The 121896-nt window shown below is 41.4% G+C and overlaps 1 protein-coding gene and 1 long non-coding RNA gene across 2 annotated transcripts; both read right to left on the reverse strand.

Moving 5' to 3' along the window:
- Positions 1-56233: 56233 nt before the first annotated feature.
- Positions 56234-57341, reverse strand: LOC119020098. Its single transcript, XR_005075233.1, has 3 exons — positions 57243-57341; positions 56555-56698; positions 56234-56455 (listed from the first exon to the last, which is right to left on the reverse strand). It is a non-coding gene; the product is annotated as an uncharacterized LOC119020098 (long non-coding RNA).
- A 21066-nt stretch (positions 57342-78407) lies between these two features.
- LOC119020232 (protein crumbs homolog 1-like) lies at positions 78408-110722 on the reverse strand. The gene is made up of 13 exons (XM_037099478.1): positions 110474-110722; positions 102321-103016; positions 100272-100467; positions 98392-98531; positions 96953-97138; positions 96727-96840; positions 91837-92790; positions 88169-88710; positions 87648-87813; positions 86048-86909; positions 84737-84853; positions 84445-84571; positions 78408-83692 (listed from the first exon to the last, which is right to left on the reverse strand). Exons 1-13 carry the CDS (start codon positions 110541-110543, stop codon positions 83471-83473), a joined length of 4392 nt encoding a protein of 1463 aa, XP_036955373.1. The 5' UTR covers positions 110544-110722; the 3' UTR covers positions 78408-83470.
- Positions 110723-121896: the final 11174 nt, after the last annotated feature.

Raw genomic sequence — 121896 nt, forward strand, 5'->3', positions numbered from 1 at the left:
CGTTGGCTGAGCTCTATAGCTGAGCTCTGTGACATCAGGCACAGGTTTGCCATACTCAACAAATTCAACTCACTCAACAGAGTAAGTATGTTTAATATGAAACACTTGCCTACTTCTACATCCAGCAGACACAGAGAAACATAAGAATTCGTTTGAAGTTGTGTGTGTTTGTATTCATCTACCTATCCATTTACCTATCTAGTATAGATGGATATAAGTCGGTAATTCATTCTCCTTTTGGCTCTGATTTGGTTTTCCGTAACTGCTGATGAAACTGTTTGACTGCTCAACAGCGACATGCTACACTTGTTCACCAAATATTTTTACAGAAATTATGTTGACAAACAGATTTCCCCGTCTGCGGGACATTAAAGGATTTCTGATTCTGAATCTGAATCTGATTCTGATGTTCATGGGAATTTTTTCAGGCCCTACAACCAAAATTATGAGCTGAAAGAGACTAAAACAGCTTTGTAGAAATTTAAAGTTGTTGATAATTCTCTGTGGATTTGTCACTGCAAGCAACTTCTTTCACATGCCACATGGTCCTTTGACCCATTGTTCATACATTGCACAAAAATATTTATCGGGGGACGTCAAGTTTTATTATCTACCAGTCTCTGTGAACCTTTGTCCAAGATACCATAGTATTCCATATTATTTCTTTTTTAAATGGCATTAATTTGCAATGTCTGAAGTGACTGACCATAGTTATTTTATAACTTCTTGTATAGCTTGTACATAAGTTTCACTGTACTGGATTCCACAGCTCGATATACTCTTCTCATCTCATCTCATAATGAACAGAAATCAATGAAAGTCAGTGACCTTCTGGGTAATGAACTGGTTAGATGAAATGGTTAGCTGTGATTACAAGCAATATGTAGTTCAGTTGGATTCAGTATGCAAAAGCATGAGTGTGGTACTAGACAGAATAGATGGATTTTCTTGGATATCTGAATTTCTAACCCACAGATGATAGGGTCATCTTAATCTTTGTTGAAGACAGTCAAAGATGGATTTCACACACACTTCAGCGTTCGGCCCAAAAACCAAGCAGGTGTGCGCGTGAGTGAGTGGTCACTGTGTGCTGTATGTGTGTATTGGCTTTACCACCATGCCAGTCATGCGTCCTCCATCAACTATTGAGCTCTTGCCTCTGGTGTTACATCAGGTGCACAGACTCATGTGTTAGTGCCTTACACGAGCAGATTAATAATTCCATTATCCACTCTCTCTTTCACTCTCCATGCTCTATTCATTCGCTTTTCTCACTTTCTCTCCTCTGTTCATCTTTGCGGCTGCACTCTGTCCTGCTTCCCTCTCTTTCCCTCCGTTCCATTTGCAAGGTGTGATATTGCTTTAATTGAGCAGAAACATGTGGAGAGATCAGACATATCTCAGGGGATTAGAGGAAAAGCTGGGAGTTTGTGCGACTGGCAGCCTGTGTTTGGAGCAAGGGGTCTGCTGGGAATGAATGTAGTTAGTGTGACCCCTGACCCTGCGAGCTGTTGACGTGGAAGCTGGCCAAGAGGGGTCCAACAGAACGCTTTTGTTAATCTCATTCAGGGCTCCCTGTGAACTGTGGGCAGGGGGAAAGCTGGCAGCTCAGACCTGTGGAATGCAGAGCTCTTTATTCCCATGCTTTGGAAACAGAGGTGGGCCCTGGAACTAGCAAGGCTCCTTTAGCAGGACCTCCTCCACTCAGCTCAATCGACACTGACAGTTTCCTGGCTTAGGCTTGCCAACTGGCAGGGCAGCGGTGCAGGGAGGACAAATGCGCCCCATCAAGGCTGCAAAGGCCACGGGCAGCAGGACAGCACTTCTAACAGGCAGCTACAGTAGTGTGCCACTGTTTGGAGAGTCCTAGTTAACTCACTGCATTAACTGTTGCTACACGAAGAACCTTTCTGTGTCAGCTTTGGATGCACAAGTGCAAGAACATAAGTGTGCATAAGATCACTGACTTATCTTTCCACAAAAGTAATAAATGGGGGGGCAGTGACAGTGAAAACTGAAAAAAACTGTGTGAGAGAGACTTCTCCTTAATCAGACTTGAGTTCCAGGGTAAAAACTGTTGTCAGACACTTGGAATAACAAACTCAGCCTGTGAAAAAACAGGCACTTTTAGTGACGGTCAGAAGTGCCCTGAAGGATTATGTTGCAGCCATAGCAGCTGTTTTGCAGTTGCCGGCTGAGGTGATCTAATGGACCAATTCCAAAACTTTTGGCAAGCGAAGCCAAGTGAATCATTTAAACACCACAACAAACAAACATACTTCACCTTGTCTGTGAAGAAACAACAGTTTCTTAAGTTATGTCGAAGATGTCTGTGTGCTGTTTTGGAGATGTCTGCTGAGGTTAGCATGCTTAACCTGCTTGCGAAAAAGTGGCAAATTTGCTACCTAGTCTATTATCACTAAACATAAACTCAAGAGGGGAAATATTTTACACATATTTTCATCACTACACAGAAAAATAAAGCAGCAGACTCTGAATTTAAGTTTCTGAAGACAAACTGAACCTTCTCATTAACTCGTCATAAAAGACGCTTCATTCATCCTCATCATAAACTAAATGAAACAACAGTCTTGGTTTTCCATCACTTCAGGTTAAAAAAAATCCTTTGTTAACAGCGGTAGATTTTCCGCCTCCACACACCGTTTGCACCAGCTGCTGATGTCCATCCTCCTGGTTCTCTACAGCTTCACGCCTCACCTGTCCCTGGATAGAGCGGCTGGAATTCAACACCGTTCTCTATCGCTTGTCGTTAAATTGGCAACTGTCGGTCTCAGAGGCTGTGTTCAATCCCTGTCCGGTGTTCAGCAGTGTTCACTAGTAGGTGGCTGAGCCTTGTTGACTCTGTTGACTCCAAGGTCTCCATCCAGGAAGACTCCTCAGCTAATAGGACCTGCACATTGAGCTACTAACAGCATTGACCACAGCTAAATATGGCTACAGGAAAGAGTATAACTAGAGGCAGTTTTGCTACCTTCTGTGGCTTTGGTGCCACCTTCAAATTTTGTCCCTTTCTTATTAAATAACGCTAGGATATGTTGCAGACAACACAATGGCATGCTTCCACCTTTAAGGACAGTACTTGCTTTTCCACGGAGGTCTAAAAGGTGTAGCTGTGAGGATCAGTGGAGGCCCTGGTACGCACACACACACACACACACACACACACACACACACACACACCACACACAAGACATTAACCACTCACTGTTTGGGCCAGATCAGTCAAGATCCAATAAATGTGCCCTTCCACTTTTCTGAATGGAGAGCTGCTGGAGACTAAGTGGTAACCTCTGAGGCTAAGGATGGTTAGGAAGGAAACAGGTAAATACTTTAGCCGACACACATAGACGCTTCTCTCATGCACTGACTTTGAAATGTGCATCTTGGGAGCAAAACGGTAGCAGGTCAGTGCAACGAAAAGCATTGTTTTCATTATTCTGTGTTTCAAGAAGAGCCTGGCTGACAGACAGGAAGTAAGGAAGTCAGGCTTCGAGGAGGAGAGCTCCTCCTGCTCCCACAGCGCTGCCAGTCAGCTGAGTCCGCTGCTCAGCGGAGGCGGGGGAAATACCCGCCGGTCTGCACAATGGTGCTGCTGGGATTACAGGCCCCCCTGCTGGTGAGCAGCCCGGCAACGGTGGGAGCAGGGAGGGAGGAAGGGAAGGAGTGGAGGAGAGGTGTGCACAACATCTAATAAACCCAACCTGGGACTCATGTGTTGTGACTGTGTTTGAGTTACTGCAAGGTGCTGTCATCCACAACAACAGTATTACACAAAGGCTAAATGTAGGATTTTTTTTAAATTATTATTAATCAAAAAGATGTACTTGGATATCTTAAACTTGAATTTACATCATCACAGAGGGCACTGAAGAAGAAGGGACATTTTTCAGAAAAACATCAACAACAAAAGCTTGGTCACAATCATCGCCCATTGGCCCAGAGGAAGAAACTACGTAGGCTCCTTGAGGAATCGAGACTGGCGTAAACAGCACATAAACATGTTCACCACTGAGCCCCAGAATGCACAAATGTAAATGTGTGATGCCACTGAGAAAAGCTGAGGAACTTTGCTTTACATGGATTTTAAGATAGGATGAGTGGCTGTATAGGTCTTTGAGGGTTAAAGGGGTTTTTTTTTTCTTTTTTTTCTCAGAGAATATTCTTTTCTAAAACTCAGTTTTTATTCAATTGAAACATGTTCCTAAAAATCCTTTTTATTATTTATTCATTATAGTGTAACATTTCAAACTCTTTTGTTTTCACCAGTGGTGCCCTCACCAAGCCAATCCAGCCAATCACAAGTCAGCAGCTTCTGATCACCCTTTTTTTCAAATGTCATACTGACTTTGTGTGCATTATATCTCAGAATATAAGACAGTGTCACAAATACAAATCTGATCAGGCAAAATATATCACATTAGTGACATTGCAGAAACAGACAAGATGTATTAACAACAAATCCACCCCCCATTAATGCAAATAGAAATGCATGAATAAATAAATGAATAAATAAATAAATAAATAAATAAATAAATACTTGTTCCCAACCAGCCTCTGCCTCATTACCTTGTCCCAACCAATAAACACAGACACACACAACAGCCCCCTCCACTTTGCTTTCCTAGTTTAAGCTGACTCTCTCTCTCTCTTTCTCTTACAAACACGCACACACATGTGCACGCACACGCACGCACGCACACACACACACACACACACACACACACACGCACACACACACAAACACACACCCACACACACACACACACAGGCAGGTGGCCTCCTCCACCGGTCTGCTGGTTGTAGTGGCTGCTGGGCCCAGGCCTGTGATTTACCTGCTGTCCCTGGCTTTAACGTGCCCCATATGGTGAACAATGGCCCATAAAGACGCCTCTAAACGAGACAGGAGTTATAAAGGCAGCCCAGACCTCAACTCCAGCTCTGTTTATAGCACAGAGCATGACTTGGTTGGCTTCAGTGTTTGGACTGTGCAGTGCTCACACTGCAAGCAGACCATCCAATTTTACTCATGTTTGATGATCATGTAATGCGGTTAAATTTCCATTTGTTGACACTGAAGTGTAGGAGAGATCATTTGTTTAGACCATGTCAACAAAGTTAATCGCTCATGTGCATGTGGTGCTGAAGGTGTATGTTGGTTCTGATTTACATGTAATAACTGCATGTGTGTGTGTGTGGTGTTGCTGAGCTGTGGTTGGCAGCTCTCTGTGCCGAGCAGATGGAGTGCAGAGGGATCCTGGCTGCAGCTCTTCATGTGATTATATCACATATAAAGATATGCTCTCTGTCAGAATGGCTTCTACTTTTTTTGTCAACACAAAATGAGTCAGTGTTTGACAAACAAATGTAGTTGTTTCACTAATTGAGTCACTGCTGTAATAGACTACATGTGAATGAGTGAGTTACCCCAAAATCTAAAGAGCATGCTCTACAAAGTCACCAGAATAAATGTTGGCAATGTGCATTTCCACATTAAACATGGATATGTTGACATTTACGTGTCTTTATAGTGTACTTTAAATGTTCTCCAGGTTTAAAAGGTTTCCATTTTATGTTGAGAGAACACAGTGCTTATGATATGGTTAGGTTCAGGCACAAAAACTATTGGTGAGGTTTAGGAAAAGATCATGTTTCAGCTTAAATATGGTAAATGGACTTGCATTTATACAGCACTGTTCCAATTCACTGACCACTCAAAGCACTTTACAAGACATGCCACATCTCAACTCTGCTGGGGGAGCCAAGATTTGAACCAGCAACCTTCCAAACACCAGATGACCCACTCTTCCTCCTGACCTACAGCAGCTTCACTTTGATCACAGGCTATAATGCTACACCACAAAAACAAATGTTTTAATTTCTATTTTTTCCATGAACCAACCAATATTGTATGATAGTGTACACTAATCTAAAAGCTACAGCTCATCTTATTATGTCATCATTATCAAAAGATTTGTAATTCAGATTCAAATGTGCTGCAGATTTTCCAGCCTCTCTCACAAAGATGAACGGGTAGGTATTGACAAAGTTGATTGTTTTTACTCTCAGCTTCTATGATGATGCTTTTCCATTCGCGATGCAAATTTTCTCACTCAATATCAGAACAGCTATGATGGTCATTTTGCTGTTTTTATATGTGCTTTGTATAATTGAAAATTAAAATGCTGGTGACATCTTACCTTTCCTCAAATTGTCTGTATTTTCATTTAAGATATTTTTTATATATTAATAAGACAAAAGACAAAGATTGATCATATTGTTGAATTGATACTCTTTTCAAGCAGTGGGAGATGCATCATGGCTGCTCACCCAGGTGAGCTCTGCTCCATTGCCCTGCCCTGCTTCTTTGAGAAACACAATGTAGGGGAACTAGGGGACAGTTCTAACACTTTCTTCCTCCCTTCCCTTACTTTGGGTGTATGTTTGTGCATGATCGTGTGTGTGTGTATGTGTGTGTGTGTGTGTGTGTGTGTGTGTGTGTGTGTGTGTGTGTGTGTGTGTGGCAGGGTGTTAATACTTCTGTATTGACTTTTTAAAAGTTATCCCATCATCGCTCAGAGGTTGACATCACTGCCACCAATACGACATATAAGGCTTACATGCTATATAATGGGGTAGTCTCTTTTAGCGAAAGTACCTTAAAATCTAAGATGAATCATATGATTTTCTCTTGTGAACATTTCTTTAGCTCCACCAAAACCGGCAGCTCTTGTAACACCAGCAATTTACTAAAACTGTGAAATCTGCAAAGTCTACTGTTTTTACTTAGGGTATTTTGTTCTTTCTTTGCAAAGGTTTAATAAAATAAATGTCTAAATGTCTAAATCACCCTCAGAATAAATAATCTATATATATCTATCCCATGCTGTGACTCTGATTAAGGAACATCCTGTAATGATGTCCACACTGGCTGCTTTGCTCATGATGATCAGGGCATAATAAAGGACAGCACTGAGCGCTGCGGGACATTCACACTAAATAAACTTATATGTTTATACACCACAGCACAGAGGTGGAAAGCTAGTGGGGCGTGTAACAGCATTGGAGCACGCCCCTCAGGGGGTTTATGGCCAATGGGGCAGTAAAGATGTCATGACCAACAACCAGGAGGACTTCTTGCAGAAAGGGAGGAGTAAGAGGGTCCAACATGTAATGTTCAGATGTCGTTATATAAAAGGCAAAAGGCTCTGATTCCTGCTCCCTGTCAACATGAAGGTTTTCACAGTTGTCCCGCCCTCCTGCCAGATATTACAGCCAAACCTTTAACCTTGATGTGTCTCACAGTCTTCTCTGGCCTGGCCTCAGAGGTGGAGGTGACCGTGACACCCCCTTGGCTCAGGCCCTTCAGCTGGCTAGCACTATGTTTCCTTTGTTTAACCCCTGACCTGAGAAAACAAGACATATCCCAGAGTTCTGAGGAAACTGAGGGGTAGAGGAAGTGTTTGGTTACAAATGAAACATATGCGTGTCATGAGCCATAAATCCACGGGCCTGCCAGCAGCGCTGCTACTGAAACGGCATGTGGTACCAAGACTCTCACCATAAAGTTTAAAGGCCTCACTTCCATCTCTGCTTTTCAAAGGGGATCTGGATGATGGCTGGACCCAAGGCAAGATGGATCCCAGGTGTCAGGAAAGGAGCGAAATAGACAAGCAGGGGTGGCTGGTCAATAGAGGGCGATAGGTTGCCGTCCACAAAACAAGAATGATTAATTTATCATCATCTCATCATCATCATCATCATCATCATCATCATCATCATCATCATCACCATTTATATATTTTTGTTTTCATTTATTAAACTATACAAAGTCAAGAAAACTGTCCCATTTTCTGAATACCTAAGTCAAATAGTGTAAAAGTATCAGTGAGCCATGTAAGTCCCTTTAGGGCAATTTCAATCTGGTTGAAAACACTCTTATAGACTTCCATGGTAAGGTTTTTTTTCTGACTTAAGGCACGGCATTGCAATCTCCTTGCCTTCTGGGAAGGCTTGCACAATTGTATTTTCATCATGCGTAGCCTGGCGGCATTCACAGGCTCCTCGAATGGACCCCTTTCTGGCCTGGAATGTGGTTCTTCCAATTTTGTTTTGCTTTTATTGTGGAAACAATAAAAAAAAAAAGAAAGCTACAAAGAAGATGTGTTGTATCTTGTTGCTGAGGCTGTTTCAACAACATGTTCCCAATAAAATATTGCTCTATGGTCTGGAGCTCATTTTTCACCACCACACCACAGTCAAGTCAACATGGCTGATGTTCCCACAACTCAGAGGAGCAAATCAATCACATAGTTTAAATAAATGCTGTTCAGTTTGACTATTTTCTTATATCTATTAGCGTCCATCTTGATATTAGTGCTGCATTCATGTGTACGTGTCATTACACTGCTTTAGATGTTTAAGGTTGAGATCATTTTAAACATTTTATATACAGTACTGTTGTTTAGTATAATGTACAGTACAATCCATCGTATTATATCTATGTAAGATCATCATATTTGTTCATGTTTATATTACATTATATCACAACATTGATCCTGTTGGAAACATGTGGCTGTAAAAAGTCAGAAAAAGAGCCTGTTTTCAGCTTTGTGATGATACATTTTATCTTAAATAGCCTGAGAGGGTTTCATTGGAGTTTGTTTAGCTCAAGAAGGAACATTTTCTCAACACATAAAAGAACACTTCATCCTTTATTTTATGACAAATGTTCAAAATAACAAACCTCAAAACTCACGGTTTTCACTGGACCGGAAGGTGATGAAAAATCATTACCTGAAGGGTAACTAGGAACTAAGCTGTCAATTTGTAGTTGCCTTTAAATCCAAATGTGTCTTGAGGACAAACTCACTACCCCTGCTAAAAGCAATATACATTAATAGCTTGAGGAAGGCATTTCAGTGTCCAGGGGCCTAGTGGTTAGTAACATACCTCAAATAAACACAAAAGAAACAAACTGCAAAAAAAGAGAAATGGCTAAACAATATGTAATAGAGCTGAACACATCATCTGAACAGCTGAACAAAAGAGTCCCTCTGGAATACCAAAAACACCCATTCTACTTGCTCAATTGAGGACTAAGGTTATAGTCTAAAACTCACTATGTGCATAATAATCTCTGTCCCTGCCATATGAAAGTGTTCAGGTTTCCTCTCTCTCTGACAGACAGCCATCAGCTCCTGTGTAATCCCAGGACTTTGGGCCAAGTAAAGTGTTGACAGCTAGATGACACAGCCTGCACCACACTGCATAGCATGTGTTAAAGGATACAGATGTAAACTTTGCATACATTTGCGAGATGTTACTCAATCTCAGACTTACTTTTCACATTTTGCCATTGCTGTTGCCAGTCCATGCAGTGCTTTCAAAACAAATGTCAAACATCTTAAAATCAATCCTACACTTCACTGGTAGCTAAAGAGAGGCCAGAACATGGGAGACATGGTCTCTGCTGCATTCTGAAAAAGCTGCATCCAAGAGGCTGACTGACCGATTCTTATGTAAAGGAAATTGCAGAAACCGAAGCCAAAGGAAATTAAAGCATGGACCAGGGTTTCCAAATCTGCAATGGAAGGGAATGATTTTAATTTTGGGATAGCTCTGACATGGAAAGAGCTTGTCCTGACAACTGGGTTGATTTGTTTATCAAATTCGAAACCAGAAAACACTGAGATTTTTTGCTAGGTATTTTAATTCTGGAGACAGGGGCCTGGGGCCGTTGAAAATGGATTCATAATTGTCTGCAGGACTTTTTGTTCCAGTTCAGCTGAAGGAAGCCTTTTGCCACAAGGATTTCACACCCTCAAAACAATTTAAAGGGTTAACGTTGCAGTGATCACAATGTTTCAGGTAGGTGGTACAGCTGGGAGTCATCCACATAACAGTGATAGGAGATTTAATATGTTTATTTCATTTTTTTTTAAAAACTGACAATTGCTTTGTCACCATAAAGGCTCACTGTGCAACTCCCATTCTATGACAACATAACTTAAGTCAAAAAAAGTTGCTTATAGATATCTGAGTAGTGTTGACTTACTGGTTGAAAAATTGAGCCCTGCTCCTATTTGAAAAGTTAAAGAACAGGGAGTAACTGGTAGCTGAGTGGTTACAGCGAGACTGCATGTCACAACCGTAATTCAACTCCAGTCAGTGACCTTTTGTTACATTGTTCACTGTCTGTCTCTCACTTTCTTTGTCTAAAGAAGGCAGAAAATACCCCTAAACATATATCTTTAGAGCTGCCTGTTTTAATGGTATCTTCACACTTTACTTTTTTGAATTTTTCATCTCAAGGTGGCCCTTTTCTTCTCGGTCTGTTCAGTCATGGTGGCCTTTAATGCTTATGGAAGAATGAATAATTTCCCACCAGCCTTCCTGAATATTGGGAATTCCACATTGCAAAAACTTCTCTGAATGTCAGTGCAGCATTGGTTTATGGCAGCATGTGGGCATGTGTGTTGTTCGTGTTGAGTGACACAGGTCAGGTGTGGGTTGTTCAGGCTATAATGTGTTTTTGTGATGCGAGGGGGGAGTTGCAAGGTCAGTCCTGTGATATGGCAGCCTCAATCTCCCCTCTGGGACCTGCTGGCTGTGAGGCAATGATACACAAAGGCTTAGATTACTCAGTAAAGAAGACTTAGGGGCCCAGAAGAATTACACCAACTGCTCAGCTGCATTTTTTGCATTGATTTGCTGTTACTGTGACGTTAGATTTTGCTGAAAAACCAAAGTAGATGGAATGTTCTAATTTTTATCCAGGAGCGAAAGTAATGTTTAATTGTTTTGCATCAAATGTTGCAACCCTTATTCTTATAGCAACAACTCCAAAGAAGTGTAAACACATACTATTTACAAACTTAAGGGGTAACTCCACAAATTTTACAAATTAAAGTGTGTTTTCACATATGGAGTCGCACTCCATATCAATCTGTCCTTACATGCCCACCATGTGCTGACCTCGCCAATCACTCAATCTGTTAAACCAGAGTCTATGCACCACACTGCTGGAGCTGTGGCAGTGTGAGCCACGGTAGCTGCGTCTCTGTTGGACATGTAATGAGCTGGTTTGTTTTGGTTGGGGAAATGTCACATTACTCTGCAATATAGTCAGTTTAGCTAATGTTCACTGCTTATTTTGCTGTCATATGTTTTAGCCCAACATTAACACTGTGATCATCATCAACTTATAGCTAATGTTAGTTAAGTAGCTATGAATGACTGTATGAGACATATTTACAAGTAATGTCACCTTTACACGCAGGCCAATGTTTACATGCACTGTGGATCTAACCCATGTTACCCTGGGCTGTTTGGATATCAGCCAGGCAAGCTGTATGAGAGATGGACTAATTCTTTGGTGCTACACATGTGAAAGGCCAAGTCCACTGTTTGGAGCTCATGGGGAGATTGCATATATCTGTGAATTTAGTTTGCATTTTAGTTGTAAGCAGTTGTCGTTAAATTGTATTTACGTGACGTTCATTCATATAGACTTTCAACTAGACATACATACAAATGTGCTGATGTATCCTATTTCTGTGTCCTACAGTTAGAGAGTGATGCAACTTGATGGTAATAGCAAAGTGGATCAGACCAGTCATTCATGCACTATGTATCTTTGATGGATACATTTCATATATATGTGCATCCTTCTTCCATATAAAGTTGGTTTGATGTGCTTAAATGTGCTCATTAGCAGGGACACAATACAAAAAGGAATTACATCATTTCATTAGCTTTAGCCATGGTTTGGGGGGAGAGAGGCCTATGTGCAGGGGGCGGGGTTTACTGACTGGATACTTTCAAAATCGAACCTGGGTTTGACGGTTGCTCCAACTTACCAACTCCAGCTCAATATACTGGACTGTACAAATACTAAAATACTGCGTGAAATACAGCTTTTGAACATTTTAGGGAAAAGTTGCAGTGGTGTGACCTGTAGCTCAAGTCGGCAGTGGCTGTTTTTAGAATTTAAGGCATAGAACCTATTTCAGCAGCCAATCAGCTCATTGCAGTGTCAGTTGGTCTTTCAGATGGTCAAAATGTGAGGTGTGGCATATGTCTGCTAATCTAATTTCCTGCTAAACTGTCAATTTCACTGTTAACTTTTTCCCCTTGTCTACTCACATTCACCATCACTCTCACAACTTTGAGTGTTTTCACCCTTTCATTAATGCTCAAATTGTAAGTCTCACTTTGAGACTGCTCATTAATAGTTTAAGTGGTTGGAAGTTATATCAAGCTCCAAAAAAATGGCCTCAAAAGTTAATGGTTTGAACAGAAGGAAAGAGAGTCAACCCACTGACACACTAAATCCATTCACACCACCCTTTGAGTGCCTGGACCCTGTCTCAATTCTTTGCACCCTCCTCTGTTTTAGATGCGGCAAGGGGTGAAATGTCATTGCGGCTCAGATGCACCTCCAGAGGTAGTATCAAAGGCGCAACAGAGGCAAACCCTACTTGTGTGAATGGATAAGATGGCGGCGTGGAGCAGGAGCGTGTTGATCTGACAGTGTGATCACTAAACAGGTCCTTCACTCACCAAAATATGGATAAATGTCCCACAAAGAAACACTGCAGCACCAAACAACAATAATGTAATAACTGTAACTGTGTTTGGCAACTTATATGAGGGAAAAAATATTGCAGTTATCTGTGGAGAAGTGCCATCCTCCTGTCTGTCCTCCTGTCTGTCCTCCTGTCTGTCCTACCGACTCTTCATCACATTTCTGCTTAAATGTTCCCAGCAAAAACTTTAACTCACCCAATGTTTGTCTTCTTCCATTATTGTGTTGTTGTAGTTGCTGTCTTGAAAAAAAATCACAGCAACAGTCAGCCCTGCCGGTCAAGACTTAAGTAAGTTTTCCCCCAGAAAACAGCCTCCCTCCCTGCGAGTGAGTGTCAGACAGTGTCCTGTTTACTGATGGCGATTATGTAGTTATGCAATTTAGAACAAAAAACATAACCTTGTCACTTTCCAGGATGCATGGTGTTAGGATCTCAATTACAACATTATAACAGCATCCATATGATTCTAAACCATCTGTGGGTACATGTTTAGATTAACAGGAAGACACCTGGGGGAAACGTGTTGAAAAAAACACACAGACATCATCATCATGACGCATACCGTCACACCTCTTTTGGATCCGCAGCACCGGCCTGCTTTGTGAATTACACACTGGTGTGGCTTGACGCTGGAGCTGCTTGGTTCTGCGTGAACAAACAAAGGCAGGAAATTGGCGAACCTCCACTGCAGATATAATGCGGCATCTCTGCATGAAAAGGGCTACTGATGAGTCATGTTATAATGTCTTGGTTGGTTTGGGTCCTGTGAGCTGTGACTTGGGGCCTCCATGAATCAGATCGGGTGTAGTTCATCCCACAGACAGGATGGGATTGGGTTTGGGAATGGGATTTGATGGGATTGAGATCTGAGGAGTTTGGGTGCCAGGTTGGCATTTTGAACTCTTTGTCATGTTCCTCGGGCCATTCCGGAGCAGTTTTTGCGGTGTTGCAGGGCTCATCATGCAGCTGGTGGGCCACTGCCATCTGGAAACACCATAGCAATGAGGGAGTGAACTTGGTCTGCAGCAGTGTTTAAAGAATATCCACATGAATGCCACACAGTTTACCCGCAGAACATTGCGATGTAACACGATGACCAATTTAATTCACTTCAACTGTTAATGGTGTTAATGTTTTGGCTGATCAGTGTATAATTCATTTTGGAGGGCAAAGTTAGGTCTCTGGTCAAGATCTGTTCCTGGCAGACTGTTTTGGCTAAAGGTACATCGAAGTTGAATAGTTACCATAGTACAAGAGTATGGTCTCTGTGTTCTTTGGAATCCTTCGATGTACAGTGTTAAAATATTATTGTATTTCATCATAAATGTACATTATATCAAGGGAAGTACCTAAAGCTGAAAACTAATTATAAGTATTATGTGTTGAGCTAAAATGCTTAGTGACAATGTGAAAAAAACAGTAGGTAAAGGGAGTGTAAGGACTATGTTTCAAGAAGTTCAACTGAACAATGCACACCTCCTGTATAACAGATGCAATAAATTGACCTCACATTGCTTATTTTCTTCACTATCTTCCGCTGTCTAAATTCACTGACAAGCAACGATTTATTCAGTTTAGACTAAGTCTAAATCTGTTGTCAAGCTCATTGTCTTCGTGTCATTTAAAAAAAACTTAATCCCCATCCAGCTGCATTGTTTACAGTGATTCCTCTTATTTTTCCATGGAGCACATCCTTCAAGAATTCCATGCTTCACAGAGCTTCTCCTTTGAATATGTGGCAGATGAAAGTAAAAACAGGATTACAGTCTAATCCCTCTCAATTGTTTGTGTCTTTTGGCCACTGGGAGAACTCTGATGTGGTCCTGCCCTGCTGGAGAAGGAGACGGAGAGGGGTGGGTTGGGTTGGGGGGGTGGAGACAGAGACGGAGGAGAAAGAGACTTTCCTCAGTGCCGTCCAGTAATGAGAGCCAGTAATAAAGTGGATGTATTCATGGACAACTGAAGCCAGCAATTAAGGAAAGAGGTAGCTAGCTTCAGACGGCCACTTTGGATCTTTTAAATGTAAATACAGCCGCTTCTCTCAAAGTGCTCGGTGAGATATTCCAAATGAAATCCCCTCTCACTAATGAGGGAGCTGTGATATTTCTTCACCAAGCCTCTCTACGGCGCTACCACGGTAGGCAGCCCAGGCTCTAGTTGAAATGTTTTAATCAGGCTGAAGGAACAGGGATTATGATATAACAGAGTTGGTGGAGACTAGTCTTCCTCTGTTTCCCATATCAACACAGTACTGTTTGATCTACACTGCTGTGACTGTCTTAATTACCTTAGTGGATGTAGACAACATACCCTACATAGTAAATTGCAGGAGCTGACATGTCACTGAGTAATGTTCTGTGTTCCACTTAATAAAGAAAACAAAGAAAGACAAAGAAACAGCTCATATAGATCCTGTCAGGAGACAAATTATAGTAATTTTTAAAGCAAAGCTCTGCTATTTGGTAACATTTGGTGTTTGCAAGATCTCCTCTCATTGCCAGTAAATTGCTGTTGCCTTGATCAGCTGGTGCAGCCTGTCACAGACGCGCTGTATTGTGCCATTGTTTCATCCCATCTGCCTTGGCTTGATGTCTCCTTCCCCATCCTCAGCATCCTCACACACTCCTTTAGCAGCGGGTCAGGTCACTACACACTGGTTTGTGATGCGGGAGTCACAAAGCCGCCGTCATCTCGCTGCCCAGTAACAAACAACAGCTTGACTCGCAATATTGTCGTCGTGTTTGTTTGTTAAGAGGGAGAGAGACTCACTTGGCAGTGAACCAATTCAAATGAGCTGTTTAAGATATGCGAGTGCACTATGAATAGGAATGAAGGCAGTTATATGTTGCAGGGGATCCTCATGGCATGGACGTGGGCCACTTTCTCCTTTTCCAAACGCTGGAGGTTCTCTCGGTGGCCTGGAGTGGATGTAGCAATTATCGTTTATTTGCATTGCCACAGAAATTCATTCAATTACCACCATTTAGGCAGTTATTTTTGACATGCCCTGGCTAAGTGGACATTAGCATCTTTTCTTTATGAGCAAGACAGTGATATATTTATGCCCGAAGGCACTTGGAGATCTGCTGTTTTTGTAGAACACTTAAGAGACACATGATCTTCTATCTTAAGTAAAGAATACACCTCTGAAGTACGCATGATGACACTTGTGGAAGTTCTGTGAAGAGGGTTGTGAGATAGCCAGAAAATATTGGAAAACTTTAAAGTTCAGGAGTTTATCTTCATGCAGACGTTTATGCAAGTATAAATACTACATGAGAAAAAAAAAAAAAAGATTTTCAAAAAAACATAGATATTTATGATTTTATTTATTTTTTGCTTACAAGCAGGATCAAGGCCATTGCACATTCCGTATATAAAGAATAAATGGCACAAATATGCAAAGGTCTAGCTTGTGAATAATTATCATCAAAATTTTGCAACATGGACATTTAATCAAATTCTAATTATACTTACCTTAGCTCCGAGAGGGCCAGGGGGGATACTGACTGATGGGTAGTGAGTGGTTGCAGTGATCAGGTTCATCTCAGCTAAAATTAAATTCTCCCCTCCAAAAAAAATCATGTTTCTTTTCCATTTAATCTTTGCATTGCCTACTCAAAAGAAAACCAACGGTTGGAAATAAAAAAAAAAAAAAGAATGTTAAAAAAATGGCGTGAAAAAGACACCTAATGAATTTAGTTAATATTGACTATCTTCTTAGCTTCAGTGTGCGATCCACCAACTCCTGAGATAAATATTTGCCTCTTTAGTTGCTACATGCCCCACTGTTACTCACAAAAAAAGATCAGTGCAGCTTAATGTTTCACACTCGAACCTCAGAAATGACCAGTAATATCGCGTCACAACACGTGGGGCAAAATGGGTTAACAGCACCATTTGTTGCTGAGCATTTCCCCTGTAGTTCCAGTCTATACAACACACTCGTATTTAAGGCTGAATTTACTCATTTCATCCATAGAGATTAAGCAGTCTGAACGTCCATGAAATTAATATCACTTTTGCAATGCAACTTGTTTGAAATTAGGTCCAATTCACACGGAGGCAGATCGTGAGGTTGCGTTGCTCTATTAATTCCAGCATTTAATCCTCTGAAAAGTCTCATCTCCACCTGGCTGGGGGAAGTAAATTCCTTAATCCCTGTCTCTCTTAGACGCTGGGTTTTGGTTTACTTCAGTTCTGAAGTGATGCAAGCTGATGGCGTGTGAGTGCAACAGTGAGTTGCTGTCCCAGAGGACTGTGCTGATGCAGAGGCAGTGTTTGCGCTCTCGGCAGCCTGTGGCATAGGTGTCGGAGGCATATACAGCCTGCTCCTGAGCCTCCAGAGAGTTCCCTCCCGGTGGCTCCACTCTAATGCTGATGCCATAGATACCACGAGCGCCAATACCTTCTGCGCTGCCAGCTCGTTGAACTCTGTCACACTGCGCTGACATTGCTGACACTGCAGGTAGCATCCTAGCTAAAGCTGCCCTCTTAGATTTGCCAGATCATTTAGACAAGTCTGGAGAGCTCTACCCATGCATCTTTAATAGGCAAATATTTATATGAGAAAGAATGTCTTTAAAGCAGCATTGTTGATCTCACTCAGACCATTAACATGAGATCCGATGTCACAAGGACAGAGGAAACAGACCACGGGTGTATTAGAATTATAATTTCGACCTCTCAAGAGCTTGCTAGAATGTGTGTCAAACCACCTAGAGCAATTGATTTTCAGTCCATCTTGAATGCTCCGGTAGCCTCGTTGAACAAAGAAAATGACTGACCATGTCTTCACGTGCATATATTTACAGGTTATGATGCTTTCTAAGTAGTCTTCCCTTGTTATTGCTTCCGCCAGAACGCTGTTTCCAAACCACCAATTATGAGCCTTGTTTTCCTCCGTTTTGTCATTTAGTGCCACGGGTCAGCATGTGACACAAATTGTTACCATGGAAACAGGGCTCTTGGGTAGCCTGGGGGGGTTGGGTGGCTAACTTATATTAGACTAATCAAAGAGCAAAATAAAAACAGGCCTAATGCTATAAACTAGTCTAAAATGTCTTTGTTAAACGTAGTTTTGTGAGACATCTTTCAGACTCGTTTACTCTCCCAAGCCCAAACCTGTATAACCCTGATTACATCATTATTGTTTACGGCCGTTCACACCAAACCAATACCATTATCTGAAATTCCGTCCCTGTTTCAGAAATGAAAAGCAAAACAAGACAGATGAGGGCAGAACTACAAAATAAAACAGGAAATAAGGTAACCACAAATTCAAAACATGACACCCTGTGCACAGCAGTTGCTTTTTTCAGTACTTTATTTTCTCTGTAGTAAGGAAAATGTAATTTCAGTTGTTAAAAGTCTCCAAATCAGCAGTCATTGCTTAAAGGTATGGAGGTAGGTGTTTAAATACCTGGAAGCAGCTAGAGTGACTGTTTTTTACTGCACAGGTTTTACTCAACCTGTAAACCTGTACTTAAATGCAGAAGCTGATGGAACATCGGCACCGTATTGGACTATTTCAAAAATACAGCTTGGTAATAACACACCTTTGCAGCATCTTGTCTGGCTTATCCAAAAAAGAAGAAACACCGACATCTTTGTTACATTGTTGTCAGTACATACTGTGATATTTCCCTGTAAATAGCATGCCACTCACTATTTCCAGTACCAAGGTTTCAGAAATACCGGATAACCTCATGTTGGTAGCAAATTTTGAAAGGCTGATAAGATTACATCAACCAAGACAGTGAAAAAAAGACGAGTTATCTCCAACAACAACTCCTCCAACTAGCTGATTATTTACATAAAGTGGTTGATGAAGATATTGATGCCATCATGCTGGAGGGTTCAGGTCTCTGTGAATGAGCACAGTCCTGGCTGCAGGCGTGCCATCGTCAGCTGCTGCACGGGACAAACTCAGTCAACCTTCAGTTTGTAGATATACCTGAGGACTGACCAGTTCATTCCTCAGGTTGGATGTGATGTCCTGGTCAACTTTGTGTTTTGCATTAAAAATATTGCAGCATATTGCCTTGTTATGCTCTCTCTGTCTTTCGTTCTCTCTTTCTTTCTATCATATCACTCTAAAAAATGTGCTCTCAGCAACCTAAATTTCGCTTTCGGTTGATTTAACATGAATTGTAGCTCTGTAGTACTGTTGTAATGCAGTCACACTCTTAACTACTCCTTTAAAAGTTAGAACTTAGAAGTTCATTAGTAGTACACTGACCAGGGGCCACTCCACAGCACTGTCAAGAATGAGTTGAAACTGAAGTCTGTTGTTCCGGTCAGCCTTGGATTAATGTGGCCTGTACACCTTCAGTGTCTCTGTTGACTGAAGCTACTGCCCTGTGTGGTTGACAGACATGCTGCGTGTGACAGTTTTCCAGTCGGACATTGAGGCAGGTAGTGGGCTGTAGCCAGGTCAGTGTGCTGCGGCCCCATAGTGCAATCAGCTTATCCTTACTGTTGGGTACACTAATGCCAGCAGACAGGAAGCAGTTGTTAGCTTCCGCCAGGTCAGCAGCAGTTTCAGCAGCTGACTGGCGCTATCAGGCCGAGGGGGCCAAGTGAACATCACGCCTTCCTCTCCCAACCCCCATCTCTTGACTTCCAAAGGCCAATGTGGCTCCTCTGGGCTTTTGTTGCATGATGGGATATATTCAGCTGCTCCGTTTGGCTGGTTTGGAGGAATGCTACGGGTGCGCCCCCTCCCATCGGTTGGTCAGTGGAGCGAGGAGGAATATCAAAGCTCCATCGAGGAGGGGGTGGGAAGGGGGCAGGAAGGGGCTGAGAGGGTCATGTCTCATTGGGCAGAGCAGGGGGGCACTGAGCCTGTCACATGGCTGATGGCTGATTTAACACTCCACTGGAGAGGTGAGGCCGCCTCGTAGGCCACTTCTCCCTGCCCACCACACACTTACACACTTCATTGACAGATATCCCTTACTGCTCACCGTCTCTACAGTGTTTTAACTACTTAGAACATCAGTGAGCTTTCTCTCCAGTCCAGCCATCTCTTCAGCCAAGCTTCGGCTAAAGCACCTGTATTGATTCCTGCTCCAGTCAATTCAGCTGCAGCCTTTCAGGGGCTCCTCTAACTGACTGTCTTTGTCCATGTTTCTCTAACATGTTCATTTTTTTTCCTCTCAGCCATTTTTATCATCTGCACCCATTTCCTGCACTCACTAGAGATGCCACTCTCACCCTCCCGCCTCACCTCTGCTCTCACACATTTTGTCCATTTTAGTTGCGCGGAGATGGAAAATCCATGCCATTCACTTTGTTGTTGTTATGTGCAGTGTGTCCTGTGTTGTCAAACATCTCCGTATATAAAAGACACCCGGTTAGAATGTTCTGCCTGGCTTTCAAGATCCACTCTCCCATCAATAGATAAACCACATCTTGCAAACATGTAGTTTCACATGGTTCAAAAAGAAAAGCAAAAGCAGAGCCTTTTTTATGAAATAATTCTGCCATATGGTGCAGAGAACACACCCCTTGTTATCTATTTTAACCCACTAATGTGTATTGATCTGTACTCTTAGATGCCTGCTGGATATAGCAATGTGCTGTAATCTAACAATAGAACCTGCTGTTGAGATATTAACCAGTCACACTGATGTCTGCTACCCTCAAATAAGCCATATTAGTATTCATGCATTTCCTTACTGGCTCCCTCTCTGTTGTGGATGTTTTATACTTAACCCTGTAAAACATATAGTACCAAGTCCCAGGGTATCCGCTGATACCAAGTGCAAATCCCTAACCAGTTCTCTCTATTTTTTTACCACGATTTAAAATTCATTAACTTCTCTGTTTAGAACTCATTAGGGTCATCCTTCTATCTGTGAGGTAATGGGAAGCCATTCGATCACCAGCATCATTATAGCATCCATTTCACCACTGTCCATTTCACCACTGTCTAAAAATACTTTTTACTTTGCCATGTTTCCTTGATGGTACTAATCAAACTGCAGAAATGCTAATGAGTCAACAAGACTGTTATGTTCATTGTAACAAAAACTAAAATGATCTGATATAATATCATGGTTGAGGTGAGAGGTAAGGTGATAGGTGAAAGAAATTGTGTTTTTTATGACACTGCAGTATTAAGTTTAAACATCAGTGTTTGCACGGTTAACACCTTACTGTAGTGTGTTAGCATGCATGATAGCACTGTAGGTGAAAAGTAAGAGCATCAACACAGTTCAGAAAAACCATGAGTGCTTGCATTAAGATTCACAGTATATCAGTAGAATATTAGTATTATGTGATGATGATATGAGACTTATACATCATCTTACATTTTGGATATGATTATATAGTGATACAGTGTTGTGACACTGGTTTTAAAGGCTGCATTATAGTAAAGTGATATCATTTTCTGAACTTACCAGACTGTTTTACTTATTATTATACTTGCCTTTACCAACTTAATCATCATATCCACATAACTGACGATCATTTTTCAGAAATTGCGTTGAATTTCTGTGAAAGTATCTCATTGCTACAATATTGTGGGGTATCAATATTGAGGTATTTGGTCAAAAATATTGATATGGATGAAACACTAACACTTACTAAACACTAACATCTAATAAGTGCTGATGGTTCAATCGAGTTGTTATTAAGTGCAAACAGGAGGGAAAGGAGATTTCACACCATCAAGATGTATATTGTGCATTGCAGTATAGCCTTGAAGCATTATTACAGTATGGCTGGCCTCAGCTGGCTTCGTCACATCCTAAAGGCAGATGTGATAAACAAGGACAGATGCTCAAACCTTAATCTAAGCAAGTATAGACACTTTTTTTCTTTATATATATATATATATATATATATATATATATATATATATATATATATATATATATATATATATATATATATATATATATATATTTGCAGTTTCAGCTGTCTGGAGAATATAGTATTTCTGGGAAACATACAGGCATAACATGTTCAAGTGATTTTGGACAGGTGTGTGAATGGGCAATGCCCTCAAATAGTTTAGCAAGCCTGCTGAGTTTTGGTTGCATTATGTATCTATTTTAAGTTGATAGTCTGTGTCTTTCATTTTATTAGCTGAAAAGTAATAATAGCCTTATACAGTAAACACCAGCCAAGAGGAAGCTCAAGCCCATTTTGCTGTCTATCCGTGCACATGCAAGTCAGTAGGACTCATCACCTGGGAACCATTAGTGCAATATTGCATGGCTGTCTTCTTAGTAGTTTTTGAGATATTTCAGTCTGGAGCAAAGTGGTGGACTGACTGACAGATTGACATAGCAGTCCCCCTGAGACATGCTGCCAGAGTGGCTCAAAAGCAGGTTCTGGCCACCATCCATAGTTGGTACCAAAGTCAGTGAAAAGCAGATGGCCCGTTCAGAACCTGCTTTTCACCAGTAAGTGCCAGGCTTGCTTAATTTAGGACTGGGTTTCACTTATCAAGGAATCTGCTTTATTGGGGAATTGCTGAAATTATTTTACACACATTAAGCACATAATTGGCTTAAAAGGTGACATAAACAGCCTTCAATTTTTTGCAATGTCTCTTTTTATAACAGCATTTACAAACTGATTTAATTCATTGAAGAAGAGTGAAGTGGATACAAAGCACAAATGTGTCCTGCCTGTGCTCTCTACTATAGTACAGCTCTACAACAGCTCTTTTCCTTCTGCTGTAGTACTGTACATACCTCTTGATCCATCCTGTACCATGCTGCATGTGTTTTGAGTTTGGCATCAGAGTCTGGGCTGTCTAAGAAAAAAACGAGACCATTCAGAGATAAGAGAACACTCCTCTTTCTCTCTGTCAACATGTAAGTCTTAAGTGAAGCCGAGTGCTAGCTGGGATTCCTGTCTGGTATCCTGTCTGACATGAAAGGCTGCTCGCTGGGACTGAGGAAGGAGCTCAGAGAGAAGTATTCCCGCCGGACCCTCCGGCAGATGGAACAAGAACACCTTGAAGGATGGGAGTGTCGCCGAGCCCGAGTGCTTGCTTTCTCCCCTGCAGATGAAACGTAACGCGAGGCTGTCTCAAATCTCCGGCAATCTGCGGATGTGAGCGACGCAGAGAGAGCACCTGGCTCTTCAAGGGAAGCAGCCGGTTGAGATGTGACAGAATGCCTTGTCAGATAGAATCACTGTAATGGAGAGATAATCCCACAGTCATCACTCAGAAAGGCATGTCTGCAGGGCATCTTGGAGGAATAACCAGATATGCTTTGCAACATTTAGTCAGTAAACGTCACCAAACTCGTTGTATTTATCACAGGCTAAAATCAAAACTGAGTGATACTGGGAGGAATTTGGATAAGACAAGCACTGAAAGCGCTTAGAATTTTGGTTGAGGTAATGAGAGATTCAGAAGTTCTAGATACAGATCAATAACGTTGCTCTGCTGATACCCTTGGCTGCTGAACAGTCCCTGAGTAGAACAGGACTGGTCCTTGTCGGCCTGTCAGATGACAAAGACAAGCCCGACGGGAGAGTTTGCAGCCGCTGCTGTGTATGCAGAGATGTGCCTTTCGTCTCTTGTCACTCAAAGGCCCTTGGAGGAGTTTTGCTGCTCAGCCACCTTCCTTGACCTGTCACTCAGTCCTCAGACAGCTGGTAGGCTGCCCGCCTCCTCCCCTTACTTCCCCCTTTTCACTCCTTCACCCTCCCGTTCCCTCCCAGTCTTCCTTCTCGATCCCAGCATGTGGATCGTGGTCTCATTTTCATGTGTCAGGCGCCCCCGTCAGTGTGACAGCTCCCTGTCCGCCTGTCTCATTAGAAAACAGCCAGCTTGGTCTGGGAAGCAGCAGGAGAGGCGATTGCCGTTCAGCTCTCGCCAACCCGGGAACTGTGAGATCAGCTCTGCTAACACCAGTCAACCAGATCATCATCTAGCCTGATCTAACATTCACACATACACTGATCCCCATATCCAGCTTATACATGTACACACACACGGATATGCATTGTTTTTGTCCCTTTTCCCAGACTCACTTGCACTTCAATTGAGATTACTTCACGGGCAAGAGTGCAATTTAAAAACTGAGTCAGTGAGTAGCAAAGATAAAAGCAATGGTGCTTTTACTTTGCCAAAATTGCTCCAGACTCACTGATGTGTATGTCTACATATACGGCTACATTTTAAAATATTTTTTATATTTGTCATCATCATATTTGAGACTTAACCGACTGTTTGCATGAAGAAGTTTACTGCGTGTGTGATACGTGTGGGAATGTGTGATTCTAATTTGTCTCCACCCTGTTTGAGTCGTAGTGTATCTTCAGCAAACACTCCAGCAGGTCTGTATGATAGTATCCCAGTCATCTTCTCTCAGGGGATGACTCTTGATAGAGGGAAACAAAGGTGTTTACTTTTAAGACCTGCATATCAAATGGCCTTGAAGGACAAAATAATCTTTAAAAAAAAAAAACAAACATCAGACAGCCATGATTCCCATTCCTTTATTGTTTGTCCTTGAGTGTTAATTGTGCAACGTAGAGAGACATCCATTAGGCAGGCATGCGTTTGATGTTTTTTGATGTGAGACCTAGATGTGAGACGGTGAATAGTTAAATTCTAATTGCGTGAGGAATTTGTATCGTTATAATTTAGGGAGGCTTTGTATTCCTCCCTTTTAATGAATGTAACATGGCCATCTAGGATAGGAAGGAGCAGAGATTTTGTGAGTTTATAATGAACTGTGAAAGGCTGTTGAATATGTATGAGGATGCAAGACCCTAGGCAAGATGTACACAAGCTCCCCTGATGGGTGTGAAGTTGATCATATCATTTCCTTCCAAAGAGCAAGCCTCATTTGGTACAGAGTTTAATTCGGGGCTCATTGTAACGTGGTGCGGCTTTGTAAGAAGTGGAGCACAAGGAAGAGTTGTGGCATGATGGGAGGAATTGGTGTACTGGATTTTGCTGCCTGAAATGAGGAATTTCTGGACGTTTCAATCCAATTTTATCATCTCTACCATCACATTTTTGCTGAAAAGTTTGAGGTTGGACTGCACCACAGACAGCATACTTGTTTGAGTCCACTGTCCATCATGCAGCAGATAGTAAACATGTATTTTCAATAAAGTCACGTTACTTTTCTGCACGACTACAGAAACTTGTCCAAACTTGACGTTTCTTTGTACTTCAGCTTTGTGTTTGCGTAGGTTCAATTCTTATTTTTATCTTATCGCAACACTGTGCTTATGTCGCGGTTAGGTTTAGGCACACTGAGTGTTAGTAAAGCATAATGTTTGTCTTACAGTTTCATTAAGAAGATCCAGTGGTTTCAGGCTGACTTGAGCTGCAGTCAATGACTTTGCAGCTTTGTTGCATGTAACTCTACAACCATGCCCTCCACTTACTGACATGAAAGTCAGGTCATCCTCAAAATGTACTGCATGTACTTTTAGCCTATGACATGCACACATTTGGACATATAATCCTGTGACTGGGCTGATCGTCATGGCAATAGCTGTCTCCTCAGATTGCAATTACAAATAATTCAGCATTTCATATATATATATATATATATATATATATATATATATATATATATATATATATATATATATATATATATGTGTGTGTGTGTGTGTGTGTGTGTGTGTGTGTGTGTGTGTGTGTGTGTGTATTTTTTTTTCTATACAAAAGTGCTTAAAGGCTAAAAACACCAGCTAAAATGTTAAAAGCTGTTCACCAATTAAATACTACACACAGTTCGTTCACACACATACAAATCTAAAAACACAAAAAAATCACATTAAGTAAGGCAGAAAAATATGTTTTCTTGGCAGAAATTCTACAAATTCCACATTTACTAACCCAGATTGTGATGTGTTCTGGACACTGGAGTCTATCTTTAGACTAAATGTTTCAGGGAAGACTGAAATGATGTCATACATGAAAGCTGACTGTCAGGAATGATCAGTCTCACATGTTTTAAACTATGGAAAATGGATGGGTTTTTAATTTAAAACACACAGGCGATAAGTAAAAGAAAAAAGAAACTCTACACTAAAAACAAAAAAAAAAAATTACACTGATAAAGTTGTGGTGTTTTGGCTGAAATAAGGGAATTCAAAAAAATGAAATTACATTCCCATGACAGCTTTAAAATTAGTCACCTCCAAAGGTGAGTAATTGTAAGAGGTGTCTGTGTTTGAGTCTGTTTTCAGGCAGTTCGCTTCTACCATTTTCACAAGAATGATATGTCGGGGGAACTTTTCAGACACCTCAGTTGTTAACTATTGAGAAATTTTAAGAACATCTCTGTAAATATAATACAAATCAATGAGTGTGTGCACGCCTGATTTGAGTTTACGAGTGTTCTGACGCACATAGCAGTGCATCACTTGATCCCTGTCTCTCTTCATCTGCCTTAAACCCGTGACCTGACATGGCGGTGGCTGCTGAGAGCTCTAAGTGATGACCCTTCAACCTGGAACATTTCAATTTCAACCTGTGACGGCTCCCCGGAGAATGATTTGAATGTTAAGTGTGCCCTCCTATCCCGGCGCCGTATGAAAATGTAATCACAGCGCTATCATCTCCCTAGCAGAAAGAAGGCTTGCTTGACTCTATGCGGCAGGCGTTGGCGCTGGCCTCATTTCCCCTGCCAGCAGGTGTCCTCTATGGATATAATAGGCTTTACATGTGTAATTAACACATGGCACCGCTGCCTGTGCTGGCCATAGCCTTAGCCCTGCTCCTGTCACCATGACTTTCTTTCCCTTTCTTTTTCACAATTTATTTCTCCACCCTTTCCTCTTCCCCTTCATTATGAAACATAATGGCGTTGAGGCCAACTCTAGCTGTGGTGAAAGTGGGTGCAGAAGACAAAGACAACACCTTGATGAAGAAAGCCAAGCGCTTGGTATTGCAAGGATAAATCGCTGGTGTAAAGGAAGGTTCCACGGTGTGGAAAGACATGGATGGAGTTAACAGCTTGCTGTGTGGGCCGACTAATGCCTTAAAACCCCCCTCTCATGAAACCTGTAATTACCAGGGCTCCGTTAATCAAGAATGAAACAGAGGAGAGGCAGTGGGCTAATTGGGGCCGACGTGCTCTGTAATTAGAGTAATAGTCACACATTGGGATTTTATGAATGAATGACTTTGCCAGGTTTTTTTACAAGGCTTCATTACATTGGTCAGAGCTACCAGCACTATTTGCATGCATGTACATAAAAGATACAATATGTTACTGGTCATTTTTTGTCCAAACAGCAGATTTTCTCTCCAGGCCTCCTCACTAGGCCAGTGTTAATTATGTCTGTGGTGTGGATGAGGGTGGGGGTGGGAGGGAAGTCCAATTATTTTTCTCTCCTTCTCTTTTTGCCCCAAACCTTTTTTCACCCATGTGCTACTAGCTGTTGGGGCAGGGAGGTGGATTTCTGTGCTTGTGGAGTGTGAAAGGAATTCATCATTTGCTTTACCATAAACACAAACTCTGACCTATTTCTGATATGACAGCCCCATGGTAAGCTAAACTGATGCACACATTTCTGGTGAATCCAGAGATGAAGCAAAGTCTGTTCGGGATTGTTTAGTACTCACATATACCTTCAATTAAACTCTTGGTGGGGATTTTTTTTAAAGAGGCTCGCTGTTTGACTAACCCTAAGAATACTTGCAAAAAAATATGAGTGAATGCAAGGCCACAGTGTACTTCAAATACAATTTTTGTGTGTGTGGACTGAAAGGTTTACAGCCAGTCCAGATAACCACACTTCGCAGAGCAAAAGCTATGTCTACAGCAACAACTCCAGTGGAAAATTTTGAAGAAAAGCTAATCAACCAAGTCCGCTGAACAGTCAGTGTGGAACTGGAATATGTGACAATGCCGTTGGCTCTTTTTGTCACCTGCTCATCAGCTGCCTGGCTGGCTAAGCAATGTTATCAATCACTGGACAATAAGAGCAATTTTCCACAAAATATTACACTAAATGTTAACCATTTAGTTCTATACGGCCTGAGTTTAGTGTGCCCTCTAGTGGAGTCCTCAAGCAACACAAATATATGTGCCAGTATGTCAACAATTGTGTTTATGACAATAGCCAGTTGTCCGCATGAATACATGTTTAAAAGCAAGTGTATCCATGGCTTTACAATTCTTGGGTTTATTGCACGTATTTGCAGCCTTGACACAATAAAAATGCAAACGGTCAGTTTGGGACAATTTTCCTTCACATGAAAGTGGTGAAAGCAGCTATGTGAGGATTAACAATAAGGGCTGGAGATTAGAAGTTTAGATCTTCCTACTCTCACAACTCCAGACAGCTGGCCAATTGCAAAATTGTTTGACACAACTCCTTATTCTGTCACCATATTGGGGATTTATGACACTATGGCAATCTGATCAAAAAAAAAGAAGCTTTGCTTGAAGTGTGCCGAGGCCTTGAACTATAATTCTTATGATTTCCATAAAATTCTATTTTGATACTCTCTGCAAAATCCATTCAGTTAATACATTCTGTATAATTACGTCTAACAAGTAGCTTTCGTTGTTCAAGCTATGGATTCAAGTGATTGACCTTAAGGGATTCACGGGAAACAAATTATGTAAGCCAGTGCAATTTGATTTCATTGATAGCAGTGTCAAAAATGACACTCAAAATAAAGAACCAAAAAAGAAATGCTGGCTGTCGTCAATGTTGGGCAGTAGATTGGTAGTGATGTTGCTGTCTTTTGAAACAAATTTATTTTCAGTAACATAACTATTTTACTGACAAAGTAGTGCTGACATCCAATAAGTGTGTACATGTATTTGTAGCTGCTTACTATATCTTTCTGCTGACATGCAAGCTTGAGTAAACTTGATGGAAAGATGTCAGAGTGGGAACAGAAAGGAATTAATGTGAAGGAAGTCCTGTGGTCACACCGTGAGAAATACATGGGTTTGAGTACAACAACAGAGAAGAAATGATCTGTTGTGGTGTTTGCTGTGCAACTACAACAACAAGCTGCTCTCAGCTTCAAAGCAATCCAACACAACTATGAGAAGATACATTCCACTGAATCAGGTGATAATCACAGAACGAGGCAGTAAAGCAGCAGCAATGTGCAATATGAGAAAACAATGTGTTGTTTGACGATTAATTCTGTAAACCTATTCCAGTAGACACTTTAAATTAAAGCATGAACCTCAAAATTAGCTTAATATGGCCTCTTGATCACAATGCTTCATATCTTCTATAAGGACAGGGATGTTTTGTGGACTGTGTATTTCTTCTCTATCTCTTATTTCCCAGGACAGCTTTGTTGATCATAGAAAAGGGAGAGCATTAGCACCTCTCTCCAGTTTTGATGCTTAGCTGTCAAGAGTGGAAAGGCCACAGCAGTGATTTATGGAAACCCTCTGAAGATGCAGGTCCACTACTTGTGGCTAATCTCTTCTCCTCAATCTCGCCTCTCATTACCTCATTCGTCATGGAGTGATGCATCGCCAAACTGTCCCCCATATAAGCACTTCAAAAGGGAGCTGGGTGCATCGAGTTCTTCTGTGTTATAGTGCTATAATCCCATATATAATCCCATATATATATATATATATATATATATATATATATATATATATATATATATATATATATATATATATATATATATATATATATATATAATATTAAAAAAACAGAAACATATTACAAGTATAGGAACAATAGTCGAAATAAGCTATATATATATATATATATATATATATATATATATATATATATATATATATATATATATATATATATATATAAGCAATATATATTAAGCAATACAGACAATATACAATACATATATATTGCCTGTGGACCCATATGCTAAACGCACATAGCAGGCAGATGGTGGTGCGGTGAAATGCTGCAGGTTGGTGTAGCGGTGGGTGAGTCTCAGTCCTTGGTCCGTGTGTGTGACGTTTTGGGAACCCCCACCCCCGATCAGTTTGCCAAAGGGCAAAGCTGTTGTGCTTGTTATGCTACTAGCATGCTGGAACTACGAGTGATCGTTTGTCCTCATCGACGGGTTAAATATAACAGTTAAGTCATTACTGTGTGCTTTAAACCGGGGCACAAGACCAAACAGAAGTGAAAGTGAAACTTAATGCCACACTGAAATGTCGGCTTTGTTCCTCTGTAGTAACATGCCTCACTACTGATCCGTTTTACTCTGCTTATGAGCTGCAGTCATGTCTCTGCCACAGCAGGTTAAAACTGCCTGTCCCACAAATGTGTTTTAAACTGGTGTACAAAACCAAACTGAGTGAATACACACATTACTTTACACTCCACTGTGGCTTCAGACGTATTCTGATTGCCAGCTTATATGACTGGCCAAAATGCTGGCTGCGCTTCCAAAAGTTGACCCCGCACCGCCGCAGCCAAAACAGACTAAATGAAAAGGAAAATATGCCTTTTTGCCATGTTGGGAATTGATGGTAGGGCAGGTGTGATTATTAGAAATGAATAAATATTGATTATAACTATCAAGATTTAATCAATGATATTAATAACATATGATAAAAACATTAAATGGGGCACCACCCAATATTCACAATTAAAGGAACATGAAATTAATCCAAGTACTGACCATCACAACCAGGAATTATCAAAAAACATATGCACAAAATAATCACAGAAAACTGCTACGCACAATATAATAGAATGTATTAATATAAGCACATTGATCAAATCAATAATACTTTCAATAAACAAAATCCATCACCCGACTAAACCAGCTAAACTAAAACAACAAATGCAAGCACAAGAGACTCAAGCAAATAACAAACAAGCATGTAGAGAGTGTGTGTGTGTGTGTGTGTGTGTGTGTGTGTGTGTGTGTGTGTGTGTGTGTCTGAGGGACAAAGACAGAGAGCCAATGTGGTCGGTGATGTCATGGAGGTTCTTTGAAAGTACTACAAAAATGGCCAGGTATGAACTGGGGAAGTTACGTTCAAATGACTACAAATATGGCCAAACCTTACTTGGAGAAGTCATGCTCGGACATGAATTCATAAATTATGATTCCAGTTTTGCTGAATTATGTATCTCTCAAAAATGGTGGAGGAACACACTGGATTTGAACACTGGCGATGGTTACAGCACAGTTGGTTTCATGTGTACTTTTGGATACGCACAAAATATTGTTCTGCAAAGGTAGCAGTGCTACCATGAGGCATATATGTAAGGGGGTTTGCACACGGCACAAGTATCAAATATTATAGAAGGTCATTAACCATAAGTCTCTGACAAGTGGCACATAATATTATATGTGTGTCTGCGTAACCCCTAATGCCTGTATATGTGTCTATGTGGGTTAGTTAAGAGAGGGAGAGAGAGACAAAGGGGCCAACGCCTTCAGCGGCGGCTGAGCTAACTTGTCCGCTCCACAGAGTGGAGATGCCTAAATCAGCTAATAATGAGCCGAAAGGAAAGCAGCAATGATGTTTTATAACAACAAAGAAACTGTATGTCTCACTCCTTAGCTACCACCATCAGCAGTGTCTGATTCAGAAAATAATTGATCAAGATGAGCAAAGGCAACAGAGTCACTCTTTTATTTTAAAAAACATGCAAATGCGCGCTTATTTTGTTCTAGAAGTGGTATTACATACTTGCTTGTGCATGACTTAGAGATACAGTCTGAACCTGCGCAGGTTGATTTCCACTTTTCCACTCTTGTCTCATATTCAACATGTAATTAATGACGCATTATTTGGAATCAGCAGTTGTCGGTCTTCCAGCTGTTTTTATAGTGAGCAGCAATCTGTCAATTGGCCGTCCTTTTTACGACTAGGTCTGCGAATTTAGACAGACTGTGGTATATTGGGGGTCTGTTTTGGTCCGCCAGTATGATGCCTCGGAGGGTACTCTTTTTGCCACCTCCCTTGCTATGTAAATCCATGTCGTCAGTGTGCCAGCAATTGCATGAGATGTGCGACCCACAGCCGGGAGTCTTAAAACTAGGAAACAGCTGATAACAGTTCATGACTTCATCCACAGACGTCAAGATGAGCAACTGGAAAGCCGCTGAGATCCGGGAGATGCTAGCGTCTCCTCGGTCTCTATCCACCTGTTTCCTCGGAAGCCTACGGGTGCTGCCATGACAGATAACTACTTCTGCTGGCGGTTTTCTGTTTCCGGTTGCAATGCAACTGCATGACTGACCGCTGCCACCAAGCTAGCCCTAAACAACTAGCGTTATGCCATAAATTCTAAATTGTTTTTAAAATGTGCTCAGGTACAACATGTGCCTTTGTTGGTTGCCACAACAATTCATGAAAACTGAAGTTTTTTTCAGAAACATCTTGTGTAGAACATCAACAACTTTGACAAACATGTCCGTGCCCTTATGGGAAAATATCTTTTAAGTTAAAGTTAGGTGTAATTTGTAAACTGCACTTGAACTTTGTTTTTCAACTTATTTGTTGTATATTTGAAAATGTATGCATAAGATCATCATGTATCAACAATACACTAAATCCGTATTTTAAAAAAAGACATTTAAATGTCCGGATTTCATGTATTTCAAGTTACATTTGAGTTGGTTACAAAGTGCATTTACTTTACTACTGCTAAAATGTACCTAGTTTCAGCAAATTTGATTATTTTTTTGTAATCCTAACTGTAATTAACACAATGTATCCTCTTTTAGGGTTGAACTAAACCACAAGTATAGCTGAGCATACTGTTACATTAAGAATATATTGATGGTACATTGCTAGTATATTTTCAAGAGACACAATAAATGTTTAATGTACTGTAACACAAATAAGGCACAATTTAAATAAACTAATCAAGCATATATGTGTACATACACAGCAATACACTTAAGCACATAAAGGTATACTAAAGGCACTTCAAATTTTCTACAGAGTTTCTAAACTCAAACTTTAAATGTTCAATATGCAAGAACTGGCCATCTGTCAAATTCATACTCAAAATAAATAGGGGGCAGAATTTCCCCTGAGTAATCGCTAACTGCTGTCAACTGTGGCTACAATTAGCTCAATTATTAGTGCTGCCAGTGGTCCAGACCAAGAACGCAAAGCACCGGGGTGTAGGTGTTTATGCTGCTAGCAAGCGAACTTTAGACCAGGACTGGCCAGGGCTAGCTAAGGTTAGCATGCTAGTAGATATCGCTGCAAACAATACTTAGATGTCATAATGTCAAGACTGTTATTTCTTAACATTCTGTTGGTAATTTTAGTCAACTTTAAGTGTTTTAAACTGAAATAATACATATTGACATACTACACCTTTAAGTTAACTAATCACTATCATATTAGTCTGCCTTTACTCAGCGTGCTAAGATTTAAACCGAGAGCTGTGCATTCTTATGTCCTACATGTGTGCAGCACATCAGCTACATTCTCTGTATTGGAACTGCACTGACCCTTCTAAATATAATTCACATAAATAAATGACTTGAATGTTTTGTTTTTTTTTCATTCTATTTTATTTTTTTTCAGGAGGGCATTCGGAGACTCCTAGACATTAACTCATAACCATCGATTCCCAGGTCGACAACCAATGCCCTAGGGTTACATCCGCATTGGGCAACTTTACTCCTCACGCTTTGGGTTTAATGCCGAGTACAATGTTGAGTGCCAATGCAGAAAGTAGTGTGCTCTTTATATGGCAGCGTAAAAAGTAAGGGTGCTGAGGCTGAGGTGATGGATGTACATGTAGTGCTTCTGACTCTCATTCAGAACACTGGAGAGACATGCTGTCAGTGTGTTAGTGCTGTTAGTTAACTTGAGTGACCTTTCTGTAATCATAACCAAATGTTTTAGTTGCCTCACCATCATCACACCCTTAAGTGCACATCTATCCTAACCTAAACCAAACTGTTGTTACCATGCACAGATTGAGAGAAATTATTTTTTTTAAGTGTGAGACTATCAGAGCACTGACCATAATCTGGAGAATGGAGAGTATTTCAAGGAGCTTTACACAATAATTCCCAGCATGCAGTATGTTCCCCTCTGTCTGTTCTTACTGTCGGCAGTCTGGAGCATTCCCCTGAGCTGTGTTTTAATATGGAGCCTCTTCTCTCGATCAGGGACATCTTCAAAGCCGATGTAATGACACGGTGTGCACACCTTTGCTTCCTGTTCCTCCATGGCCAACAAAACAACAGGGATCTTTCTCTTTACATCCGCCTCCGGAGCCCTCATCACCCAGCACATCCAGTAATGGACAGGGCACCTCAATATGCCCTGGCCCCCCTTCCTATTCTTCCACAATTCCCTCTGTCTTGCCCTGTTTTCTGCTTCCTCTCCATGCTCTCAGCAGTCAACATCCTCCATCAGGCACACACTATTATGACTTTCATCTTTGCCTCGTCATTTACTTGAGTGGCCTGTGCTATTTACACATAGCTAGCTAGTGTTTTAGCTTTACTTTGAATGGCCGAGCTGGACTCTATGTTTCTGAGTGCTGTTGTGTATTTGTGGTTATACAACAGCATGCTGTATGCACTCTGCTGTTGGTTTAGCGGTACACTTATCAGTGCCACCTGCTCTTGGAGTAGCCTCTTAATTATCAGATCAAAGGCAGTGAAAAGGTGCTAAGTGGTTAGGAGCTGCAGCAGCACGCTACTGGCCTTTGATCCGTTCAGTCCCAGTCTCCCCAACAGCAGCCTGCCTTAAATTAAATATGGACAGACATCTTTCTTTGAGTTCAGCCCTTTTCCCCTCATAAGCTGTTGCATTTTTTTGTACATTGCACTCTGTTTGATGTGTGTGACTGCTTAGCCTGACAATGGACGGTAGTGTGCCTTAAAAGGAGTGATTGACTAATTGAGGGCCAGAGCCTCCTGCTGAGTTACCTGGAAAGGTCTCAGTGCCTTCTGAACGAATCAAGCAGGTTGTTAAGAGTCACCTATAATAAGACTGGGTGTGTATGTGTTTCGCCTGCGGGATTGATGTATTATTTGTGTGCTGACTTATCTGATGTCAGAGTAAACACCAGACTTCGTGGGTGCTGGGCTGCAGTTGTGAGCCCTGTCTCCTGTACGTGAGCACAGAATCTGGTCTGGTCTGGCCCCAGACTGTCCCGCCACCTCTGTCTTGCATTAGACCAGAGACTGTTAACGAGTGCGGCGGGCAGACTTAGCAGAAACAGTTGAGGTCTTGTGTCACCAGATGTTTTATAGGGCAGGCAGCGTGTATGAGGCAGGCAGTAAGCAGCGAGGCAGAGGGGGGCCGGCGCTGACTGGGCCAGAAGTCAGGTGCTCTGGGTGCCCTTTTATGGGCCAGTCCACTAATGAAAGTGGGGTACTGGGACCACTGTGCAACATCAGAGGCCACTTCACCCCACCAGACCCGCACCTCCATCTACACAGGAATGTCATAAAGCTTTAAATGACTGCCCCCGCTTTCATTATTCACTTCCGCTTCCCCTTTCACTCTGCTGTCCTGTCCGCTGATTGATTGGTTTCCATTTGTTGTCATGTTTTCAGCTGGCTGCCAAAGTGTCGCCATCCATTCACTTGAGTGCATCAGGATGGGAGCAATAAGTTATTATTAGGCAGATGAAGTGTAAGATGCTCCCTGGAGGAACCGCAGTTAGAGTGGTTTGATAAGAGAAGTGAATGTGATAGCTATGATACAGCCCACCACCAGATGGAAGTCTGCAGAGGCACCAGTCACATATGGAACAGATAAAATGAGTGTTTCTGTGGTCAACTGTGATGTTGACACTTCAGAGACCTGCTGGTGTAAAGTTGCTACTAAAAGGATCATGGCACACTTTGTCTCTGGCGCTCTGCTTCTATCTACCCATCAATCCCTTTGTCAATGGATGATTCCAAGTGTTTATACATATTGGTTATATATTTTGACTTGCTGAAGAGCAACCATGGACTTTGGTCAAATACACTTTGATGTGAGTGAAGTCATCATGCAATGATCCTCTAAAGTCTCGAAGGGCTCTGGGCCATGAGGGGACACAATGCACTATGAGGTGGACTTTACACCTCAGTCATTGTTTTGGATGAGACCAATGCCCGTAAAACATTTCCACTTTTTACTGTGATGCCTTGGGAGCAATCTCAAGTACAAAAGTTACATGATACAGTACATCATCAGACTATAAAGCAAATAATATCTGTCTGTTTGTCTGCCATTTACTCGGTCAACTTCACATTTATCAGGTTTGTTACTGAAGAACCAAGGGAGTGTAGTGTAATCTTGAATTTGCAACACATTCAATATTAACACATTTTGCATAAACAGTACACACTGCTCAGCTGTAGACTTTTGTGGGCCTGCTATATTTGAGGTAACTGGACAGAGGCCTTAATCTGCATGATGATGTTAAATAACAGGACACTACAGTATTATTTGGAATCTGGATGTGGCATGGAGAATTTGGAGCTAGGTCAAAAGTTTGATGAAACGTTGACATTTTAGGCTACTGCTTTTTGATTTAGTCTGGTAATGTTAATGTAGATGAATGGCACTTTGTGTTGTTTCTCTGCTCATGGCCCACTTTGGGGAGGTCCTCACTGGACTGGTCCTTTTTGCAGATGTAAGTATTTGATCCAGTGTTTTGGGGGGGTAACTCGACCACTTTTTCATATTAAGTTGTGTATGTGTAGAGTGGTTTTGGGGAGTACCATTTCATGTGTGAGAAAAGTAGTAAAGAGCATTTTATGGCTCCAGAAGAAGCTGCATGTTATCTGGTAATTTGCCTCAATGATGCCTTTCACTGGCTAAATTGCAATGTGGGTAGTATAGGCCCCAGGTTTTGAAAAGTAAGCCACTAGTCTGCACTGCACTCCTCTGACAGTTTAAAAAACAGATGACTAAAACCAATACCATAGAATCTGATATATCACATTTTTTATTCCTCACGTTCTTTCTTTTCAAAATCTGCTGCCTGCATTACCCACAATGCAGCTCAGCCACCGAGCAAGATTACTGAAGGCCATTTGTAAGATTACATACAACTTCCTCTGGAGCCACAAAAGGCTTTACACTATTGTTTTCATATATGCAGTAGTACTCCCCAAGAGCTAAACTTGCTTTAATGAGTAAAATGGACTTACCCTTTAAATTTTGAATGTCATGTTATTTAGAGGCCTTCGTCTTTTACCTCTAGGTTACTCTCACTTAGTGTTATGTGATTATTCACCTTGTTAATGTTTCCAGAGGTGGCAAGTATCAGGTATCTGTACTCAAAGTAAAGTACAGATACCTGAAAAAATCTACTTAAACTTACTTAATCTACCTAGTAACAAAGTATTTGTACTTCGAGGATGCATCATACTTGGATTCTCCAAGAATGATTTATGGCGAATGCATTGCGTGCCAACCTAAAAACCACAAGCTTCTCGCATTCAAGAACTCTCCGTCAAATCTAAATAAAGACATACAGGTAAGGTATAATTCCAGTTGTTATCATTAGCTCATTTAGCATTTCTTGTAGGCCACTTTACAACGTTAGCAATGCTAAACAATACTATACATACAACACATTGTTTGACAGTATAGAACTAACACTAGCTAGCACTCAGTTAAAAAACAACAACAACCCAATAATCCTCAATTAATTGCCGTTTTGCCATTGTTGTAAGATGTTAATGTTACCCTTCAGGCTTTCTGCCAGAAAGCCCCACTTTGGTAGGTTTAGGGGCTGAATGGTGATTTGGGTTAAATTAAACAAATTTTTTGTCAGAAAAGGCTTTTAAGCCGAAAGGTCTGAAGGCTATCGTCCCGTGTGCCAGTAGTAGTTAATCATCTGCGTCAACTCCGCACAGCTGAAGCTCAGCACACCTCTACCTGCCTCAGCTGCCTGCGAGAGGCTTTTTAGCACCGTAGGACTGATTTTCAGACCCAAATGGGCATGCCTTGATTCAAATAATTTTGAGAATCGGCTTCTGCTTAGGCTTATTAAAAGATTTTGGGATTCCTGTAGAGATGAGTAGATATCTCACAAGGTAAAAACAACTTGAATAAACTAGTTTCCATGTTGATCATAATGTCTTAAGTTCTGTTGCTGAAATGGAAAACTGATTTCCACATTGGCGTAAAGCAAGCCTGTCAAAACTTGGCTAGTTTTTCTATATAAAGTGTTAGAAGAATTCCGTTAAAAGTAATATGTAAGTATAGTATTGAGAGAGAGTGAAGCCAAAGCTGTTAAAGTGGAATTACCCAGGTGCTCATGAGGACCTCTGGTCAATTCTGTCTTGATTAATCTATCTCAAATTTAACTTGCAGCAAACAGACTGTGTCCAGTCATTTATTTTTTTCTCTATACCAGAACTGTGCAGGTTGTTAATAAAAGAAAAAACTCTCCTATTTTGTGTGCCAAGAACTTTTCGTTTTGTTGAGTTATCAAAAGAGGTGTTGTGCATCATTGAAAATTAATTCTTACTTTTGTACTGTACTTTCCTGATACTGCACTTTCTTACTTTTACTTGAGTAAAGGAGCTGAATCAGTACTTACTAACACTTTTAACTAACTTTTACTAGAGTTATTTTTTACACAAGTATCTATACTTCTCACTTAAGTACCAAACTTGAGTAATTTTGCCTTTGTCTGTTCTTCTACAGGTGTCTGCCACTGCAGCTGACAAAGAGACAACTCTCACTCTACTTGCAAGTCTTCACCTGTTACTGCTTCGTATGCATTTCATTGATAGACACATTATTTATCAGACTGGTCATTCATCTTTCAAGTTTGCAAATGTTACACAAAGTCAGGTGCATTCTAATGTTGTTTCGATTTCAGGTTTCAGGTGCAGCAGGGCAAGTCAAGTTTTTTACTTTTTAGCACACTTACAGTCACTGTCTCCTCTTCCTGTAGTTAAACATGCCCCTACCCCACTGGAACTTACAGGTAAAACACCAGCCCACCTCACTGGACTCTTTTAAGAGGCTAAACTCAAGTCTACCTCACTTGAGCTTTATAAAAAGATAAAACATAAGGCTACATCACAGGACTTTTTAAAGCGGTGAATTGCGATCATTGCTGGCAGTTACAAAGGGGCCTGTCTCACAGTTTAATGTTGCTATTGATGCATACTTTAAAAATGTTCTAATCGATGTGTACAGTATTTTTCTAAATATTCTTAATAGTAAAATCCTTTTTAACAAATGTTGACAGTTGTACATTTTTTCACAATGTAACAACCATAGTACATTTTCACAGATAGACAAGTGTTGTAGTCCATAAAATAAGGTTTGCGTCCAAAACAGTTGACGCAAATGGTGACCAGGTTCCAAACGTAAGGAAAACACGTAATAAAATGATATAATGCTTCTGTACTGCTCGTCTGAAGTAATCATGCCATGTTGCTTTGAATAACTATTTTTTTAGGCTTAGGACAGGCACATGTGAATGCAGCTCCAGGCTACTGCAATGAATAATGCTAAAAACGTGGTGCTAGTGACAGTTTTCAAAACAACTTGTCATGTCGGGGCTTCAGGACACTTGGATTACTTCAGAGAAGCAGTATGGAGGCCTTTTATGGTTTTTATTATATATTATATATATATATTTCTTTATGTGTGAATCCCGAACACCATCCACCTCAATTGTTTTGGAGATAACTGCAAATAACTAATCAACATTTTGTGGACTATTAAGCTTCCCCAGACCATCCATCGCCGAGTGTGATTAAATAATGTTTGAATTTTCATTCTTGGGTGGACCATGCTCTTATGTTCCTTGGTCGTAATAGAGAGAGAGAGAGAGAGAGAGAGAGAGAGAGAGACAGAAAGAGAGAGAGAGAGACTGTAGTTGCATGCATATGCGTATTTGCTCCTCATGGGATCCCAGCCACTGCAGCCCCCTGGCAGGCATTCGCAGGATCTGACTGGATTACACTCTGAACCCTGCTTGCGTGTTTTAGCCACTGTACAACATACATGCATGACAGAAGACAGAGAAAACAACAAGTAGGGAAATGTGGAGGAGGAGGAGGAGGCGGCTGTTGGGCCAAAGCAGGACTGTGCGTTGGTTAGCGGTGTGGAATAATGTCCCTGTTTACTCTCTGGACTGTTGCCATGCTAAACATCAGCGAGCCAGGCAATGCTGAGTGCTGAGAAGGGAGAGGACTTAATGTTAGGCTAGTGGATGGGTCGACTGGGGGCAGCAGCTGATCTGTGGAATGTCTGTAACAGTTGTGGCAGGGGTCTTCGATTTGAAAGAGATGTGGATCAGAGGAAGGTGAAATGGGGAAAGGATTGGGTTGTAAGGAGGCATTTTTGAGTTTTGCAAGTTGCAAGTTTATTGTGAGGAAGACAGGCCTGTGTTCACAACCCATGCCAAAATTAAAATGTAAGATTTTATGTAAGTAAATGATTTTTTTAGTGTCTCCCCTTGTTTGCCTCAGTAAAGACTGGTATGGTATGTACTTCCACATTCTATTATTTCTTAAACATGAACTTTGCCAATTTTCATTCAGCCACAGTTCAACTATGCTACTCAATCGGACAACTGCAATTGTCCGAGTATACATGCCTGTGAGAAAATCGAATTATTGGCCGACTGGCCGACTGGCCACTACGATAGGTGGTGCTATACCCGTTTCAACTAGTGGTAATAGAGCCACCTCAGGCTGATTTCTTTACGTCACCAGCAACAACAAACTCTGCCTCGGCATTTGACAAAGATGGCGTACGAAGAGCAAGAACGAAAATTCATCTTTGTACATTTCGTGTATGGTGTACATGATAATTACACAAACTAGATGCACAATGGTGCTCTTGCTTGCAGTGATTTCAGAGGAAAGCCGCCGCCATCTTTCTATTTCCACTGCCATCCTTCTACTTCCGGCTCACAGCTCCGGGAAAAAAATTGCGCAGAACGCAAAATCCGATCTGATCCGATGGAACGTATACATGCAGGAGTAATGCTACTATCAATCGAATAATCTAGGTGTATTAATTCAACTATGAGAAATCCAATCCGGTCCGATTTTAATCAGACTAAGGTGTATACATGCATCTTAAAAATCTGATCATAGTCAGACTAACGCAGTAATTCAGTCTTCTTGAGTGTCATGTAAACTCACTGATTGTAAACATTTCTCCATTTTGCCTGCAGACAGGCCACTCTTCTGGAAAAATCCACCAAATTAAGTAAAATGTGAAAGATTTTTGGGCCCTGAGAGAGATGCTGCTTTTTCTCTCTCTCTCTCTCTCTCTCTCTCTCTCTCTGTCTCTCTCTCTCTCTCTCTCTCTCTCTCTCTCTCTCTGTCTCTCTCTCTCATATTGAATGGGGGTCATCTCACCAAACCCCGATCAAACCGTCTAAACAAGGCAGTGCTGATATATATACATATAAATCAATATTCTATAAGTGTACTGCATATGTCTGCAAAAAAAAAATGTTTTCTCTTTCCTGTATCGTATTATGAAGATATTTTCTGCGTGCAAAAGTTCTGCAAAGTAAAAAAGCTCAAAGTCCACACCAAAGGGAGTGACACTCTCTAACAGAAAACACTGCTCCTGCACTGCCTGGTTTATTGGAGTTGAGCCTCTATTTCTATAACTTACGTGTGTCACTAACAGGTGTAATATATAAGGTTACCAGCTGTAGCTGTTACTTTGGATCCTTGCTTGGCATGGCCCTCCCTACCATGCCTCTGATTGGCTACATCCTATAAGTAATGCACATGTTAAACTCTCATCAGAGATTGAACAGAGGCGAGATGTCTCACGCTGTAGCTAAAACAGAGCGTTCAAGACACAGTGTGTAAAAGGATGCTGCAGCAGTGCATCATATGAGAAAAATACTGTGTTTTTTGAAAATTTAACTATGTAAACCTATTTTACTAGGACCCCCAAAGACAAGTATGAACCTGAAAATTAGTATGATATGACCTCTTTAAGTAACACATTTTAGCTCACTGTGCAGTAGCTAAAGTTTGTGAACTAGAAGTTGTCACCAAATAGTTCTTGTACTTGTACTTTGAAAACAGAGGCTGAAAAAAACTCTGATCACATTGTAAAGCAGGGCAGTGTTCATCAAGTATGAACCACATTCCTATTCATTGTCTCTTTTTCTCCTTAACTATTTTTTTTTCCTCGAAAAACAAATTTGCTTTGCTCAGTCCGAACACTTGTGTGACACCTTGTGTCACTGAAACTTCACTATAAAGGGAGATTTTGATCCTTCTGATCTAAAATCATGCGGTAGCACTGACCGACACAGGTGGGTAACATACCAAAAATCTCATTACTATTGTGTTCTTGAATATGTTGTATGAGATTCTTTTTTTCCATTAAAGAAAAAAGCATGGTTTTAGAGTCCCAGAATTCATCATTTGTCCCACCACATTCAGGTTATCCTCTCACTTTCTCTCATCTTCCTCTCTTCTGTATAACCTGGCTCTGGCAACTTATGTCCCCCTCCCTCTTCCCATCTCTTGCCCCGGCACTGGCCTGTGTAAGTGCGCTCAAGGGGCGGGGTGGGGGCAGAGGAGGTGGGTCGGCAGTGAGTGCTGGGTCAGTCATGCGAGAGCAGCCAGAGTGCTTGTGGTCATTATCAGAGCAGAGTCTCGATGCTGCCGCACCAATTAGTTTTGACCCAGAAGGAATAGTCTACAGACTGGGGACGGGCATCGCTCCATCCCCAGCAGATTTAGATGGACACACACACACACACACACACAGACACACACAGACACGAGAGTGAAACCTCATATACATACACAGACTTGGGCAAGCTTGCACATGGAACTTACTGCAGGAGTGCACATGTCAGGAAATCTATTGTTTCCTCTGTCTGTTTCCATCTCCATCTCTGAGGCTTTCCGTTCAGGTGCCTCCTGAAAGACAGAACGTATCTTAAATGACAACCGTTATATCAATCTGGGAGTTCATGTTGAAGGGATGACCTGAAATTATGTTTATGTTGATCGGAATCATCAACCTAGAAGGATGAAACGTTACCAAAATATCTAATGAGGTCCATATGACTTTTTTTTTAAATAAACAATGTATGTTATTGGCCTGTATGAAGTGAACACCATATAAGAATGCAAAATATATGGTGTTGGGTGCAAAAACCCATCACAGCTGTGATTGTAGAAACTTTTTGACAATTTTGACTCATCGCACAAAGTATAGACCATTGAGCATACAGGTTTCCTGATAGGCTGGCACCATAAACAACAACATCAGAATTTCCCAAGAATCTCTGTAATCCTGTGTCAGTCAAGTTTGTAATTCAAGATTTAACTTAATTGTAAATATCTGCCATATCGCATCTTAAATCGGTTTGTTCGAACTGAAACCTTAAAGGAGAAATTCGACATATTTTATGTAGATATTCCAATTCCAATCAGTGTTGATAGTAACTGTAGTTAACCGAGGCAATAAAATCCCCAGTGGGTGGTGTATTAACAGAGAGAGTTTGGTCTTTAAGAGTTTTTCTGCTTGCACAGCCTGCCTACATGTATCAGGATGCATTGCATGCAACCTCCTGATGCTCCACAACCTAATACTTCCTCAACATGCCCAGCATGTGAAGGCTGGCATTTCAAACTGGGCTGTGTACAAAAAGGCATCTGAAATAAGATAGCTACATCATTCCCATTAAAGAAGAAAAACTAAGAGAATATGACAAGAACATTGTAGTTTTTTATTGTTATATTACTACAATGGCTACATATTTGGCAGTGTTGCACAATACACAGTTTATTTGGTATCCTTTTGATCTCAGTCCAGTGAGAAAAACATGACTTCATAACACTGTTCACAAAAAACACTGTGTAGACATGTTGTAAATCCTTCAATGAATACAACGGAAACAATAATATTGAAGATGGCTGAGTGGACCCGTGAACTAATAATGTTTACTGGTGACCCACAGTTGTCACAGTCTGTCACTGCAGGTCATATTTCAAACAACACTAAACAAAACAAGGTGTGTCTAAATGTGCATAAATGTCGGATCACCACCTGACCACTGTGTGTATTATCATGTGGTATTAATAATGGTTTAAAATAACAATCGTAAGAATGGGACTCAACATCGCTCGCTATTCAAGTGGCTTTGTGTTCAGTAATTACAATAAGCTTTAGTGTGTTTTTTCCACAGGCCCTTGCAGCTGTTGCATGTTTTGAGATGGTAGACTGTAAGCCTGCAGATTTTCTAAATATATTTAAAACATTGCGTTAGATGACAGAATAATCACTCAGTTGTAATCTTTCCTCTCGGCCCTGCTGGCCTTGTTTTTTCCTGGTTATCTTTAGGAAGGTCTCTGGCTCACCTCTATGCAAACCAGAAGTGAATCCTCGAGTAACGCACATGCGCTGCTCCAGGCTGGTTGCCGGCGACAGAATCCAACAAATATCCGCTGAATTTCACTGCAGCTGAAATAATCTGGATCTGTTGGCATCGGAGGGCAAATTGAGCAAACACACCGATAGTCGCTGTCGAGCATGTCCTCTCACGCTATTTCAGCTGCAGCTCGCCTCTCTCTGCTGGATTTCTTCAGTTATTTACTCCGACTCGCAGACTCAGAGTCAACCAAAACACGGTGAAAAGTCTCCCCCTCTATGACCTCCTCTGCCCTCATGTTAAAATGAGGCTTTTGCTGTTGGAGAATTTGCATACAAGTGAGACAAGAAGACAAGGAGTTTTGTGTTTTAGTGCCAGCTGACACGTCCCCAATGAAGGTATTTCTTTGATCAATCATGCCACTGGATACCCAGAGGTGGTGACTGGAAATCCAGACTAAAACGGTACCCAAGTGACACTGAGGGGTCTCATTCGTATGTCCCTCAGCGTGAAGTCCAACAGATAGAGATTGAGGTTGAAAATTGGTGAAGTCACCCTTTAACATTCATAAGACTAAATGATAATCTCTGTCTTTGTTGGTGTCAACCAAATCGCCCGATTCTCCTGGTGGTGCTAGAGGTGCCAGAAGCCACAGGATCTTCTAACTTCTGGGTTTTCCTCCCCGTGTTCACAGGCTGCACAGTCATACATCCCTCAATCCCAGAATCATTTCTTTCTCTCTAACAGCAACCACAACTCACCTTACCGGTGTTCAAACTGCCATGGCCGTGTGTTGCTTCAGCTACCGGTCCTCCTCAGTTTTCTCCTGTTCTATCCGTGTTCCCCTACCTTCCCCTTCTGCTTGACTGACCCCTACCTTCCCCTTCTGCCGTCTGTACCCAGCCATCCTTGCTGCACTTCTTTGGGGAGACGAGAGGTTCAACAAAGGTCATCCTCATTCACTTAGGCAACCTCACTGCTGTTGACATTATAAATAAAGGCCACTCACAATCGTGATGAAATGAATCTGCTGACTGACTTTAATCTCATCCCAACACCAATTCAACATCCGCACGGCTCACGTTCGTGGTCATCGCTGACTCACTCGACTACTGTGCTGTCTGGGCAAGGCACTTCAGGTTTGCAAACACTGTATCAGTCAGCTGATGAGAAAACGTTCTCTGTGATCAAGTGATCTAAAGCACTACATCTAAAAATCTCAATGCCACAATTTTAAATACCATTTAAATTGAACTTGATAGATGGAACTTGATCTCTTCATGTTAGCTAAAGTACCAACTATTTTTACTTCTGTTAGTTTAATGGCCCTTTAATCACACCGCAGGAAAAATGTTCACTTACTTTGACAGCAGACAAATTCACAAATTCTACAGGCTCAGGGTAATCTGATCAGATAAACGTTCATTTATATGAGCTGCTGTGGAAGAAGCGCAACTGTGGGAGAGACATGTGACTGGGAACATAAACAGACTGTCTTTGCATTGCACTCATTGAAGTTTCTTTCCAAATAAGTTTAACCCTGGAGAAACAACTTGTTTCATGCTCAGGACTGCATCCATTCAGTCCGATTACATTTGGATAAATCTGGAAGAGTTGACAATCAAATTGTTTTATCCCCATAAAAGTTAGCGGGTAAACTTGATGGATTCGGTCTGATCTTACTGTCACCGCTAAGATTTTTTTAATACACCAGTGTGAGCCTTATTTATCACTCAGTCAATGAGCACTATAAGCATGGTCAGGTGATTCCATACACTAAACCAGATCCCGTGTGTGTGGCTGCATGTGAACTCTGGCAGTTTCTTCCTGTCTCTTTGTCCCTCCTGGCAGCCAGCTCAGCCCATACCGACTCCTCTCTGATTTGTTAAGGTAATGATCTAATCTGTGGCCATTAGGGAGAGCAGCCTTTAGTGTTTAATGTGTGGCCAGGTGGTCCAGCTGCCAAGCTCCACAAATTAAAGGGCCCGGGCTCTGCAGTAATGAGTAATGAGCTGTATTTAAAATCTGCCATACCTGAGCCTGCTCGGCCAGGTCTCAATATGGCCAGGTTCAACTGAACAACTTGACCGCTTTTTCAATTCCCCAGTGCTCCGATGAGTTTGGACTATGTGCACAAGGCAGCTACATGCACACGTGCTAAGAAACACAGACGAAAAATACTGACACACGCCTCCACTCAGACTGCTGTCTTGCTATTCAATGGGTACCAAGAAAAGCTGGTCACTGGAAATGATCCCGATGTAACTTGAAATTGGTTGGATGAGGAAAAAATGTGATTTGTCCCACCTCAACCCTCATGTGACGTCTTAATTTCATGCGCGTTAGCAACTGCGCATGCAAGAGTAGTGAGACAAAAATCCATATTCAGAGGAAGAATAAGTATTATAACCCTTATGCCCCTTTTTAATACAATCTGTAGCGTTTCAGGTTGTAGTCAACTTCTGTCTTTACACATAAATTTTAAAAAAATGCGCTTTCCCGTCATGCATACAAACATTTCGCATTATCATAGTCATATGCGTGTTGCCTCCACTTCTGTCTAGTAACCAAAATATGGAAGAAGCAAACAGTAAAAAAATATGGAGGAGCGAAACATAAACTGTCCTTTGCTTTGTTCAGCACAGCAATACAATGCACTCTTTATATATTCTATAGGTAACTTTGTCCTGTATTTTAACTCCAAAAAATATTGCTTTGGACACGGTTTCAAATGTTTTCTATTTCTATAACCTTTTTGATGTGAGGATCCTTTTTCGATTACCAAAATACATAAATTAAGTTTGACTGCAATTCAAAAATAATTTGTTTTCATCAAACAGCTCTTATGTTCGACCATTTCACAAATTGTACTATCTATGTCTATAAATCCTATTTGTGTCATATTTGTGCCTATACTGACCCATGTTGGACTCCATATTTAAAAAAAAATAAATACCAGTTAGGCAGGACAGATTGCTGATACTGTATTAAAACATAGCCCCTGTGGTGAGGGTTATAATAATACATTTGAAGAATAACAGAAGTTTACCCGTGCTTTGCTAAATAAAACAAGTCAATACAAAGATCACAGGAACAGAATAAACTCCGAACTACCTAAAAAGAGTTCATATGGAACCAACACTGGTGAGCATTCAATCACTTGTAGACCTTGTGCCCAGTGAGTACCCACTACTCAAGAGTGTACATTCTCAAAAATGCACACAATGACACACACTTCTGTCAGTGTCAGTTTGGGGTGAATGTATGAAACCTGCCATATCACATTGTATTCACAAACCGCACGCACACACGCATACATACATACACTTCCAACCCCAGTGACTCGAGACTAGGTAGCGGTATTTCTTAGCGTCATGCTGGAGATCTGTCTGTGCAGACTGATAGATAAAAACGTGAACAAGTAAAACAAAAATTTGAGTCAAAATGTGGAAAATACTTTAAAATGAAACTCTGGCCAAAATGTAATCTAGGCTTTTTTTTGAATGTATATGAGTCAAACCTTCATGTAAAAGCATAATTGCGATGAAAGAGGCACTTTCAATATATACCGTATTTTTGTTTTCGGCTCAAACTTATTTTCAATCGGAGTGCATAGGGCACTTTTATGCTAGCGTCAAAATTGCTATTTTTGTAACACCAAGAAGGCTCGACACAACATGAAACTTTGCTCGTAGTATCATCAGGTTCTCTAAACAGCCTTCTTAGTGTTTTGATAATAGCGAGTTTATATACTTTAGTATAGGCTATACTAAAGTATAGCCCTGTGCACACTGTAGTTTCAATGCAGGAATCTTTTGAGAATCTTTGTGTGAAAGTCACACATGTGGAGAGGGGAGACAGTTGCATTCCTGTTCGGATCCGCCTCCAAGCTGCAGCAGATGCGAGACCTAGAGTCTCTGTATGAAAAGGGATTATAATTCAAACCATGCATCTCCTGAATGTTTAGTTACCTTTGTTATGACAGCAGTTAGGTCAAAAGCTGTATGTTAATCAGAAGCCTACCTAATTTCACTTTCGTTTTTAGTAGATTTTTGTAATCAACATCATGTAATCTGGAGGCAGTTCATTTATAGAATCTGGATCTGAAATCTGAGATTAGAAGTTATAAAGTATAATATAATTAGTATTATATAATATTATTGGGACTCCACATGGGGTTACATTATTTACATTTTTGATACATTTCCACAACTTCTGTTTTGTCATTTCAAATGTATTTTCTAATCAAAGATTGCCATCAGTTTGAAATCTATCATAATTCACATCTAAACATTTTTGGCTATGTCAAAACAGATCACAAATCAAACTCAAGTCAAATCATTTGATAGTTTGACCTCTCTGAATGTTGCCGTCATGAAAATATTGGGACAAAAAAGTTAGGGCCATTTGCCAGAAAAAAGAAGATAACTGCTAAATATAGAACATGTAATATAAATAAACATACGATCAATACATTTTCATAATGTCAGTAATTAAATTTGCAATTTGATCTGCAATGTCAGTGTCTGGCATCTGTAACCCTGACAGTCTTAGTGTTCGGTTGAGTAACCTGGCTCTACACAGACGATGATGACTTTACACTACATACTACATTTCAGTACTTTTTTTTTTTTAGCCTGTTTGAAAACAAATGCTATATTCCAGAGCAGTTCCAATCATTGGCTCTCTGTCGGGGTCAGCCCAGGCTCCTCATCGAGGCTGATTGACCTCTACTTCGATTTCGTGCATGCGTGGCGGAGAGGTGTCATTAAGCAATGTGATTGGAATATTCAGATGACTGTTTTAATTGAAGAGAACAAGTGTTCACACATGGCGAGGCTGGCGGTGTTGTCGAGCGCCTGAGGCCGAGTCCCCAAGCAGCCCAGACCCATCTGATCATGGCTCAGTGGAGACCACGAGCCCACCAACACTACTGCAAAACCCTGGCCGCTTTTAATGCCCCCAGGCTTCCATTGCATCCGCATCACACTGCACACACACACACACACACACACACACACACACACACACACACACACACACACACGCCTGCATGACACAGGAGAGGAGGCAAAGGAAGGGAGGATCGGAGGAGAGAGGACACAGGAGAGATGGAGGGAGGAGATGAATGAAGTGAGTGACAGCATAATTTGAAGCAGCAAACACATTAACATGCTAAACAAATGGATTTAAACAATGTGAGTAAGTAACAATGAGACATCTAAACACCGACTGAATATGCTAAGTGCAGTCAGCAAAAGCGGTGTAACACACAGCATGCTCCTATTACACTGGCATTCAAACCTGAGTCAGCACAAAGAAATTAAAGTATGCATGTACAAGCTTTACTAATGGAAAATATTAAGGTTTCAATTTCCCATTAAATTTAGTTCATTGAATTCACTGTTACCAAAATACTGAAGTATTTATAACTAGAATAATATTGCTCATAATATATTATAATGACTTAGGTGATTATGCCGTCTATTTGTCCAACAAATGAATTGGAGTGCTGTAGTGATGCGCAACCTCAGTGAGAATGTGTTTCCGTTTCATCAATATTGACATGAGATGTGCACTTGTGACAGAAACCCCACAAACACACACACACACACACACACACACACACACAAATATAAAAGAAAAAAATAATGTCCTAATGACCTGTGGCTGATATTTAATTGCCTTTCTATAAGAATAATACTAGACATTTTAGGGATGAATCAACATGTACGATTGTTTGTTTTTTGTTTTTTTGTTTTTCCCCAAAAACCATGATGAGGAGTTTTCTAATGTGTCTGCAAGGCTTCCTATCAAGTTATTTATTGCTCCAAAAAACAAACAGCGAACCTGGCCTGAAAGGCAAAAGACAGTGAAAATAACAGGCTACTGCTTACAGACCTTAATGCATTTGAATTATAATACAGAATAATGGTGAAAAAAAATGAAGACAGTTTCCAGAAGTGTATCAACATTTTTATTATCTCCTCTCTTTTCTCATATGAATTATGACAATAAAAGGACGGAGTTATTAACCTGTAAAAGTGAGGAGCATTCCAATTGGATATTTTGCAATGATAAAAATAAATAATCTTTATGAGATAAGAAAATAATTAAAGTTTGAACCTTATCTGATATACAGTTTGATTTGGTAAGCACACAATTAAAGTCACTAAACGAAATGTTGATGTTCAAACATTTTCACAAGCGTGAATCCACACACACACACACACACACACACACACACACACACACACACACACACACACACACACACAGACATATGTCTGTGTGTGTGTGTGTGTGTGCATGTGTGTGTATATATGTTTTTTCAGTTCCTGTTTCTTGCTTTTTCACCTTTGATAACTTTCAGTAACAACTCATCATTAAGAGATCTGACCCATAATTGCATTGCATTGTCACTTGCATGTTAATACAGCTAGAGAAATAGAGAACCTGTTCCCCTGGTGTGAGAATGTACACAAAACAGATAGGTATTACTCCACTGTTTTCTGGAAGTTTTTACTCCAACTCAGTCTAACGTTAAATTGTCAAATTTAGCATGAAAGATCTTGGCAGCACCGCAGTCTGCTTTATGTGAGCACTATCCAAAATATCTTCCGCCGTCTCATTTGTGGATTAAGAGAATAAATATGTCCACTACCGTTTTGCAGGGAATTATTACTATACTGAGGATTGTTGGTTGCCAGGCTCACTATGGAGAATGAAATGGTTGAGTGATGCTGGGGTCCGCTAGCCCTTTACCCCCGTACGCCTGGTCCTCTTACCGTGCTCAGGCACCTCCTGTCCCGCCCAGATCACCCACTCCTCATCCGTATTAATTGGCTGTCAAAAATGTGCTGAATTAACGGATTAATGAGCGTGGATTTGAATCCTAAGTTTGGCAAAGGGGGGATGTTTCCCTGCCGTGGCGCAGGCTCCCCCTGCTTCCCCTCTCGTGTGCGCAGGCCTGTTACAGATATGCATCCAGGACATTTGAGCGGATTGCATTTCATTAGTTTGATTTGAGCGGACAGCACTAAGCTGCTGAGGGCTCTGCGCTGACAGCTAATTACAGGAATCAGCCTTGTCCACTGATAGAGAACAATGGGCTGGGATGAGCCCGCCTCGCCAGGGGTACCGGCCCTGCATACAGCCCCAGCATTTGGCTTCCATACAGTCCCCAGTATGGAGAACCATTACTTGTGTTAAAGGATATGGAAAGCCTAATTGAGTGCTACCTTCCTCAGCTCTCACTCTATTTTGAGACAGAAACAGAGAGAATGATAAAGAAATAGAAAAAATGGCCTTCCTGGCAACCTGGAGTGCCCCCCCCCCCCCAACACACACATCTCCCCACCAACCGCAACCCCCCCCCCATCCCCACACATCCCCACTGCTACCCTTCAACCCAGAGCATCGTCCATCCTCTCGCCCAGGCAGGCCGGCCGGCTGCGTGCGTGGGTCTGTCCGCTCCCATAACTCTGTCCATCTTTAAATCATCAACATTAAAACATGCCGCTCACTCATGTGAACACTTTCCCCCTTAAAAGAGAATTAAATGGATTAGCGCAAACGTCAGTAAATTTAGCGGTGCATTACCCTCGCAACATTCCAAATGGCAGATCGCAGTCAGACAACTGGATTAGCTGAGTTCCTGCTCTCTGCCCGCTGTAATCTTTTGTCAGGAATCATGTTTTTTCTCTGTCTGTTCTTTGGCCAACCACGCAAAGAAGTTTTCTTTCATTTCCGTCTCTAATGATCGACTTTGTTTGTAAAACTGAGCAAAACTACTTTGGATCTTCTATGTTCTTTTAAGCCACAGTACTGAGGGGAGAGGCAATTTTGGACAGGATCTCTGTCTAGTGTGTGCTTCTCTGTCTCGTTTGGGAATCATTGATATGGCCAGTGGCTAGTGGCCAGGTGCGCTGACACAGACTATTATTTTGGGAATGAGTAGCACCATCTCTCAGCTTTTTGTGCCATTTTCAGGTCAGGCCTTTAGGTCATTTTCCCCTACAGATTCTACCAGTCTATTTTCTGGTCGGCTGATGGAAGGTAATGACTGAGAGGCTGATGGTGGTGCTGGCTGTGCCTGCATGTGACCATGTCATCTCAGCTCAGTGACAGGGCCTGCAGTGGCCGGCGTCTGCCAGGGGAACGCGGAGGAACAAGCAAAGCCCAACGCCTGGTCCGCGGGGGTCAATGTGAGGTGGCCTCTACGCTGACTGACAGGACACCGGGGTTTGTTAGGGAGATTTGTCCCTGCCGCGGATCTCCTGTCGGCCCGGTTGTGGCATTCGTGTCAATTTGCACCCCACGCACGTAGCCAGTCTAGCTGACAGGTGAGCGGTGGTATGGCGTCCTGTCCGCCTAATTGTACCCCGCAGTCCTGCCTGTGTGTGGGTGCAGAGAGGATGGCTGAGGCCCAGGCCTGTTAGCGCCCTGCTTGCCCTGGCGGCCAGGCCCGGAGCAGCCTCCTCAGCATGGGAGTAATCCAAGGTAAGGGCCTGTCGCTCTGTCAGCTGGTTGTCTACTGGCTGCACAGAATGATGGACACACCGCCCTGCAAAACGCACAGATATGTATTCTGAGCATGGTGGTGTGCACAGCAAGCTTGCACATGCAAACACAGACACCCACTCACAGCACATGCAAACAATAAATCAAACTACATCTACATGAAATCCAGGGAGAGTTACATAGATACACATGCATGTATGTCATGCATGCTGTATTCTTTAGGGAATCCAAGGCCTTCAGTGTGGGGGGAAGGGGGAGAGGGAGGTTGTAATTGTCAAATTGTCCATCTTTGAATTCCCCAAAGAACTTAGTATGTAAATATGTTGAACACAATTCTGAGGCAATTTTCCTGTTTTGTTTCCCAACTATGATGCGGTAAAAATGGGCGAGAATTAATGTCACACAATTCAAAATGCAGCCATTCCTCTCATCATACACACTTTTGTCATGTAGCTGTCTCCTTGAATGAAAGAGGAATAAAAGATCTGACATGTGTGACAGACAAATAGCGAATGAAAGTCTTCCTAAAAGGAATCAATGATGTTTGCTTGTTTGATGAACAGTGTGAAAAGGGTGTGTTTGAGGTGTGCGCACACGGGTGTGTGTGTGTGTGTGTGCGTGCATGCGTGCATGCGTGCGTGTGTGTGTGTGTGTTTATTTGTGGGGGGAGGGGGGTGTGGGCGGATAGTTGGGGAGGTGTGCCATTTCCTGGCTCATGAAGGCCTCAGTGCCAGCTGCGCGGGGCTGGTGCTGCTTCCTGGGGGCAGATGCCTGCAGTGCTGCCTCCATGATCCCAGCTCTGTTCCTGCACCAGCCCCTACAGTCTGCTTCACACCCTGGGGGGGTTTGGGGCGGTGGGGGGGGTAACACACACACACACACACACACACACACACACAAACACATACACCCCTCAAATGCTTGTGCATGCACAATCACACAAGAGTCCATACGACTGGAAGTGCAAATACACACACTGTTCCCTCTCTCACACACACACACACATACACATGCACACACACACACACACACACCTCCTAGGCTCTGGAGCATTAATTAGGCGGCCTACAAGTCTGCCACACCATGGTATACCTCCATCACATGCTGGAAAACAGGCAGAGAGGACGAGAAGCACAATTCAACAGACACATGCTACTGCAGAATTGGAAGACTGGGAGGTGCTGCCGGACCCCAACAACAGAGAGATGAAGAAAAGCAGAGATTCCAGTCGCTTTTTCGCCTCTGAACATCAGCTCCTCTTCGCCTTCAACCAGCGCGTCCATCGCTTTCATCACTCATTCTCTCTGTCTCCCCTCTCCGCCTCAGTCACGTAGTTACTGACACCACACTGGCATCCAGAGGCCCTGGTGGGTACTGCAGCCTCTCCACCTCAGAGTCCCCCTTCAAACACCACCATGTCTATAAATAGGCTCTAATTAACCACAGCACTGTACCTTTGGAGATGTTGTTTGGGGTGGGAGAGTGTTTGTTGTCTCGTATCTATAGAAGTCGCTCCTCTCTGGGACTGAAGGAGGGTTGAAGGTCTCTTCGCATTTTGATAATAACACACAGATGTAAACTGGTGTTCAGCCAGCATGTGAAAATGACATGCAGGTGAAGCTACATGAGTGAACACATGGAGTGGCCAGGGTCAGGCTGATGCATTATGCCATCTGATTTTAGACTTGAAATTAAAACCGTCTCCAGAATGAAAGAGATTCCTTTCTGACCACAATAATCGTTTAGTGATTTTTGCGCTTGATTATTGAGTTTTTACTTGGCAGTCTTGCAGTGAATCCTGCAAATCCAGTGAATTCTTTGTCAAGGATCTGCTAACCTAAAACTGTCTCAGCTGAATTCAGTCATGATTACACTGAAAAGTGTCCAGTGCTGGCTGTGTTGGAAGGTTTTCAGTCCTGAGAAAAACTGCATCAGCCCATTTGGTTCAAAAATATCTATGATATACCATTTTTTTTTACCTTCGTCAAGGGGGTTATTTTTTGTCATTTGGTTTGTTTGTTGGTTTGTGGGTTTGTCAGCAGGATTACACAATAAGTACTAAAAAATGTCCCAAAAACTTGGATGGAGGATTGGTCTCTGTCCAGAATTAAACACATTAATGTTGACTACAGATATGGATAAATAAATGATCAAATATGGTTTTTTCTCATTCAGTTATTATTATTATTATTATTATTATTATTATTATTATTATTATTATTATTATTATTATTATTATTATTATTATTATTGTTATTATTATTCAAACATTTTTGTTAATTCTAAGGCAATAATGCTTTCCTTGTTTTTAGGTTGCTGGTATCTATGAGTGAGTACAGTTCTAGTGGTTCTTAGATCTAGAGCTGTTAATAGTTATGCTAGCTACGCTAGGCTATCAAGTTTGATATTCGATCAGGTTGAATTAATTAAAGGGGACTATTGGGCCTTGGTGGAGATATGCGCTGTGCTGGGTGCCATTCTTTTTCATCACTGCACTTGTACTTTTCAGTCCGATGATGACACGGCACTAACAGTCAGGACTGATTCCTATTAAAGGGCCATGTCTCTGTTTTTGCATTTTTAATATGATTCAATAATCATATTGCAGTTTGCATATTCAAATGATTGCTAAAATTTACATTTTTGGGTGAGACAAAAGTGAATAATAAAAGTGAGTAATATATATTTACAAAAAAATAATTTCAGTACCAGCATTTTCTTGTAATTTGATTTGCACATCAGGTGACGTCGTGCAGGGTCTGGAAAAGCATGACTTAAGTGATTATGTTTAATAGCTATTTAATACTTTGCACCTTATTTATTTAATATTTATTATGCACAAAGACAGTATCAATTGCATGTCTGTGTCCTGGTAGAAGGATCCTTCCTCTGTTGCTCTGACTGTTTTTTTTTTTGTTGTTGTTGTTTTTTTTGTTTTTTTCATTTTTCTTCAAAAAAACTCATCAGATTTTCTTTTTTGATGGGGGGAATATTTTTGGTTTGGTTTGAGATCAATAAAACTGGTACTAACCTGCTTTTACTAAGGTCAAATTATCATTATCAATCTGCGAGAATGGAGCAGAAAGTGTAGATTAATTTAAAAAGTCTCCACTGAATTAGAATGAAAAAATATACATGACGTTTACTGTGATGGGAGTCAAGCAAGTTTCAAGTGTACAAGTTGGTCTGCTGTAATGTAAAGCACATACAATTTGTCAAAAGATACACAAACTGTGCGATCCTGAGCTGAGTGTATATCTTGTTCTTTCTTTCAAAGAATGAATGTCAATCTCAGGGAGCCTAATTGATGAAATCAATGAGAAGTGAACAGAATTAGACTCCTGACAGTGTAGATGCTGCCCGCTTAACATTCTCCCTCTCAGTGTGCGATGAGGGCTGTGGCAGCTGTCTGAGCGCGTGTTTTGCCCATATGGGGCAGAAATGCTCTTGGTGCACTGATTTCCAATAGGTCTTCACCTCCTCTGCTGCTCATGGCCTGCGGCTCCTTCCTCCTTCTCCTCCTCCTCCTCTGCGCTCAATCAATTGACTGACGCCGCTGACCAGCTCCCACAGCACGCTGCCGGGGGAGGGAAGTTATTGGAGTCGTGTGTGTGTGTGGGTGTGTGTGTCCGCAGCAGATACCTCCAGTGGGGCCGTACATGCAGCAGTGTTTGAATAATCTGTAAATAATCTGCAGACAAACAAAGCGTCAGCCTCCACAGCAGACTTCTGTGCTTGGTTTGCAGTGTTACAGATGTGGGTTTGTGTCCAGATACGCATGTCTGAAAATGTAAACAAACAAGCACAGACTTATACAGAATATACCGCAGAGTGAGTTTGAAACCTTTGTGGGAGTTTATTCCATTAGGAATTGTGATTACTTTTTTCACTGCATCATGATTTAACTTACTTCTTTCCATTAAACATGATATTCTCTTTTATAAATTTCAGGACAGAAATAGAAAAATGGGGTGGCCTGGCAGCTCCAGGTAAGGATGGAGATTCCTGAGCAGGTTTGATTTGAACTTTTGGTCCTTGGCTGCTTGTCATTCCCTGTGTATCTCCCCCACTTCTCTATCCTGAAAGACACACACACACAAAAGTAAACTCTGTGATCAGTTCAGTTTCTTTGAGATAGTGGGCTACATTGTGTAGGTGAAATATGTAGATATAAGTACTTTGGGAGTCCAATTTACAACTGAGATTTTTGTCACTGAGGAAAAACACAGTAAAACAAATGAACAGGATGTGAAGACCGCTGCCATGGATCAGCCTCCGTACACAGAGCTACGGGGGCACGTCATGTTGTATTTATTTCCATCCTGAAATAAAAGAAGATGATATTTAACAATACTGCTTGCCTTAATGTAAAGAATTAAGAGAAATCATTATGCAAATTGTACAAAACTCCCAGCAACTTTTCAGTTTTCAAACATACATCATCATAATTTATGATAAAAAATTATGATATAGAGAAAGAGATTAATTGCAAAATAGTTAGATTAATCATGCTCTATGAGGCCCTTGGCCTTATGTCTCTGAACACATTCCCTTAACATTCCACAGTTGTTTCGTGAACATGATGGAGGCAGATTGGGGTGTTGTTAATAGTCTGATGGATAATATAGGTTGTTTACCCTGTAACTGCTATAGACACAACACACACATATACGCTGTTTTTATTCATTATTATTTCTGAGGATTAATGCAGAGATTAGTAGAGCACGCCCAACAGTAAAATCAGAACAGTTTGAGGATCACTTTCCCACATTCACAGCTGTGAAACTAAAACCTTCACAGGAAAAAAAAAACACACACACACACACTGCTGCTTTGTTCAACTGTTTTTCTGTTGTGAGACTTCACCTTTGAGACAGGGGAGGTGTAGATACCAGGTGTGTGATAGAGAGTACCTTCCCCTGGGAACGCAAGGTGCCTGCTGTCATGGCCACCAGCACAGGTGTGTGTGTGATTGTATTAGTGTGTGGCCACCACCCCAGGGAGCTGGTCAGCTGTTGTTTCATGCAGGAGATTACACAGCTTAATCAGGCAACTGGATCAGGTGCAGCTGATGCTGTAGAGTTACACACAACCAACCTAACCCTACCCCACACACACCTCCTCCTTTTACACCCAATTAGCCCCGTTACTTGGCACTCCATGCCAAGGGACCGCAGATACACCCTCCATGTACAGGTGAGCACAGCCTCACTCATGTGCAGGCCCATACATGTAGCTCAACCGTCCACACACGCACTGCACAGTGCAATCACAAACAGGTCAGTTGCAATTTAAACTAGACTAATACCTGTATAAAGCCAGCCCACATCTTCAGTTAATGTTGTCTGATGTGAAGGATGTGATGCAGTTTGATAGATAACTAAATAACTGATAAAATCAGCATTTGAGCAGACTTTTCTTTTTTACTCTAATCCTAGTTGGACCTCTTGAAATCTGTCAATTTGATACAAAATTCTCACAAAACAAAGTCAGAACCTGACATTTTATTGTAGAATCACTTGTGTTGCACCATTTGATATTTAGATACTTCTGAGAGGGTGTGTAATGTACAGTCTGTCTGTTGTGTTGCACAGTTTAACTCATTCAACTTATTCAAAACTAAAGCAGACACACCATGTGGTACTTGTGGATTTGACCAATCCAGGGTTTCATTTGGCTTAATCTGAAGCATCTGCCTGTCTTAGTGCATTTTGACTCAACTGGGAAGTCTGTTTAACACATTTGTTTTAAATATCCTCACATTTCGCGAGCTCTGGTATAATTTAGTTTTAAAGGACTGATGATTCACAAAAAAGGCTGGACAATTCATCAAAAGTGACTTTAATCAACATGCACAATTTCAGGAAGGTTCCATCAGTTCTTTCATTCAGTAAATGGCTGCTACTTCTTGAAACTACAGCAACAAACATGAGTCAGTAGCCCTGGGTGTACCAGCAGCCAAAGATTGCTGTGTGAGTTAATTAGAACAGAAGTGAAAGCAGGATCGGTCCACCTGGGAGTTTGAATAATTGTATTATGAGTGTCCAGTCTAACATAGACCAAAAAGAATAATGATTCAAATGTCAGAGAAATGGTGGTGTACGAGGATGCAGATGAGAAAGTGAAGAGATGTCAGGACAAAATGAGGCTAAATGAAAATAGTGCCTACTGTTGGAAACCAGTGGAGTAAAAGTCAAACAAGCGCAGCAGCACAGTGCACTGGAGGTGGGTGTGGAGTGTGTGTGGCGCCCAGGGAAGCAGATGTGCTAACCAAATCAGATTACCTGTAAATATAACAGTGACTTTTGTTACCAGCAACTACATGCAGTGATGGAGGTTGAGCCTGATTTTTAACTACAGCATTCCCAAGAACATTGAGGCACTCTCCCCTGTGCTTCCCAGCCACAGTCTGCAGGCTAAAGCTCATTGTTTCTTATGCAGCACTAAAGTGTTTGTTAAAAAAATTCCCTCCGTTCTGTAAAAAGATCTAGCTGATGGGATGAAATAACAGACGCCCTCTGGCAGGGGTCTTAAACCCTGCTGGTACTGTCATCTCAGAGGAGGGCCACTGAAGCGTTCAAGCACAATATTTTCAGAAAATTACATTTTGATATCCATTATTAACATAATAATACAATGCAAAAATGCACATTAGTTCTTTAAGAGTAAGTTTATTTTCTCCTTATAAATAACTTACTTAAACTTTGCACTTTGCTGTCAGTGTTCCAGGTTTTACATGATGGTCAGGCTTACAGCGAACACATTCCTTGCCCTCTGCCCCACCATCACTTTCCTTTTCAAAAAATCATTAGTCTGACAACTCGTTCCACGATTACAAACTGCCAGATGCGCCTAATCCAGCCAGCAGCAGAGTTCCAGCACAGAGTAAAAGAGTCATATTTATTTGGCCCAAGAGCCGGCAGAGACCTCTACAGTGTACTGATTATTTTTGACTGCCCATTTTACATACATTAAGGTGTGGCTAACTACTGCTGAAGATGCAACTATTTCTCTGACTCATGATTTATGATTATTCCACGTGAATATTATTCAGTGATTTATGATTTCCTTTGTTCAGTACAAAGAATAAATGAGAGCTCCACTTTGTAGACACAGAATCTTGTGCAGAGGTGTACTTCAAAGACATATTGTTTATTGATTGATTGATGACATTGAATTAAGGTGATACAGGATTGAAAATCAATTTAGTTGGATAAAAATCCAACTAAATTGAAAGTGTCTCCTCTTGAAAGCCTCTATGGACCGCCATGTCACTGCACAGCGACCCAGCCACTCTTCACATGTCAACCCATCCCTCCGTTCCTCCAGATTCTACAAACTGAAACTTGGGACTGTTCCACTGAGCCAGGGACAGGCCTTTGAGATTCGGCATGTCGCGGATTTTTGGAGACTCCTGCAGTGTGTCTTGTCATGTGTCCTGAGGGCTGACAGAAAGACCGACACAGCCTCTGTGTGGCTGTCGCTGCTCTGTCTCTATCTTCATTTTCACTCCACGCTCGCTCTCTGTCTCTTGCTCTGTCGCTCTCTCCCTCTCCCTCCCTCTGTGTGATGCCACTGTTTGTCTGGAGATTAATTAAACAGTTACCCAGCCAGCCACCGCAGCCGTCATCATCCTCTCCTCGCCATCAGCTCCCTGCTACACTGGCAGTGGAGAGAGTATAAGACCTTCCGTGTGCGTGTCGCTACTCTATGAAAAGTTTGTGTTCACCAGTGTTTTGTGTGTTCTTTTCAGTGTGTATTAAAATGTGTGTGTTCAAAGTTGCACGCCCTGCACGTGTAATTTTGGGAGTGTGCAGGTGTGCGTTTGTGAGCAGAAAATGAATTGTATGGTTTAGTACGTGTGAATGCGTGTAAAGTTGTTTGCGACTGCACAAAATGTGCACGTCCAATTATATTTGTACTTGTTGATATGAATGCGCGTGCTCACAGTTTGCCTATATACTGTATGCACATCACGTGTGTATTCTGTGTGTGTTTCAGTTTGTCTGGTGTGTGTGTGTGCGTGTGTTTTCTGCAGGAAAAACCATGCTCCAGTAGAGTTGTGCCACAGTAGCCGTCAGCCACGTGGGGGGGCTCCGGTGGGATGTTGGATCTGAGTGTTTATTGTTTGCCATTATTGTTGTCATTATGGATGGTCTGGCATCAGTGGTGTGTGTGTGTGCTCCAGCCGGTCTTATCATTACGCCGCGGTTCTCCGCTTGTCAATTTACTGTACAGACTCCTCTCAAGAATTTCCCCCGCTGTCATGTCGCTGAAGGCTTCCTCTTTCCCCTTCCCCTCAGTTTTTTCCTCTTTCTTCTTTGTTCTTTTCAGTTCTTTGCTATGCTTTAAGTGTGTGGACGTAATGTGTGTTGGTGGGTGGGGGGGGGGTCAGTGAAGCTGGCAGCTCAGACCGGCTCTGCTCTGGGCCTTAATTGAGACATACTGTCAGAGTGACAAAAGCATTTGCATGCGGTGTGTTTTTCAGGATGTGCTTTTTTTTCAGCTGCTCACCACTCTGTTAATCAGCTCACCATCATTCACACGAAGGAATGCACACACACATACACACACACACACACACACAGTCTCGTGTATATAGTATGTACACACATACCATACATACAACTGCATAAGAAGCAGTTTGAGCAGCGTCTTGCTCCCCATCTTGACAGTAATGAGAAGACGAAACACAGAGCTGGAGAGGATACAGACTGGAACATTTAGCTGATATATTAAACTGCTGCCCTGATTTTAAGGAGTAATGCTAGCAGCTCTGTGAGGCCGGACTAAATGCTAATATCAGCATGGTGAAATGCTTACAACAACACTGCTAACATGCTGATGTATAGCAGGTAAAATGTTATACATTTTAGCATTTTAGCATGCTAAAATTGGTAAGTGGCACCCATGTTTCTGTCGAAGGGCAGAAGTGGCTGTTTTTAGGTATTTCATATTGTTGCTTGCTGCATTTTATTTGCATGATTTAGTTTTGCTGTATAGCGTGCTTAAATTGTTCAAAATTGTTTTTTGTGTGCACTTCCTGTTACTGCTTGATGCCTGCACTCCCCCTGACTAATCTGATTGGCAGATCTCTTTGTAACAGGCACTGATGACCACCAAATGGATCTCTGAGAATGGCACAAGGGGCCAATGGCATGGTTCAACGGGTGGGACCAACTGCCTGGGCCATTATAATATTATTATTATTATTATTATTATTATTATTATTATTATTATTTTTACGATTATTCAATTCACTCTGTCAAGAAACGTGTTACCGCCCAACCTTGTCAACAATGCTAATATGTAATATAAAATCATGTAATATATGACATACTAAATTTCTGTTCATGTAACAGACTTAGTTTTCTTGCCTGTGGTGTTGTGCTAATTAGCCCTCCAGTGCCATTGTATCACTTTCAGCAGCTTTGTAATCCAGCCTTGAACTTCAGTCCCCTTTTAAAGACTTTATAAAATAAATCATAAAAGATAAATCCAGTTTGGAGTGTCCTGTGATTATTCCAGTTTACTTGTTGAAAACAGTTGTTGTTAGCAGAGCATCAAGGGCATAAAGCTATACAAGCTCACCCACCACTGGTTTTGTGATAAATTGCAATAGACTGGAGCTTCAGTGATTACTGGATATGAAACCTTACTCTTTTCATGAATGGCAATTAGTTAATCACTAGAAGTATTTAAGAGTTTAAGCAGCCCATGTGGACAAAAGCAGTAAGAACACCACTGCCTCCTTTCATAAAGATCTTAATCTGTTTTGCACATCCATTTGTTTTGGATGCAAATGAAAGAAAGATGCAACATAGTTATAACACTTATACAAGGCAATGTAATGATTTGTAATGTAAGATTGGTGACTGTAATGTGATGATGGTGAAACAGTATGAATCAAGGAGTCTCACAGCCTGAAAAAAATAAGTGCCTAAAAGTGTAACCACTTTTAAAAAATCCTTGTACAATGTTCAGCGTTAATTAAAGGTGCCCTTTGTTTCAGGGTCATAACCAGCCATATAGATATTGGGTGGCCATGCAAGGTAAGAACCTGTCATCAGCTGTGTAAAGCAGTAGTGATATTCCATTCACTCAAACACACTCAAGCATTGCACAGCGATCAGGAGCAATTTGGGTTTCAGCATCTTGAACCAAGGACATCTGGACATGCAGACTGAAGGAGCATGGGATCCATCCACCAACCTGCTCTACCTCATGAGCCACAGTGCAGAGTGAGTCTTGTTTTTTTCTGTTTCTGGTGTGTGTGTGTGTGTGTGTGTGTGTGTGTAGGCAGCAGTATAAACGGAAATTTGGCGTACTTTGTATAAAATATAATCCTACTAATGCCAAGTGGGAGAGCAACACCGTCCATACAATTGAGCCAGGTAATCTAACTGTGCTGTTTCTATTCACAATCTGCCCTCCCGTCCTTTTTCATCTAACCTTATCTATCTCCCCACTGAAAAAGCCTCCCTGGTACCAAGAGCATTATGCTTTGCATATATAATGACTGTATATTTGGGCCACATAGCTTTTTTTTCCGAACCCTTTTCTACCTTCAGTCAGGTCCAAACTAAGCAACAGGGGGAGAATGTGATGAATGCCAAAGCTAAGCACTAAGAGGTATTTTATTCTTTAGGCTCTTAAGGAATATGGATTATGAATGAGGGCGGGATCAGACCTGCTGTGGTTTCAATATGTATGAATCTTTTCATATGCACCAACCCCCCTCCTTTATCTGTCACAGCAGGTGAGGATCTGGCAGCACTTCTGAAAATGATACAAAGCAGCCACACAGGTTGGGATTTTAAGCCCTGTGCTGGGCTAAAAAATGTAATGTACCTCCAAGTATTTGATTTAATATTACACCACCTAAGTCTATCTCTTTTAAAATCACTGTTACACAAAATAGATGAGGCACACTCAAAACAACTGGTCCAATAATTATGTTCTAAAATTCCAAAACAAAAAGGCTACCAAAAATGTGTCTCACAGTATACAAGGCAGCCAAAACCACTGTCTGCCATCCTTTTAAAAGAGTAATATGTAATTTCCACTGCCAGGTGGGGTTCCTATCAAAACCAAACATATGACATATGCTGTGTGTTTGTGGAAGACATTGCTGCTCAGCTGGCCAAGAGCTGGTTGGAGTGTCGTGGGTTAAGCCAGACGTGAAGAATAAACAGTCACATCAGATGCTAATCTGGAGTCGTTTATCGACGGGAGGAGAGCTCAGAGATTACTTTCTAACTTCTGGGATTAAAAAGTGGATTTATCTTCACTCCTGTTTATCAACCTGACTGCAGGTCGCGTTCTGATGAGGAGAGCTCAGTTGTCTGTGTTTACTAAGTCAGGATACTGTGATGTTGAATGCCAACTGGTGACATTACAGAGAGGAGGGAGATAAGAGGAGGGAGAATCGCAGTCTCTGCTGAGTGCTGGACGAGGGTTTACCTTAATTTAAACACACAGACACCTCCTTAGAGTGCCATTGCTGGCTAACGTTAGCTCACGGTTAATTTAGTTTGTTGATTAGCTACTGGGATAAATTCATCTGAACCTGTAGCAACATGATGTACATGTATCAAATTTCCTAATATTACCAACTGCACATTGTGTAACATTGCATTACAGTGTGACTCTGGGACAAACAAAAATGGTAAAAGACTCAATGATTTCACTGTAGGTAAAACACCTGGTGATGATGTTGAGAATATATGTATGACAACTATTTTTGGGTTTTGGACATTCGGGAAAAAAATAGAAATTACATTAAAAAGGGGCTTTGTCTGATGGATGCTTAACACTTAAATCATCCTTCAGCAATGTCCTCTTTGTCTTCACCTCTGTCCATGTCAGTCTGCCTGGCTTCCTCTGTTGTGTCTTAGACGCTCTCTGGTGCAGCTGCTGATGGCTGATTATATTTTGTGTCTGGCTATTTCCGGGCCAAACTGATGGATCTTCTTAACTACATCAGAACCAGTGGGAAATAATAATAGAGATAATAATAAAGCACATCCATACATGTAACCAGGCAGTGTAGTTGATTAGCTGCACAATATGTGATATTTAATTAAAGTCCAGAACCTAAAAACCAATAAAGGTGTGACCCTGATGTCCATGCCCCCCCCCCCCCACACACACACACACACACACACACACACACACACACACCCTTTGCTGACTGGCTCTGAGCCACTTTACTCAGCTCTGTCAGCTCCTCTTGACTAATTAGCTCTGTTGTTCTCCTCCTTCCAGATTTCCTCTGTTTCAAGTACAGACTAAAAGCACCACACTTTCATGTTCACCTCTCCATCTCTCCTTCTATGATACAGCTGTGGATAGAGTCTGACTGAATAGACCCTGGAATCCACAGAAATCTGTTGAACCCTCTGCTGAGTGTGTACTGTCCAACATAATTTAGGTAACTATGAATTGTCTTTTAAATCTGCGTTGACTGTAGATTTTAGTAAACCTGAGACAGGTTATAGCTGTCAATCCTGAGGCAATCAGCTTTGAAAACTAAATGCTCACTTTGCTGCCTAACCTTAAAAAGTTGCTACAATGAAATACACATACAGTTCAACCAGGTTACTGATCATCGATCAAGCAGTAGAGCCCATCCCTCCACAAAGCCCAAACATCTCCCTTCATCTGCATCTGAGAAATGAATAAAAATGTTGAAAAATGCATAATCTCATAATGTTAAAGTAAGTAAAAAAAAAAAAAAACCCTCTGGATCAATCCCCTTTATTCGGATCTGAACCAAGAGTTAATCAAATCAAAATCAAATCAAAATGTATGTGTAAGCACATTTAAAAATACAGATTTTATACAGAATTAAATGCCAAGGAATGAAAATGTGTTTTAAGACAAGATTTAAAAACAGGCAGTGTGGGTGTCATCCATTGTCCATCAACCCCCACCAGCTGTGTTTTGAGTCCAGCAGGGCGCAGCTCTGCCGGACAGTGGGAGTTGTGAGACCGAGTAGAGTTTCTGTCGATTATTATGAAAAAAATACACGTTTTACTTTTGAGCTGTTTGCAGCCGACTTGATAATGCCAAACTCAGAGCCATAAAATGTTACAAATAAGTGTGAGTTTGTTATCAGATTGTTTGTTGCTTTTAGTACAGTGTTTAATTGAAGCATCAGAAAGGCAAAAAAAAAAAAACCCTGAAGAGCAGCACATAAAAGACGCATAATCGGAGAATAATGCTACTTTATTTATTGATTTCTGCTGTAACTGCAAAAGAACCATATAAAAAAAAACACTGAGCCAGAATGTTTTGTTTTTTTTTTCATTATCATCTGCTTCTGTTTCTATTATATTACAGAATGTTCGCCCTTTATAAAACATTTGAAAGAAAGATTTTTACTACTATGTATTTTAGTAGTTTGATTATATTTTGTATCATTTCAATTCTACTATCAAACAGATTGCTGAGGTTCAAAAATAGGGAAAAAAACACCATCCACCTACTAACAGACTGAGTTAAAAGAGAACTTCGGTCGATTTAAACATGCAGCTTCATTGCTCAAGCTACCCTTGACTTGCCAGTACCGAAGACGCGAACACATTTGGTCCAACCATTACAGGGCTCCGTGAATGGAGAGTTAGCATTGACAGCTAACAGCATGGGGTCAGAACTTTACACTGTGTTTTAAGCTTCTTAACATGCTCCAAATCTCACGGCAAAAGTTACGCAACATCAGCAGACACCTTACAACACAGCACTGTAGTGTGTATGACTGAAAATGAATAAAAAAAGTAGTTAAAACAGTGTGTTTGTGCAAGAAGCTACATACCAGTTTGTTGACATCCGTTCAAATGTGTCTGTGTCTTCAATACTGGCAAGTCAAGTGTGAGCAATGAAGCAATGAGCTTGAGCAATGAAGCCGCATGTTTAAATGACCGAATTTCTCCTTTAAGGTGTTGGAGCTATTTTCAATATTGCATTTATTTTGTGTGTTACAATAGAAACTTTTTGTCATGTGAAAACTGATAAATGTTAAGACAGTATATTCTCTGTAATGCTTCTATGAAACAAATACTACAATTGTATTAATACCCAATACTTATGTATAGTTTGTTCATGCCTGGAATTAACCTCACTGTGCAAGTCAACCAGCTGACTTGTGTATCTGCTGCCTAAATGGGCCACTTGATGAAGAAGAAACATAAAAGTTGCCAACAGTGGGCCAAGGAACACAATTTTCAGAACCAAGTTAGAACTAAGTTGAATTAACCAAAATGATGTCATATTAACTTACAGTATCCATCCAGTGAGCTGAATGGTTGTTATAACTTTTCAAAGAATCTGTCTTCATGTTTTCAGGCATATCGGAGGATTACTGTGGAAGGGTCTGAGGCAGAGCTTTATTTTAGAACTGGATTAAGATGCCTATGCATTTGTGTCTGTGTAGTTGAGTGTGTGCGTGCATGTTTTCGTGTCTAGAGTGTGAGAGGGCCTCACAGTTATGCGTGTCTGTGAGTGTTTGTGTGCGTGGTGTGTGTGGTAGTGTAGATGTGGATGTGGTGTGCATATCTATTCCTAGGCCGGGGGATCCTCTCCTGCAGGTCTAATTACTTTAATGAGGGATGTCTCCCTCTCTATCTGCCCGACCCAAGGGTACACATTAACATTCCCCCCACATAGTAATACACACCAACACTCACAATTAACCACAAATTCATCAGCAGAGTAAATACTCTCTGTTGCCTTTATGTGAAACTTACTCTTAAATTCTTACTTCCGTGAGAAAGTGGGCCCTCCTCAGCCCCCCTCCCCAGTCAAGCTATTCAGCCCAAACTCAACTTGATTCCTGGGGTACGTTAAGTCTGTCTGTCTTTGCTTCCAGTAGACACTCAAAGGTGAGAAGACACCCAGTTTTTTTTTAACAGATCAGACAATATGCAATTGAGTCATTATTCAGCTGCGCTGTATCACTCTCACCCTATCGTCCAATTTAGAATCCAAGAGAGTGGCTGACAGCTGGATATCTAATGATGTTTCTGTTGTGACCCGCAACTATTTCCCGTGCCGTGTGTGTGTGTGTCATGTGTGTCTGTGTGAGTGACTGTGTATTAAGCTTAAGCTAGCGTTGCCAAGAGACACTGCAGGCACCACTAAGGGCCACAGCTTTATTCATGAGAGAGAAGTGGAAGCGGGGAGGGTTAGTTATTTAAACTGATCTGATGAGCAAAGCCCAAGGATGGGAAATAAACACATTGGAACTTGGACGTTCTCCCTCTGCTTCTCTACACTCAGTCGGCAGCTTTTGTCTGTCCTCTGGTGGTCAGAACAGGGAACTGCAACACAGGGGACGTTCAGAGGAGAGCACAGAAAATGTGACCAAGCTCCACGAAATATTCCTGTTTTTCTCTAAAGGTGATGGAGATGTATTGGTCGGTGAGAGATGTAAAAATTTGTTTCCGACACGTGATCTTGATCTTGACCATTTAATTAATTAATCTATTTATTTATTTTATTTTATTTTTTTCTGTGATACCCTCAACTGGAGTTTTTTTTTTTTTTTTCTTTCTGTGGACTGAGTATTTGTCAGCAGGTGGCTTGTTACCTTCTTTGGGAGGGTTTAATTGTCACTGAACTTTGACATGGCATTAATAATATGACAGCACAAAGACTGCATTTTCAATAAGAAAGTAGAATGGCCCTCAATAGACCAAATACCTTCACTGTGGCCAAACAGCCCCCTTTGCACTCTCTCTCTGTCCCTATACTCAGATCAACACCACAAGGTATTGGGGTATATTCCATGTTCGGTAGAAATCAGTTCTGCAATTTTTGTGTAATCCTACTGACAAACAACCAACAAGCAGAATCAGGTGAAAACAAAACCATGGAAGAGACAAAAAATAAATTGAGGAAAAAGAACATGTTGCATCTTTAAATCTGGTCTCATATCACTTTAGTAATTCAAAGTTACCTTTGCTGAAAATTCTTCAAGAACAGTAACCATTTTATTTTGGGCATGTTATTTTCAGGAATGTGCTTTTTGTCAGTTATTACCAGTCTCTGCCTTGTTTTCATGCATTTTCCAATGGTAGATGGACGTGCATTTCTATAGTGCTTTTCCAGTCCACTAACTGATCAGAGCTTATAACACTTGTCACACTCACACACAAATTCATACATGGCATGATGGCAGAGGCTGCCATGCAAGGTGCCAACCTGCTCCTCAGGAGCCATTTGGGGTTCTGTATCTTGATCAAGGATACTTCGACATGCAGCCGTCGGAGTCAGGGATTCCAACCAGACCTTCCGATTACTGGACGACCCGCTATGCTTCCTGAGCTACAACCACCCAATCATTTCAGTCAGTTACCTTTGGATTTAACCCTCCTGCTTTGTAGATTTTTTCACAACAGACAGACTGGATCAGCATTGTCAGTAACATGTAATCATGAGCAATGGTATTGATGGCTAGTACTATGAAAGCAAGCCTCCTGCTTAGAAAATTTGAAATTTTCTACAACTAATCCGGACGTTGCTTCAAACACACTTAGCTCTTTTTTTGCCCTGCACCAGCTATGATGGGGCATTCTATCAACCATATAGATGTCAATCTCTGCTTCTACACTTCAAATTAAAGGCACATTTCCTTGATATGGCCTTGCTACTCAGTGATTCATGCCATCATACAGGAGTGGAATGTTGTTGACTTCAACCTTTTTTTTCCATTCTGACGGCACCCCGCAGTGCAGTAAAAACACATTTTAACAAAGCATAGGTAAAACCAAATAATTAAATCACTACTTGTTAGAGTCAGTATTCAGACTTTAATCTTCCCACAACTGCCTGTCTTGGCAAACTCTACAGCTGGATCTGTATGTGGATTGATGGTATTGGGTTGATAAAGAATCACTGAGGATGCACCTGAGAGCCATTTTAAAAGAGAATCCTCCAATCTATATAAACTTGAGATGGCTTCAAAGAGATGTCAAGCAGGTCTGAGAGTAAACCCCCTCTTACACTGGATTGTCAGGAAACGCATAGATGGTAAACAACACAGGCATGGATGATACTGTTACCGTAATAAAAAAAAAATACAGACTAGAAGCAACAAACACAATGTAACCGTGGGAGAAAGATAACTGTTGTTAATTCATAACAATACTATGATTGAATTTCAGTTATTATCACACATGACAAATAATCAGTCACTTTTGATTCAATTATTTGGTCTATTATTTGGTTTTATCATCAGAACAAGCAAAATAATCTCCATCAGTGGTATGGTGAGGACCTAACTGTGCCCTCTGCCCAACTACAGCAACTCTCTAACACATCGTGACAGGCTGCAAGACCCTCCTTACGCAAGGGAGATACACCTGGCGGCACGATCAGCTCCTCAAGAGCCTGGCAGCAGCTCCGGAAAGCAAGCAGAGCGAGAACAACTAATTGCCACCAAGAGCAACATACCCCCTGAAAGGACAGGACAGAAGACACCAAAACATTCCTCCACCAGGCTGGAGGCAGGACACCTAGGCATGGCCTGGGACTAGAGGATGCTGGCAGACATTGGCCCAAAACTAATTTTCCCACCAGATATCGCCTCTGCCAACCTCAGGCCAGCCTTGGTACTCTGGTTCTCTTCACTAAAGGCTGCTTACCTCATGGAGCTCACAGTTCCATAGGAGAACTGGGTTGAAAAGGCCTATTAGTGAAAGAAGCTGTCTGCTATGCAGACCTAGCAGCAAAGCGAAGCAGCATGGCCGGAACAGTTGAAATGGGATGCAGAGGATTTGTGGCATCCTCTACCATCGGACTGAGCAGAGCAGTCTCAGAAGCGGCTGAAAGAAGCAGCCAGTGGATTTGGCTCGAGCGGAATGACCCTTGCTGAGCCTCAAGTACCACCAAAGGGTGAATTTCAGAGATGGTTGAGCACAGGACACAAGCTGAGGGCTGAGCATCTTGCAGCAGGCCACCCTTACGGAGGGTGTAAAGCGTTAAATGGCCTAAACGCCTAGTGATGCAGGTCACAGTACTGAAGATGTGTCCTGTGACCAACTGTCCCCGGAGTTTTACCCTGGCCAAGATTCTCCTCCCACACAGCTCCCAGCACACAGGTGTGTCTGCTGGGGCAAGTACAGCTCACAGCCCGCTACATCAGCTCCACTGCTGGCTGTTTTAATCAACCGTGAAAAAAAACACAGGCATGGCTGATTAAGACCAGACAACCACTGAACGTACAGTTAGCAAATAACAATGTATCAGTTACCCTGACAGAAATCATCTCAGCCCTGATAGTCCACTGGACCCCCCTGGGTGAACTGGTATTCCACTGTATGGCCAGAGAATGGGAGGGAGCTCAGTGGTCCACGATGAAATTACCGTTTAATCAGACAAAAAAAAGAGACAACAATTAGCTATCTAGTGTGATTTTCCTAATGTATGTACAGTGGCTGTCTGGTGATAATGGTCCGTGCTTGTGTTCTTCCCATGGTTAATTGAAACAAACAGTCAGCAGTGGAGCTGATGTATCGGACCATGAGCCATAGTTGCCCCGGTAAACACACCGCCATGACTGGCTGTCACAGCTGCAGCATCTCTTGGCTTGTTTGGTAGTGCCGCAGGGAGGACAACCCACCTGTTCACTCCGCCAACGAGGCAAGAGACACTCTTAAAGCAGAGAGCATCTCTGGAGTATGAGTGACCCAGACAGGAGCTGCAGAAGCCCGGGAGAGGGGCCAGAGACATCAGTGTGTATCCCCGCAGGACTGCAGCTCAGACACCACTGAAAACAGGCATTAACAGTTCACGGAAGTAACAATGAGCTACCAAGTTAACGGAGACTGGAACCAACAAAGACAACCAATCAAACTAAGTAGGATGGTTCCCTCTGGAACATAAGTGGGATCATAATAATTTTGAAGATTTTGCAGTCAGCAAACTTGAAAAGATACAGCAACTACACAGTGACAACAAGTTCTCACTCCCAATTTTCAAATACTGCAGCTTGCTCGGTGGCCTTAAGCCTCCAGCTATGCTTACCTGTCCTTCTGGTGTGAGTTTCTCATGTGAATAGATTGCAAAGTAAGCAGTGATACATGATAGACAACTTCCAGTTAGACTTTCAAAATCAGCAGTTCACTTTGTGTGATATAAGACAAATTAAGATTTTTAGACTTGTAACAGAGTCAAACGGTCACAGTGTGGTAGTTTAAGTTCCAAAATACCTGGGTAAGGTTTGGAAAGATCATCGTTTGGGTTAAAATAGCTATGTTCAGTCTTGTAACTTAGTCTAATTTATGTAAGTTATGTAACTTTCATACTAAAATGAGTTACCTAACCTACATTCCATAAGTGACAACACTCACATAATGTTAGTGTTCAAAAATCCCTGTCGCTACAGGAAACAACAACCTCTGAGCTAGCAACCTACATGCTGAAAATTCAGCCTAGTGCCATTACATAATGTTTGTAGTTCACATTTCTGTGGTAAAGTGCAAATGTCAAGACTGACCGTTATTGCTGACTTGGTTGACTTTTTTCTGCAAAGCTTTTACCCAAAATGACATCTGCTTGTAAAAACTGAGAAAATACTTGTTAAAAGGAGGAGGATAGATATATAAACTACTACTTTATCTGTAATGGCTGCCTGTTAATAACCCCATAAAGACCTCTGTTTGACAGTGTTTTAAGAAAAAGGGGGAAACAAAAACGAGAACTACGAAGATTAAACAAAAATAAAGGTGTCAGTCAAATGTTACATCACACATATCAAGAATAAGAGGAAGACCCTTTGTAGCACAATGAAGAGCTAGCATTTTTCAGCAAGCAAACACACTGACAGTTTAAGTTATGTGATTTTGGAGAAATGGAATGTGCACACTATTGTCATTTAAAAGGGTCAATATCACTTTGCTAACTCAAAATATCGCATTAGATTGTCTAAACTCAACTACACTTATATTTCATGTTGAGTTGTGCACTCATTGTCCTAGGTGTTTTCAACAATGTTCCATCACAGAGAAATAGATACTTTTATTCCAAGTAACAGTGCATTTCATTTGGTGACATCAGATAGATTTTTATTTTCAATGGTGGTTGTTCAACAATGAAGACAGCAACTCCCATGATTCTATGTTCTACTTATGTCTTTTGATTGTTTTGATTTAGAGACCTCTAGTGTCAGAAATAACATACTGTGTGCTTAAATGTTCGATGGTTCGGGTTTATTTTGATGTTGTATTAAAATCCTTTCTCAAAAGAATGCAAGCTATAGAGTTTACTTGATGTTCCTGGTTAAAATTGCGTGTAAAACTGAGCTTGCTTTGTCAGTCAGAATTTAACTGTACACATGAGGGTCTGAAAATGTGATCATGTAAATTATAAAAAATGGCATGCTTTATTTTAACTATTTAGTGTTGTTTTATAGTGTAAGCTATAAACAGCACACTGACACTGGTTATATTAAGCTCTGATGTCATGCGGGCTTGGCACAGTCTATAGCACAATGATAAAAATGTATCATAATCATCAATTTAAAAATTGTAGCAGTGTAACTAAGAAAGGCCTTTATAGCCCAAAAAATGAATTAGCAAGCAGACAATAGAGCAAAACACATAGCAGAATATCAAGTGTTCCCTAATCCAGCCTTTGTCAGGCAGAGTCGAGATAGGGGACTTTATAGAGAAAGCCCACCTGGCTAAATGAATAGGCAATGTTGTCAGGGTTTAGAGGAGTCAGTCGGCTGTGAGGCTGCCGTATAATACAGCGGCTGTCAGCGCTGACAAGTCTCAGAAACACACACCTCTAATCTCAACCCCCCTTTCTTCTCCCCCTCAACCATAACACACAGAAAAAAATGACACCCTGCGCAAATATTAAACATCTTCCAAGGCCTATTCCATTATCTTCTTTTCTCTAACACTGTTTTACCCCTCCTCCGCCTCCTTGCTCTCTCACTCCCTCTCCATATCTCTCACCCATCTTGTCTTGTCCTTGTCTCCTCAGAAGCCCTGGCAGCCGGATCATCTCTGTCTCTTAGTGTCAATTAAAAGTGAAATATCTGCATTTGTCAACATATCATTTGTGCTGGGCCCGTGATGCACTGCTGATTTGTCGGCCGATTCCTGACATCGGAGAGGGAATGCCGAGGCGGCAGTCTCCCTCATTAGACCTGGAACTGGCACCATGATGGCTGACACCGCCGGGAGGCTTCGCTCCCCGCCGACATGATACTAACCCAGGAACAGGCCTCGTCTGTCAGTCCTGTCACTTGCCAGCCAGCCATCCAGTCAGGGAGAGCGAGGGGCAGATGGGTGGAGGAGGGGGGTGTTGAGGGGTGGGGTGTGTACCATGTACCCTACTCTGAGGCCCAGGGAGGGAGAGACTATAATGAAGTTTATTTGTATGGCAAATTGTCAATATATGTCATATTGTCTGAAGGACATGTGGGCAACGGTTGACATGTTAGTGTGGTGACAGCAAACTGTGAGTTGCTCTAATAATGATTTTACACCAGGGTTATACCACCGGTAATATAAGAAGAATACGCATGAATATGTATACCAAGTTCCATAGGAATATGGGCATTAGTTGTTTAAATATACATAAGTGTCAGGTGGGCCCAAAGAGTTGGATGTTGCCATCTGAAAATCAGAGTACAAAAACTACCATATTGAAAATGTAAAAAAAAAAAAAAAAAAAATCCACAAAAAACAGTATGTATGAAGCAACAGAGTAAAATGTAACTGATTGTGTGAGGGCTGGCCACTCGGTGGGTTCTTCAGAACCAGACGCTTTGTTTAGATTTAAAGAGACAGTCTAAAAATGTTGTAGTGCTACTATGCAGAGTTGTAACTGCATTTAAGCCAGCTGAACTGGAGATGAAGTCTCTGCCTCTGTTTATTGACATACCAAGATATCACATATGGCGATGAGGATAAAGGCCTAACTAGGGCAAGAAGATAACTGCCATGCTAGGTTAGCAGGTGAAGCTAGCCTTATTTCTAACAAACAACGTGGATGACAACATGTCACTAGCAAGGAAAAAGGCTGCTATGGCGGGTCAATAGCTCCCTTTGAGAGCAACGCTCAAACATGGGAAGATTACTGTGAGATTCTGGGCCATTTTTTCTTGCCAAACGGCATTGATGATGAAGACAGGGAAGTTAGCTGTGCTGCTCAGTGGCATGGGTGCTCAGACCTGCACACTGATGAGGAATCTCCTCAGCCTGCCTTTACTTCTTCTCATTTCACACTCAACTAAGCAGCTGTTCTGGGCCTGTGATGCACTGTTGATCTGTCAGCTTATTATGGACATTGGAGAGGGAATGCCAAGGCGGAATCAAAAGAGGCGTTACGTTGATTTTTTCCAGTACAAGTTTCCAGAGACAGTAACTTCAACAAAACAATAGTAGAACGAGACAAAGACATGATGTGTAAAAGTTTGCTCTGAATCACATCACATAGTCACCCACATTCAAATGTAGGAGCCACTTAGCTCTGCTGCCGGGGACAGATGCTGATTTTCAGGCAGAAATATGACGAAGAGTCGGGAGGACAGACAGGATGACAGAGGCTTTTCCATGTATGGATGCAGTATTTTTTTTTTCCTCATATAAGTTGCCAAAGACACTACCAGTTACCACATAACTGTTGCTTGGTCCTGTAACATTTCTTTGTCAGTTAAAATGTGGAAAGGATCTGTTTAGCTGACAGCCTGTGAACCCCATCAGACCGACACACTGCTGATCTGTGCCTCTGGCTTTTCAATTCACACAGACACCATCTTGCCTCTGCTGCCACTCTGATACACACATCAGAGCAGCAGCGAAACTGTCCCACCCCCACCCCCCCCCCGGCATCTGTAACTTTCAGAAAGACTAGGCAGATATCAGCACATGATTTCCAGACTGAAAGGGCAGTGAGAATGGGACTACTGTGGACTTGCATGGCATAAGAGCATGATAAATGGAGCCGTGTGAGGGGTCTTTGAAAAAATGTGAGCGATGCCCGTGCAAAACCCCATCTGGACATGAGGAAAAGCAACAGATGTGGGGGAGACAGCCACCTGCTCTCACACACTAGTGATGTCTAACCATGCCACCACCTATTCCTTAACCCAATTTTCTCGTCCCTTCTTCAAAACAACTCGCACGACATCCTGCCATTTCCACCACCCTGATCAACTCCTCCCTCACTTCAGGCGATATTACAGCTCCTTTCAAGTAAGCTACAGTAAAGCCGCTCCTAAAGAATCCCAACCTAGACTCAACTGACATCTAATACCAAGGAACTGTATCTCTTCATCCATTCCTCTCTTCTTCCTATCCTCTGTGTTTGACACAGTCACCAGACAACATCTCCACTTTGGCTGAACTTGGTATCGCTGACTCTGCTCTAATCTCGGTCACATAATACCTTGCAAATTGCACCTTTCAGGTTACGTGAAATGCCTCCTTGTGCAAACCATGCTTGCTTTGAACTGGTGTCTCTCGAGGCTCAGTACTAGGACCATGTCTGTTTTCACTATACTCTAGATCACTAGGCTCTGCAATCACATCACATGGGTTCTCCTGCCACTGTTATGCAGATATCCCCTATCATCTGGCACCCACGTTGCAACACACATCTCAGGATTGTCTGGCAGATATCTCTGCTCGGACAACTGCACATCACCGCAGGGTAAACCTTTATAGAACTGAACTCCTCTTCATCCCGGGGAAAGACTGCCCTCACATGGACCTGTCAAGCACCGTCGAAGACGTCACAGTAACACCGTCATCAACTGCAAGTAACCTCGGCGCAATCCTCGACAATGGACTGTCCACAGGATCCAGTCTTTCCTCATAAAGGATGCCACACAACTCCAGGCCCACATGAAGGTCAGTTGGACCCAGAAGTGGCCCTAACGACTCTGAAAGAACACATCCTAACAGGATTTAAAAGACTGCCAACTCCTCTCCAGTTAGTTAGAACTGAAGAAGCCTCTTGGGTGACAGGTGAAATGTCTTGAAGAAACTGAAACAAGTCCAGCTGCCTACGATACACCACCTTGATAAATTAAAAAATAAATGAATAAATAAATACAATTTTAAAATAAAAAGTGGAAGCAGACAACAAAGGAAAAAAGCTTCTCATGAAAGACATGCCAGGGCTAATACAGGAACTCACAGGACAAGTTTTCTACACAGTGTTGCTTGGAAATGGTAAACTGGTCAGGAGACACTTGATCAGCTGTTCAGTCGGAAAGATTCAGTCCTGATACCAGATTTGACACATGAGGAAAAGTGTGTGGTACCCCCACCAGTGACTAGCTCAGAGCCACATGACACTGGTACTACTCAAGTGGATAACACATTAAAGCCAGCTGAACTGTGCATGATGTCTCTGTCTCTGTTTGTTGATATTCCAAGATATCACAGGTAAAAAATGAAAACAGCTTATTACCACACATATTTACATTTGTTGTTTGGCCATGACCTCTAGTGGTAATAGTAATTATTACAGCTACAATGGAGAAGGTGAGCAGAAATAGATTAAAGAAGGAAAAGTCCATACAGGGGTGAGGTCTGGGATGGACCGTCAAGTTCAACAAGGACAGGACTTTTATTCTGGAGACCATTGTTTGTGTCTAGTGTGAAACCAGATGTCAACAGTGAGCTGTGTTTTACTAACTAACATAGTGATGTAACGCAAGCCACTTAAGTAACAAAGGTATGTGAATTGTGAATAAATATGATTCTAGCACTTAAAGGCTTTCTTGTTCATAAGCATGACAGCATTATTATTTGCCTATAGAAGGCCTTATTATGTGTGACCAGAAAGAACCAAATCAGTGTTATATTGAACAATACATAAGCTTTTAACACAAATGTAATCAGATGCAAGCCCTTTGTAATCACCAACATTTTGATCAGTAACAGTAATTTAACTACATGCATGTTTTTCTATAGTGTAAAATGTGTGACGGAGATGTGTCAGTGTCTGTATGTTCAATTTTAAATAATAACCAGTGTGTATTTCTGACAAACAATGTGCAGGTTGTGGACAATCAAATTTGAATCAATTTGTTAAATGTCCAAGTTTCACTTCTTTAAAAGCAGAACAATTCCATTGAGACTGCTAAGGTGGCTGTATGTGCTTCTTTAGTTTTAGAAAAACATTTCCTTGCTCAGGAGTAGCTTGATGACCTCAGGATTTCATGCCAGCATTCCTGCCTCCCCTTCCCTCCCCACACTGTGAGATCAGAGAGGAGCAGGAGGAGGAGGAGGAGGAGGAGGAAGAGGAGGAGGAGGAAGAGGATAGCGGTGCAGCTTTACTTGCCATCATTGAGAGGAAAAGCACTGACCAAGCCAGAAGTCAGGCCGATTGGGAGTCTCTCAGAGACATAAAGGAATGCACAACCATTATAGCTTCAAAGAGAGGAAGAAGGGAGGGAAGGAGGGAGGGAGGGAGGGAGGGAGAGGGCAGGTGTGGTAAAGGGTTAGCACTACGAAGAAGGAAAAGAAGGCTTTTATAAAAAAAAAAAAAAGGGTTGCTGTTGTTGATGTACAGAGTTGCTTCTTGAAACCCGGCGGGTGAAGTGAAGTGGATCATCACTGACCTTTTCATAAAATTGTTTTAAGTAATCATATGAAGATGCCGTATTAGTGGTGGAGAGTCTGAAGTAGTGCTGCTGCCTTTATTTGTTTTTGCCTCCAAGCTCCAAGCTGTGTTGATGACACATGCAGCTGTGCGACTCTGTCGTGGCTGGTGTTGCCAGATTTTCCCGCTACATATTAAGGCCTGTTTACGGTGTGTTTCAGCCGGTTTTCGCCTGGAAGGCTCTATGGGAAACGCCAGAATAAACCTATTCACTATAATGTTCATCAGACAGAAAGAATACAGTACGTTCAGTTCATGTTCGCCAAAAATATGGATGAGTTCATGAATGATTGTTCACTGAACGTGTGCAGGCACAACACTGCTCGTCATTTTGGAGATGCTTAAAACTTCAAAAAAGATATGTGTTTTTAAAAAGAAAAAACAGTGAGGCAGTTTTTTTTATTGAACATTGTTTAAGTCACATTTCATACCCACCAAGTTTGATTCGAACTGAAGCACCATTTTCCATTAAATACTCAAAATTACAGTGGAAATATCCACTTGGATTCAAAAGAAGCCTGTACATCGTACTTTATAGACAAATCATAAAATCGTACTCAAATAAACAAGTGTTCATTTGTACAAAATGAAGAGTTTTATTCCAAAATGCAGTATTCACTTGCAGAAAACAGTGACTACTTTGAAATCACTTGCAGACATGAAACACCAAATGCAAAGACAGTTTGATATATAATGTGTGTTTAGTGTGGAAATCACATTACAAGTCCTGGGTTGACCCATTAGCATCACACACAAACACACAGAATCCAGTCTTTAAACAACTCCAGGGACTGATTAATGCCAAAAGTGAATATATAATATTTTGGAGCAGAACTCCTCATGTACTGATCTACAATGTGCTGTACATGGTACAGCATTAGAAGAACAACTCCAGTGTAAAATCACTACCATTCTTTATATAGCTGGATTACTTATGTGTCCTGTGTGTGTTCTAGTTTTAAGTCCCTTCACTTTACAAGACGGTACATCCACCACAGTGCTTCTGACAACATTTGAATATGTGTGCTGAGCTGCGTCTCAGAGCAGGGTTTCTGTCACTGACCTCTCCTTTGAAGTACTACATGAAGGCTTCACTTTGTCAGAACAAGTAACATAAAAACAGACCACAGCATTCTGAGGAGGTGTTTTATGGATGCAGGAGAACATGAAGGCACATACTGTCATCTCATCATGTACAAATACCTGTACATTGCCTGCAGTCGTTTTAAAGGAGCATTAAACAACTTTTTTTTTTTTTTTTTCATTAAACCCAAAAAGGAGCAAGTGGGAATGACAACAACACTGCATACTCAGTGAAAGAGGCAGTGGCATGCAGTCTACATTATGACCATTTTTCTGTTTCTTATTCGCCTCAGGGTACTTCACTTACTTTTTCTGCACTATTTCACAAAACTGCAGAGCCGATCAGTGATTTATCTCATCGATGAACTCTGCTGCTGATTCGATGTGCTCAGCTGACTAAAAAAGCCACTGACAAGGAACTGCTAGTGCCAACGGTGCAGGACAATTGGCAACAACTAGGGCCACAGACACTCACCAACGATATGCTATTCTTTTTAACTCCTTACACTTTCATAGCACTACATAACATCTACTACTTTTTGGGCAGATTTATGTGGACTTCTGAGCATTGTTGGAGACAGTTACTTGCATTCAGCCACAACATTATTAATACAGTCCTACACAGATGTTGAGTGACAGGGTCTGGGTCACAGTCGGTTTTTTAAGTTCATCCCAAAGGTGTTGGATTGGGTTGAGGTTAGGGTTCAGGTGCAGGTCATTCATGTTAATCCACACGAAGATGGAAAAAAAAAAAAAGAAAAAACATTTGCTGGGGCATTTAAATAGTGAAACAGGAAAAGAACAAACACAAACTTGGAGACACGCTATTGTCTAAAATGTAATTGTATGGTGCAGATCTAGATATGGTGTCCACATACTTTCGGACATATAATGTGTCTAATCTATGCGTGAGCAAGACTGTGCCAGTTTAATTGGTCAGATGAAATAAAGTCAATGCAACTTGTGCTCTATAAGGTTCAACACATTGGTACCAACCCCATCTAAAACACACTGATTAAAATCCCACTTATTACTCTTTACTACATTCAATATTAATGACCAGTGTCTCTCTAATTCTTATTCAGCTGTGACTTGCATGTCACTTCCCTTTCACAAACTGTCTGTTGCCATCAACACTAATTTGGATCCAAATTACATCAGCACCTTCAGTTAAAAGCATCCTGGTTAAGTGGTTTTATAAAGTTAGCAGCACTGGTGTATAGAGAGTGAAAGGCAAGCGGCTGGGATTTTCTGATATAGAAAATGTGAGTGCAGTGGCATCACAGTCTAAGAATCCTTAGCTAACTTAACGTCAAGGGTCTATGGCAGCCGGATCAGTTTATGTGAAACATAATGCAAAAATAGTAGATTGAGGTTTGTCTGGAGCAGAAGACCCTCACATTTCTGGTCCATCATGAGCCCTTATTTGTGAAAACATATGTACTGAATGGTGAGAGACAAATACTTGTCATCTCATTGGACATGGCCATAACTACACATGTGACATTTAACAATTTTAAAGATGCATTTTTAACATAAAGGGGTCCTCGCCTGTCATAAAACAACTTGAGTATAACACAGTAAAAGTACATAAGAAGAAAGAGTATAAGAAAGACTATGCAGCCAACAGTCCTGAATCAGACTTGGTCTTGCTTAACATTCACCAAAACCCACAGCTGTAAACGTGCGGATATAAGCTAGCTCACAGAACTGAATAACTCTCCGTTCACATAACTGCAGCTGTCATTTTGGCCAGACAGATTTGCTCCTTTTATTAATATGTCCAGTGTACATCCATCCATTGTCTGTAACCACTTAATCCCTTTTATGGGGTCGCAGGTTTTTTGCTGGAGCCAATCCCAGCTGTCCCTGGGTGAGGGCAGGGTGCGCCCTGGACAAGTCGCCAGCTCATCACAGGGCCCTCAGTGATGGCAGAGGCTGCCATGCAAGGTGCCAACCACACATCAGGAGCAATTTGGGGTTCAGTATCTTGCTCAAGGACACTTCGACATGCAGTGGCTGAGCTGATCCCGGAGCTGGAATTTGAACCGGCAACCTTCTGGTCTCTAGCCGACCTGCTCTACCCTGCTGAGCTACAGCCGCCCCTATGTCCAGTGTACAACCAAAAGTAAATGGTGAGTTCTTTTATTTTAACATGGAGAAGTTACGTCACGTACATAAGGTAACTTAAGTTCCTTAGGTAACACGCGTGCATCATTTGTAATGGAACTACATATGTATCCTAGTGATCGTAACCCAAACTGCAATGTTTTCCTAAATCACTCAAGCAGTTTTAGTGTCTACACCTCAGCAAACAGCAACAGTACAAAGAATGTCCAGTATGCTGCAATGGACATGTTGGTTTGAGAATGGTGATGTAGTTTTGGGAGAAACTTGTTCAGTCGTTTAGGTACGAGGATGCTGTGATATTGTGCAAGATGAAGTCTTTACACACACAACTTGAGAGTGTTTTACTATCTTTATAACAAACTTTCTTCCAAAATTATCTTTTAAATTGACAAACATCATCTGTCTCACTCATGGCGCAAACGGGATAAAAAAAATTGCCTCTTGTTATTAACCACCACACATGAGGGAAACCACAACAGTCTCTATATAAGGCTATAGAACGTAAAATGGTGACTGGTGATGGTGACTTACACAGATTAACACAGGGATTAACATAGTTTGGAGTAAGGACTGAAAGCAGTTAGCTTAGTTCTGTCCAATGTGACAAAATACCATAAGTAATTAACACATGGTGTCTTGTTTGCTTGATCTAGAAACAGATCCAGAAATGTGAAACTGAATACTTCCAGCTCCTCTACTGACTGTTTGTCTCCTTATCTCACTCTTGGAAAGAAAGCCGATAACTGTTGTGTCCCTACTGATTTTGTGACCAAACCTATGCCCTTGGTGTTGAATTCTTCCTTTAGATTATAAATTGAGAAGACATTCTCCCTTTTTTTTCCTCTATTTTTTGTTTCATTACTTATGTCCATAAATCCTGGTGTGTCCACCTCGGAATGCAGCAATGAGATTCCTACAATTAAATAATGTTGAAAATGTTGAAAATATAACAAAAAAATAGAATACAGTGACTTTACGTTTTGCATTATACACAACACAAAGACATGGATAAGACACTCATACCATCTTATCACAGTAACAAAGACTGGACAGAGCAGTTAGCCTGTTCAGTCATACAGTGCACACAGACAACGTAATACAGCAGTTATTAACACAACAGTTTTTGACTCCTGCAGAAGCTGCAGTGATGTAGTCCACACATTCAGGGGTGTGTTCTAAATTCATGCTCCATCATATTAAGTGTTTGCATCATTTAATTCACATTACAGACTTCAGCTGTAAAGAGGGATGGCGTAACAAAAAACCTGTAGACACACAACTTCAGAAGTATCTTTTTCCCTTGTAAAAGAATTATTTAAACAATATTAAGTACCTGAAATCACCAGTATCAAGGTTGTATCATACAAATTTCTGGTTCAGCGAACAAGAACATGAGGTCTGAATCCAAATTACTTCTTCAGTTGACTTCTTATGTTTTCTAAGACCAAAAAAAGTTAAAATCACAAATTTCCAGTTGAAGGAGAGACATAAGGAAATCAGGTGACTCAACACTTGACTGCAGAAAAGGTCAAGTCATGCAGGATTAGCATTGCCAACACTTTGTGTCTTTTCAGTGTCTGTCTCCAAAAAAACAACTAAAAAGAACTTTGTATATGGAATGTAATACTACCATAAGGACTCACTGATAATAATGTGCAGTTTGTGCTAATGCAAATTAAATTGTGTAATTTTACAGAATTTGTTTCAAATGTGTTTTTCTCCCTCGACACATGAATCTTTCTCACTTGCGTCCCTGAAGCAGTAGGGGAATCTACAGAGGAAGTTTTTACTGCTTTGATTTACTAAACCACAAATGATGAATTCATTGTCCTTGTATGACTGTATGAGGGGCCTAGGAGAATTTCAGTTTCAGTCATTTTCAGCCCATGTGAATACATTCCTTCATATCCACAGGCTTTCAGGCTTTTCCTTTGAATTGGAGGTCCTTAAATGATTCTGGTTCCATGAGATTTAAGCTTAAGATTGTCCTCAAAACTCAACTTCAATGTACGTCCAGGTCAGAGCATCCTTTGACTATACACTCTTCCAAAAGGACAGTCTGAGTAATAAGGAGACGTTCTCTTGCAGCCTGTGGTCTTCACCTGTCCATCTCTGAGGCTTCAGTGTCAGTAGTTTTCACAAGTGGAGGACCGCTCATTGATTAATCATCCACACTGCAGAGCATATGTTCCACCTGCCCTTTAGATAGATACATCCACTGGATGTGAGGCTGTGGGGCAGGGCTCTAGACCTCAGATCAGCCTCTCCTCTGGGGGAACTTTGAGGACACTGCCCATTTCCAACCTAGCGCCAGCCACCTCCTGAGAGCTGGGGCTATACGTGCCCTCTGACTGACGTTTCTTCCGTGCTGTCATGATGAGGAAAAACACCACCAGGATGGCCAGTAGTACACACAGGGTGGTCAGAGGAATGGTCACCACCAGCCAGGGGATTCGCTCCCTGTGCTCCTCTTTCTGAAAGAGGGAACAATATTATGCATACATAGTGAACAAAACTAACGTGCACACACTGCAAAATTATTTTCATATATATATATATATATATATATATATATATATATATATATATATATATATATATATATATATATATATTTTTTTTTTTTTTTTTTTTTTTTTTTTTTCCAAAAGTAAGTATTTTTGCTATTGAAAATGTCAGAGCAGAATCTCCTGATTGACTCACCACATTTAAAATGAATTTAATTAATTTAAATCAAGTTAAAGGTTTGTTGGCTCAGTTCCTAAACACCGTTGCTGCTTCTGTTTGTGTGTCATAACTCTTAGTTACTTGTTTAGAGTGTGTAGGTTGGTGAAATGCAGCCCTGCGACCCTCGCACACAGAGGACGGTAATGAAGAAGCCATACAATAAGTAGTTAATCATTAGGCAGTTCATAACTGTTACCTTTTTTAACATTCAACTGGTTTATGCAAACTGTGGACATTTTATTTGCTCACTTGGAGAAATAAGGTGGTGGAGTGGTGCTCTGGTGTGGACAATACACTATGGCATGGAGATATAGTAATACTCCTTTTTCATGTACAGTATGCAAGGATCATTTTAGTTTCTTCATGGTTTCTGTGGCAGCTAAAAGGAACCTGAATGCTGGCCATCCATATATGAAACCCATCATTCACATTCAGGTTCTAATATAGCACATGTGCTGTGAAAGTAAATTATGTCGAAGCCAGCGCCAGTGAAACTTACATTGCTCTCACAGAGTCTGCCGCTGTAGCCCGGCATACACTCACACTGGAAGTGGTTGAGTCTGTCCAGACAGGTGGCACCGTTAAGACAAGGGTTGGACTCGCACTCGTCTATCTCTGTCTCACACCTGAAACACATCAGCAGGGTCTTAACACAACTCTGTCTGACAGAGCAGCTGCTCAGACACACTTACACACACATGCATTCGTGACCTTTACACTTGGATATGCTTCAGAGTAGACACACTTTCTACTGAACAGCAGGTGGGTGGTGGGGAACAGGCTGCTCTCACCTGGCACCAGTGTATCCCGGCTTGCAGGTGCAGTTACCTCCATAGTCTCCTCCTATACAGACACCTCCATTAAGACAGTCTGTGTTTGCATCACACGCCACTGGAGGGAAACGCCACCTGTTGGAAACACAAACATACTTACTGAGAAAGGTATGATTTTGTAGTTACTAGTGCCGTGCCCGTTAAAATGTCCCCGCTTGACTGTTCGTTGTGTGGCAATGCTCATTTGCCACATATGAATATTAACAATAAGCCCTCTGTCAGGTGCCTGATCAGGAAAACGCTCCTGCTGATTTGGTTGGCTTTACTGGTTGAATTCTATGTTTGATTCAAACTTTTAATACACACAGTAGCTTGTGTCTGCTGGTCTCCCACCCAGTCTTCTGCTGCTCCTGTCTGGGTCACTCACCTGGGGCCACTCTTCCCTGTCAGAGAGGTGGGGTGTTTACCATGGCAACCATGGCTCACGACAGGCTGTTCTAGCTGCAGTGTCTCTGGGCTTGTGCGGTAGAGCGGACAGGCTGGGTGGCGGAGCAGCAGTCCAGCAGCAGCACATCTGTCCACTCTGCCAAACAAGTTCAGACACTCTGACAGCTAAAAGCGGCTCTGGATGAGAGACCCAGACAGGAGAAACAGAGATCCACGAGAGAAGCTGATTACAGCTCATGCACCGCAGGCAGACATTACCAGTCTAGTAACAATGAGCTACTGAGGTAACAGAGAAGCCAACCAACAAAGCCAACCAATCAGAGGCAGATTAATCCCACGAGACAGGTCAAGCCAACACATGCATATGGAAAGCCCCATGACTTTCAGACTGCAGCCCAACTCTGCTGTGAAGAATGTAGGAAGATGCTATAAGCTGCATGAACAGGTACTTTTAACTTCTCTTTTGTGGCAGCAAACAACATGCATCTTTTCAGTAACTAACTATTATACTGCAAACTGAGCCTATCTATGCACTTTATGCTGACTACAGTAATAATGGTGACTGTGGCAATGCGCTGGGGTCTCTCTCAAACACCAGTACAGACGCACTAAATTAAAATTAGCTCCAAAACACACTGTGCGTGGCTCCCGAACACACATGCCAAAACATTTGATTGGTATCATCCTGGCACTATGCACAGTGCTTTTATATACATGTTTGACCACTAACATGTCTACACAAAACACAGAAAAGCAGTTTCATCCTACAGTGATGTAATTACACTGCCACCGAGTCAGGTTACTCGTGGTATTAGTCAGGAATATGAGCAACAGCTAAATGCTTAAGATGTGCTGTAGATAAACAGGAAAGTGTGTACTCACTGACAGCGCTTGCCGATGTAACCCGGAGGACATGAACATGTGTGTGTTCCTTCTGTCTCCACGCAGGTTCCTCCATTCACACAGTTGAACTCCAGGCAGTTATCCACCTCCTCCTGACAGTCTTTCCCTGTGTATCCAGGATCACAGCTACACTGGTAGTCTGCCAGCAGGTCTTTACATGTACCGTACAAACAGGGACCTGAAGAACACTCATTTATCTCTGTCTCACACAGCTTGCCCTCCCATCCTGCACTGCAGCTGCAGTTGAATTCATTGAACTGGTCCTGACATATGCCCAGGTTGAGGCAGGGCTCAGAATCGCAAATCGGTGTTCCTTTGCAACCTATGGTTGGCTCATGCCCACCCAGTCTGAAAAACTGGCTTGTCTGAGGGGCATCTGGTAGTCTTATGAGTGGAAGGTAGATTCCACCCACTCTTACCTCTCCTACACATCCAGTGTATTTCTCAGCCAACAAGATTTTAGTGTCATTCAGGAAGTTGAGGTTGCCTCCAACGCCGAAGCTGCCGCCAACTCTCTGCCCATCCACGGTGAGGCGCCAGCGGGACAATAACTGCGTGGGATCGACCATGGACAGCTGTATTTGATGCCACGCTCCATCCGCTATGGTCCTGTCACTTGTGAAGGCCAGCAGCTCTGCACTCACACCGCTGTCCAGTTTGACCAGCAAGGAGGAGTTGAGCAGGCCCACGCAGAAGACCTCAGCTTTGCTGGCAGCCCGCAACAAGATTCCATTTGCGTCTCGTGTCCTTATATCCATGGTGATGTTGGTTACAGGGTTCAGCAGAGAGCTGTTGGCTGCATACAGGAGAGCGTTGTCCTGAAAAATGGCTTCAGTTAAACCTGTCGGAGCAAAAGATCATGTGAGCAGTCACTGAAAGACAGAACGGTGCTCTATCATGCTGATTCAAAACTAAGCGTATTATCAATTTATAAGATCACTGTATTAATTGGAAAATCACTGATCTGCTGTCTCTGAAGTAGGCCCAATATTTGGTATAATGTTCAAATATGTGATTTAGTATACATTTTACTTTTAATGTAGAGCTCTCATTAAATCTGAATTGCATATGCAATAATTGTATTCATCTTGCTTTTATCGCAGTTTATTTTGTAGACTCGGTTTGGGGGTCCTATACAGAGGTTCTCCAAATGCCATTAAAAAATAAATATTTTTGCCAGCTGTATGTGACTATTGGTAATATATTAGTCAAGGATAAACAGTGTTAGGAGGATATTCATTTTACACCCACAGCTGGATTGGCACACCGAATAGAGCATAGATGAATAAATCAGCAGTGATAATGGCTCTTGGATAATGGCACTTCTTAGCACCTCTTACAGTCAGACTGTTGAGGTCAGGGAGTTTCCTCCCTCTCTTGTACACAGAAGTTTTTCCTTCGGTGTCAGTGGGAGTCAAAGGTTGGCAAGTTGTCCATTCCATCTAATGTTAAATGGCTCTACAGAAATCCTTCCAGACTGTTAATCAAATTAAGAAATTAAGCGCTAAACAAACAACCTTAACCTGACTTACCCTGCCTTGATAAAGAGGGTGAGAATTACTGTCAAAGGATTACTCACACTCATAACCATCCTGTAAGTCCACACAGCGTACTCCGTCAAGACAAGGGTTGTCGACACACCACAAACGAATCTCGCACAGACGCCCTGAGTAGTTAACAGGGCAGTTGCACTTGAAGTCATTCCAGGTGACCTGACACTGTCCGTCATTGAAACAGGGCTCATCCTTTGCAAGACAAACACAGATGGATGGATTAGATGATCACTTGTACAATCTCTCACCTGATGCAACCACAGAGGTAAAAGCAGCAGAGGGGATTGAGCGTTCACTTGCAGCTCAAAGGGGCTAACAACCAGATCAATGCTAATAAGGGTGAGGAGATACAGTACAGTACAGTACAGTACCATAAAATGTTTATGGTAAAAGTATATCATATGATATCAAACCACCATTTTTCCAAATGGTGGGTTGATATGTCAGTCCATCACTTTGGTCTTCACTGCAATTTCTCAAACAATGTGGATGGGCCGTCTGATCTGGCTAGCTAGAGTGATGATCATACAACAGATGTTGTATTTACCTTGCATGTGTCATCACTTTGGCATCCTGGCAGCACATTCTCCTCTGTGCTTGCCTGGTAAGCTTCGACTCCCTCCGGATGATCCTCACTGGTCAGTTGCTTGTGGTCCAGCCGGATGTCCTGCAGGCAGCCCTTGAAGTTTCCACCCCAGGCGTTCATACTCTTGCCTGGAGGGAGCCCTCCAACATACGCCACATCTCCTGCCTCTATGCTCACATTCCCTAAGGCACGATTATTCCCTGCTTTGGGAAATACCACATGGCCATAGTGTACCTTTACAGTTACCAAATTACTGTTACCGTCAGTGACAAACTTGGCCTCAGAAAGCAGGGTGGTGTGGGGGCTGTAAATAGCAACAGTACCCTCCTTCAGGTAGACTGTCAGGTATGGTGCTCCCTCTCGACTGAGCTGCAGGAGCAGACCATTGTGTTTGAGGGAGCGCATTGAAAAGGAGATGGTGAAATTTTCTCCATGGGTCTCTGAGATGTTAAAGGCAGCATAGCTGGTGGTGTTCTCACGACCAAAGGTCCATGATGGGTACTCTGAGGTAGGAGAAGGAAGCAAAATGTTGTCATAATCTTACATCATCACACCGGCACAAATGTATCTCACATCAGAAATCTACATCAAAATAAAGTATTACTATTACAGGTGTAGCATGTGTGCACAATATGATATGGCTGCGTTGGTGTTGTTCCTAGAACAGCGGAATTACTGATGCACCAGGACAATCACTGCACCACACCAATCACACTGTTGTGATATCATAGCTGTGCAACTCATGTCGCTTCTTGAAAATATAATACGTTTTTCTGCTCATTTCAACTTCAAAGCAGCGAGGAATGCAGTACCTGGCGCAAGCCACTTTGGCTGAATGGTTTAAATACAGGAGTCTCACTTAGGAATCTGGGGTTTCATATTATATTGAACATACTGTTATGATTTTCACTTAGTTCACTTATTATTTTCCGTTTCTTTTGCTGTTTTGTCAGGTTTAGGTGACAGAAAAACTTGGTCACCATTTAGGAAAACATGGTTTGAGTTAAAATAGACTTTTTAACAGCGTTACAAAACGACATTACTAAAACGAGATTGGTCAGTTTCAGTGATGCCCTGGAGTAATATAAGTAATAACAACCCAGCAACACCAACATGCCGGTATCATTTTGTGCTGCGGATGCTACACTTGTATCAGCAATACTTTATATTGATTTCCTCAGAGCGGCATAGTTTTACTTTAGATATCAGTTTAAAGGTATCATAAATAAGAATTTGCCACCTTAACAGACAGTAACTACTAACTGTTACGAACAGTTTTTGTTAACACTAATTTTTTTTCATACATCCAGACATTTCCAAGACACATCACTTATCCTAAGGTTGGGCTTGAGCGGAGCAACTTTTAAGCATACATTTAAAAAAAAAATGCATTTAACAGGAAAGAGGGGTAGCCAGGACCACTAGTGGAAAATCTTGTGCAATATCAAGCTGCCTTATCAATAACTGATGCTTATGTGAAACCGTATCACATTGTATTATCTTTAGACATTAGATTACATAGTGCATAATTTTTTAAATTATGTGCTTAATGTGCTTCCTTATCAATAAATAACATCTACATTCCAGTGAGTAATATCACACCATCTACTGTTTTATTGCATTGATCATGATTTCTAAAGTACTGAGAGTGTATATATATATAATATAATTATATATATATCATATATTATAATATAATACACTGTATCATGTGGTATCACACTAATTGTACTGTATAAGTATTATATGCTGACTTATCACACTTGGTTTCACGTTTACACAACTATATGGTTTGTCATGCTTATCGTTAATGAACAAGTCTGTCAATTGAGACATTTTCAATTGGTTTCTACGTCAAGCTAATAAATTACAATATTTGTACATTATATATGATAAAAGGTGTTCAAAACAATTAGAAATATTTAGTTAGAGTGAGTGTTGAACTGGCAACTTTCTGAGCATTGTGCAGCTGCCCTAAGTGTTCAGCCATCACAGATTTCTTGGAGAAATAACATCTCAATCAATGTTGTCTCCCTGCCCCCCTACAAATTAGACATGAACAAATTAGCAACACGCTGTAATAATACAACTTGTGTTTTGTGCACAGTGAAGCTGGAATCAGCGGGTGAAAAGACGTCTTACACATGCAATATAATGTAATATAATGTAATGTAATATAGTACAGTATAATACAACATAGTGGCATGTAAATGTTATTTATTGATAAGGAGGCCCAATAATATTATTTTCCACTATGGGTCACAGTGCTGGTGGTGGGCCTGCAGCCAGACCCTTCTAACTGGGTTAGCACCATGACTGTTGCTGCATTCTGAAATAGTAATTATGTGTTGTTGTTTTTTTGTTTGCTTTTTTTATATTGATCAACAACAAATGGCAGTTTTGCTAGTAGCCTCAAACAGAACTAAGAACTATCTCTGTGGAAGGGTTAAAGATGCTCAGACTTTGATACATCCTGCTCTGTCTGGACCAAGTGTTAGAAGTGAGTTTAGTATTCACTCATTTGCTTCTGTCATGGCCTCACCAAAAGACAGAACCATCACTATGTGTGGAATACAAAAATATGTGGTTCTCTAAGTATTCCACCTACAAGAGAATCATGAGAACAGTACTCCTGTACAAAGTCTTGGAGACTATCACTGTGAGAAACACCAATCACCGGCAACAATTTAATCTTTCCAGTGGTTTATAAATGGTGCTTTTAATGTAAAAGTAGAGCACATTTCTGCAACGCTTCCTACCAATAGACTTGGGTACTAAACAATCAATGCTAAAATTTGGTACCTGAGAGCACATCTTTACAGTAATGTTATAGTGAGTGAGATGTCACCCCAAAATGTACTGGCTGCATCCAGAATTAATAGTAATATTCAATATATCTGAAATACTGGTATGAAACCAATAGTACATGAACTGCATACTGTCTACAAGTAAATGTTACGGTATGCATTGTTTGATTCCTGAATTGATCCTATACAACAAGTGCGTAGCCTTTCCCAGTCTACTTAACGTAACACACTGGAATTCAATTCTTAATCACTGTGCTAAAAGCCAACAGAGGAAGTTGTGCTGTGCTGCTCTTGGCAATCACCTATAATATGTACTATGCCCCATGTCTTTGTCTGAGTCTGCACACTGGGTGGACTTAGTATTGGCGTCAACAGTTGCCAATCAAAGTGTGGTGATGCAAGCAAAATAGTTATGTGAGTTAGTTTTGAGAGAATTATTTATTCCTAGATTTAAGTTGCCCTTCCCTTCCCCCAATATCTCACTCCAAACAGCCCTCTAATTGGAATACGGGAATTCCCATTAATGCGCTAGTATCGGTTAGCATTGCAACAGCGATAACAGCACATTTAGCTACAATCCGTTTTAATTCACGTCCTTAAAATAAAACACAGTGTGTCCTCATATTTGCAAATATGACTCATGAAATATTGACTCTACATGTAAATCAACTGACTGGTTAGAACTGAAATAACTTTTTTTGTTATTGCAGAGAGAATAGAGAACCAACAAAAGGGAGGATTGGGTACAGGTATCACATTCCAGGTACCGGTGTCAGAACTGATATTGCTTCAAATGTGAAGGTACACTGCGAGCAGTCTCACCTTTTCCACAGTGTGCTCCATAGTAGGGCCGATGACACATACAGCTGGCCCGAACCCACATGTCCACACACTGCCCACGTTGCATGCAGGGGTCGTCCTCGCACCAGTTCTTTTTGCTGCAACCCATTTCCAAGCCCTTGTTCTCCTCTCTGATGAGGTCCTGAGGCAGAAGCAGCTTATGGTCAACTTCAAGGTCTTCCATGCAGCCAATGAACCCCCTTCCGCTGGATGTACTGGCTAAATATTCTTGCGGTGCCCCTCCAATGTAAAGCTGATGAAAGAAGCTGGGCTGCAGGAAGATTAGATGGTTGTAACCCTCATTCTTCACTTGGCACTCTTCCTCACAGCCGGGTCCTTTCACAGCCAGAACCAGCCTCTCATCCATGGTCACAGTGACCTGTTGCCACTCTCCGTCATTGACTGAACCAGGGTAAGTGACCTGCAGAACCTTCCCTGACTTTACCCGGGCCTGAATGGAGCCTTCGACGAGCTCCAGGGAGAAAAAGTGCTCCATAGTTCCCCGGTAGTACAGCACCATGTTGGGCAAAGTGCTCTTGAATCGGAGCTGCATGTGGAGCCCGTGGTCGTGGTCTTTAGTCTCTCGTTTTGTCCTGTTTTCAGAAACAGGCAGCTGCATGTGGACATAGCCCTCTACATTGAAGGAGAATGTAGTGGAGGTATTGCAGCGATCTCCGGTCCAGCCAGGCAGACACTGGCAGGTGTAGCTGTGCTCTCCATCATCGGTCAGCACAGGGACACAACCTGCTCCATGTTGACACTGGTGCTGTTGGCAACCGACCAAGCGGACTGCACAGTCGGGCCCACCCCAGGGCTCCTGGTCTGGCTTTGACACAGGGCAGTGACACCTATAAGAGTTGGCAGCGTCCTCACACGTGGCACCATTCTTGCAGGGATTGCTGTCACACTCATTAATGTCCACCTCACATCGTATGCCTGTAAGTTAAGACACGCACGTTTAATACTGATTCAACTCCTCAGCAGCCATATCATATCCTTCACATGGATCTCAGCGGAAGTCATATTCAATCTAACAGTGGAATCACAAATCTGGTTAATCAGACAGACATCAACGGGATTGGGGCTTGGAATATGGAACAGTAAATTACTTCATTACAGAGCTAAGTATGCATGCATACAGATGAATAGGCAGGCTTGGTTGACGCAAGGCATGGTTTTCTTCTGTCAGCGTTGTTTGCAGATGAGGAAATGACTGGAGGAAATGGCCAATCGTTGTACAAATACAGGTGAATTAAATCTCCTTAACACAATTAAACCAGTGTCTGGCATACAGATTAGTTCAGCTACAGATTGGAATATTTCTTGCCAGACAAATTTGTCACAAATACTCACGGACACACAGAATCAAAGACCGCTTGGTTTCAGTGGTCAGAGGCGCCTCATCAAACCGCATTCAACATTAAGCCCTGGCAGCAGCAGTCAACTTGCATTAACAAAGTCCTTTAAAATACTCTACACCCAAGGAACCCTAAAGCTGTTCATCCTCACATGCTAAGACTCCACCCTCATATACAAGTACTCAACTTTCCTCTTCGTTAATGTAGCATTAAAATGTACCTGTCAGCCACCAGGGCCCACAGCAGCAGCACAGCAGCAGCAGCAGCATCAACCTGCTTCCCCCCATGATCCACTGAGACAACAGCTAACACACTCCTCACACTGCTGGATGACAGAAGTAACACAACCAGGTCCCCCCTCCTCTCTCTCTCTCTCTCTCTCTCTCTCTCTCTCTCTCTCTCTCTCTCTCTCTCTGTTTAGCTTACAAAGCAGAAGCGCCTCCACTCCTCCACTCTGTACCAGGCAGACAGGCAGGAGTGATTACTAATAGCCCTGCCTACCTCTTCTTTTCCTCCCTCTCTTTCTCCCTCCTCCATTCCACCTAGAATCCCTCCCTTCCCTCCCTCAGAACCACCTCTCCTATCCTGCCTGTAGCTCAGCTCTAGCAGAGCGGTAAGCCTCCAGCTGGCTCCTGTCAGTGTTTGACAGGAGGAATGCAGTGCTGCAGTCCCCTCCCCACCCCACGAGCTGGCCTGTGGATGCCCACTAGTGGCAGGAGCTTCTAGGATGAACCTGCAGGAGGTGCTGCAGGTTCAAGACTTCAGGTGGGCGGAACCTGAACAATACTGGACCAATACATGGAGCCCTCACTGACTCTTTATTAATGTGTGCTTTTTAACTCCACCATTGCTATGGAGTTTCATTCACCACTCTGTCTGATTATGTTTCATTAAATATATATATATATATATATATATATATATATATATATATATATATATATATATATATATATATATGTATATATGTATATGTGTGTGTGTGTGTAACGTATAACATATGTTATAAAAATGAAAAAAAAAAAAAATTGGAAACGTCTCAGGTATAGGTGGGACTTATAAAGTAGCTTATAAATGATCAGTTACTGTCAATTAAACAGATGTGATGTTTTGAAAATTTCAGGGACAGTAACGTGAAAGTCATGCATCCTGGAATTCCTGTTCCATCATCATCATCATCCTGAGAAAAGCAGCCTCCGAACACATACAAAAAAAATCAGCTCAAACTGACAAATTAGGCAGTTCTGAGTAGATGAGGTTTGAGATTCTATTCAAAAACAGCTGTTTACCTGTGATGTAAGAAAGTTCCTTACCAGGCCATCAGGTTGAAAATGGACATGGGTTGGACAGAGAGGGACTAACATACTAACATGCATGCACAAACATGCACACATGAGCAGACCAGCCACCAAAATAAAGAACAGAGGAGCTCAGATTACAACACACAAAGAGGGAATGTGACTTCACTCTGTTCAAGACACCATTACTCCATTATATATTTACATAGCAAACTGTTTTTTGCTGCTATATTAATGTTCGAAATGTTCGAAATTTTAAAAAAATGTTTTAGTCTGCCGTTATTCACATCATCTCAGACATCAATCTTCTTCCATAATGGCAATTCCCACAGTATATGTAACATGCAAAATTTTTTTATTTTTTATTTTATCACATGATCTGATCTTGCTGATGGGATGAGCCAGAGAGCATATTGTATACTGTATGGCCAAACTTAACCAAGACATTTGTTATGCAAAATGTCATTCATCAGCCTTCAAACTCTAAATCCATGAGCATGCAACAAGTGCACTGAGGGGGGCATGAGAGGGTTTACCCACAGTATGTACAGTATATACAGTGACATCCACCTCATGCACCTGGAAAGTCAACCTCTTAAGTTAACAGGATATTATTTTTGAGCCATCTGGAGTTTTCCTCTATTCATTTTGGATTTGGGAAAAGGACCTTGCACTGCTCAGACTGTATTTTATCTTATATCTCTTCTTTTTTCATCAGCCTTTAATTAGGCCTCTAAGCAGCTTGGCTGTAATCTCCCCTCCCCGCCTGACAATTTTCTTAGGAGACCCCCATTTAATGCCCATGCTGGACACCTGACATATGGCACCTTTTATTGACTTTGTTGTTTTCTGCTACGCTCCTCAATACCATATGCCCTCTCATCCCCTCCTATCCTCTGCTCTGCTGAGGCTTCCACATGGTGGGGCCCTGTAACTGTTAGAAAATTAGCCTCTCATTTTGTTACAGAGAGCTTTTGGCTGAATTCCTCAGTTCTAAGTCCAGATTGTGAATTTCGAGGTCAAGCTTTTGGTGCAGTTCCTACTTTTGAGTGATTCAGTGACAAATCTCCTCTAATGAGGAATTAATACCTTGGCTGGCAATTAGGAATTGTCAGCAGGAGAAGGATTAACTCTTTATTGTTTGGCCACTGAAATTCTGAGACCTGGTATGAAGGTTATCTGTCTGGCTTCTACTGAGGACATAAAGTCAACTTCATTTTAGATCTTACTTCACTACCTCACAGGGACGTTGTGATTCTAGATCGGCCGTGAGACAGATAATCTTTATGTGTGTGGTGTCCTGTGCTGAGAATATCAGAGCACACCATACACAGTACGATCAAAGCTGATTTTTTAATCTTCGTGTGGGGGCTCTACAGATAAAAAATCTCTTAAGATTTATAAAATCCTTATGTGTCTACCCTCCTTTAATATGGTAAAAAAAGAGCTGGTTGTGACACATGGCAAACCTCGGAGGAATTTAACAATGTTTAATCTAATATAGTTAAATAACCAAAAACATTAAATAAGATACAGTTTAGGGAGAAGACAGTTTTTAATATTTTTTTGATTCAAGAGATTGTTGTTGAGAAGAATTTAAGCAAATGCCATTTCAGCGAAACCGTGTTGAAAGTTTGTCGTGTTTTTATACTACTTTTTTCAAATGCGCATTAACACTCCAGAAAAGACTTGTAATCACACTTTAAAATTGGTGGAGTCACACTTTAAAGGGTACATTCTGGGTTTGCCAAAATGGACAGTGCTGTCATGATGATTTCTCAACTAAAAACAGCGAAGGCTGTAGCTCACCGCTCAGAATTTTACCACCTAATCCTATTTTATAGTCATATATTTAAATAATATAGTCATCTGCAGAGTCACTCACCATCTTTTGCAAAAGACTCAAGACTTACTTGTTCAGACTTCACCTTGAGCCCGTTTCACATGACTCCCTCCCTATTTTTTTATTCTTACGTCACCAGTCATGTCACCAGTGATATGTTGAGGTTTCTTTCTTGTGACAAATGTACTTATTGTAAGTCGCTTTGGACAAAAGCGTCTGCTAAATGCCCTAAATCTTAATCTAAATCTAAGTCTGTCAGTGAGAATGAAAAGTCACAGGGACAGGACACAACCCTGTGGGGTGCCTCTGGAGGAGAGCAGCTCAGTTTGGTTTTGTTAGGAGATAAGAGAAATAGATAAGAGGTTTCTCCTACCTGTGAATCCGTCTGGACACACACATTCATAAGAGTTGACCAGATCCTGGCAGCTTCCTCCATGCTGACAGGGTGCAGACTCACACTCATCCACATTGACTGAGCAGTTGTCTCCTACAAACAGAACATATTTATGAGATTCATAAATGCATCCTCATTGCTCCATGATGAGCTAATGAGGTATCATACAGTACCAAGTAACCAAAGGGCTTTTGTCGTGACTCACCGGTGAATCCTGGCAGACAGTGGCAGATGAAGCCAGCTGCCTCTTCATAGCTGAAATTTGCATTGCTGAGTTCAGGCAACGTCCCGTAGTTCAGGATATCTGAGCGCTGGAAACACTGGCCATCATTCTCACAGGGATGCTGCGCACACTCATCTATATCCACTTGGCAGTTCTCTCCTTCATAACCTGGACAGACGCACAGACATGCCAAAGGCTCATATTTTTTCTAAAGTCTGTCTTCATGCAACACTTACAGGCCCCTAAATACGTTGATCACATCCTATCTTCCTTAAGAGGCCAATTGCATTTTTGAATTATTGCAGTCAAAAATAATATTACTTTCCCTTTACCAGTAGTGCTATTTGTCAAAATCTTATGTTGGTGTGAGTTACAGAGTTTTGGAGATGTCTGCCTGCTCTGCTTTATAATGGAGCTAGATGGACTCGATGACCCAGTTACTCAGGATACTCCATAGACCTTATCATGAGCAGCTGCACGTCGGGACTATTTTCTTTGAACTGCACTACACCTGCCAACCGATTCACCAGAAAAGACAAGAGGCTCCTGCTTGTGACAGCGCAGGATGTAAACATTAACACCATCCTCCTCGCCTGAACTGTAACATTTGCTAGCTTAGTTAGCTTAATTAGCTAGCTTCTCCATTAGTAGATGCCCATGTCCTTCAATGCCGCGATACGGAGAGAAAATAGTTCCTTCGTGAAACTGCTCACAACGCGGTGTGTATTGGTTTTGTCTCTGATGTATTGTTTTGACACTTTGAGCACCACAAGCCAAGTGCCATCTACTTCCATTGTATAGGAGAGACTTTTTTAAGCAGGATTTGGCTGGTGAACACAGCTGACGACACTTTTAGGACACACACACATCCACACACAAGCTCACGAAAATGCTGCTGATGTCTGCATCTCTCTCTGTAGTAAAGTGCTTATGCATTACTCCTCATGATTCATCACGGCCCTGAAAGATTTAAATAGTACCACACAGCTGTTTTTATGAGCTCTACCATAAATATTGAGTTTTGTGGGGCACAGCTGTTGATCTTTAGCCCCTTGTCTTGGCCTCTAAAGTCAAGGGTCAGATCATCGAACTCCTTTTGTTTGCTTTGATTTATGCATGGGAAATCTCCACCCTGACGACACTTTTCATGTGAGCAAGTTATAGGTTTTTTTTTGTTTTATTCAAACATCACAACATGCATTTTCTTTATGATTTCAGTTTAATGATCAAGCAGAGACACTAGCGACAAAATACTGAATATCAAAAAGAGTTGTTTAGACTATTTATATCATGCTGAGTTTAATGGTTGTGTAACACAATATGTTAACATACACCGAGTTGTGGGTTTATATGTGACTGCTGGGATGTTTGAGAAGTGGTTTGTAACAGGTGTAGAGTTGATGCCCTGAGTGATGGAGTACCTTGCCAGCAGTGGCACGTGTACTGATTGATCCCATCCAAACAAGTCGCTCCATGCTGGCAGGGGTCAGAAGCACACTCGAGAATTTCCTTGTCGCAGTGGTCGCCAACAAAGCCAGTCCCCTTACAGTCACACTCAAAGCTACAAGAGAGCACAGACACAAATAAGACTGTCTTACACTGTGATTGTCAGCAAGGTGAAGTGGATAGTTACAGACATAGATTTTGGTCTTATTCCTAATTCTAAATTCACTGGTTTGTGCAAAACATTATTTGGAAATGTAACAAAGGGACATTTTGAATGTAAAATTGTCTAAAATCATCATTCAATTTGTAGTGGACAGTGAGTAACTAATGACCAAATGAATGCTTAGGCAGCAAAAATGTAATTCATTACTATTCAATTTGGCTGAACAGCAGCCAGTGTGGTCCCAAGAGAAATTAGAACTGGCAGCAAAACCGCCTGTTGCATCGGCTAGGCCAAAAAATTGCACCTAAACACACCACAAACCCAACAGATGAGGTCCAGCTGGTGCTGAGGGTGCAGGATACACTGCAAAAACTATAGCCACAGACGCTAGCTGATGGTACCAACATCACTGGTCTGGTGTCAGGGACCTTCCAAAATAACAAATTTCACTTCATTGCCCCAAATTATTTTAAGTCATCAGGGTGATGTAACATTTTCTCATCATAACAAAAATATATAAGTGTTATGATATAAAGTCAGTTACATAGCGTCATCTTCCTAAACCTCAACACACGGTGCAACCAACTGAGCTACTGTGTGCCATACCCTATGAATCCACATTTTCAGTTGCAACAAGAAGAATTTATTTCCGTCAAAAGTCATTACGTCTGGCTATGAATATTCAAAATGGTTTAATATTTACAAACCAAGGCTTTCAAAGAGATATTCAGTTAACTAATAGAAATGTAGCTGCACTCTGCAAAGAAAGCGATCAACAAAAATGGAATAAATCTTAAAACCTCAACAAAAAATAAGATAACAAATAAATAAAGCATTATTTCAGCTCATTCACACAGCAACAGTAAAAACTGCACTGTGACATTTGTTCATTATTGGAGCTGACATGTTGACAGGGCACTTAAAACAATTACTCAGTCCTGAGTTCTGGACCATTTCACATCAGCTGTCTTGTTCATAAGAAAACTTAAACGGATAGTTTGGGTTTTTTGAAGTGGGGTCATATACAGTACATATCTATAGTCGGTCTGTTCCCTTCTCCAAACTGAGGCTGCACTGATCAGTGATTATGGTAGGGAACAGATCAACTATAGATATGTACTTTATATGACCCCACTTCAAAAAACCCAAACTATCTCTTTGCTTCATTCCTGTTGATCCTCAATCCCTGCTGTTCCTATCTGTGTTACGACCAGGTATTCTGTCCACCTCCAGCCATCTAATGACTCATCGCAATGACTGACACTAAGTGGATTAATTCTATCCCTGGTCAACTTTAATGTCTGCCATGCAGCCTCAGGCTGACCCAGCCCACTGCTGGATGACACGTCAGTGTTACCAGACTCAAACTGAGAGGGATACATACAGAAAAAAAGTAGTACAGAAAAAGTCATATAGAAATATGTATTGGGTGCGCAAATGAAAAAACAATCTCTTACAACCACCTGTCTGACAGGTCTGACCTGAATTACAAATCAAATCATTTTCTTTACTTCATTCACTTGTCTCTCCTGGTTAAAATATAAATGGTCTGTTCATCGGCCGTCATTCACTACAGACCATACACTGAATCTATCGGTGCCATTCTTACTACACTAATATTGTATCTGTGTGTATGAACAGACAGTAAAAACATGTGTTGTGTTTTGCGTGTATGGGTGTGAAAGTGTGTACCTGTTGACCCTGTCTATGCACGTGCCCTCATTCAGACAGGGCATGCTGGCACATTCATCAATGTTGACCTCACAGTCTTGACCCTGGAAACCGGCCATGCACTCACACGTGTATGTGGCGATGTGGTCTCGGCAAGTGGCGCCATTCTGGCAGGGATGCAGCTCACACTCATCAATCTCCACATTGCAGTTAATCCCTGCAGGGGACAGAGCAGGGATGGCAGTGGGCCAAGGCATGAGATTGGCAACACACCTAATTATCTTAGCACACGTACAGATACAACACAGTAACACTGGAGCTGCCGGGAGCTCAGCTGTCAATTGAAAACAGCAACAAAGACTAATGCTACTTAAACACAGCCATGCCACCTCTTTTTATATAGCGAATAGTATGAAATGGTAGAAAAATAGAGAAGTATGCTAAATGCGGACTGTGCTAATCTATATGCCCCATTGTATTCAAAGGTCTGATTGTTTTTAACCGGAAAATGATCACATTTAAAATCAATGATACATTGGATGACAACACTGTAAACAGAAAAGTAGTGCTATGGAGCCTGTACACAGGATGTATGTATAATGCTGGTATGGAGTCAGTGATTTAGCAAGGGGCTACTACTGGCACAGTTAAAGTAAGGCATGAATTAAGCATTGAGTAGTTCCTGTTTGTAATGTACCCTTGAATATATAAAACAACTATCACTCTGACATTTAAAAAATATATAAATAAAAAAAAAACATGAACGTTTGATGATTCTCAATTTCTGGCTTAATAAGCAGCACCAAGCAGATTTATGGGTGCTTAATCGTGATGGATATTGTGATAATAATTTTGTCTGTAAAATAGCATATATCATGTCTGTGTTCAAATATGACTGAGTTGTGACCCTAAGAATAAGCAGATTTAGTTCAAATTGTGACAGTATGAATGGTTTAGAGTACCTTAATATCCTCTACGAGCTGTGTGTTACAGCCATTGTCGCAGCTCCAAGTGCTGACTGTGTCGGTGAGGGGGAGAACTACAGTAACTAACTTTCTGTTGTCTTTAAAGCACCTTTGATATGCACCTCCTTTTCACCTCAGAGTCCCAAGCTGATTAAGCTTTGTCAAAAAGGTTGGGAACAACTGAACGACACCAACACCACTTCTTCGCTAAACTAGAGAGTCGATGCAGGTTTTTTAAACGCGGGTAAACCTGCTAAAAATAGGTGTTCAGCTGCATTCCCATCGCCAGGAGATGAGTTCGCCCGACAACATCCAGAAGATGATAGAGTCATAATCAGTAACATTTGAAATTTGACACATCATATTTCAGCAAAGTTGCCAAGGAGTGAGACATCTCACTTCTTTTCTCACCTGTGTTGGAGGTTGCACATGTGCAGTACGAAATGAGTGTATCCACTTGGGTCTAATTTCCTCCACAACTGATCAGAGCTGAAGCTGATAAACACTCGTGACTACAGAGTAATTTGATGCAGAAGTAAATGCCATTTGCACACATTCACATGAAAGACAAAAGCCAGATGTGTGTAGGTGTTGGTGGGTTTTTTGTCCATCATGAATAGATATGAATACATATGCTACCCACCCTGACCTGCACCCTTTCTGCTCCACCATATAAAGGGCACGATACTTCCTGATTACCTCAAAGAACTTAAAAAAGGATGGAAGGGTCTTTATGTAATGAGCTCAAAATATATGTATTTTTTTTTCAATTAGGTCAAATTAAGAAGTTATCACAAATCTATTTCCACACATTGATCCGTGAGGGTCTTAAGCCGCAGGACAGCTGCCCTTTGACTCTCTTGCTTATCCAGCTTAGATTTAAGTGCTAGTGTTTCATAATTGGATTGATGGTTTAGTTGCTTTTCAGTCTGAAATGAGTGACATTCAAGGAGAATCTGTGAATAGCTGACACTGGAATTGGTCACATGTATTCCTATATGTCAAATTCAGCTCTTTAGCAAAGAATCACAGCTCCATTAACACACATTTCTATTTTCAAAAGTCAGCAAGTTGTTACGCTCACTTATTGTACACAGTGTATTACCTTTGAAGCCTGGTGCGCAGACACACCGGTAGTCATCCACCTCGTCCAAACATGTGCCATTGTTTAGACAAGGTCTGGAGGCACACTCGTTAATGTCCAAGTCACAGTGGTAGCCTTGAAATCCAGGCACACAGAAACACTGGTAGGCATTAACCCCATCTTTACAGATTGCTCCATTCTGACAAGGCTCAGACTGGCATTCGTCAATGTTCTCCTCACACTCCGTCCCCTGGTACCCAGCAGCACACTGGCAATGGTACCCAATGTCAGGGATGTCCACACAGGTGCCACCATTCTGGCATGTTCCTTCTGAACAAATGGTCACGTTATCCTTGCAGTCCTCTCCTCCCAATCCAAGGGGGCAGTGGCAGGAATAGCCATTGACTCCATTGACACAATAGGACTGGATGCCTTCGCAGGGGTTGCTCTGACATTCATCCACATCTTGTGTGCAGTTGACCCCTGTGAATCCGTCTGGGCAGTGACAGGTGAACTCGTCAGTTCCAAGCTTGCTGGTGCAGTTTGTGCACGGTTCGATAATACAGGCATCATACAACTCATCACAGTTTTTGCCCATGTACCACACGGGTCCTTTGGGGCACAGGCACACATAGTCCCCCATGTGGTCAAGACAGGTGGCACCATTGTTGCAGGGAGATGACAAACACTTGTCTGCTGCAGCTGTGCACAGTAGGCCTGGAATAGAAGACACAACTGCAATTAATGAAGCAATGGGTAAACATTTTCTATTAAGTATATCTTGTTTGGGGCACCGCATTAGAGCATTCATCCCAAACACAGAGGCTTTGTCCATACTGCAGCAGCCCAGGGTTTGAGTGCGACCTGCAGCCATTTACTGCATGTCATCCCCCCTCTCTCTCATCCCATTTCCTGTATGATAAAACCATGAGGCCCAAAACAATAAAAGTATCTCTAAATGAAAAGGGTTAGTAGCTACCTAAGTGAAAAATATTTTTATGGTTTCATATTCACTTTATGGCATTCTTAATTTCACAAATTGTACTTGCATGCATTGTACTATATAACATGTGTGGTACCATATAAGTGATATCAGCTTAATTTGGATATTACATGTTAGTGTTGTGTTTACAGCTCGTTGTGTTGATCCCAAGTGCCCCCACACACACAAAAAAAGAAGAACAATCAGGAAATGCAGGTTACAGTACAGACCAAACCTTTTTTTAAACCAGGGAACCAGTGCAAATACAACACCAAAGCAGTGTGATAACACAGATAATCTCACAGATTACGCTTTAACTATTGATTCAATATAATGAAGGCAGAACATAGAACATGCTAAATAAATGTCTAAAAGTCTGTCATAAAGGACTAACACTGTGAGAGCGTGCTTCTGTGAATGATGTGAAGAACACAGTAAACTGTCTTACTCCTGTAAGCTTCAACTGTATTATCCTCTAGCTTATACAGTGGGCTTCCTGGACCTTTTACCTTTAGAGGTGCTTAGAAACCAATCTGGTGATGTAGAGTAACAAGCCCCTCTGTTCTCTGGACTTAAGGTCACAGCAGATGGTATTAAAAGTAAACTTATTACAACACCAAGGCTAGCAGCTGTCAGTGTTGTCAATGAACGTTCACTCACTACTGTTTGTACACAGTGTTGGACTTGGAATATAAACAGCAGTGACATTACACTCCTGGGAAGTGCAATAATTGTCTTTTCTTTTTTTTTCCTCTGCCTTAAGTGGAACTTAGAGGACATAATGACAGCGAGTCAGTTCGTCCATCTAAATAACACTCTAGTGACCATTACAGCCAATTTTAAGCACTTTTTAGGGGTGCTCAAGAATACCCCATCCCAGAACTACAAAAATAATCATGATCATCAATTGTCTTTATCACATAGCTCACCGGCCTGAAAAAAAAAAATGTTTTGTTCACTTCATGTACCTCATGTGCACTCATTTCAGCTCAGTCTGTGTCATTGTCATTTACTGTTGCACTAGTTTCCCTCCTCTGTCCGCTGATTGTGAAGTGAAGATACATGATACATTGATGACACATGGCATCAGACAGGAAGACTACTCTATTGCATGCTCCAGCCTTTAGTTTATTACTCACACCATTATGTCATTCACTCCACTCACGCATGCTCACAAAGTCCTAATTTGCTGCCTCATTATCTGGGGCTGTCGACTAATTCAGCTTTTCACACACAGCTGGTCACATCTATCCATCAGCACAGTGACACACCTTCACAGTTTTGCATGCCCCCATCCACTTCACCATCACAACCCAGAGTTGGCAGCTTCATCAGCTTCATCAGCTTCATCGGCTTCATCAGCTTCAACAGCTTCATCAGCTTTATCATGTCATCAGCCTATCTGTCTCAGAAGAGTCATCAATCACAACTACCAGTGTCTGCACTCCATGGGGGGGGGGGGTCTTCTTGCTGCTGCTCAGAGAAAACGCCCCCTAAAATGCTACATGAATTTGGAGGCAGTAAGGAAGCTGACTATGCTGAAGCACTTCTTCAATATCATATATGCCTCCAAAGAAATATCTGCATTGCAATGGATGAATGCAGACTACACGTTTTATTGTCTGCAAAACAGCCAGGTTCAGGTGAGAGTCAGGCTTCAGTGTTACCTGACTGCACTGACCATGCAGGAGATGAGCGAGAAAAGGAGACAGAGAGAAAGAACCAGGTGAGAAAGTGGACAGGTACTAAAGAATAGTTTTTTCCAGCATTTATTGCAGTCCACTCCACAGCGATATTCCTTTATAAGAATTGTTAATGCCCTATAATCAAATGTGCACAATCTGATTTATGTTTATGTCATAAACCCACGGTTCGTTTTCTTTAATATCAGATTATATGTCATCTTCTAGCCAAACAGAGTATAGCTGTGGGTGATTGTCAGTGCGAAAAGGGGAAAGATGAGGATGGGAAGAAAGAACAGATACATATACATATACATATATATATATATATATATATATATATATATATATATATATATATATATATATATATATATATAAACCTGCTTAGATGAAGGGGGGGAAACACTTCATTAATATAGTCTTTAATGTGTGGGAGCACAGCACCCCTAAAGGTCTGATGTTAGAATGGAACCTGGAGCCCATAGAACTGACTTAACACATGCATGATCTTCAGCAGCCCTTTGCACCAGCTATGCATAAGTTTGTGCCCAGACTAAAACAATAGCGTGATACTAAAATGATGTTGTAGTTTGGTTGCACCACAGTGAAGTAAGTTACAACTTAGTTACTCTTGTGCAGTGTTCAACTAACCAACATATTGTCATAGAAAATGACATTGGCTTAAAATAAAAACAATATTGTTAAACAACAAATAACAAAAGGTACATTAAATAGGATTAGTCATTATGATAAGTGATTAACTATGGACTTCTGCCTCCATCTATAGCTAGCTTAAACTAACAACAGCCACAGCAAGTGGTGAAACCATCAGCCCCAACATACAGCAATATAGCGAGGCCCTGTTAATGGGCAGATGAAGTTGTATAATATAACAAGCACATAATGAGGCTACATTTGCAAACTGTTATAAATGAGTAACTAGTTGCTAGTTACCTAACCTCATATATTGCTTGCCAACACTATGACCTGTTTGTAATGTCAAAGGTAAATGCAAACGTCTTTCTAAATGACAGGGTGAAAGTTTAAGCCGTAACTTGTGCCGATGTTGGAACTGTTTTAAGTTGATGCAACACTTAAAATGTTAGAACAGCGTAACTTCCTCCTACTTCAGAAATTACATTCAAACTAGGCTGAGTTTGAACTAATGCATAGCTGCTGCAATCCACTGCTGAGGATTAACATTCCTGGAAACTCTACAAACGAGTACAAACCCAATTTTGTGCAAAGTAGCAAGATGGCATGGTCAAAGTGTTACCGAAAGAACACGACAGACCAAAGCACTTGTTCTGTCACAGTATATTGTAAAGAATTACTGTCACGTTCAGATGACTGTTTGATCAACTGTTTGATGACCTGAATGCTCACATGTTGAAAATAGAACAAACAGAACCTTTTACCCTGTGTCTTTTACCCTGAGCTTGATTTTCATCACGAGCACCCACACTTAGAAATGCTTTGAGTCTTGGTATTGAAGGATAAATTCTTCGAGAAGACAGCAGACATATGGCAATATGGTTCCTTCTACCAAGTCATTACCTACAACCACAATAATCTAACAATGTAAGAACATGTTTATATCTACCCTGCCACACCTACATTCCTCATCTCCCACTGCATCCACTTTAACACCCCCAATCCCTCTCACATACATCTGCTATCACATCCTTCTCACTTCCCCTCCCTCTGTCTTGATGCTTTCCATACCTGATAAGTCCTAAGAGGTGCTGTATTGTTTGCGCTTCCTCTGTTTCAATTTGAAAGCTGGTAACAAGTTCCAACATTGTGCTTATAACCTGAAGTCTTTAAACCAACCACAATAAGACAAGGTCTAGCTTCCGTCTGTATAGCCTACAGTGCTTTCCATTGATTTCAAATCAATTAATACATTGAAACTTAGACAACATGAATTAGAAATCAATTAACTGAAGCTATGACATGGAGCTTTTCATTCTCTGTGATTCTAGCCACCCCTGTGGACAAAGCCTTAGCATACTGCACACACACACACACACACACACACACACACACGCACACACACACACACACACACACACACACACACACCTTTACACCCTCAGATCAGAGCAAGCTGCATCCGACTGTTCCAGTATCTTTCTTTTTGAACCCCTTCCCCCTCTCTATTTGTGAAGTTATGAATTTGAGTAGTATATAGTAACTGATGGTAAATATAATGTTGAGCATTTGATTTGAATACCATCACAATTTGTTTTGTTTTTTTGTATCAGCTGTGTCAAATGTCAGTTCCCCTGTCTTGCAGCATGTGTCTACCTCTCTCTCTTTGACCTTACTCTTGTACTGAGATCATCATTCACTTTATGTAATTGCTTTTCTGATTGGCCCCCTGTGTTTAGGCGACCCTTGATCTTTGACATGACTGGCCTGCTGAGCTGAACTCAGTCGGACCCATGCATGTTAACCTGCTCTAGCTGTGACCTGTGGGCCAACAGAGACAGTGAGGGTCTCCTCACTCTTCACCCCTCCATCCACACTCAATCAACCCCTCACACATTCCAGAGTGATGATAACAGCTCCTCCTGAACACTGCCCAACCCCCACATCACCGAGTGCGTCATAGATCTTGGTTATGGCCAGACAGGGCTGATCCTGGCACTGAGTGGTACAAGTATCTCAGCTCAGCAGTAACACTGAGCAGAGCCGCAGAGTGCTAGCAGGTAGGAGGATGTCAGGCTCAAACCAAAGATGCTCTCCAGAGTCCCTTTAGAGGGGGTTGGGTTTCAACATGTCATTACTCATGGGAAGCAGGGAGGTAATTAATGTTAATACTTGTGTTTCATCCTTCTTTCATGAGTCTCATTAAGTGTATCTGTAGGTTTTCAGAAATAAAGTCCTCAGATGAAGAAAATATAGAAGAATATAAATAAAATAAAAGCAACTTGTTTTCAATGACAGCCATTCATCTATAAACATATAATTACATTTATTTGCGCAAACTTGCCGTTTTTACTCAAATTTAAACCTGCACTGCATTTTTTTTCATCCTTTTATTATAATTCTTTAATATTCAACATATTTACTGACTCGCAGATTACTTCATTTATTGAGTTGCCTCTGTGATAAATGAGGTGTTCTAGTGTTTAGTGCATTAGCGCAATGTTAGCAAAACCACAAATTTGTTGTTTCTATACTAGTCATGGCTTCACCCTCCCTCGTAAAATATAATGAACCTCAACGCCTCATTGCCAAGGGCTCTTAGTTCTCATCTGATGTGCAGTGAATATCAATTCATTCAAAAAAAATAAGTCTTTCCTGATTGAAATAGAGTCAGTGGCAGTGTGAGTAGATTAGACTGAAATAATCTATGATGATAAGACGATTTAGACTGTTTAAAAGTGTCTGCACGTCTTAAAATCATGCCATGAGATAAAGACTCTCTCATACGATGATGATTGGCAGGTGTTAAGGGCAGGTGGAGAGCAAGAGAAAGTGTACAACCCAAGTCATGAAAACAGCAACACAAAGTCAACAGAGAGCCTTGCTCCAGGGCAAAGGAAGCAGCGACGCAATGAATCACATAGAAAGGGAAGCCCCTGGCTAATACACAAGTTGAGCTCAGAGGAATTTTATTGAATCACCACAAGACACTGGCAGCTCTGCCTGTGTCCAGCTTTGTGTTCCTGAGAATCCACAGCAGGTGGCTGCTTTGCTCTCTACAAAAAAATGCACAAATCCTCTCTGAATCAGTCACAGTTACACACTGAGTCAGACGCACATCCCTTTGTCTCCTGCTCCAGACGCTGCAAAGGCTGGGTCATTTCAGTGCTATGTCTTTTGTTCGGACAAGGTAAAAGCACATTTAAAATAACTGTCAGATTACATTCATTGGACTAAATTAAAACTATGTGTGATTTCTCTGGCATCCAGAGTAATTAACTGACTGTAATTAACTGGATGATTTCAAAACTTTTTTCCATGAAAAGTGAAACACTTCAGTACAATGTTTATAACGTTTAAATATGATAGACTTAATTTGCACCCCCTTACCCACGTATTTTGAAATGTTTCGGGTCATACTCGACTTGGTCATAGTTTTACATTGTTAGCCTAGAGTTCCATAGCCCTGATGGTGGAGGATGGTTTAGCTGGTGTTTCCCCTCTTTCCTAAAGCTTATTAAGGCTTGATTTTATTAAAGCTAACATATTTCAGCCCTTTTACACATCAGCTCCCCCTCTGCAATGTCTGAAGCTGCTTAATTCCGGCAAATCAGCAAATGCTAAGCTTGTTTTTTTTTCTTCTGTACTTTACCATAAATATCGTTGTCACACAAGACAAACTCTTCATCTTACAGTGACTGTCATCTTCACATCACCACATAAACTGCTTGTGTTTTCAGCTGCTGTCCTTTTCTTTCCTTCCTCAGGACCTCGGGGTGCAAGGTCTCTTGCCATGCTCCTTAATACCCACAGCTCCCTCCATTCAAAGCCGAGACAAAAAAGCTGCACGGCAGTGCAGCCGGACGCTCAGCTCGTTACCATGGTGATCTTTAGCAATGCCACCCTCAGCCAATCCCTGCTTCTGCTCCGTCACCATTTAAACGAGCTTCAGACGCTCTACACAAATGAAGGTCGCGGGAAAAATGGGTCAACTGGGTTTCAATAGGTGCTGGGGTTGACTAAGACATAACCCCCCCACCCCCTTACACACACACACACACACACACATACACACACACACTTCCTAGAATTGGTGCGGGGCCAGCTGTAGATTCATCACACATGAGGGAGTTTTAAGAAAACAAACGACTTAGATCTTGTTAAATACGTTAATTATCTGTTGTGAATCAGGGAGCTGTACACATTAAAGTCAAATTTGCTCATTTGTACATGAAAACACAGAGATCTGTAGTGATCACTGCATAAATCACGTACATATGTCACTTAGTTCAAAGCTAGTGACACTGCCATGATTGCGGTGTAGTTTCTAATGAGAAACAAGGCAAAGAAATCAAAAAGAAACATGTGATGAAAAAAAATACATAAGAGAAAAACACAAACGTGAGATATGAAAAACATTATAGCGGCTCTATGATTTCCTAACAATTTTACCTTAAGTTGACTAGAAATAACTTGTAAACTGATACTTAATATGTATTACTTTTGTATCAGCTGACCTCCTGTTCCCTAACTAAAAGCTGCTACAGTAGCAACTAATTAGAGCTTATTATTAGAGACGAACATTGTCTTTATGTCCCCTATATTCAATTGTATGGTTTCTTCCAGAAAACCACATGGAAATATTAAATTATACAGAAAGTACAGACTGGTAAAATGATTGGCTACCAAACGACAATGGTCCTGATGTGGCTCCAAACACAGATATCAATAAGATCATATTGTACACTTACACTAAACAAGCAGGGCTGCATTCTACAAAACTGCCTGAAAAGTTCCCTCTCTGACAGCAGAGTGTGTTTACATCGCTCTGGTAGCTGCACATGGAGTCTTACCCAGTTTGAACATCATCATGGTGATGAGCAGCGTCCTCTGATATCTGGACCAAACTCTTCCAAACTCCATGGTGAAACAGGCTGCTGAGGTTACCAGTCAGTGTACAACGATGCTGTCACTCCACAGGTTCTCCATCCAGCACACTGCAGCGCTCCATCCACGCTGCTAACAACTTAGCTGCTGACCGTGAGCTCCAGCACCTCCATGCCTGACCACTGGGACTCTGGGTCTGATCGTGTGTCAGCGTGTGTTTTGGAGTGTGTGTGAGTCTCTCAGGGGGACCAAGCCAGGCTTGAGTAAGGCAGAGTAATCACCCCAGCAGACAGTGAGGCGAGGAAAACATGAGCTGGAATACTGGACTGGACTCATTCAACCAGCGTGTGTGTGTGTGTGTGTGTGTGTGTGTGCATTTTAATCCACATGGACTCAAATCAGACACAGTCATCCCAGGTTTCAACTTATAACTTTTCATGATTGATTGAAGATCACCAAATCTACGATCTGCATGGAAAAAAAAATATTCAAGATCCATACATTATTCCCAGAGAAATTATTGAAAATGTTGAGAAACACCATATCTGACAATGTTAAAGAGAGTGTAAAATAAATCACAGATCCGTTCCTGTAGTCAGATCAGCACCAAAAGTTAATGGGGCCCTCAAACCAAATATTGCAGTAATCTGTTATTTAGGGTCATTTTGCATAATCCTTGTGACAAACCAACCAGCCAACAAACAGACAAATGGACACAGGTGAAAACATAACCCCATGCATCCTCTCAGGTTAGAAGCTCGGGCACGGATTGTTTCACTTTCAATTAAGTTTTCACTTTTTGTCAACAGACTAATAAATGAATCAACTATTTAGTTAAGTTCTAGATATTTTTCACAATAATCAATATTCTCGACAGCTGCTGATAGAAATAAGCACTGAAAAATGTATTCAATAACCCAAACATTTGTAAAATGTGTTGCACATCTGGATTTAAAGAATATGTCATATGTAGGCTAAACACTGTGGAAATAATATTCCATAAGAAATAGTATTTAATATTCCCATATTCCCTGTAAGATGAATGAGATCATATATATATATATGATATATAGATCATATATATATATATATATATATATATATATATATATATATATATATATATATATATATATATATATATATATATATATATAATATATCCACTACTGTCCACTACCGTCCCTTGAATTTGGACATTTTTTATAATTTTTTCATTTTTATTTTGTTATTCTTTAACTGTACAGCTCTTCCATCTTTATTTCTAAGTCATCCCACACTTATGTCTCTGTTTGTTGATATTGTGTATACACAATAGTCACTGTTTGTTTATTATTCATTGTCTTCAATGCATGCACCTATCCACCAAGACAAATTCCTTGTTGGTGTAAAATCCTCCATAGTAATAAATGTGTATCTGATTCAGATTCTTATGTAAGTTATGTTATGAGACTGAATGTACTTATTGTTACCCATAATGTGATCTTTTCTTAAACTTACCCAAGTGGCTTTGGGGTTTAAACCTAACCAATCTGTGACCCTTTGACAATGTTAATATTCCAGAAGTCATAATCAGACATACAGTCATGTATGTATGTGAACTCTTCGTCAGAAAGTTTTATTTTGAAAGACTCATCGACGATGTTTATTACCTATTATTGCTAACTATGTTATGCCATGGTTTAGAAAGTATTGCTTGGTGTGATTATAAAACATCAGTCTGGCAACAAGTGCTGTTTTCTTATGAGACAGAGACAGTATCAGTAAGTGTGTGAGAGGAAGAGAGAATTTTTGTAGTAGTTGTCTTTTTAAGTGAATTTCAGACCTAATAACTTAGTTATCATCATTAACATCTGTATTTCAGTAAGTTTGCACTGAGCAAAGAATGGACTCCAGTCCAGGATTGTTATCAGTAGGTTTTGGATCAATGGATTTCTGCTCCCCAGTCCCCTCAACTTAGCCCCCACCTTTGGGATAAAGTTGGGGGGGAGCTTCACCAGCCCCCTTCTGGTTGGCGGAGGCCTATGGCAGATGAATGCCTCACTCAATCCCACTCCCACACACTCCCACCCCCAACCGCCCCCCTGAGCCAGCGTCAGGGTTTACTCCAACCTGCTGCGCTCACACCAACAAAAAAAGTTTAATTAAACACTCTGTGGGGGGAAGGGGGGCAGAGACAGGCCTCCTCACTTCAGCGCCTTCAACAAGCGACATGCAAATGAGTTAAGTAGTGAGTCACAGCTACACATTCCTCAGTGACTGGCTGCCGCTTTCATTAAAGCTCTCACACAATAGAAAAATAGAAGGTAGGCTGACAGCCTGCTCTGCCACAGAGTGTGCTGAGACTTCCTGTCAGCCTGTTTACAGTTACTGTTTTTCTTGGGGTCTGTCTTTCTGTCAGGGAAAGTGAGGTTTAAAATACAGTGTACTGTGCTGCCATGTTTTCCCCTGAATACCGAAGAGTAATATCCCACTGAGTGCCTTACTTATATCTTCCTTTAGATCTATGATTCCCACTGTTCATTATCTTACATAAGACTTCATAACATACAGCACACATTTCCGTTGCAAGTAGATTATGGACTGATGCAAGAATGAGTCCCAAAACCTGGAAATAAGTTTAGAATTTTGTACCTCCAGTCCCTAATTTTGAAGTCAAATGTTGTTTTTGAATGATAAGTATGATTGATAACCCTAAAGGTTGTAACATACATCACTTAATACGCCACATTTGAATTATGAAATGTTTATATGTCTTAAAAACGGCAGCTGCGAACAAGTGCCTAAATGAGACTACAGGACATTTCTGGTACATTTGACGTCCGTTAGCTGGGTTTCCTGTTGTTTTGCTCACTCTGCACTCCCATTATATCCTCCTGGTCTTAGTCCTATGGACCAAAATTATTGTGCAGTTTATGGAGGTGAAAGCTAGCCATGCTCTGTGCAGGCAGAAGTGATTTATTGGGGGGAACCACACACAAACACCACAGCACTATACAGAAACACTGGAATTCAACTGTAAAAGTGACAAAGAGAAACCTTTTTTAGCCCTCAATAAACTGCCACCTCTACTTACAGTGCAGCATTTAAAATCATGTAAAGGACTTAAATGTAACCAACTCTTATGTTATTTCTTAAGACATATAACACAGTGCTGCTGCTAAATGAACATTTAAGGCCTACTTCACTCAAAATCATGGAAAATGCCGTCATTGGTCCACCAATATATGACTTTCCATTTGATCACTGATAAAAATGGTTTCCAATGTTTTTAAGTTGCTTGACTGACGTCTTTAATAACCAGAATACTATTTAAAGGTGCAATACGTAAGAATCTGGGTTGAATTGGGGACAGCATACAACCACAATAACCACTAACTAATGCTGTCTGTAGGTAGTGTTAGCTGTGCAGCTAGCATTCCAGACTGGAGCTTGGAGCACTGGGAGAGTGGTGGTGCTTACAATGCGAGCACATGAGCTTTTAACCAGAATGGGTGGGGCTGGCTTATAAGCATGTTAATGTCAGTAGATGTCTCTCCAAAATAGTACATAAATGTCATAATTTCAAAACTTCACTTCATCTTCTTGATAACTGTAGTTAATCTTCTCAATCTTCCCCATGTTCTCAACTAAAAATCATTCACATTTCACGTTTGAGATATGTATCACAATTGATCCTTTATCAAAAACCCTCACTCCCACTGGCAGAATAAATCAATATTGACATATCCAGGATAATCTAATGACCTGCAGGTGATAGAGGGATACATTAGGTGTGCATGTCCTCATCATCTGACCATTTGGATGATTGTTCCATTATTGGAGTATTCTTTTGAGAGCAGTTGGACAGATAAATCCCATTTCAGCCAGGGTGCAGACAAACCATGACAGGGGGTCATCATCTGTATAAACACATACTGTCTGGATTAACAGACAAGAGGCCAATCTGTTCCTCTAAATCAGTATTTGCAGCTTAGTGGTCTGGAGATCAGTTGTGGGGGTTAACAAACATGCTTACAATACACAATACAGTCACAAGTAATTATAAACTTCACACATGGAAACTTTCAGCTACCAACAGGATGTTAACCATCCTGCCCACTTTATACTGTATGCTAATACAGTGCAACAGGAAGAATAAGAATACATGGTCCTGGTGACACTTGGTGGCACCAAATGTGGAAACAACTTAAAATAAGTCTCAATAATTTTTTCCTTCTAAAGAATGAAACAGTGCCTGTTTTTCAGGATTTCCATCTTTTTACATGATTTACATCTGATTTGGGGCTTTTCGTGGGAATTTGTTCAATACTGTTCATAACGTTACTAGCTTTCCATCTTAAATTTTTTGTTTTGTTTTGTTTTTAGAATTTGTGAACGGACCATGTACACATGTACATTAAGGACTTGATCAAAACATCAACCGAAACTTGACAGAAAAAACCTCAAACAAGAGCAGACGTGCAATCATAATTCATCATAATGAATAAAGGGCAGACCATGCCTGTGTTTTGAATTATGGAAACAAAAATCACAATCTGTGTATATTGTGTGTGATCACTTAGATGAACAATGCACCTGTCTGTGCCATTGTTTGTTCAAGTTTCCACTGGCGCACGGCAGTTAAAGAGGAAACACTGTTGGTGGCATTTTACAAGCAGTGGGAAGAACTGCTGCTGTCTGCTAATGCTAATTCAGCTACTGAATAGTAAAAGATGTTTACAACAGTCAATCATTGCCCACTGAGGTGCAACTATTAACACTCAGCCACAGCAGCATACAGGCAGAATAACACTCTGAGAAAGGTTGATTTGTGAAGATTTAAAGAAATGTCAGACATATGCCATGTTTGCCATAAAAGAATGAAAATAAATTGTTGTTTATTATTTATGGGTTCCTTATAAGAATATGTTGTGGGTACTCCATCTCATCCTCTCTCTTTCACTTTATTTCTTTCTCTCTTTCACTCTCTCTCTCTCTCTCTCTCTCTCTCTCTCTCTCTCTCTCTCTCTCTCTCTCTCTCTCTCTCACCCCCACCCCCCCCCCTGCACAACTTAAAATCCATTCCTGTCTGGCACTCCACAACAATGCCATTTCAAAAGAACTCCAATTGCCTTGTGAACCTTAACTTCACCCCATCACCCACTTAAACTCTGCCGACAAAGAATGCTGCTTAACCTCAGATGGGAAGCCATTCAAACTCCACATAACAACCACCAGTTCACCATTACTCACATCATGTTCACATGTCCAAAACCCTTCAGTGTTGTATTATTACACCAGAAAGTTCGGGCATTATAAAAACCTGTGACAAATACATACTAACAAATGAAATAAAACAAATAAACAAATAAAAATTGACTGAAAGTGTTGATGCACTTAAAAACTGCAAAAGACTGCAGCAGATGGCTAACTAGCTCATACACTCTGTGCCTGTGTGAGAGGAAATACCTCTTCATACTGCCAGGTGGTGATGGTCTGTTCTTGTCACTCAAAAAGGAACACCAGAAGACAGATGAATAAACCATCATCATGATAACGTGGTGTTCGCCTACTATTTTCATACCACTCCTTCCAATTTTAGCAACCTCTTATCAAGAATACTGTAAGTCTAATAAAAAAAGTTGCAAACGGCACTGGCTTTGTCAGTCGTCTGTCTTTCGTAAAAGTAAGTAAAATCATAGATACCACAGGGGCGCTTTCTTTTTCCATTTTCTCTTCAGGTGCACCGATTTGCAAAGCTGACCATCCAATCAAAAACAGTGATTCCTCTCACTGACAGGCTCCACTTATGATTCATGCTGCCCTTTCACACCGGCTGACAACTGACCGTTGGCCTGGTGTGTCAGGACCCTAAAGGAAATATATCGGTCAATATGCTGAAAAAACTGCTTGATACCTGAACCTAATTAAGCTACTAAAGCAGGGGCAGCACAAGAAGATGCAGCATCTGGTAGCTCCTCCAAATATACTGCATTTTTGGTTTTCTGACAGTTTTTCTTTTTCAAATTTATTGTTAAAACACATACTGCCCATGGCAGATATTCTGTTATCCGAATCGCAGCCCCTGGCATCTGACCGCTGGGACCAGGGAGGAAGAGAGTTGGAATAAGAGCCATGCTAATTTAGCTTGGTATAAGGCTGCTCCTGGCTAATGTCTGGTCACAGGAAAGGAAAAGGGACACAAATGGACAAAATAACATAAACTCAGAGACTGTTGTGCCCACAGAGACCTGTTTCAACCACAAACTCTCGGATCAAGCTGTTGCACTTGATGGGCAGACAGTGTTCTGAGCCGATGGACTACCGCAGGACTACAGCTGCTCGAGGAGAGGTGGACTCTGGTCTGCTGTTTATAACATCAATGCTTGGTGCTCACACACAGTCAGAGTTGATGGACAGTGTTTACCCGATGTTGAACTTTTGATATGAAGTTGCCAACCATCTTCATATCATCAAATCATTATCTTGTTGCTGCTGCTTACATTCACCCTGACACAGATTCAAAAGATGCAATACATGTGTATGAATATTTGTGTAAAAATACTGTATATATGTTCTGTAATTTGTGTAGCATGAAGGAGTTTACAAACTTTCATTTTGTAATGCAACCCTGTGTTGTAATATGATGAATCAATCCCCTTGTACCATGTGTTATTGTATTAAATATAAGCTTTAAGCTTTAAACGAACATGAAAAATTCAACTCAAAACTGAAAAGAAATGTGGCCTGTAGGTTTTCTTGGGAAACCTTGTCAAGTGCTTGACATAAGAGTTGGCCTCCAGTTAAGGTCACAGAGGTTCACAAAAGTCATTATAGGAGCCCTCTTCTGGGGACCACGAATATCAGTAGACTGAATGTATTTGACGTATCTTTACACCAGGCTCTTGTTTAACATCTGTGCAAACTTGGTAGCTCACAGCCTGGACTGCCACCTGACTGAATGAATGATGCTTAACAAGGCATGTTACTTACCTTTGCAAGGTAAAATGAAAAGTTAGTTTCTATATAGCAGTCTGACAGTTAAAGCCCTGACAAGAGACTGTGATAAGTACAGCAGAATGGTTCATCTCCTCCATGGGGAATTAATGTGGATAGTGGGAGTCCCAGTAAGAGGATTCTGGCTTGTTCAAGTATCTTAAAGAGAAGCAGCGCTAGATACATGCCCAAATCCCTGAGGTTTCTCACTGAGGGATAAATGCAGTTCCCTGACAGCGGCTCGCCAAAACAAATCTCTGTTGTGGCTTCGCTAATTGCTCTGGCCGTCTCTAATACCTGATTAGCACAATAAAGTGATTTACACGCCAACTGGGGCCTTCCTCACTACCTGTGTGAGTGAGCGCCTTTGTTTTGCTCTGGCTCTTGCTGAGATGTCATCCATGCGCAACTGGAGTCTGCAACACTCGGTACCACACTTTGCTTCCGACAAAATAGGTGGATGTTGAGCTAAATCTCTAAGGTCAACAAGAGAACGTCTGCATTTCAGACAACTAGCTGACCTCCCCTCTAATGATATTTTCTCTGTATGGTATAAAAGAGATTGTCAGGCCTCAATCTGTTGTCCTATCCTGGCCTCCTGTCTGCAGTAATCTTGATGAAGGTCTAATAAGCCAGAGAGACAGCAGCTCCCAGCAGTGGCCCCCCAGTGGGCCCTATACGACCTTCCAAAACATCCTGAGTTAACCCTTTATCGCCCGAACCCTGTCTGAAGTATGCATGCTCAAATGCTCAAGTAATGAAAGGGATTTGAAGGAAGTTGGGGGGGGTCAGAGCAAATGTCCTCCAGTAATATTTGGAAGATACACATAAGAGTAAAACATTGCATTCCATTTATCCTTTGATATTGTGTTTGTCTGTCAGCTTAGTTCTGACATTATTACCAGGAATTCCCAGCAGGGGACGGAGGACAGACTAGACACACATGTTTTCATTGTTCCGCTGCAGAAATTTTATTGGATTATGAGTCTCTACAGTTTGTGGCAGTTGTTTGTTACCTGTCATAAGACAATGCAACAAAAGTAAGAAATCGCGTGCCTGTAAAAATGAAGGGAGCACTCAACTGTCCTACAGCACAGCGTTGTAAGAACTTGTTGTAAAGAGTTGTAGTCTGGTGGTAGGAAGCGTCAGATAGCAGCAGGGGTGAGCAGACTGGTTAAAGGTTAATGTAAAAGGGAAAATCAGAAAAACGGAAAAAAGAAAATGTTGCTGGCTTTGCCTTTTTCAAAAAAGCGTTTTCTGAATAATTTTTGACGAAATAGACATTTAACTCATATGCCTGATCAGCTTAGTTTTGCTCAGACTCAAGCTTCTGCTCCACTAATAAGATGAAAAATAGAGGCAGGTTAAAGTCTCCTAGTCTCCTCGTCACTCCACACAGAGCTTATTCACTTTAATACATGATACAAAGACAAATGTCATATATTTTACTATCCAAAGCAAAAACAACCTAGGAAGCCCAGTTTGACCTAGAAAACCTGATTTCAATGCTTCAGTTTTATTATTTGCTGTTAAACAAGAGAGGATGTTGGTTTCTAACCATCTTAAGTCCTGCTGGTAAGTGGACACACATATTAACAGGCGAACAGGCATTTACACAACACCGGAATGTTCTCCATCAAGTGAATGCCCATTTGTTCACTATTGTTTTACCTTGGTTTCTCACTCTCCTTCACCTTATTTGCCTCCTCCATCAGAAGGATTCATTTTCTTTTGCAGTGTAGAGTTCCCACACTTATGCTCCACTGTAATCTAGGGACAGTGACCAGGGAAAACAGTGCATCTTCCTGTTTTGGTTGAGCTATGGCAGACGAGCTTCCATTGTGCCATAATGCAAACTTCATTTCTTGAGGAAAAGTTCCAGCGAAGGCTGAACAGTGTAGTGAAAGCGAGGTTTATAGGAAACCAAACTATACACCAATGGGGTCTTTTCTTTTTGCCGCCATTACACGGTATAATCAGTGTTACATATACATTTAAGCAGAAAAATTGTGAATTAGTTTAGGAGTAACGGCACCCAGTGCATATCTTAATGAACTAACACATCACATAACTGGATTGGAAAAAACAAGCTTTTACCCACATTTTCTTCAGCAGATAGTCAAAACCAATTTATGTATAGTGTCTGGAGCTCGGCCCATAGGTAATTAAAGGGTATAGCCACGACTGAGACAATTTCTGTCTATTGCACGTACACTAATGCCTTATTGTCAGACAGCGACTTTCAAAGTGGTCAGATTGCTGTCCTATTCACACTACACAACTTTTGGCCCTGTAATCAGAAGTCTAGCAGTCATTGTGCTTTGCACGCTACCGGACCAAGCAGTCCAAGTTGTCTGTGCAGCAAGAATACTTCCAAGGAATAGAAAAGAATGTGAGTGAGAGGACGGATTAGTATGTGCAGGAAGCGAGGATTTTTTTGAGAAAACATGAAACATGCATGCTCCTATTGTGGGTCAGCAAGTATTACACGGATACAAATAAAGAGAAGCTTGTATTCTGATGAATATAGGTTATTACTAAGACCGCTTCATACAAATAGATGCATGTTAAGACTGGGTTCAGAGAGTGACTGTGGATCAGAGAAGAAAAGAGAGTGAGAGTGGACAGAATAACTTAAACCATTTAACAGGCTATACAATAACAGGTCTACAACAAGATGTAGTCAAAATGTCAGTCTTAGGCATGGTCTGGTGCAAATCTCTTGAAAAGTAGCACTGATCTCTGTATTTTAGCAGGTTCCCTCTGAATGTCAGACAGGCTCATTTCATCCTGCCAGAGGGGCCCTGACCACCTGGGCTCTTACAACTCTAAAGCTTCTATTCCACACCATGGTACGACTCGACTTAACTCAACTCGACTAGTTTATAGTACTTTTCTCCCTTTTAATTTCACTGCAGATATGAATCTCTCCATTTATTCAGACACAAACAAATGGTGCTAGTGACGATTCTCTTTGTTGAGGTGAGCCACACAAGGAAAAGTCAAGAGCATTCAGATTTGGAATATATTTAACATACTTATGGGGTGCTGCTGTATTGTTGCACCTCCAGACTCAGAAGAGAGATGTGGGTCAATGCTCGCTGACATGAGTGCACCAGTCATTTGCAAGTGTGGGCTGAAACACGAGCAGCTTTTCCAAACAACTAGTGAAGCAGATGAATGCATAGACTGACAAGCTCGTAGTTCATCACTTGCTTCCCCATCCACCTCAGGTCTTAATACGGTATCTGATGATCAATGAGTCAAGTGAAAGTTCCAGATGTTTCAGCCCTCCTCCCACCAGGCGCAGGCTGCCAGTCTCCAGCACAGAGATGTGGCCTGCGTCTCTCAGCATGACAGGGAGCCCAGTGGACAGACCAGGGACTGATCAAGATCCTCTCTCTGGCTGATCCACTGGAGGGCGCTGAGGATGCAGGGGAACACTCAGCTGTGACTCGAAGAACTGTCCACCAGAGGGCGATGGTGCTGATTTCTTGTTTCTGTTGCATTCAGACTCTGCCATCTGGTTGTCTCTGCAGCCAGCCAGCATGTGCTGCACACACACACACACACACACACACATACAGATGCTGTGGTTAGCTACAGAGAAACAGCAGCTCAAGAAAAAAACAGTCATGTAAATGTACTGTATAAGATTTCCCCCAATGATGTTGAAAATAAATACGACAAAACTTTGAGTTGTTGTCAATACATCAACAGAGGTGATGCGGAATAATTCAGTGAAACCCAATTCACAATCACAAAGAAATGTATCTGTAGAATACCTAGACTGTGCTTAAACCTGCAGCAGGGAGACACAGTCACCTAAATCAAAACTAAGTCAAGCATTTTGACACATACAAGTACATGTGTATTTACTCAGGTAGGGTATTATCAGTATAATCTGGAGGTTCTTGTTCTTTCTCTCTGCTACATTATACTTCCACTCCACTACATCTTGGGGGCGAATATTGTACTGCTCATTCAATATATTTGTTTGATAACTTGAGTTACAGCAGATTCTTTCTCTCCTGTTGTGTTAAAGATCAAACGTTTGACTCCAGGGCCTCTGTAATACAAATGGAGATCTTTCAAGGTTCTGTTAAAGAAGGCAAGTGCATTGGTAGAGCAGCTGTGAACTGATGCTACTTTGGAAAGAAATTGAGATGCATCGCTTATTAAGTGGTTGCATCAGTAAAATTTGATCTATTTGATAGTCGGATACTTTATTCATGTGTTTAGAAATGTGCCCTTCCCAAAAATTCGACATCTTTGATGTTCATATTCCTCCTAAATTGGACCTCCTTTACACTGATGTGCACCGTGGATGTGTAGCATCGTGCGCGATGTGATTGTGCACAACAACTGTTGCGATCCCTGAGCAGATATACCCACTGTGAACTGCAAATCA

The sequence above is a fragment of the Acanthopagrus latus genome, chromosome 5, assembly GCF_904848185.1.
Source record: "Acanthopagrus latus isolate v.2019 chromosome 5, fAcaLat1.1, whole genome shotgun sequence".
Taxonomy (NCBI): Eukaryota; Metazoa; Chordata; class Actinopteri; order Spariformes; family Sparidae; genus Acanthopagrus; species Acanthopagrus latus.

Coding starts and splice junctions, on each gene's coding strand:
- LOC119020232 (XM_037099478.1), bottom strand. CDS start 110,543: ATGGAGTTTGGAAGAGTTTGGTCCAGATATCAGAGGACGCTGCTCATC. Junction 96,841..96,952: donor CTGTCTGCCAGGATTCACCG/GTGAGTCACGAC, acceptor TTCTGTTTGTAG/GAGACAACTGCTCAGTCAAT. Junction 84,854..86,047: donor TACATCGGCAAGCGCTGTCA/GTGAGTACACAC, acceptor TGTTTCCAACAG/GTGGCGTTTCCCTCCAGTGG.